The sequence below is a fragment of the Scyliorhinus canicula genome, chromosome 22, assembly GCF_902713615.1.
Source record: "Scyliorhinus canicula chromosome 22, sScyCan1.1, whole genome shotgun sequence".
Taxonomy (NCBI): domain Eukaryota; kingdom Metazoa; phylum Chordata; class Chondrichthyes; order Carcharhiniformes; family Scyliorhinidae; genus Scyliorhinus; species Scyliorhinus canicula.
The window spans coordinates 16,746,158-16,890,336 of NC_052167.1; the positions used below are offsets into that span (position 1 = coordinate 16,746,158).

Consider the following 144,179-nt stretch of genomic DNA (forward strand, 5'->3'; position numbering starts at 1 on the left):
AGATTAATCACTGCAAACAAATATCTTCACTTTCATCACTGGTTTTCTTCTATACAGACAGAGAGAAAAGGGGGCCGGGCTTCGAGCATTTTATTGCTTCTTAATATGGGGTTAGGTTTTAATAAAAGTTAAACGGTCTCTGACCAAATTGATTTTGTGCAGTTATCCATGTCACAAGGAAACACGTTTGCCGGTGTAACTGCCTGAAGGATTTTGCTGTCCCTTGGCCCCAGTTAGAGTGTTGTGAAATGCATTCAAAAGTGTGGCATCGGAGGAACTATAATGACACAATGCAAGACTGACCTTGCTTTAAGACGAGTGCTACTGTATTGCCATGCGCATAAAGTGGGGGGGGGGGGGGGGGGGGGTTTGGGGGTTGGTGCTACTTGAGTCTTTGGGGCATACAATCAAGGTTTGCCCCGGGCATCACCAGACCTCTGCACGCCACTGTCCCAGGGTTCTCAGTATTTAGGAAGGACAGGCATAAAAGAAAAGGTGGTGGCGTGGCACTGTGGGTCAAAGAGGAAATTAACACAATAGTGAGAAAGGATATTAGCTCTGACAATGTGGAAACTGTATGGGTAGAGGTGCAAAATACCAAGGGACAAAAAACATTAGTGGGTGTCATATATAGACCCCCAAACTGCACTGGTGAGGTTGCGAATGGCATTAAACAAGAAATTAGAGATGCATGTAATAAGGGGATATTAGTGATCATGGATGATTTTAATCTTCACATGGATTGGGCAAATCAAATTAGCCACAATGTCGTAGAGGGGGAATTCCTGGAGTGTATACGGGATGGTTTTCCTGACCAATATGTGGAGGAACCAACTAGAGAGCAGGCCATCTTAGACTGGGTACTATGTAATGAGAAGGGAATCATTGCCAATCTGGCTGTACGAGGCCCCTTGGGGATGAGCGACCATAACATGATAGAATTTTTTATCAAGACGGAGAGTGAAGTAGTTGATTCTGAGACTAGCGTGCTGAATCTTAATAAAGGGAACTATGAGGATAAGAGGCGTGAGTTGGCCTTGATAGATTGGGGAGAGTTACTTAAAGCAAGACAATGGCAAACATTCAAGGAAAGCATGGAGGAACTACAGCAATTGTTCATTCCTGTCTGGCATAAAAGCAAATGGGGTAAGAGGGCCAATCCATGGCTTACAAAGGAAATTAGAAAAAGTATCCGATACAAGGAAGAAGCATACAGATTGGCCAAGAAAAATAATAGGTCTGAGGATTGGGAGCAGTTTAGAATTCAGCAAAGGGCGAAGGGGTTGATTAAGAAGGGGAAAGTACAGTATGAAAGGAAGCTTGCAGGGAACAGAAAGACTGACACTAAGAGTTTCTACAGATATACGAAGAGAAAGAGATTGGTAAAGAGAAGTGTAGGCTCCCTACAGACAGAAACAGGGGAATGCGTAATAAGGGACAAAGAAATGGCTGAGCAATTGAATACATACTTTGGTTCTGTCTTCACAAATGAGGACAAAAATCAGATCCCAGAAATGTTGGAGAATGAAAGGTTTAGTGAGTGGGAAGAACTGAGGGAGATCAACATTAGTAGAGAAATGGTGCTGGGAAAACTGATGTGATTGAAGGAGGATAAATCCCCAGGGCCTGAGAATCTGCATCCCAGAGTGCTTAAGGAGGTGGATCTGGAAATAGTGGATGCATTGGTGGTCATCTTCCAGGATTCTATAGACTCTGGAACTGTCCCTGCAGATTGGAGGGTAGCTCACATCACTCCGATATTCAAAAAGGGAGGTAGAGAGAAAGCAGGGAATTATAGACCAGTAAGCTTAAGATTGGTAGTGGGGAAAATGCTTGAATCCATTATCAAGGACTTTATAGCGGAACATTTAGAAAGCAGTGGCAGGATCAGTCAGAGTCAGCATGGATTGATGAAGGGAAAATCATGCTTGACAAATCTGTTGGAATTCTTTGAAGAGGTAACCAGTACAGTCAACATGGGGGAGCCAGTCAATCTCGTATATTTGGACTTTCAGAAGGCATTTGACAAAGTCAAATCGCATAAGCGATTATTGTGCAAAATTAAAACGCATGGGATTGGGGAAAATGTATTGAGGTGGATAGTATTGGCAGAGAGGAAACAAAGAGGAGGGATTAATGGGTCCTTTTCAAATTGGCAGGCAGTCCCCAGTGGGGTACCACAGGGATTGGTGCTGGTACCCCAGCTATTCACAATATAAATTAATGATTTGGATGAGGGAACAAAATGTAACATCTCAAAGTTTACAGATGATACCAAATTAAGTGGAAGGGTGAATTGTGACGAGGATGCAGGGATCCTATAGCAAGATCTGGACAGGTTGGGCGAGTGGGCAAACCAATGGCAGATACAGTATAATTTGGATAAGTGTGAGGTTATTCATTTTGGAAGCAAAAACAGGAAGGCAGATTACTACCTGAATGGTTGTAAATTGGGAGAGGAGTGTGTGCAGCGGGACCTGGATGTCCTTGTGCACCATTCGCTGAAGGTAAGCATGCAGGTGCAGCAGGCGGTAACGAAGGCTAATGGTGTGTTGGCCTTCATTGCAAGAGGTTTCGAGTACAGAAGCAGGGATGTGTTGCTGCAATTGTACAGGGCCTTGGTGAGGCCTCACTTGGAGTATTGTGTGCAGTTTTGCTCTCCTTCTCTGAGCAAGGATGTTCTTGCTCTCGAGGGAGTGCAGCAAAGGTTTACCAGACTGATTCCAGAGATGGCGGGACTGTCATATGAGGAGAGATTGACTAGGTTGGGATTGTTCTCACTGGAGTTCAGAAGAATGAGAGGGGGATCTCAGAGACTTATAAAATTCGAACAGGACTAGACACGGTAGATGTTCCCAATGATGGCTGTGTCCAGAACCAAGGGTCACAGCCTGAGGATTCAGGATAAACCATTTTGGACCGAGATAAGGAGACATTTCTTCACCCAAAGAGTGGTGAGCCTGTGGAATTCATTACCACAGGAAGTAGTTGATGCTAAAACTTTGAATATATTCAAGGGGCGGCTGGATATAGCACTTGGGGAGAATGGGATCAAAGGCTATCGGGAGAAAGCAGGATTAGGCTATTGAGTTGGATGATCAGCCACGATCGTGATGAATGGCGGAGCAGGCTCGAAGGGCCAAAAGACCACCTCCTGCTCCTATATTCTATGTATCTATGGGAGGGGAATAAACAGATTTGTTTTTTTAAAGACAACACTTTGAATTGGGGGACTGGGAAACAATAAATGGACAGGATTATTGGAGAAGGCAACTTGAACTTAAAAATAGGAAGCTCCGACCAGTCACTGAAGAGGAGAGCGAGGATTGAGCGGCACGGAGAAATGAGCAGATTAGTCACAAACATTTCTATGTTACAAAATGGATCAAGATTCTGAGACATGACTAGTTGGATGGCATGGTAGCAGAAGAGTGGTTAGCACTGTTGCTTAAAAGCTCCAGGGTCCCAGGTTCAATTCCCAGCTTGGGTCATTGTCTGTGTGGAGTCTGCACTTTCTCCCCATGTCTGCTGGGTTTCTTCGGGGTGCTCCGGTTTCCTTCCATAGTCCAAAGATGTACACATTAGGTGGATTGGTCAAGATAAATTGCCCTTAGTGTACACAAAGGTTAGGTGGGGTGACTGGAATAGGGTAGAGGTAGGGGCTTAAGTAGGGATGCCCTTTTGAGCGGCCTGTGGCGCAGTGGTTAGCACTGGGACTACGGCGCTGAGGACCCGGGCTTGAATCCTGGCCCTGGGCCACTGTCCATGTGGAGTTTGCACATTGTCCCTGTGTCTGCGTGGGTTCACCCCCACAACGCAACGATGTGCAGGCTAGGTGGATTGGCCACGCTAAATTGCTCCTTCATTGGACAAAAATAATAATTGATCACATAAAATTAGAAGAAATGAAGACTGGAATCCCTTGTGAAAGAGACAAGAGTGTTATTGGCTGACACACAACGTTACTGATGTCTGAGGGTTATTGCGAAATCCATGGACTCTGTTTTGGTTGCATTCGGCATTAATTGTGCAATGTGGTGTTGTTTAACCAGTTTGCCTGTTCATTCACATGTATCTCATATTAACCCTGAAGTATAATATAAATAGTTTTATCTTTCAGATCTTGTGTAGTAATAAATCTTTTTGTAGTTTGATTCACGGAGCAGTGTCTTGAATCTCAAAATCTGTCTTCTGGAAACAAAACAAGATTGGTCCCAAACCAGATCTTACCAACAACTTGGGGATATGGCCAAGGATCATGACAGATGAGATAAAGTCACTTAATAAAAATAAAAAAAATGCTTTCAGTGCAAGGTTGAAATTGTTTTTGGCTAGAATAACTGATCTTGGGTAAATTATGATGCAAAGCACTCTCACAATGTTTGGCGTCAGCATCTGCAGTGCAAATCAAATGGAAGCAGCTCAAATTGTTCTGCAGCAGACACTGATTAGAAAATACAACAGCTCACCGGAAATATAAAAATCTCCCCTCCCGCCCCCAGTTTATTTCAAGCAGCTTCAGACTTTTTAAGAAGATGTATAAGGATGTTTCATGCATCTGCTTATGTTTGACATTTGAACCGAAGGTGAGCACAACTGGAGTAGTGAAGCTGCAAGTAACTTATTACGTTGGATTTCAGATCAGTTGATTTTCCTTTTAATTATGGAGTTAGGTTCTGCATTTAAAACACCCACCAGTTCACACTTTAAGGTTAGGCCCGTGTTGTTGTTTAGATATTCATGTAATTTCTCTGCACTGACACTGGAATGATAGTCAGTCAGTCGTTTTCCAAGGGCAGCTTGTGCCTGTGCAGTTCATCAAAGCCCACGTTAACATTTGCAGCAGCATAATAATAATAATCTTTATTGTCACAATAAACACTGCAATGAAGTTACTGTGAAAATCCCCTAGTCGCCACACTCTGGTGCCTGTTCGGGTACACGGGAGAATTCAGAATGTCCAATTCACTTTTTTAAAATATAGATTTAGAGTACCCAATTCATTTTTTCCAATTAAGGGGCAAGTTAGCATAGCCAATCCACCTAGCCTGCACATCTTTGGGTTGAGGGGGTGAAACCCACGCAAACACGGGGAGAATGTGCAAACTCCACACAGTGACCCAGAGCCAGGATTGAACCTCGGAGCCGTGAGGCTGCAGGGCTAACCCACTGCGCTACCGTGCTGTCCTCGAATGTCCAATTCACCCAACAAGCACATCTTGCGCGACTTGTGGGAGGAAACCGGAACACCCGGAGGAAACCCACACAGACATGGGGTGAACATGCAGACTCCACACAGTGACCCAAGCTGGGAATTGAACCCAGGCCCCTTGCCCTGTGAAGCAACAGTGCTAACCACTGTGCTACCGTGCCACATTATGAGGCACTTGCTGAACTTTAATTTATTATTAAGAGATAGAAGGTGCTCACTTCCCCTTAAGCAGCTTGTTAAAGGCCCTGTCCAGAATTAAATTACATTTTCAAAATTTTTTCTGGTGAGCCTGCAGAGTCTTGTGCCCAGCTGTCAGGTTCGCCAAAGGGTCTCGAATGAATTCTGCTGGAGATGGGTCTGAGGGCAACGGGGCCAGCTAGCACTGACACGAGCATTGGAACTTACCCGGTTATGCAAGGCTACTGACTGCCTCGCTCGGCCTCTGGGTCTTCTGAGGAGCTACCTGCTCCAACCAGCATGGCAATGGGAAGCCCCCAAGTTGGCTGCTACCCATCTTTGCAGGGATCAGGCAGACAGTGCCTCCCACTGGGCTCCAAGCTCACATCTTGGCGATTTAAATTTGAAGATTGAGTTATGAGTCTGATAGAACTACAGAAACGTGGCAGGAAAAAGGCCATTCAGCCCACTGTGCCTGCGACAGCCAAAAAGAGAGAAAAAAAAAGAAATTAGCTGCTCATTTGGGCAGCACGGTAGCATGGTGGTTAGCACAATTGCTTCACAGCTCCAGGGTCCCAGGTTCGATTCCCGGCTTGGGCCACTGTCTGTGCAGAGTCTGCACGTTCTCCCCGTGTGTGCGTGCGTTTCCTCCGGGTGCTCCGGTTTCCTCCCACAGTCCAAAGATGTGCAGGTTAGATGGATTGGCTATGCTAAATTGCCCTTAGTGTCCAAAATTGCCCTTAGTGTTGGGTGGGGTTACTGGGTTATGGGGATAGGGTGGGGGTGGGGGTGTAGGCTTGGGTAGGGTGGTCTTTCCAAGAGCTGGTGCAGACTCGACGGGCTGAATGGCCTCCTTCTGCAATGTAAATTCTATGATCTATTTTAGTCAGTCCAATTTTCCAGCATCTGGTCTGTCACCTTGCAGGTACAGCAGATCCAGGTACCTTTTAAATTAGTGTTTCAACCTCAAATTGCCAACTTAGGTAGTCAATTTCAGAACCCCACCACCCTTTGGGTGAAGAAACCTTTTCTCTAATCCTTCACACTTCTACCAATCACCCTTACATCTGTGACCCCAGCTGGGAGAAAAAAGTATCTTCACGTCTAGGCTCGTCGTCATTTTGGACACCTCAGTTAGGTCATCCCTTGCTACGCCTCCTCTGTTCTCAGGAAAACAACCCCCAGCCCATCCAATCTCTCCTCACTGATGCAATCCTAAAGCCTTGCAACATTCTTGTAAATCCGATGGAAGTTTGGACATCGGTTTGGGGCCTCGAATTGAAAAGCCAGCCCCATGGTTTGTGCAAATTAGTTGCTGCGGCCAGGGTAAGTGGGCGTGGAAATGTACACCTGTCCGTGCGTGTCCATTCTCACTACTATGGCCAAACAAGCTGCTGCCAATCGGAGACGCTGTGATCCAGGATGGGTAATGGCCATTTGCAGAGGTACTATCGGGCATTGACTGGAGAGTTGTATCCAATGGAGTGGCAATGCCCTGGAGAGGGGACCTGGGGTAATAATCTGATACAAATTAAGTAGGGTGCTCTTTCCAAGGGCCGGTTCAGACTCGATGCACACTGTAAATTCTACGATTCCATAAATATAGTAGGAACATGTCGAACTTCAATTATCAGGACCTTCAGCCTGAGCGGCAGCAAGTTTGTTGACTTGGGTTCAAAGAGGTTTCAGTGATTTGACAAGGAAAGCTGCTAAAGAAGCTGGTTGGGAAAATTCCTTATTAATTCAACTTTCTACATGTTCTAAGCTGGACATTTAATTAAATTACATCAGTAATTTATGCTTGGTTATTTATCTTAGCATTATAGTCATTGGATGTAATCAATAGTCTACACTGTAATTTCATACATCTGTATACTCATTCACTGATGCATTCTTTGTGTGTGAATCTGCTTAAAATTGGAGTTTGTCTTCGGTTGACTGATTTCCTTAAAAGGAAGAGTTCGGCATTGGACTAACTCATTGGGTAGATAGTGCCACCAAGTGGACACAAAGGGCATTGGCAGCTGCCAGGCTTTATGTTCTGTATGTGTGTTTGCATTGGGCGGTTCCAATATGGTCCCTACAACCAACCCAAGCACCCCTTAGTCCAGGAAAAGTGTGTGTGGGGGGGGGGGGGGAGGGGGAGAAGAGAGAGAATCGCAGTCCAGGCTTCCATCTCGATTGTCATCCGATTTCCTGAAATGGAACAATGTTCATGAGCTGAAGGGAGCCCAGGATGCCCTCTCTACAGCTGTCTACTCTGATACAAGAAGGGTGTCAGCGCATGTGGATCCGGACCCCTTCAGGAGACTCCCTTATGTTGTGCCTTTGAAAATCAAAGCATCACCGGGCAAGTAGCAAGCTGCTACTGTATTCACTGGTTAACCTGCACCAAGACTCATTTTCTCCTAGTCCATCAGGCAAAATTCATGAACTGTAACATAGATACATAGAAGATGACGGCACCTAAATGTAGAAAATTTCACTGGCTTTGTAAAAATGGAGCTGTGGAAACTTCCAATCAGAGTTTGCACCCCAGGTTTTGAATCTCGTTTCGACCAACACGATACGGTTTCCTCCGATGACAGTCGAGTTTCGTTTCAGTTCAGCTCCCGAGAGTCCGCACACTTCACTCACTCAAAGACGGGACAAAAAAAAGATGAAGCACAATGCTACAATTTAGACGTGTTTCATATTGAAAATTTATTACAGACCGTTGATCAGATATACGAAATATAATAAAAATTGAAGTGCAGGGTGTAGATAAAGTGAAATGATTGAAGGCACTATGACTTTAAAATAAAAATCTGAAAATCTCAGCTTTTGAATAAACATACCACCCCATTTACAGTCCTGCACTCAACGTAACACTGTTGGAAATTTCAAAACATTACCCTTAGCTTCTCCTCTCTTGCCTGCTATCCATTTCATACCTCTCTGTTTGCTTCCTTTCCCCAATTACACCTATCTGAGAATAGCAGCATAGCCATGAGGAGGGGGAACAATCAGGAAGAGGCGACGGACTGCTTTGGGTACAAATCTCCTCAGGGGCTAGAATTCACACCAACCCCCCCCCCCCCCATCGCCCAGCAATATTGAACACAAAAATAACTCCATTTTACTTTTCTGTATCTGACAACTAGCTGCAAACTAACATAGTATTAACAAATGGATCTTATTCACAAATGCTTCAAAATAATCTAATTACATATTTGAAAACTTAGATCGCAGAGTATGGATTTCTGGTCGCCTCAGTTATTACACACCTACATACCAGTCTTGTTTTGCAGTCACTGGGCATTATGATGGCAAATCTACAATAAACCACGTCTAGCATTTTATTGAGCGGATCAAGTTGCTCTTGGAACAGTTCCTTGGGGGCCCTGCGATTTACTTCTTTCTGCAGACATGTGTTCAAGGCGCTCGGTGTAGAATCCATTAAAATCTAATCTGCAATGGGAAAACACAAAAATAGTTTAACAGATAAAGTTATCCATAAGGGGGTAGTGCCGGCGGTTTACGGGGCTATGTTGGAAGAGGAGAAGGCACCGCTGGAAGGGATCAAGGCAAAGTGGGAGGAAGAGTTGGGAGAGGGTATGGAGGAGGGGTTCTGGTGTGAGGTGCTCAGGAGAGTGAACGCCTCCACCTCGTGTGTGAGGTTGGGGCTGATACAGCTGAAGATGTTATATAGAGCACACCTCACAAGGGCGAGGATGAGCCGGCTCTCTGAGGGGGTAGAAGATGTGCATGAACATTGCGGGGGAGGGTAACCACGTTCATATGTTTTGGTCCTGTCCAAAGCTGGAGGATTACTGGAAGGAGGTGTTTAGGGTAATCTCTAAAGTGGTGCACGTGAAACTTTACCTGGGCCCTCGGGAGGCCATATTCGGGGTGTCGGACCAGCCGGGGTTGGAAAAAGGGTGCGGAGAGAGATGTTGTAGTCTTCGCCTTGTTGATTGCCCGAAGGCGGATCCTGTTGGGATGGAGACCAACCTCTCCACCCTGTGCCCTGGCGTGGCGGGGGGACCTGCTGGAATTCTTGACTCTTGAGAAGGTCAAATTTGAACTGAGAGAAAGGATGAAGGGGCTCTACAATTCATGGGCGTTATTCATTATGCACTTTCGAACATTAGGTTTGGGGGGGGAAAGAGAGAGGGACTCATGTGTTAATGGTGACTATGGGTGATTCCTGATTTCTTTTTGTTATTTGTTTTTCAGCAATCTACGCAAAATCTACGCAATGGCATTCCGATCAGTCCCAAAGAAGATTACAGTCTGACGGGTGTGTGGTCATGTTGAAGCATTGTCTACACTCGTATGGAACAACTGGATCAAGGTGACATTAACTCCTCTATGGTGTGCAAACACCAGACTTGCAGCCTCAGTTTCACGGGTTCAAAGCCCCAGATTGCTAGTCCCCGTAGATAGTGAGCTTCTTAATTTTTCATTCCGCCACTAGATGGAACACTGTTCTTTGGCAGGGCATCTAATGTTTGGAAAGCAAATTGCTGGTCTCGTTACAATAGTCCCCTTTGTCCGTGTTTTGATGTACCGCCTCTGTTATAAATGAGGAGATTCCTGCAGAGCACATAATTCCTTCCTTCTACCCAATAAAAGGAGGCTGATGCTAGCAAACACGCCTGCGAGGAAAATAGGAAGGAAAGCTGGGCAATTTAAAGGGCAATTTTCAAAATGATTAAATCGAAGATGTGCGTTTGCTAATTTACTTTTCAGGCCTCCAGAATACCTGCCGATCATGGTTTTCCCAAATTACCAACTCGGGCTTCTCGATCATTGGTTTCGCTTGCAGATATTCGGCTAATATCTATAACCACGTGCTCAGTTGCTGGGAATTCCCTCGGGTGGGGGAGGGGTCCTCCAGATTGGCCGGAGTAGCTCCAGTGGAAATTGGGCAAGCTTTGCAAAGAGGGGTATTACCATTCCTCTGCCAACGTTACATCAGGAAAAGAGGACAAAGCTGTGGGCAACAGTGTTTGCAAATGCTGCTTTCACAGGAAGGACGAATGTATTGATCCAAAGCTTTGCGAGTGTTCTGACACCAGTCTGAGACACACAAATGGAGGGCAAAGGATTTAAGCAATTAAACAGAGTGATTAGGAAAAATAATTACTTTCCAAAGAGTTGTTGGAACATAAATTCTCTGGCACAAACACTGTTGAAGCATAGGCCATAAATTCATTTAAAAGGGAAATGCACCTGGGTTTAAAATAATTATAGAGACGAATGAGTGTGTGAGAAGGTGTGTGGGACTAGACTGAGTTGTTGATAAGCTGCAAAATGCCCGGAAGAATGACCAGCTTCTGTGCTGTCCACTTTCTATGATTCCATCAATCCCAAGAAGGAAGGGAAGAATTTCTGTGTGGAGTCTGCACATCCTCCACGTGTGTGCGTGGGTTTCCTCCGGGTGCTCCGGTTTCCTCCCACAGTCCAAAGATGTGCAGGTTGGGTGGATTGGCCATGAAAAATTGTCCAAAATTCTATGATTAACCTAGGACAGAAGTTCGGCGCAACATCGTGGGCCGAGGGGCCTGTTCTGTGCTGTATTTCTCTATCTCTAATTTTGGTGTTCACAAAATAAAAACCTAATATAAACATCCAAAGATGTGCAGGTTAGGTGGGTTGACCATGATCAATTGGCCCTTAGTGGAAAGGGATGTGCAGGTTGGTTGGGGTTATGGGGTTGGGGGAAGTGGGCCTGGCTGGGGTGCTCTTTTGGAGGGTCGGTTTGGACTCGATGGGTCGAATGGCATCCTGGTGCACTGGAGGGATCCCATGGATTCTCAATAAAATGATTAAATCGGAAACACGAATCACACAGTGGCTTGTGACACCAAACAGTCCTCGTCACTTGATAAGACTGACTGATTGATTTTTATTTTCACATGTACTGAAGTACAGTGAAAACTCCTGTCATGTATATGCAGAATAATCAAACCAAAGAGAATCCTGCACCAACAGCACAGCAGTTCTCAAACTCTGTATATGGACAGGATACCTCACCAATAACCTACCTGTATATTATGTTGATCATACTGTGCTCGCAGTCATTTGTACTTGAAATGCTTAATCTGTCCAGCAGGTCAAGCAGGTTGGATGAAAAATTGTTGTCAAATGTGTTGATTGTACTCTCGAACCCAGATGTCGAATGCAGTGCGTCAGCATGCTCCGCTACGAACTGCAGAAACAGTCGAGCCTTTAGAAATGTGTCCGAACAACAATCACTGACCCCACAATCAAACATTGCTGCTTTGATTTCTTAATGAAGAAATTGGCAACAAACAACTCGAGAGAAATTTTAAAAACTAGAGAATTATATATTTTAAAATTCAACGTCAGTGGGCAGCACGGTAGCACAGTGGTTAGCACCGTTGCTTCACAGCACCAGGGTCCCAGCTTCGATTCCCGGCTTGGGTCACTGCCTGTGCAGAGTCTGCACGTTCTCCCCGTGTCTGCGTTGGGTTTCCTCCGGGCGCTCCGGTTTCCTCCCACAAGTCCCGAAAGACGTGCTGTTAGTGATTTGGACATTCTGAATTCTCCCTCGGTGTACCCGAACAGGTGCCGGGATGTGGCAACTATGGGCTTTTCACAGTAACTTCATTGCAGTGTTAATGTAAGCCTACTTGTGACAATAAAGATTACTTTACTTGAAAAAAAAAGAAAATCGCATTTTTGCTTCCTGTGTCTGCAGTAAGCACCCTCACACATTAAACTCTCCACCCCCCCCCCACCCACCCCCACCCACCCACACACCCCCCCACCCACACACCCCCCCACCCACACCCCCCCCACCCCCCCCGGCACTCACTGCAGGGTATACCGACCCTAATCCAACAAGAGCACACCCCGCTCATATCAGTGTGAATATTTCTATTTTCTACACCAGCCATCCAGTGATAGTGCCAAATTATTGCTGGTAGTTTGTACTGGTAAACAAAAGAGGGACGTGGTTGCCAAATTAATCTGGTAAAGAACAATTTCAGTCCAGATGTTGGATTTAAATTGCAATGCCCAAGGACAAGGGGGCTGTGTTCTTCTAAAAACACTGCAATTAAATTACAAGAAGCTAAATTTTACAAGGTTACACGTATTTTTCGATGCAAAATATTTGTTGTCAGAATGGTACCAAGGTCAGTGCGTAGCCAGGAATAAAACAGAATTAGACAGAATATTTACCTTTTTAATGAGCCTCTTCTTTTCGTTCTCTTCACTTCGTTCCAACTGCGTTGGTGGACCTTTCATTGTACCATGTACCAGGGAGATCTCACTATCAATCTTGATGCTTTGTATAAACTTCTGAGAATGTAACAACATTACAGCTTATTGTACTTCAGACAATCCAAAACACAAGTGCTTGGTGGAGGTAGCAGAGGGCAACTACTCATGATAGGCAACAATTCTGTTCTCATAGTTAGGCACGGGAGGCAATGGCGAAGAGGTATTGTCCCTGGACTAGCCATCCAGAGTTCCAGAGTAATGCTCTGGGGACGCAGGTTCAAATCCCGCCACGGCAGATGGTGAAATTTGAATTCAATAAAAATCTAAACAGACCAACATGAAATACAATGAACAAACCCTGGAACATGGATCCTGGACTTGCCATTATTTGGGAATTGCGTAATTTAGTTTGGAACGGGGAATAAAATGGAGACGTGAAAAATACTGCTGAGGCATCATTCTGATCTCAGATTCTCCATTTGTAACTCAATGATTAAGGTACGTAATATGTGTATTTAACATTTGATCCATTTTAGTGTACTTAGAATTGAAAACTAACGACATTTGATCTACTGATTCAGTTGATGCCACGAACTGGACCCATGGAAAGATCCCCGTAGTGTCCAAAAAAAAACGTCAGGTGGAGTCACTGAGTTACAGTGATAGGGTGGAGGCGTGGACTTAGGTATGGTGCTCTTTCCAAGGGCCGGTGCAGACTCGATGGTCCGAATGGCCTCCTTCTGCACTGTAAATTCTATGATTCTATGATCAGTTGGAAACAAGTTCAAAGGAAGGTGACAGATTTTTTTTCTTTGTTGTTCAATTTCTTGTTTGAGTCAATGTTTTATTTCCAAGTATCTTTACACATTTGCCAAATCCCTGGCCACAATAGTTAGCTGAATAACCAGGTATGATTTTTTTTTTAAAGGAATTAATTATTGCTAAATCTTGCATTGTATCAAAGCTTATTGAAGAGATGCAGACCATTCAGCCAATCCTGTCTGTCTTAATGTTTTTCTCCATGAGAAAGGGAAAAATCCTGCATTAAAGACCCTGTCTTGGCCTCAGGACACCCAGCTAATGGGGTACCTTTGAAAAATAGGTCACCATTGATAGGAAACGGGACGGCTAATTTGTAATAATGGCCAGGTAATCACTTTTGATGATATTTACATTTTTATAAATAATCTTAACTGTCACAAGTAGGCTTTTATTAACACTGTAATTAAGTCACTGTGAAAGCCCCTGGTCGCCACACTCCGGCGCCTGTTCGGGGACACCGAGGGCGAAATTAGAATGTCCAAATTACCTAACAGCACGTCCTTCGGGACTTGTGGGAGGAACCCAGCCCTCTGAAACAGGACCCCAACTGGGCCCGCTCCCCCACCCAAGCCCTACCTAACCTGTATATCCCTGGACACTTATGGGCAGTTTTACCATGGCCAATCCACCTAACCTGCACATCCTTTGGGAGGAAATCGGAGCACCCGGAGGAAAACCACGCAGGCACACAGGGAGAACGTGCAAACTCCGCACAGACAGTGACCCAAGCCGGGAATCGAACCTGGGGCCCTGGTGCTGTGAAGCAACTGTGCTAACCATTGTGCCCCCCCCCCCCTCCCCCATTGGTTGAAAGATAAATGCTGACCAGGATGTTGGTTGGAGGTCCCTGCTCTTCTGTGAAATCTGCTGTGGAATGATGTCAAACCGGAAAGATGACACCTCCGTCAGTAGCTTAGAGTTTTTCTCTCTCCAAAATTAAAATAAATTCAGCGAGTTAAGGAAAGCTGATAAGTAATATTTTGTCCGTATATTATTATTTGGTGTCATTTACGCTCTAATTTAAGTTGGATCAAACGGCCTCTTCAAAAGAAATTCAGTAATTGAAGGGTGAAAGTTTGCAACCTTCTTCCTTGATGTGTACAGGATACTTTCAAATCTCCAAAATGCATCACCTCTATCCACTTTCAAATGGGAGAGGAAGCTTCAGAGCTGTGTAACCTTTGATCTGACGGTATAAAAATATGTACATTTCCATTAGGCAAGGGCTAGACAGGTAATGTGCACATTTCTACCCTGTAATACTGAAGCAGAATTAGAGCCACACAGTTCCTGCAGGCGCACGATAAATATTTGTAATCGACCTCGTGAGGTGGTTGCGTTTTTTTTGGCAGGTGACAAATCAAAAAAAAAGGTTAAGATTATAGATGGGTTCTGAGATTAGATTTCAACCAAATGTCAGCACTTGTACCAGGGAATATTAACGGCTGAAGTTGCAACACCAAAGCGTGGTAATTGGAATCACATTGATTGCATTTAAACTGTGTCAGTTTCGACCCTTTTACTGCTAAACCTCCTTGTTAGATTTCAAAAGGACAGGTTATTGAGGAAAGGATCAAGGCATTTGATCTGCAGTTTCCCCAGTGTCCCCAACCAACTGAAAGCCTAGCCTGCCAGCCAATCAGGCTGCCTTCTGGGTAGGAGACCTATCAGATCAACCATGCAGTCAAAGTGCCACAGCACGCACACAAACAGACGGGGCTAGTCTGGCTCAATGTCTAGACAGCTGGCTCGTGACGCAGAGCGAGGCCAGCAGCGTGGGTTCAATTCCCGTACCGGCTGAGGTTATCCATGAAGGACCCGCCTTCTCAACCTTGCCCCTCGCCTGCACCACCAGTCAGCACCCCCACCCTCCTCAAAGTGGAAAGCAGCCTGTGGCGACTTTTTTTTGTTACAGCAAGCAGAGGACTCAGAATTTATAGCGCAGGCCATTCGGCCCATCGGGTCTGCACTGGCCCTTGGAAAGAGCACCTTACTAAAGCCCATGCCTCCGCCCTACCCCGTAACCCCATCTAATGTTTTGGACACTAGGGGGCAAATTAGCACGGCCAATCCACTTAACCTGCATATCTTTGGACTGTGGGAGGAAACCGGAGCACCGGGAGGAAACCCACGCAGACGTCCAGGTTTCGTGACAGAAACTTAAGCCCTCCCACCTGAACAGACTATCCTTATGGTTTTAGCTTAAAGTGAAGTATCACTGGCATTGGCAGTCGCACGCAGATTAGTTGATTTTCTCTTTAACCAGATTTAATGAAAATGAATAAGGACAAGAGAACAGAAACCTAGACAAACCTAAAAGAGAATAGAAATGCTTACCTGCATACAGTTAGTAAACATGACGCAAACTGACATAAGTTTTGAGAAGATCTGCAGCAGCACTGTATTGGTCAGCATACAATCCTTCATACAATTGTCCAGGAAACTGGTGTGGTAGCTCAAAACCTCATCAATGTTAGATGCCTAAAGTGGTGCCAAACAGTTGCATGAATTATGAAAAGTATTGGTTCACCCCAGGAAACTTCACACATAAATGTTAGTCAGTTAAATACAATTCACCTGGATTATGATTTGGGGGGGGGGGGGGGTTAGTGCGGAATGTCACTCCGAAGTGCAAAAACTGTCGCTTAGCTTAAAAGAGGCTTCATTTAGACACACACAATAGGAAACTCATACACTCTTAAATTTTGTTTAATGGGCGCGTGCAAAGACGTTCCTTGGGTGGTTTGCATGACCGTGGTGAACAGTTTTAGGTGACCTCATATCGACCAGGGTCACCGGGTTTCTGATCATCTTTTGTTGAAGTTAGTGTCCATTCATAAGAACTAGGACAAGGAGTACCCCTCGAGCCTGCTCCGCCATTTAATAAGATCATGACTGATCTTTTTGTGGACTCCACTTACCCGCTCGTTCACCGTAACCTTTTATTCCTTCACTGTTCAAAAATATATCTACCTTTGCCTTAAAACCATTCAACAAGATAGCCTCAACTGCTTCACGGGCAGATAAATCCAGATTCACAACCCTTTGGGTGAAGAACTTCCTCCTAAAGTCAATCCTAAATCTGTTTCTCCTTATTTTGAGGCTATGCCCCCTTGTTCTAGTTTCACCCACAAGTGGAAACAACCTCCCTACAATCACATAGATAGATTGGAGAAGCTAGGGTTAGAATACTCCAGTGCAGGAAACCATTCGGCCCATCAGGTCTGCACTGACCCTCTGATAGAGCACCCCACCTAGGCGCACTCCACCGCCACCTAACCTGCACATCTTTGGACAGTTGAGGGGCAATTTATCACTGCAGGAGGAAACCGGAGCACCCGGGGGAAATCCACACAGGCACATGGAGGAAGTGCAAACTCCACAGAGAAAGTCACCCAAGGCTGGAATTGAACCTGGGTCCTTGGCACTGTAAGGTAGCAGTGCTAACCACTGTGCCAGCATGCTTTTCTCCTTAAAGGGGATCATAGAATTTACAGTGTTGAAGGAGGCCATTCGGCCCATCGAGTCTGCGCCGGCCCTTGGAAAGAGCATCCCACTTAAGCCCACACTTCCAACCTACCCCGTAACCCAGTAACCCCACCTAACCTTTTTGGACACCAAGGGCAATTTAGCACGGCCAATCCGCCCACCCTGCACGTCTTTGGACTGTGGGAGGAAACGGGAGCACCCGGAGGAAACCCACGAAGGGGAGAATGTGCAAGCTCCACACAGACAATGACCCAAGCCAGGACCAGCGAATCCAGGACCCTGGAGCTGTGAAGCCACAGTGCTAACCACTGTAGGTTGAGAGGAGATGCAAACGGTGTTCAAAATAACGAACGGTCTAAGCTAAATAAATTGAGAAAAAAATGTTCCCATTGGCAGAAGGGTTGAGACCAGGTGACAGCTATTTAAGGTGATCGACAAAAGGTATTTTGTAAGCAGCGAGTGAAATGTGCGGGGAAGTGGATATAAACACCTCTAGAGGAGAAATCTGCAGGCAGTGATGAAGGGAAGGGCAGTGGGAGCAGTTGAGTTGTTCCTGCTAACATCCACCATGGACATGACGAACCGAATGGCCTCATCACTGTGCTGTCACCATTCTATGATTTCTTTCCCCCTCCATACATCTGCGGCAAATACCATCTTTAAATCCGTTTATGGTGTGTACTGAACAAGGACTATCCTGTATTTCTGGGCACCAATTTCCTTCCTTCAATCTATCATGTACTAAATACCCTCTCCAGTCACAGCACAAGCACAGTGGCCATGTTTCGGGAGAACAAGCGATAAGCTGGGTTCCAGTCACTAACTTTAATGGGTCAGACTTAAGATGCCTAAAGTTACACAAAGGAATCGATGGGTTCTGAGCAAAAATCTGGGCAGGAGTCACTTTGTTTTAACTGAACAGCAATATTGTAAAACTGGGAATTGAGTTTTCTGGAGCCAATCATACATACAAAGCATCTTCAACCCAAACCGTTCCATCCTTACTCCTGCCCATAATTGGGCAATGACAAGGAACTCGACAAGCATAACAATAATTTCAATGTGAAATTATTCAAGATACATCTCTATTTCAAATACTTCCATTTATAAATATTGGAGATTGTGCTCTGTAGCCACTATTAACAAGAGCATAAATAACTCTGAAATCTTGTCCTTAAAACAGTTTAATGAGTACCATAAGACGACATGACAAAAATATGGTTAGCGCACATTTTGATTTAATTATCTGTCTCTGCAGTAATGTCTTCCACATTTAGGTTACGATTCCTTCGTTTTTTCCCCCCCATTATTGCCAAAAGGTTTACGTGAGGTTAGCAAGTAGAGAAAACAAAACGAATTCAGAGTATTCATTAAAACTAAATGCTTTTAACAGCAGGTAATTTATATTTGCTTAATGTAATTTGCTTCATGATTACAGCCGAAAATAAATGCTGAGCTAATCTTTTCCACATTGACCAAGTTAAAAGCGGCACAGCACAGTGTACAGTAACAACTGTCCGGGAGACATGAAGTTTGGCAATATTTTGTACATTAGAATAGTTTGAGCAAACTACGAGGCAGAAATGAGGCACCATTTAGCCTCCTGTAAATGGTTTTCCACCTCATTTGAAGTTTTTTTTTCTCCTTACTTACGGATTTTAGGTTATTTTCCATGACGTGCCAATTCGGCTCCATGACCTCAAACATCATGTAGTACTGAATGTTCTGCACAAAGTTCAGCATTCGCTGTCTCAAAGTGAAAGCTGCAGCAAGCCTAATGGATAAAGCAAGGGATGGTGAACGTCAGGAACCCGAAGTATTAAAAACAAAATCTGCAAATGAAACTTGCAGACTCGGAAGAAAAAGGGGGCAGGCTGAGAAGATTGTTTTCCTCCACACCTTCCTCACAATAGAATGTCGTGCACCATTTACAAACCATTCCCCCCCCCCCCCCCCCCCCCCCCCCCCCCCCCCCCCCACACCCCCCAATTATCTTCCTCACAAAGTCCAGAGCCAGACATCCTTGTAAATAAATTACCCAAAACCACATCCAGGTGGAATAAACCTTGGGCTCAGTGGCAGCATTCTCCCTCGAGTTAAAAGGTTACGGATTTGGGCCCTACTTCAGATTGTATCAGTGAGAAGCGATGAGAACTCTGGTTGTCTCGGAATGCCAGGTTGACATCTAGCAGGACATTTGTGTCCGAGGGGAACGGAGTGGCTCCACTCCAGCAAGCAGAAGACCAGGGCTCCAGTATTCAAATAGTGGATGGGTAACCAACATGGCGCTCAACATTCCCTCCCTCACCATTCCCACCTTGTATCTAGCCAGTTCTCTTGGTTAGAGTGAGGTGTCTGACTAATGATATGTCCAGGCTTGAAGGGACTTTAGATATGGTAATGGTTGCCTCGTTCGGTTTGACAAGAAAGGGAGTAAGAGCATGACAGTCAAATTAACATCTGTTTCATAGAATCCCGACAGTACAGAAGGAGGCCATTCAGCCCATCGCGTCTGCACCGACACTCAAAAGACCACCCAACTAGGCCCAATCCCCCACCCTATCCCTATAACCCCATCCAACCATTGGACACTATGGGGCAATTTATCATGCCCAATCCGCCTAACCTGCACATCTTTGGACTGTGGGGGGAAACTGGAGGAAACCCACAGACACGGGGAGAAAGTGCAAACTCCACACAGACAGGAACCAGAGGTCGGAATCGAACCTGGGTCCCCAGCACTGTGAGGCAGCAGTGCTAACCGCCATGCCGTCCCTATTGACATTAATTCAGAATTCAGGTTTTCATAAAAGCAGTGTTACAGTACAGACCGTTTAACGGTCAAAATGCTTTTGAGGAATAGATATTTTACATTTGAGGTTTCAAATGTTTCGAAGTTGTTTGAGTAACTGGGAGTAATTCACATCACAAATACATATTTCTATGTATTCTGACCAACTTCAATTTAAAAAAGGATTGAATAAACATGGTTAGTATCAAGAATAAGTAGGCAACAATATCGTAAAAAAAATAAAATAAAGCATGACAGCTTAAATTGAACACTCGCCCAATTATACGTCTCAGAAGAATTCGGTCAGACATTTACTTGGGGTTTCGCCCAATCTGCTGCCGAAATTATGGCAAGCGACCGGGTCAACCCAGGGAAATTTCCAGTCTGTTTGTGTGTGATATGAAGCTTGAACCACACCTTTATATTTAGTGCAGATGGCTTTGATGGAGCTCATTAAATATCTTGGGTGGATAAATGCCACAAGGTTTCTCGATTTACAAAAAACATCTGCTGAATGGAATTCTCATGCAAGAACTGCAATTTTCTAGCTTGGCTTCAATCAGCGACAGTCCGTTTACTTTATTCAAAATTGCTAACTAGTGATTCACGTAATATTTAAACAAAATGGCCAAAAAAGCTCAAGTAGCATTTTGATTTGTATCTTCTTGCGCCATGCTAAACCGCATATTTAACATCTGCCATATTTATAGATAAAGTGCATTTTAAAGGACAGCTTTGTCACAATAAAAGCATTATTGTTCAGAGTACTCAATGATCGCGTGAGCTCACACTCTAATTCTGGGCGTGTTACACAAATCGCAATTCCATTTGGCCTTGAAATGATGCTGCCCTTACTTGAGCAATATTGTTAGTTTCGGGAAGAAATCTGGCACCGCAGCCAAAAAGCAAAAGGATCCAAACATTTGGAAATTGGATTATGACCCTGCACGCCCACGGGCATAGGCTCACAACTGTGGGAAAATCACTGTTCTAGGAGCGATGCTATAATGCAGTAAAGATTGCAAATGCATGGTCAACTTTTTTGAGTATACTGTATAACACTGTTTCAAAATATCATACTCACCATTTTGCAGAGTGTAATGAGTACTGTTTTGCAATTTTATTACTGATCCACACATTACACAGCTGCCGTTCCACATGCTTGCAGTAAAACATATGTCTGAAGAGCATTTGATACCTAGTTAAAGCTTTCCTATTGAGAAGAAATAAATGAATAGTGAGCTTACAGAAATACAACTCGAGAGCTGGAAATAAGGTCTTTATGGGCAGCATACATTGGAACAACTACATGGAGCCTCCTTTGCACAGAAGTCTGGAATGCACCCACGGCATTGCATTTTCAAAGCGTATGTATATAATTTTACTCTGCAGTAATAGTGCGATCCAAACAGACCCACTGTTAAAAAGCATGCTTAGTTAGTTTTGCTAATGCTATCTAGCATTTTTCCACACAAAAGTAATTTTATGGAAAATTGGAGAAAACATCTACGGTCTAATAGGCCATAATGCGGGCCCTCTCCAGCATTTATGAAAGCGTCTGATGTAACGTTAAAGTTACAATTTGCCATAAAGTTAATACTTTTAGCTGTCAGTACTTAACATTTGAGCTTCTTCAGTCTTTGAATATTGGGTCACCTTCCACGTACAAAATAAATAGTCTTCCATCAAATAGGAGAAACGAGACATTTGGGATATTCTCCCTTTTAAAAGAATTGATTGGTACCATTCCAAGGCCATTTCAGCTTCAACTCCATCGGATATAGAAGCCTTAACTAGGCCACACCTTGGCCACGGGCGGCAGCAGGGCAATAATGACAAGAGGCCAAACATGACAAGCTGTGCGTGTCTGAGAGAAGAACTGGGGGCAAGAGGGGAAGTTTTTACTGGGAGGCTCAATTGGATTCACAGAATGAGGGAATGTCACTTACTTACTGCATGTAATGTAACATTCTTCCTCATCCATTCACTCACTTGTCCTCCACTCAACAAGTCAATTATGGCCAACACACAAAACAAAACCTTGGGAAGTAGGAAAACAACGTTAAAGACCAGCTTGGAGTGGAGCACTTTCTAGTTTGAGCTGTCCGGTCAAAACAATAATGCTTAAATGAAATCAGGTTAGTTAGTTTGCAAATAGCATTAAGATAAGCTTTCCATATATTAATCATCCCTCTGTTGGAATAGCTTCTAACTTTCTCCTTAGTTCTTGATCAACAATGAATGGCAGAGATATATATTCTGCATCTTTAACGGTCAAAAATTCAATCAATACTTGAGGCACTTTGAGAAGCTTCGGACGCATGATGAGTCCGATGCAAGTATTTACTTTTTCAATCCAATTTCCTAATCACTGCTCTGTGATGGTTTTTGCTACGAGCAAAATGAAAAGCTCCCTAGATTGCTGCCATGCTTACATTTTATGTCGGTATAAAGGATTAGTGAACCTCGTGCATTGGTGCAGATCCCACTTCATCTCGTTCAACATTAAGTTAAAGCAATCAAGACATACTTTTGAATACGAAATATAAAAATCCTAAGGCGACAAATGTGAAATGCATCGAACACAAACTTATTTAATAAGAGATTCAAATTTCAGATAGGTTTTTGCTGCCAAGCTTCCTAGGTCCCTTTAACGACCCTGAATTCCACTGTGTATCTGCCAACAGAATTTTCTGCCAAGCAGATGATTGCTGGCATATGAATTTTCAGTCAGTCAGCTGACAGATTCTGCCTGGAAATCAGTCAGAAAGCTGAAATGTCACAGCATAATGGGTTGCGGTCACACAAAAAAATCCTGGCAACAGTTTGTGAATCTTTTCCACTGATATCATGGTTTTATTTATTTTTTAATGATTAAGATGCTAATAAAACATCCAAATACCACCGTAACAAGAAGTTACAGACTGGCTTCCACGCTACTTAGTGATTATTATGAAAAATTTAGGAATTCATGGAAGTACCTTTGAGATCAGAGTTAATCTACATCCGAAATAGTGTGCGCTTTCTTTTCAAATCTCTAAACGTCGCTCAGCTATGCTTCACTTTGCAATCCATAATTCCTGCATCGAGACGCGGAGTGGGTGGCGCACCTCAATCTACTATGATGGGGTTGTTATTTTGTTTTAAACAGCAGGTTTCACAATATTGTGGCTGCAGATAACCAATGTTAAAATGAGCAAAGTACTGTGGATTCTGGAATCTGAAATAAGAACGGAGGATGCTGGATAAATCCAACAGATCTGGCAGCATCTGACGTTGAGAAAGCAGTAATATTTCAAGTCCGTTTGACTCTCCATCAGGACTGAGAGTCAAATTGCCTCGAAACATTAACCCCGATTCCCTCACTCGACAGATGCTGCCCGACCTGCTGAGATTCTCCAGCGTTCTCCGCTCTTGTTTCACTTAAATATTCAATTAGCTAACTTATCCCAGACAATGTGTGTTCACCTTTCCATTCATGTTGGGAGTCTTCGATAATAGAGCCTAATCTTAGAAAAAGAATCTACAACTCTGTTGTCTGTGACAGCCCCATGGTCGAAAGAATTCCTGCTTTAAAACACGTGGATCTGCTCTGTGCTTTGCTACTTTTAGGAGTGCAAACATTGCTTGACATGAAGAGCAACTGGGAATTCTGCTCGTATGTTTTTAAGTCCCACATTCTACTAGAATCAAGGATCCATTATATCAAGATATTAGAAATGCAAATTCTTTTTTACAATTGTATCTATTGTCAATTATTTCTCGGGCTGTTTAATATCTTGCTGCTGTGAATTATTTGAATATGAACAAATTTGACTAGTTATTTGGTATGTACAGATCTGACTGAGCATATACATGTTCCATCATTAAGCAGGTTACATATTAAAAACCCTGCGTAATTCCATGGTGCAGTTTACTGCAATCAGGACTAATTGATTGAGATGGGAGGAGGGGGGAAAATGTCACTGGGCTAGCAACACGAGGCCCAGGCTAATGCTCTGGGGACATGCCCGTCCCACATCGTAGCTGGAATAAATTGCTAAATCTGGGCATTATAAGTCTGGTCTCAGTAATGGTGACCATTAAGCTACTGATTGTTGTAAAAACCCAGCTGGCTCACCAATGTCCTTTAGGGAAGGAAATCTGCCGCCCTTACCCAGTCTGGCCTAAACGAGACTCCGGGCTATTGATTGACTAACCGTGCACTGAAATGGCCCAGCAAGTCACTCGTTCAAGGGCAGTTAGGGACGGGCAATGAATACTAGCCCAGGCAGCGACACCCACATCCCATAATCGAAGTTAAAACAAAACTTTGGACCAATTATGAGATCTCAAATCAAGTTTCACAAACGTGAAAGCATGCAAAGTTGGGCAACACAAGATACACTTGAGGAGAATTGGGAGCACTGTACTTAACCCCATTCCTTTCTTAAACAGGAAAACTCTGGGTGGCACAGTGGTGCAGTGGTTAGCATTGCTGCCTCACAGCACCGAGGACCCGGGTTGGATCCCGTGCCTGGGTCACTGTCCGTGTGGAGTTTGCACATTCTCCCAGTGTCTGTGTGGGTCTCAACCCCATGCCCCTAAAGATGCGCAAGGTAGGTGGATTGGCCACACTAAATTGCCCCTTAATTGGGAAAAAAATAATTGGGTACTCTAAATTGAAAAAAAACAGGAAAACTCTTTTACTATTGCCTGCCCTTATATTCAATTTTAGAAGTGACAATCTCAACAAACTCAAATGACACCCTGCTTTGGGTCTTCAATTTAAAATGTTTCCCAACAGAAGATCGCAAGCTATTCATGCAACATTATATTAAAGTAATTCCAGCAACATTCGTAGTAACAGTCTTAATAGTTTTGATGATCTTCAGATTCATCTTTTTCACTCGAAATACTAGATTTTCTTCTGCCTTATTTATTGTTAATTTCTACAGCAGGGTGAAAGAAATTGAAAGAAGTTGTATCGATAAAGTAGTTTATCAGATCTTCAAGCTTTGCCAAAGCACCTCCCAACTAGATTACCTGTAATCAGTTATGTGGGAAACATAGGGTGCAGCAGGGTAGCATGGTGGTTAGCATAAATGCTTCACAGCTCCAGGGTCCCAGGTTCGATTCCCGGCTGGGTCACTGTCTGTGTGGAGTCTGCACATCCTCCCCCTGTGTGCGTGGGTTTCCTCCGGGTGCTCCGGTTTCCTCCCACAGTCCAAAGATGTGCGGGTTAGGTGGATTGGCCATGATAAATTGCCCGTAGTGTCCTAATAAAAGTAAGGTTGGGGGGGGTTGTTGGGTTACGGGTATAGGGTGGATACGTGGGTTTGAGTAGGGTGATCATGGCTCGGCACAACATTAAGGGCCGAAGGGCCTGTTCTGTGCTGTACTGTTCTATGTTCTATAGCAGCTAAATATGTGCGCAGGAAGATCCCACAAACAGCAAACAAAGAATTAACCAATTAATTAAATTTTTGTATTGTGTCGCCTGAGGATGAAATGCTGGACGTGACAAGTGGAGAATTCTGCGATCATTTTTGAACATGAAAGTGATACCCAATGTCCACGTGCGAGTTGGCAGATTGGATCTCTGTTGACCCCATCACCTGAAAGATGATGGCAGTACCTCCTCATCAATGTCGTATGAGGAGAGATTGAACAGTTTAGGCCTATACCCTCTAGAGTTTAGACGAATGAGGGGAGGTCACACAAGATGCTAAAAGGTATGGATAAAGTAGATGTGGAGCTGATGCTTCCTCTTGTGGGGCATTCTAAAACAAGAAGTCATAATCTTAGAATAAGTGGTAGCAAATTTAAAACAGATTTGAGGGAAAACTACTTCTCCCCAAAGGGTTGTGAATTTGTAGAATTCGCTACCCCAGAGTGCGGTGGATGCAGGCACAGTGAGTGAATTTAAGGATGAGTTAGACAGATTTTTAATTGGTAATGGGTTGAAGGGTTATGGAGAACGAGCAGGACGATGGAGTTGAGGCCAGGATGGGATCAGCCATTATCAAATTGTGGGTGATAGGCTCGGGAGACTAAATTGCCTACTCCCGGTCCTAGGTCATGTGTTCTCGGGAGGAGGTACTGTGGCTGATTTTGCAATCGAGCTCTTGGCCTGTAACATTGTAGGTAACAGCTGAGGAACACATCAGCCATGATAGATTAGCGGAGCAGGCTCAATGGGCCAAATGACCTAATTCTGCTCCTATATCCTATGAACTTGGGAAAAGTTGCCAATCTAGCTTTTCTGCACAAACCTATCTTGATTCAAGTCTGATTCAAAGCAAGAACATTACAAGCTGAGCCACACTGTTACAAATCACCTTTGTTCAGTTGGTGAGCAGCATTTCGTCCTGCAAAGCTGCCGTGAAGCTCTAGAAATTAAGTTATATTCTAAGGAAGCGCTAAAGTCACCATCGTCACCAGAGATCCTCATTTCCTTGACCAAACAAATAAGCTAAACAAGGGCTTTTCTGGTAGATTTGCATGCTGCATTGTATCTAGACAAGGCCAATTACCTATTTATAATCAACGAAAGTGGCCACTTCACAACATAATCAAAGGAGAAAGCTTCCAGGCCACTAAGAGCAATCTCTGTTGGATCTGCATTGATGATATCCTTTTCCAGTTTGGTTTCAATAGCCAGAACCCGTAGGAGCTGAGTGATGAGGTCATGGGGCATAAGATTAATCTGCAGAGGAATAAAATCATTACTTGGTTTCATTTACCAGATCAACAGTAGCATCACTGCTGCAAAGAGTTGACAGAGACAGTTATTTAAGATATCGGTTCATGCAGCTGTATAATGATATAGTTTTAGTAACAGTTTAGACTACTGAATCATTAAATGCTTTGGAAAATGCACACAAGTACAGCAGATCTTAAATAGCTAGGCAGAATATATCTATCTATCCTATATATATATACACAAAAAGAAATAATTAGACATTTATTTGATTCCTTTGTTGTTTACAGCACATACTTTAACATGTGATCGAAAGTCAAGAGAAACTTTGGACTCCAGAAAGTCCATTAAAGAGTGAGAAATTTGCAATATAGCCATCAGTTTGGAAGCTCTTGCGGAGGAGGGAGGGAATAAATTAATTAACTGTTACTAGTTCATTCCTGCTACTAGGGCAGCACGGTAGCATTGTGGATAGCACAATCGCTTCACAGCTCCAGGGTCCCAGGTTCAATTCTGGCTTGGGTCACTGTCTGTGCGGAGTCTGCACATCCTCCCCGTGTGTGCGTGGGTTTCCTCCGGGTGCTCCGGTTTCCTCCCACAGTCCAAAGATGTGCAGGTTAGGTGGATTGGCCATGATAAATTGCCCTTAGTGTCCAAAATTGCCCTTAGTGTTGGGTGGGGTTGCTGGGTTATGGGGTGGAGGTGTTGACCTTGGGTAGGGTGCTCTTTCCAAAAGCCAGTGCCGAATCGATGGGCCGAATGGCCTCCTTCTGCACTGTAAATTCTATGAAATTCTGTTACATTTGCGAGTCATAAAAACAGGTCGCTCATCCTTTAAACCTGCGCTGTTTTCCTCCAAGAGGCACCTCTCTGCTCAATTCCTTTTTATTCCAAGCAATGGGCAAAGTTTCTTCAAATAACTTATGGACTCTACAAGGAATTCGACATGCTAATCCCGTGTAAAAAAAATGTTCTGATGTTACATTCTTCTTACATTTATGTTGTTCCCCAGTCAGTTGTTCATTACAACCCTTCGTAAATATCAAAAAAACCCTTCAGGTTGCTCTCTCGCCTCTCAGCCCTCGTGAAAAATACTCCCTCGCTTCTCATTTTTCCCCTCAAAATTGTAATCCTCATCCCGGTGAACACACTGAATAGTTTACGCTGATCCTTTGCAATGTCCTGCTTAAAATTGGGCATCAAAACTGCACACCTCACTCCCACCATTCTTCAACCACCTGTACAAAACCATCAGCCTCAAACGTTTGCATTCTTTGCATCTAAATTCAAAAAGAATCAAGAGTTCTATTTCTTTCTATGGCTTTTTCTACTTGTGGGTCATCCTGAAGGGCCTGGGTATTTGCACGTCCAGGTCCCTCTGCTGCAGTTCTCCATTTAGAATTTAACAAACTCGGGTACATTCCCTTTCGCAAGTACGAAATGTACTCTTTCGGGACCTGAACATCGAACTACATCAGTCACAGTCTAAAAAGATGGGCAGATATTTGTCCTTCTACGGTTCTACATAATCCTCATCACAATTTGTCATTCAGTATCAGGCAATGTCAATGTTGTTTCCTTGATCTCTAGATCCAAGAAACAAGTGGCCCCATAACCTATGCAGAACATAGCTTTTAATATCCCAGGCAGAGAAATGTATTTCTTTCAGAACCCTTTGATTTTGGTCCTAAATACAGAAACGAATGCCCAAAACATCGATTAAAATTTTTTTTAAAAAAGAGTACCCAATTATTTTTTTGTCCAATTAAGGGGCAATTTAGCATGGCCAATCCACCTAACCTACACATCTTTGGGTTGTTGGGGGGGTGAAACCCACGCAGACACGGGGAGAATGTGCAAACTCCACACACAGTGACCCGGGACCAGGATTCGAGGTGCTCAGTGCCATCGGCAGCTGTGCTAACCACTGTGCCACCCTATAAAAGTGAATTCTAATGTATTCCTTATAATGATAGCGAGCCAATCCATAATCCTTATGCTCGAGTGTGTATTCTCAATTTCTAATCTTAACGCAAGAGGTAAATCAGGGAACTGGCTTTACCACATTTCCCGTGATTTGCTGCTAAGAGAGCAAGGATAATCTCCAGTCTCAGTTTATTCTTGGGGGCTGACAAAAAGCACCATCAAGGAGTGGGGCAAAGTCTATTTTATATATTTGAAGGAGTAATGTCACAGAGACTGCTCTCTGAGTAATTGTCCTTCTCGCTTTCCCAATCACGCACTGTTGCCTGGATAAGAGGGCGTCAGCTCACAGAGCTCCGTCACTGTCAGTAGAAAAGAAGTGGGAGAGTGTTCCATCACTTTTGATTTTTTTTTCTCCTTGTCTTGGGTTGGGAGCGGGTGTGGGTGGATGGGTTAGCGGGTTCATCACTAGGTACACACAGCTTGCTAATATTCAATATAATTCTGGCATATAGGCCTTCGAGCTATTAAAAACAGTCAACTCTCCTATCCAAACGCAGGACTTACTTGGATACTCATAATCGTTTCAATATTCCCTGAAAGTGTGTCCAAGTGAATAACAGTAAGAGTTGTTTTTGGCACAGAAATTATACCACACTGTTCACAAGGTTAAAATTGTTATAAGAATTGCCTTATAATCCCACTGAGTACACTGTTAATCGAGGTTTATTCTGAATTTATCACAGTTAAACATTTTTCCATAGCCGTTACATTAACAGGAGTTATTTTTAAACCCAAGGTTCCATTAATTATGCTCCAACACACCTTCAAATCATCTTTAAATGGGTCAGTGTTAGCAGTGCTCATTCTCAGGGCTAGCTCCAGAAGGGCTTCCAGCCTGGTAGGAATTATATCATCTACTGATTTTTTCAGCTCCTCTTCTGTAAGGTCCATGAAGTGGACGAAGAAATCTCCTTGGTCCATCAGGAAGTAGTGTTTTATTGACCTGAGGAAAGAAGAAATCGACACAGCAAGCATTTTACTGAAGAACCACATTGATGAAGGCATGCTGTTTTTACAGTGCAGGACTGCATAATGATAATTAACAAGCATAAAGCCCAAGGACGACAAAATACATTTGGAAGCAATTTATCCAGTCTTATTAAGTTAGCACAGAACACATAATGAAATACAGCTTTTGACAATGTGCGTTAGAATTAATTTGAATCAAACCTTCTTGAGCAATATCCCTCATCTGCTACCAGGCAACAGATCACAATCCAAATGGGCTTCCAAACAGATTAGGCACCATTAGGATAGAGGCAGAATGTGTAATAACATCAATCATCATGCTGCTAAATTCAGTTAACTAAGAGCCACAAAAGGGTACTGTCTGAGAAAATAAGACCCGTTCAATTTTCTTCCCTCAGATTCACGCTAATACTATAGGAGTAAGTTTCTAACTCGCCTTGCTTTTACAAACCAGATTTTAAACAATATCTACTTATTAAGGTTTTATCTTTTTTAAAGCAAATCTTCTTAACTATATTTCGAGCCTAGAGTCCTTTATAGGAATCAAAAAGAATCCAACTATACTATGTTCTATTTGCAACAGCTGTTTAGCTCACTGGGCTAAATCGCAAGGCAAGCCAGCAGCACGGTTCGATTCCCGTACCAGCCTCCCTGGACAGGCGCCGGAATGTGGCGACGAGGGGCTTTTCACAGTAACTTCATTGAAGCCTACTCGTGACAATAAGCGACTTTCTTTCTTTTCTTTCTTTATGGAAACTCCTCTTTGGACGAGTTTAAAATTCTTGAACCACATTAATCTTCTCAGAGAAAGCTAAAGCTGTTTCAATTGAATAGTTAGTATCGATAAACATGATGCCTTCAAATCAATCATGTTGTTATTAACTGGCTCATGTATAGCATCCACTGAACGTAATAATCTTTATTTATAATCTTTATTGTCACAAGTAGGCTGACATTGCAATGAAGTTACTGTGAAAATCCCCATGTCACCACATTCCACCGCCTGTTGGGGTACACTGAGGGAGAATTCACAATGCCCAATTCGCCTAACAGCATGTCTTTCGGGACTTGTGGGGGGAAACTGGAGGAAGCCCACACAGGACATGGGGAGAACGTGCAGACTCCGCACAGATAGTGACCCAAGCGGGAATCGAACTTGAGACCCTGCCGCTGTGAAGCAACAGTGCTAACCACTGCTACTGAGCTGCCCTGTTTAAACCACTTTTGACAATAAACCTACCCTAGTGTACTTGGCCAAGTAGAACTACAAACTTTATTCCCCCCAAAGGAAAGAAGTTTTCTAATGTTAGAGCTTGAAGAACTCACCATATTCTTTGCACTGGAATAAAAAAATCTAACACTTTAACTTGCATTTGATATATGCAGTTGAGGATTAGTATTTTAGGGAAGTCATAAGACAGACTGCCAGCTATAGTGGACAAAAGAACGTTGCACCAATTGATCAGTCATAAAGGATTCTACTAGTATCGCAGACTTACACCATAAATATAAAAGCATACATTTTACGAAATTCTTACTGTGCAAACTTGATATTCACTGTTTGTGCTTCAAAGAGAATGTTATTGGTAGTTAATACATTTTAACACAACTCTTTATCAACACTGATAAAGAAGTTGGGGCATATTGGTCATGCTATTAAGAACCATCTTTGTACATTGCACACAAGAACTAGGAATTTGACAAATAGTTTTTTCACCTCCCTGAAATAGAAGTCACCCCCATCGAATGAAGAATGACATTCACCAGGCTGAAAACAGAATATATTCCAAACTTCTGCCACTTGGATGGAATGCCAATTGTTATTGGATTTAAAAATAAACGTTCACTTAAAAAAAAAAGTTTCCAAATTCGATTACCCCCCATGTGGAATGAAAAGACATGTCAGTGAGTTTTAATCCTGCGCAATAGCTGAACCCATATTTATTTAAAGCATTCTTTCTGGCCTTGCATATTAAACCACAGAGCAGAAATTTCAACCCTGCATCTTTGATTCTCATGACTCAAACTTGTTTTGTGAGAAGGCTGGTCCAGTGAAATGTTTCTTGATCCCCCTTAAAAGGCATTTTTGAGACAGTGACTACTAATTTCTGAGTAAACATCCCATCTGTGTTCTTAATAGGCTACATGCATAGATACTAATGATACAAGTTGACCTGCACCAGAGAACTATGAAACGCGCAATTAATTCAATTTGTGGGAATAACATAGCATTTTAGAGCTCCCCCATGGGAGTACTGACTGTGTAATCCACGAGATTGCACAGGCATAGTACAAAGTAGTGCTGTTAAACCAAACTTGGAAATTAAGAGGCACTTTATGACGACTCAAATACTGCAGGCATAGAACATAAGAAAACATTTCCTTTTTCAATAAACGACTTGATGCTGTGTACCTGAGACGTGCCAGCAGTTCTTTTTCCTTCATTAAGAAGTCTAATAGAACCTTGCTGGCATAGTTGTAAGATTTTTCGATTTGTTCCACATATGCTCTTTCCTTCAGAGTATAGATCACTTCCTTGGCATCGGGACAGGTCACATCACGGCCACATTCGCGAACAACATTGAGATATTTTCCTAGGGGTGAGGGGGACAAAAAAATTAAAGTTATTGACCTTCAGACTGACTGGCCAAGATTAGCTACTTCACTTCTGTCTTATCGAAAGTTTTTCAACCTTTTGAGTCCAGGATGGAGGAGAATTCATTATGGAGTAAACGGTTTGCGATCAAACAAAAGAGAAAAAAATAAAATGGAAAGCTTGGTTTATTCTTTTTTTTAAATAGGATGGAGGGACACAGAGTGGAGATTTTCCACTTTTAAGCTTCTGCAGAACATCAGGAAATTGCACAGCGATTTTCTGTCAGCTGATTTTAATGAATCTTTCAGGCTAGGATATGCTACTCTGCATTCATGGTGTGAAATTAAGTCCTCACGTCCTGCACAATCAATTTTGGGTGTAGGTTCTATCCCTCTTGCAACCTGCCATGAGCAATAGATAGCGGAACTCAATTTGTAGCGAGTATATTTATTGCTCTAAAATTCTGAAATCTTGATTTGGCAGATTTGGGGAAACTTGAGCCAATGAAAACCAGTGCAGCTCAACAGAAACTGTGGCCGCTTAATTGCAAAGTAAATGGGTTGAATTAATAACGGGACCACAAACAATGCAGGTTACATCCGTGGATTTTGTTGCAGTGTGTTTCCCTAACTAGAATGGCGCATGTTTACTTCAGAGAAGGACATTCAAAAATGTTATTTCCTTGGAGATTCTATCATCTTTTTGCAATACAAGGACATTGTAAATCTTCCCTGCTTGTTTTAAAATAGAAATTTAAAAAGTGGAATTAGACTCAAAGACAAGGTCTGTTCCTAAGGTCTCATTTTCAATAAGATTTCATTTACTCAGTCCCTGGAGTCAAAACATGCCGCTATTTTGTCTTCCTAGTCGTCATGCCATTTCTTTCCTGCTAGGCATTATGGACAAAGACAACATTATTGAAGCGTAATACTAAACTTATGTTTTGCAACCCCCAGCTAGATACATTGAAGATCGTCGTAGACAAACCTTGAATTTTCAGTTCTCTATTAATGTTTTCAATGGAACTCATCTATGCAGACTGTGTGAAGTATTGTTAGACATAAACAGTACTCAGATGATTGAAAGTCTCCACGGGCAAAATCAGCCCGACTATACAGCAATTTAGCAAGACGCTCAGATCATGAACGCGGGAGAGCGCAATAAACTTGCTGATGAAATTTACCTACAACTGTATTTTTCATGCCATGCCATTCCTCAGGAGTTACAAAGAAAGCTGGTTTAACTTAACATCTTTTTTAAAGTCAATTTGCTTCAATGCTAGAGAACGATATAGATGTATTTGTAATTTAAACATAAATTTGATACAATGGAACATACAGATAATGAAGAGTACACCGAGTATTGCACTACCTGTACTAAGTATCTTATCAGCCAACCTCTGCAGAAATGAAGGGATTCTGTGCTGGATAATGGTATACCTCTCATCCCAGTACTTGTCATTGTAATCCTCCTGAATTTTCTCCTTTTGCAGTTCATGTTCCTCCACCATGAACTCACTGTACAACACAAATAAGGATACATTTGTTCAATAAAATTAACTGGTGAATCTTATGAAGTAAGATGCTCTTTGGCAAAGTAATTAAAAATATTCCAAGCTAGGAAGGTGGGCACATTTTCTTGTACACTGCATTACCTGCCCTATTAATGACCCAGGTCGCCTGGAATTCACAAACAACAGAACCCGTTGCCCCTCTGCAGAACAGTTCAACTCAACATTTCCAGATCGCAAGATCCATAAATTCCCAGTCACGCCATGCAACAACATTTAACTTCTTGGGAGTAACGACAGCATCAGACAGGAGTGGGGAAGAATGACTCCATGAGGTGCAGAGCCCAGGAGGGGACAAGGAGGGTAGAATGATGCCAGTGCGGAAGGAGATGGGAGGAGAGCAAGAGAGTATTTTATCTGTTTGGAACCAAGACTAAAATTTAAAACAAAACACAGGGGGAGTGATATCCAGTGGGTAACCGTATACCTGTAAGGGTCTTGTATGATTCCCCTGTAGATCCACTTCTCTAAAATTTCAAAGTAAGGAACACTGGCTGCTTTCGTCAGATAGAGACAGAGCTCTTGTGCCTGACTGTCTCCTGTGTAGTTAAAAGTCCGATCATGGAGCACACTTAGTGTTGATCCCCCCATGCATTCTCCTTTCTCCACAGAGGTAGCTGGTACAAAACAAGAGGAGAAATCATGTCTTCTTGAATCAGTTACTAATTATATATTTTTTTTGCCAGAAAATAATAATCCTGGTTAGCTACACATAAATGCAGTTAGCAACAATTAAAATTTATTACATTTCTACCAAGGCTTGTTCACAGTGACAATAAGGATTATTATAAATTATAAACATTACTCAAAGATATCTTCCAATTAGAAGTGCATATGAGTGGTCGGCAAAGTGGTGCCTTGGTTAGCACAGCTGCCCCACAGCGCCAAGGACCTGGGTTCGATCCCGGCTCCGTGTCGCTGTATGTGTGAGTTTACACACTGCGTGGGTCTCAGCCCCACAACCCAAAGAAAATGTGCAGGGTAGGTGGATCGGCCACACTAAATTACCCCTTAATTGGGGAAAAAAATGAATTGGGCAGTTAATTTTTTTTTTACAAAGTGCGTATGAGGTAACTTTATATTAATATTATTTTTTTAAAACAGGCAAATTGACATGAGCAAACTTTTCTCTTAATGCTTTCTCAAGATTTTTTAACCTTATTTTTACATTTAAAAGAATGAAGTTCAAAACACAGACAGACCAATACCTATCGAAGCCAATATCTCCATTGTTCGAATAGTTGGCTGAACATAAAACCAAAGTTTCTGTAACGAGAGCAGCCCTTGTCGCTGCAAGTGTTCCAGTTGCGTCACGAGGATCATGTACTCCTTCACAAGCGTCCGCATGGCTGCAGCCAAAGCATGGTTTACCTGACCATGCTCAAAGGAGGACTTATCTTCAATGAACCTGAGTAGAGACCCAAAGCAGAATTATCAAAGGTCAAGCCAAATTATTTACAGACACTTATCCAAGATCTAGCATGTCACAGTTCCTTAGTCAATTTAAAGAGCATGACTGTTGGGAACATCCAGTAAAATGTTTCTAATGCAGAAGCAATCTACATGTAAATTTCAGACCTCCAACCTTTTGAGGTTGCCCACCTGGTGACAGAGGAGTAGCTCGCTGCTATCGGAAGAATCCTATTTACAAGTTCTTTAACAGACATGTCCAGTGTGGGGTCAACAGCAAAGGATCGACTGTGTCTTCCCATCAATGGCTGTGCTGTGATGTACTTTCCATCGACTCCAATCAAAACGTACAGCAAGTCTTCAACTATCATTTGTTCTTGTGCAGCAAGTGCCACAGTTCCTAATGGAGAGGGAGAGAGGTTTGGCAGTGAAACACGTTGCGACCGGATTTGGATCATCCCAACAAGCTTGTTCTGAAAGTTTGGCCATCGTAATTTTCTACAAGTTGCATCGTATGACAGACAATCTGCACGATTGCACCTCAACAAAATCATGTACAAAATCGTTTGATCTCAGAAGTAAAAGGAAGCATTCTGAATGAAAGTGAAATTTAGCAACAGATTTACCATATGTGAGAGGCATGATATTGCAAAATGACAATTTAGAAATATGTCAAACTTGGTTGAGAGATTTCAAACAGAAAGAATAAGTGGGAAATCAGTTCCAGCACATTAGAGCTTGGGTTGAGTATGTTTTAATCTGAAGCTCCTAGGAAATTGGGTAATGGAATATGCATGTAAAGTGCATTTTAACATGACTCACAATCTTTTTTTAACTTTAATAGAAAAATAATTTGTTTAAGATCTCTACAAACGACACACGGAAAAACATCTTTACATACAAAAATACAATATGCCCCAAATCATAAGTAATACTGATTGCAAGGGTGTTCTTAAAGACTTTGGATGACATAAATCACAATGCAAAATATAAAATGCCTTTTACTATCAGCCCAAAAATGGGTTTACTACCCCCGACATTTCTCCAAAGATATCCAGAGCAATGTGTGCCGTTAATGGTTAACAGCACAAACTGAAAGATTGATAATTGCATCATGATCTTCGCTACAGGAAAGAAATAAACAAAGGGCTTCTTTTTTGTAACCTGATATTGTCACAGGATTTCAGTGAAACGCAATGGTGCCGGTACTAAGCTCCCTTGAACGTTGGAGACAACCCAATACTAAATGCGTTTCCACACTGAGTCATGTTTGAAGATAGCATTTAGAGTTTTACTATTGACGGTTGATGGAACTCAAGGAAAGGAAGTCAGAATAACACGATCTGCTTCAGCTCAGCATTATGGAATGGTAAGAATGATTTTATTCTGCAGTGCATTGGTGTCTGTAATTTATATGAACTTTGTAAGTATTAATCCAAGAATACAGACCTTCAGATAAAATAACACTTCTCGTTTCTAATTTTCAATTCAGCTCTATCACAATAATGAAAGAAACTTCAATGTATACTTGATTTACCTATAGAAACGACTGTCTCAGTGATTGGACTCGAGCTGTTTATAAAGTCCCCCAGAAGAGCCGGCCTTTCATACACCCATGGTGGAAAATGTGGAATAATCAGCCCTGGATTTCTCTTGTTGTGCTTGTCCCGAAGGAGCTTCCGGACTACTTCAAGCGGCTAGAAATCAAAATGTTAAAATATGAAAGCGGAGACCACAAGTATAACTCCCCGACCTAAGAAATTAAATTCTTACAGGATAGTCAGCATGACTGTGAAATGTCATTATTGTTTGTTGTGAGGGGGATAGAGTACAAAAGTACGGATGTTATGCTTCAGTTAGAAGGTGTTGATGAGACCACATCTGGAGTGCTGTGTACAGTATTAATCTTATTTAAAGAAGGATGTAAATTCATTGTAAGCAGTTCAGGGAAAAGGTTTACGGGAATGTATGGGTTGTCTTCCGAGGAAAGGTTGGACAGAGTTGGTTTGTATTTACTGGAGTGGAGAAGTGTGAAGTTGCAACCTGACTGAAACATTTGAGATCCTGAGGGGCATTGACAGGGTGGATATGGTAGGATGGTTTCCTCTTGTGGCAGAATCTAGAACTAGGGGTCACTGTTTAAAAACAAGGGGTCGTCCAATTTAGAGAGGGGGAGGATTTTTTCTCGCAGAGGGTCCAAAGTCTTTGGAGCTCTCTTTCTCTAAAGGCAGTGGCAAAGTCTTTGAATATTTTTAAGGCCTAGCTAGATAAGTTAGAAGTTGGAATTCCTACAGTGCAGGAGGCCGCCATTTGGCCTATCGAGCCTGCACCGTCCCTCGGAAATAGCATCCTATTTAAGACCACTCCACTAACCTATCCCTGTAATCCAGTAACCCTATCTAACCTTTTGGACACTAAGTTCTTGATGAGAAAGTGAGTGAAAGTTTATCTGGGGTAGGCGGGAATATGGAGCCATGCTCATGTTGAATGATGGAGCAGACTCGAGGGGCCGAATGGCCTTCTCCTGCTCCTAATAAATTTGATCGTCGTAAATTAATCAAAACTCCAGAATTTACTACAAATATATTCTTCATAGTGTTACGCAACATTTCCAGTTATCTAATATCGTTCAGATTTTAAAATCAGTTTTCAAATATTTTGTGTTCTGTTTTTGAGGACTTCTGTAATAATAGAACAATATCCAAGCTTGTGCTGACAAGTGGCAAGTTATATTCACACCACACAAGTGCCAGGCAATGACCATCTCCGACAAGAGAGGATCGAACCATCGCCCCTTGACATTCAATGGCATGACCATCGCTGAATCCCCGCAATCAACATCCTGGGGATTACCATTGATCAGAAACTGAACTCAACTGGCCATATTTATACTGTTGCTACCAGGGCAGGTTAAAGGCTCGGAATCGTACATCGAATAACTCACCTCCTGATCCCCTCAAAGCCTGTCCCCCCAATTACAAATCCCAAGTCAGGAGTGTGATGGAATACTCTCCACTTGTCTGGATGAGTGCAGTTCCAACAACGCTCAAGAAGCTTCACACCATCCAGGAGAAAGCAGCCCCACTTGATTGCTCCCCCTTCGACAAACATTCCATCCCTCCGCCACCCACGATCAGCGGGAGCCATATGTACCATCTACAAGATGAACTGTAGTAACTCGCCAAGGTTCCTTGGAAAGCACCTTTCAAATTCACGCCCATTACCATCCTGAAGGCCAAGAGCAGCAGATTCGTGGGAACCCCACCACGTGGAGGTTCCCCTCCAAGTCACTCACCATCCTGACTTGGAAATACATTGCCATTCCTTCGCTGAAGGACTGCAGCGTTTCAAGAAGGCATCTCACCACCACCTTCTGAAGGGCAACTAGGGATGGGCAACAAATGCTGGCCTAACCAGCGACACCCACATCCCGTAAATGAATAAGAGGGATTTTATTTGCTTCATAATTTAAGAGGTAACAACTTTCATCTCCACCTAGAATGCTTTAAAATCACCAAAAATACCCCATCTATTAAGGCCCACTCCAGTTTGCAACAGTTTGTGCTGGAAAACACATATGTGTGGACATTGGCATGAGGGCAGGATGAGAAGCTTAATTAATGATGCCAACCACAGGAAATAACCTGTCGCCACACCATCCAGGTTCACCAGAAGAACCTGGACAAAACATCAGACAGACACTGGCCTCCGGGAAACGCAGCAAGGGTCAAGGTTTGGTAAGAGAAGGAAGAAAACAAAAATGGGGAACAATTATTCTACGTGATTCAGTCAGCTTTTACATTGGGAAATTTCGAATCATTTGCAAAACTTGAATTCATCAGTATAAATAATCGAAAATGGAAAATTTGTTCTTTAAAACACTGAATTCACACCAGTTGATGAAAGACGGCCTAAGTGTACAAGAGTAGCCAAATAAAGATTTGAAGTTCAATCACTTTACCTGCTGTGAACTTGAGGCAGTAGTGACACTGCCAAGTTGTTTTCGGAGTTCTTCAAGTTCCTGTAGAGAGAGTTTGGAAGTGGTCGTTGGGATGCTGAATGTTGCGCTACTGCTAGCTAAGACATTGGATGAATGTTCTGCTCTCTCCTTCGCGTTTTGTTGTAAGTACTGCAGAGTCTGCAATAAAATGGAAGACAAACCTGCTTTGAAGCTCACTATATTGAAAATGCTTGCAGCTCACAATTTCCTGGCTGTAATTGTTTTTTTTTTAAAGCAGTCCTGTGTTGTCGCTTAGCCAGGTTGGTACCCTCCTGCACACTTCAATGAACCAGGGTTGATCCTTTGGCTTAGTGGCAATGGTAGAGTGGAGGATATGCCAGGCCATGGGGTTCTGCAGCATTATCCATGAAATTGTATTTTGTACTTTGCTATGCACTGTGAATTACCGAATGTGAGCTGCATCTATATATCGTAAGCTTGCATTTCCAAATTCTCGGTCTCGTGCTTTAGAACAAGTTTGCCTGATGCAGATTCAATCATAGCGGAACCAAAGGCTATTTAGGGTAGTGAAAACACGACTGAGTCAACGTGCTTTGCTATGGAATGGCAAGATATGAATTTGCACTGTTGCAACTTCTGGGCAGGTTCTCAACTGGTTAGGTTGTCCCAAGAAAGTCACCAAATGATGGTCCAAGTTACTTTAAGCCGCCCTCATACGCCTTTTACTGGCTGCCTTCAGGACAGCATTAGTACAGGCCTGGGAGCAGATCACTTCAACACTCCCTTGGTCAGGGAAAGCAGGCAGCATTAACAGAAGGCCCAAAGAAAGAATAAATGACTGAAAATTGATAACAAAAAGATTCTTTCCACACCTTGTGTTGCATTGCTGTGACAACTGAAATTAACAACAAAAATATTACCTGCATCTAGAAAACACAATTGGAAATATAAAACGTGCTCTACATGATAAAAATGCTAATCTTTTATGGAAACAAATTTAAATAGTGGAAGGGCTCAGCCAGTCCTGGTGGGGAATGGCCATGTGACCTGCTGACTTCTTCCAGTCTGTCCTGATTTTATTTCTAGTTTACAGCATCTGCAGTATTTGCCTTACCTAAACGGTCCAGTTGTACAAATTTCTAATTGCATTTTGCCCCGGGAAAGTATTCCCTGTAGATGGAGGTTCAATAAGATTCTACATTCAGCAAATTAGCAACGTCGCAACAATCTACCAATGTTTCAAGATAGTATAAAGTTCTCGTTTGTTTACATCACGACACAGAACCTTTAACACAGCAAACGGCCCAAGATCGGAGCGGGTTTATAGGATTGGACAGGGATTTAGAAGTGGCCAGAGAATCCAGTCTTCAATGAGGGAAATGGATGAAGCTGGATAGAGTAATGAAATACCATTAGAAGGAATTGAAGTCGAGACAAGTATGACATTGGAGTGAAGCCATTTTTTTGCAGCAGGATTCAAAGTAATTATGATGCGATTTGCTTTAATTTTACGGCAGCTGTAGTTTGTTTTAATGAAAAGAGCGGAAAAATTGCATTTTATTTATGAGTGATGTGAAAACATCCATCACTGCTGACGGATGAGTATAGTCAAGGCAAACTAAAGCAAGTCACCAGGCCATAGTCTGCCAATTGGTGTGGGTAACTTCAGCACTGAAACTGTGAGTTACACAAGCACCATCTGTTTAAAAAAAGAGGTGCGTCACAGGGAGCCATATGTCAATGCCACAAACCGCAAGAAATTAAATGCAAATTCTCCTATATTTTTGGCAAATCCACCTACGATTAAATTAATTCAAGATCTCCATTGGGCTGTGTCACTGTGACCAGGCTGTTGGAATTTACAGTGTCAAGGAGAGAGATTTGTTCCCTAATTCCTGATTTTCCACATCGCCTTCCAACCAAAGGACAGTTGCAAAAAAAGAAATACGTCAGAACACCTATCATCAGAATTCATTGTGCCATCAAAACTCATACTAACAAGCATGTTTAGTCAAATTGACAGGAACATTACATGGTTAGCACTGCTGCCTCACAGCACCAGGGACCCTGGTCCAATTCTGGCCTTGGGTGACTGTCTGTGTGGAGTTTCCACGCTCTCCCAGTGTCTGCCTGTCTTCCTTTCCGGAACTCCGGTTTCCTCCCACAGTCCAAAGACGTCCAGGTTAGGTTGATGTAGGGAAATAGTTAAATTGTGGGAGCACATCAGTTTTATAGAATCCAGACTGGTGTGACAATATAACAAAGGGAGCAGATACCAATATGAGTGACGTTAAAGACCACTATTCAGAAGTCACAATTCACAACTTGTAAACCAATAGGGGGCAAAGAGGGGAGCGGTATCAAACCGTACAGGTATAAGGTTACTGCCGCACATGTTGCCCGTCTCTTCTTCTTCGCTTTTGTTCTCCTTTTATTGTTTTCTTCCTTCTGCCCCGCTGGGCTTTAGTTTATTTTATTCAGCAGATTTTGAAATGCACTAACCTGATTTTTGCAATAAAACTCAATCTCGCACTACCACCGGACCCTCCTCTCTTATTTGAAAAATAAGAGATCCGACAGTTGTGTTATGGGGATAGGGTGGGATAGATAGGGTGCTCTTTCAGAGGGTTGGTGCAGATCCCATGGGCCGAATGGCCTCCTTCTGCACTGCGGGGATTGTATGGTAAAGAAGAGGGTGGTGGTTGGGGCGGGGGGGGGGGGGTGTGGAGCTGGGTGCACATTATGCCCCAGTGCATTATCAATTTATCTTGGATGCTAGCGGATACGTGAAGCAAAACCTGCTCCTTTCACACTGTGCCCCATTGCACAGCGAGGAATTAACATTACAGAGTATAATGTGGGAATATGCGAGTTGGCCCACTTTGGCAAGAAGAACAGAAAAGCAGAGTATTATTTAAGAGAGAGACTGCAGAATTCTGCAGTGCAAAGGGATCTGGGTGACCTTGCCCAAGTATCACAAAACGTTAGCAAGCAGGTGTAGCAAGTCAGTGGGAAAGCAAATGGAATATTGGTCCTCAGTGCAATGGGATGGAGCACAAAAATAAGGAAGTCTCGTTGCAACCGTAAAGGACATTGGTGAAAGCACACTAAAGTATTATATACAGTTCTGGACTCCTTACTCAAGGTCGGATTTACGTGCACTGAAAGTAGTCCAGAGGAGGTTCACTGGAGTCATTCCTTATAAGGAAATGTTGAGCAGGTTGAGCCTATACTTATTGCAATTGAGAAGAATGAGAGGTGATTTTATTGAAACAAAAGATTCCTCGACAGGGTGGATGCTGAGAGAATGTCTCCTTTTGTGGAGCAATCTAGAGTTTGGAGGCACTGTTCGACAATAAGGAGGCTCCCTGTCTATAGGCACTGGAGATCGACATAAGACCAGTCTGGGTAAAAATAAGAAATAGTACAGGAAAGTCCCTGGTGGGAGTAATCTTTCAATCCCCAAACAGCAGTTGCACAGTGGGGCACTACATAAACCAGGAAAATTTGGAATAAGAAGGGTATGACAATAATGATGGGAGATTTTAATACGCATATAGACTGGATTAATGAAATTGGCATGGGTAGCCTTTTAAAGATTAAGAAAGGGAGAATATGGTTCTTGGAGAATATGTTGAGGAACCAACAAGGGAGCAGGCTATTCTAGATTTGGTATTATACAATGAGGGATTAATTAATGACCATTAGTTAAGGATCCTCTAGGGAAGAGTGATCATAATATGCTAGAATTTCAAATTCAGTTTGAGGGTGAGAAACTGGAGTCCCACACTTGTGTTCTGGGCTAGGGTTTAGAGAACCCCAAAGTGTATCATGGAGCTCACCTGACCCACAACTTTTAATAGATTGTGGTATGGGGAGCACATGGCCCACTCTACAGGCATGGTACAGCAGAAATGGAAAAGTATTTTTAAAAAGCAAAACAATGTTTATTCTATGAACTCAAGTTAACCTTTTTAAAACATAGTGAACATCTTAGCAACCATTAATTCCAATACAACACCCAAAGAGTACAACACTAAGTAATGCTTACGCTGTCCTTTTAACATCCAAAAGACTTAAAACACATTTTACCAGAAATGAAATGAAAATCACTTATTGTCACAAGTAGGCTGCAAATGAAGTTACTGTGAAAAGCCCCTAGTCGCCACATTCCGGCGCCTGTTCGGGGAGGCTGGTACGGGAATTGAACTGTGCTGCTGGCCTGCCTTGGTCTGCTTTAAAAGCCAGCTATTTAGCCCAGTGTGCTAAACCAGTCCCTGCACATCAGGTTAAAGTCTCTACTGAAAACATTTATCATTCTGAATTCATCAAATGATCAAGATAGCATTTTCATGGCAGAGAGAACAGCAGTACGCCTGCTCTGTCTGGCTTCAGCTCCAACACTGAAAACGAAACTAAAACACACCACACAGCCTGCTCAAAAACTAAGGTAAAAAGCTGACAGACAGCCCAGCTCCACCCACACTCTGACATCACTGATAATACCCATTTCGTAAAGGTACATTTCTTAAACGCCCATTTCTTAAAGGTACTCTCACATGACACTTGTGTTCTGGAGTTAAACAAAAGTATTTACATCGGCACGAGGACAGATTTGGGCCAAGAGGACTGGGCAGTTGTTGAGCAGTGGCAGTTGTTTAAAGAGATATTCAATTCATCCAAACTAAAATATATTCCAAGGGGAAGAAAGATTATAAGGGGGGGGAAAACATCCATGGCTGAGCAAGGAAGTCAATGATAATGCAAAGACAAAAACAAAGACATACCATATTGCAAAGTCCAGTGGCAGACTGGAAGATTGGGAAACTTTTAAAGATCAGCAAAGGATTACTAAAAAAAAGTTATAAAAAGAGCAAAGGTAAATTATGAAAGAAAACTAACGCAAAATATAACAAAGGACAGCAAAAGCTTCTATAAGTATATAAAAAGGAAGAGAGTAGCTAAAGTGATTGCTGGTCCCTTTGGTGGAAGAGACCAGGGAGTCAATAGTGGGGAAACACAGAAATGGCAGAGAAGCTAAATCAATATTTTGTCTCGATTTTCACGGTGGAGTAATCTAGTACAATCCCAACAGTAACAGGTAATGCAGAGGCAATAGAAACGTAGGAACTTAGAACAATCATCAATAGGGAAAAAGTACTAAACACACTGTTGCGATTGAAGATAGACAAGTCCCCATAGCCTCTTGGCCTCGGGTCTTGAAGGAAGTGACAGCGGAGATAGTGGATCCATTGGTTATAATATTCCAAAATTTGCTAGATGCGGGAAAGGTTTCTGTGCAACGGCCTGATTCAAAAATGGAGGGAGGCAGAAAGAAGGAAACTATAGATTAGCAACTTTATCATCTGTCGTTGGGAAATGTTCAGAATCCATTATTAAGGAAGTGACAACAGGACGTTTAGAAAGTCAAAACGCAATCCATCAGAGTCAGCACGGTTTTATGAAGGGTAAATAGTGTTTGACTAATTTGCACGAGTTATTCGAAGCTGTCACAAGCCAAGTGGATAATGGGCATCCCGTGGATGTCGTATGGCTGGACCTGTAGAAGATATTTGATAAGGTGCTGCACAAAATCACAAGGGATTAGGGGTAATTTATGAGCTGGGTTGGAAGAGTGGCCAACCAACAGAAGGCAGAGAGTCGGGATAAATGGGTCTTTTTCTGGTTGACAAGATAGAACTAGTTGGGTGCCACAGGATTCGGTCCTCGGGCCCCAACTATTTGCAATATGCATTATTTACTTGAATGTAGGGATAGAAGGTACAGTCGCCAAATTTGCAGATGACACTATAATAGGTGGGGTAGTAAATTGCAATGAAGAAATAAGAAATTTACAAATGGATATAGTTGGTTAGGTGAGTGGCCCTGTTGTATTTTATATTTTCCCCGCGTCTTGACTGTGATAGAGAAATTCAAACAGCATTCATTAGGTAAGCAAAACTGAACTTTATTCACTAATTAGAACTGCTAGCAGAAAATGGCTGATACTTGGAGTCGGAAGGCAGTCAATTACAAACTGCGGAGTCCGTCCCAAGTCTGCGATAGTACAGAAAAGAAGGCGATTCTTATACATTATAGGATCAAGATAACATGAATACAGCTTGGTCAGGAATTTGATTGAAAGTAAAACATAAGTAATAATCGTTACAATGGCGTCACCTTCTGACCTTTAGGGGACTGGAGTCTCATATCATTATCTTGTCTTTGTTTTAAGAAAGGGAAGAAGTTGTTTACATACAGGCAGAGACTGTTTTTCAGCTTGTTATTTATTGAGACTGCTTCTCGGTTGATGACGAACATTTTGTATTTTGTATCTGTGTCTTAGGTTAAATTCAATTGTACCAAGAAGACTTGACTAGTTTTCCCATCATGCCATTATTTGCTTCACACAATACCGCAGCCCAAAATTTGGAATATGGAGTTTAACGTGGATAAGTGTGAGGTTATACATTTTGGTCGGAAAAATAAATGGAGAGAAACTTCAGAGTGCTTCGGTACAGCGGGATCTGGGTGTCCTTGTGCATAAATCTCAGAAAACTAGTACACAGGTACTGTAGGCAAATTGAATGTTGGTCTTTATAGTCAAAGAGATAGACTTTAAAAGTTGTAAAGTGTTGCTGCAACTGTATATGGCATTGGTGAGACTGCACCTGGAGTACTGTGTACAGTTTTGGTCCCTTCATTTGAGGAGGGATGGAGTTGCATTTGAGGCAGTTCAGAGTAGGTTCACTAGATTGATCCCAGAGAGAAGACTCTTGTCTTATGAAGAGAGAGTGAGCAGTTTAGGCCTATACTCTCTCGAGTTCAGAAGATTGAGAGGAGATCTAATTGAGGTATATAAGATGATAAAGGTATTGACAAAGTAGACATACAGCGGATGCTTCCCCTTGTGGTGCAATGTAGAATGAGAGGTCATGGTTTTAGGATAAGGGGGAGCAGATTTAAAACTGAGATGGGGAGAAATTGCTTCTCTCAAAGGGTCGTGAATCTGAGGAAGTCGCTACCCCAGAATGCGGTGGATGCCGGGACGTTGAGCAAATTTGAGGAGATAGACAGATTTTTATTAGTAATGAGTGGAAGGGTTATGGAGAAGGGGCAGGAAAGTGGGGTTGAGGCCAAGAGATCAGCCATGATCGGATTGAACGGTGGAGCGGGTTTGAGGCACCAAATTGAGCACTCCTGCTCCTAGTTCTTATGAGGAGGAATTTCTTCTCTCGAGAGGGTTGATCATCTTTGGCATTCTCTAATTCAGAGAGTGTAGTGGGGGCTGGTCACAATATATTCAAGACTGCATTAGATAAAGTGAGTCAAGAATTTTGGAAATAGGCAGGAAAGTGGATTTAGGTCCACTATCTAATCAGTCATGATCTTATTGAATGATAGAAGCCAGCTCAATGGGCTGAATGGCATTTTTCCTGCTCCTGGTTATGAGCTGGATTCCAAACAACTGAGCAATGCCATTGGCATATTTATCAAACAATTCCAATAATCCCCTCAATAAACATACTACTAGGAAGTGGACAGATCAATGATATAAAAATTATAGAATCTCTCCAGTGCAGAAGGCCCATCGAGTCTGCATTGATCCTCTGAAAGAAAGAGGCTCAATCTCCCGCACTATCCCTGTAACCCCACCTAACCCGTACATCACTGCACACTAAGGGGCAATTTTATTCGGGTCAATCCACCTAACTGTACATCTTTGGACTGTGGGAGGAAAACGGAGCGCCCGGGGGAAACCCACGCAGATACGGGGAGAAAGTCTTATGAAGAGTGAGCAGTTTAGGCCTATACTCTCTCGAATTCAGAAGATTGAGAGGAGAACTAATTGAGGTATATAAGATGATAAAAGGTATTGACAAAGTAGACACAAGAGCAGGTGCTTCCCCATGTGGGACAATCTAGAACGAGAGATCATAGCTTTAGGATAAGCGGTAGCACATTTAAAACAGAGACGGGGAGAAATTGCTTCTCTCAAAGGGTGGTGAATCTGAGGAATTCACTACACACAGACAATCACCCGAGGCCGGAATTGAACCTGGGACCCTGGCGCTGTGAGGCAGCAGTGCTAACCACAGGGCCACCACGCCATCTTTACAGCAGATCAGATCAAAATACTCAGAACCGCTGAAAATATATTCAAAAATTAATTACCTCTTTATCTTCGGTAAGTTTTGATAACAGGTAAACCAATGGATCCACATTCCGAACATTTATTGATTTCAGCTCATCGTATTTCCTCAGAAATTCCTCCGGGGTTCTTGAAAACTCGGCTATTTTTACCTGACGGTCAGCAAAGAAATGTTTTAAATGCGTTTACTTTTAAGCAGTGCATACCCAGCAGTGTTCTCTGTTCACCCTGTCCCAATCGAGCCTGGGGCCTTGTCCCTGACCACTACCCTTCGTCAGCCACACACATGGTGGTCAAAGTCAGGCGGCTGAGACCCATTATACAATTCGCTATCCAAGCATACAAAATCCCAGCCTCTGTTCAGTGACTCTTTAGACTCCAACTCAGTAGAAGTTCTACCCAGGTGTTCAAATCTCAAATCCAACTTCATCACCCCTCTCAGAGCACAGAAGCAGGCTATTCTGTCAAACATGCCTCTCTCCATGGCCCATTTCCCTGCATTTAGTTCTGCAAACAGTCCTGCAAACCTTTACCCTTCAAGCTTACATCCAATTTCCATTTGAAAGCGATCATTGAATCTACCTTCACCACCCTGAAGCAACACATTTCACATCGTAACCATCTCAAGTATTTTAAAGACAGCATTTCATGTTGCTAGAAAGAGAAGCAGATACTTTACAGATCCTTGCTAGACATATTACCTTGGCACTATGGGAAGAGACGGTTGTTGTGACATATGGAGTTCTGTTCTTTTGAAGGAGATCAATGTACACTTCAGCTCCATCGCCACCACGAACTCGAAGCAGACTGAGCAGTTCATTGACATCATGATGGATTCGGAATTCACTCATGATTTCTTCCTGTGTTAAAAAGAAACTAAGCGTGAAAAAGTTGACCGAGAATCTCAAATCATTCCATGCCATCATAACTGCATCCTTAATTATATTTCAGCATAATCATTTTACAGCCCAGTATCTTAACAAGGCCAGTTTTCATTGCTCCCGGAGACATGTCTAAAACAAGGAGAGAGGTAGTAGATGTGAAAAAATGTGGAAACAAACTATTATGGTCAAAACTCTGTCTGTGAATGGTGTCATTTTAAATGTAGGCTAGAGTTCTCTTTTTAAAAAAATTTAGAGTACCCAATTATTTTTTTGCCCCAATTAAGCGGCAATTTAGCGCGGCCAATTCACCTATCCTGCATATCTTTTTGGGGTTGTGGAGGTGAAATCCACGCAGACACGGGGAGAATGTGTTAACCCTACACAGACAGTGACCCAAGGCTGGGATTGAACCCGGGTCCTCGGCACCATGAGGCAGCAGTGCTAACCACTGCGCCACCATACTGCCCTAGAGTTTAAATCAATCAATAAAAACTTCCCAAATTTCTGAAGGTTATGTGAGGATAGACAATATTTGTACCAAAACAAAGGAATTAAAAAGTCAAAAGCAAGAATCAGGGGCGCAAAGTGAACAGGTTGGGGGGGTAATTTCACAGGTTTACATCTACCGCACGTTACTAAGGTACACCTAATCTCTTGCCTGTAGTTGTGCAATTTGTACGCAAACATTACATCGAAGCAGGACGGTTAAAGGGCTATAGGTTGTTTATACATCGCACGGCTAACTTTTCACAAAAGTATTCAACAAAACTAACTGTGCAAATTAAGGGGAGGGCATTGCTGCTGTACTATTTATCCACTGAGTTGAAATTGTGAATTCTCCAATTCCCACCACATTATTCATTAGGTAAATAGTTAACCACAAATTTAGCTATGCTCGACTTGCAAACAGCAGCCTAAAATCATTAGCAACCGAAGAGAAAATACTGGAGAATCTCAGCAGGTCTGGCAGCATCTGCAGGGAGAGGAAAGAGCTAACGTTTCGAGTCCAATGACTCTTTGTCACAGCTTTGACAGAGTCATTGGACTCGAAACGTTAGCTCTTTTCTCTCCCTACAGATGCTGCCAGACCTGCTGAGATTCTCCAGCATTTTCTCTTTCGTTTCAGATTCCAGCATCCGCAGTAATTTGCTTTTTAAAAATCATTAGCATATTGTAGGCAAGGAGAGCTTCAACATTCCGCAATACACTTTTTTATTCTAGAACCATTGAGCCTAGAAAATTACTAATTTGAACACCAGTTTCTACAGTCCATATTTGAATAGAAAGGACATCTCAGAACCATGAACTACTGCGTAAATAGCAACGACTGTAATCAGTGATGTTTGAATTTTAGTAAGACACATTCATATCTGTTGAGAAGTGTCTTATTTACAATACTATAATCGATTAAACAAACTAAGCGGCGGTGAGATACATTGACCAATTTACAAAAACTTTATAAAATTCTAGCTTGGAAAATAATTTAAAATCCACAAATTGCACTACAGCTTATGCAAATAAAATAGGCTTGAAAATGAGGTCTGCAAAAGTTCAGCCGTATTTATTCAGAACTAATGGATCCTTGGGTGTTACCCTCAGTGAGCCGATGCAATACAGATTGCATCATAAACTAAACTAACTAAAGGGCCCTGGAGACAACGGGGAAAAATTGTTTAATAATAATCTTCATCAGTGTCACAAGTAGGCTTACATTAACGCTGCAATGAAGTTACTGTGAAAATCCCCGAGTCGCCACACTCCGGCGCCTGTACGGGTACACAGAGGGAGAATTCAGAATGTCCACAGCAGTGAGGTTTATTCAAACACTGGGAATATCATTTTGTGTCTACTTTCCTTTCAATATCTAGTTTATTGACTTCTATCTTTGTTCGCTATGATTTCCATTTCTAATTTCTCTCTCTCACTTTTAGTTTTGTTCTTGTCAATTCCTGCTGTCCCATTTCATTATCCCCTCTCACTCTTTCTGTTGCTGGAATTTGTCCCATTTATCGCCAACTCAATGTTGCATCAACTGAACCTTTCAGGATATAAACCCTCGTTTAGGGGTACCAATTAGGGGTAGGCCACTCGGCCCTTCGAGTCTGCTCCGCAATTTAATAAGATCATGCCTGATCTGATTGTAACCTCAACCCCACATTCCTGCCAACCCCGATAACCTTTCACCCCCTTGCTAATCAAGAATCGATCGAGCTCTGCCTTAAAAATATTTTTATATTTATAAGATTTTGACTCCCCCAACCTTTGAGGAAGAAAGTTCCAGAGACTCACGACTCTCATCGCCACTTTAAATAAGCGACCCCTTATTTTTAAAACAGCGACCCCTAATTCTAGATTCTCCGACAAGAAGAAACGTCCTCTCCACATCCACCCTGTCAATCAATACCCTTCAGGATCTTCAAGGTTTCGATCAAGTTGCCTCTTACTCTTCGAAACTCCAGTGAATAAATTCCTAACCTGTCCATACTTTTCTCGTAAGACATTTTGCATCAATCCGGTGATAAATCCACCAATCAGATAATTATTGTGCCTAGCCCCCCCCCCCCACCCAAAGTTATAATACTTGCGAATGCTCATAGACTGGAAAGTTCTCTTTTTACAATGCACCAATATAATTTGTGCAGCACAACCCCGCTGAACATGCACTGCCCACGGCGGGATAGCAATTTGCCTTTATACACCTTTACCACAGCATTTAATGAGAGTATAGGACTAAGACATAGGAGGAGAATTAGGCTATTCAGCCCATCGAGTCTGCTCCACCATTCAATCATGGCTGATATGTTTCTCATCCCCATTCTCGTGCCTCCCCCCCATAACCCCCGATCCCCTTATTAATCAAGAACCTATTTATCTCTGTCTTAAAGACACTCAGTGACTTGGCCTCCACAGCCGTCTGCAGGCAAAGAGTTCCACAGATTCACCACCCTCTGGCTGAAGATATTCCTCCTCATCTCAGTTTTAGAGGCTCGTCCCTTCAGTCTGACGCTGTGCCCTCGGGTTCGAGTGCTATCAATAAATATTTTTGAAACCGAGCCAAAGAACGAGATTTCAGAACAGATGGCTAAAAGGGAGGTTTGAAGAAGACTATTAGAGAAGTGGAGGGGTTTAAGGAGGGACTCCCAGAAACCAGGACCACGGTAGGTGAAAGTGCAGCCAACGATGGTAATTAAAACTGGCCTCCGAAGAGGAGTCACATCCATTTCGAAACGTTAACAGTTTCCCTCTCTCCATAGATATTGCCAGACTAGCTGAGTTTTTCCAGCACGCTCTGTTTTTATTTCAGATCTCCAGCACCCGCAGCATTCTGCTTTTAATGCAATTAAAACTGGGGGATGCGCGGAATGCCAGAATTGGCGGATAGGGCGAGAGATCTTGCAGGAGGTTTAGACAGAGGGTGGAGGGTTTCAAAAGTAAGACTTTAAAAAAACAAAACGGGAATCTGGAAGGGGGAGGGCACCTGTTTGCAATATTCCAAAAGGTTGCAGCATGGGGATGTCACTGCTGCACAATACAATGCACCAACCATGCAAGGTTTAGCTTCACCTGTGAAAACAGGAGGTAGTGGTAGCTATGGGGAAGGAACATAAGAACACAGAAATTAGCAGAAGTCAGCAATTCACCCCTTCAAGTCTGCACCATTGGCTGATCGCTTCACGGTCTCAAATCCACCTCCCTACTCGTACCATATCCCTTTAACCATTTTTTTAATACCAGAAATACATCTATCACCTTCTTGAAACCATTAAATGCCTCAGATCCCATTGCACTATGGGGCAGTGAGTTCCACACATTCACCACCCTCTGCGAGAAGTAATGCCTCCTCATTTCAGTTCTAAATCTACCGCCTCTCAACCTATATCCATGACCTGTCAATCCAGATTTACCCACAAAGGTAAACATTTGGTCTACATTTACTTGATCAGTCCTTTTACACTATACACCTCGATCAGATCCCCTCTAATCCTTCTAAACTCCAGCGAGTAGAAACCCGCTCCCGACACTGTCTCCTCCCGCTCTCACTCCTCATCCCCAGAACCAATCTGGTGAACCTCCTCTGGATTGCCTCCAATTCCACCACATCCTTCCTGAAATAAGCAGACCAAAACTGGGCACAATGCTGTAGATGTGATCTTATCAACTCCCGATATAACTGCAACAAGACTGCTCTACTTTTATACTCCAGTCATAGAGATTTACAATATGGAAACAGGCCCTTCGGCCCAACTTGTCCATGCCACCCAGTATTTACCATGAAGCTAGTCCCAATTGTCTGCATTTGGCCCATATCCCTCTATGCCCATCTTACCTATATAAATGTTTTTAGAAGATAAATTTGTTCCTTCTGCAATAAACGTTAACATTTAATTTGCCTTTTTAAGGTCTGCTGCACCCCTTCTTCCAGAAACACTTGTCTGCAGGAGCAATGCAGCACATTCCAACAACAGCAGGCCAAGCTGTGAAAGAGCAGGGAGTGTGTGGAGCTGCTGGAGCCGGGGCCGGGGAGCTATCCTGCCAGCCCCGGGCTGCTGGGCCTCTCCTGCCCTGCGCCTCACCCACAGAGACAAACAAACCAGCGGCCGGGAGGGGGAGGCCCGGCCGGTTCCCGGCGCCATCTCCTCCCGCTCCCGGCCCTCACCTCCTGGCTGCTGCACAGCCCCCGGAGCCGCCTTCCCGCTGCAGGAAGCCGAGGCTCCTGCTGCTCCTTTCCGCCTGGGTTGGAGACACACAACAAGGCGAAGGGAGGGGGATGTGATTCCAGCGGGCGCTAGGGCCCGGTAAGGGAGAGCGCGGGATTGCGGAGTGCACGCGTACTGGAGCTGCCGGCCGGGTGACGGCTACTGCGCACGCGTACTAGAGCTGCCGGCCGGGTGACGGCTACTGCGCCCGCGTACTGGAGCTGCCGGTCGGGTGACGGCTACTACGCACGCGTGGTAGAGCCCACTGGCCCGGCGGCGGTTGGTACGCCTGCGTAGAGAGCTATTGACCGCGTGACGGCTATAGCGCACGCGCGCTGGCGCCACCGTCCCGGGAGTGACGGTTGCTGCCCACCGAGCGGTTCGGTTGGCGCTCCGGAGGCGGTGGCCAGTTGTCAGGCTCCAGGCCCCCGGGGCTGGCGGTGGCGGGTGCCCAGGGCGGCGGCGGTGGTGATGATGGGGCGGCTGCCGCCGAGTCGCCTTTCACCTTCAGCTCCAGGAGGATCTTCCTGCACAAGGAGGACGAATTCTTCGAAGTAGGTTATGGTTGTTGGAGCGGGTGAGACATTAAACCGAGTCAGGTCGCCGGCTCCAGTCGGTGGGTGAGGGTTGTGTCCCGGTCCACGTTCATCCATCAACCAAAAGCACTTAAAACAGTTGATCAGCTCATTCCGTCATTGCTGCTGCCCGCGGGCTCTTGTTGTGCTGCTGCCCGCGGGCTCTTGCCGTGCAGCTGCCCGCGGGCTCTTGCCGTGCTGCTGCCCGTGGGCTCTTGCCGTGCTGCTGCCCGCGGGCTCTTGCCGTGCAGCTGCCCGTGGGCTCTTGCTGTGCTGCTGCCCGTGGGCTCTTGCTGTGCTGCTGCCCGTGGGCTCTTGCCGTGCAGCTGCCCGTGGGCTCTTGCCGTGCTGCTGCCCGTGGGCTCTTGCCGTGCTGCTGCCCGTGGGCTCTTGCCGTGCTGCTGCCCGCGGGCTCTTGCCGTGCTGCTGCCCGCGGGCTCTTGCCGTGCTGCTGCCCGTGGGCTCTTGCCGTGCTGCTGCCCGTGGGCTCTTGCTGTGCTGCTGCCCGTGGGCTCTTGCTGTGCTGCTGCCCGTGGGCTCTTGCCGTGCTGCTGCCCGTGGGCTCTTGCCGTGCAGCTGCCCGTGGGCTCTTGCCGTGCTGCTGCCCGTGGGCTCTTGCCGTGCTGCTGCCCGCGGGCTCTTGCCGTGCTGCTGCCCGCGGGCTCTTGCCGTGCAGCTGCCCGCGGGCTCTTGCCGTGCAGCTGCCCGCGGGCTCTTGCCGTGCAGCTGCCCGCGGGCTCTTGCCCTGCAGCTGCCTGCGGGCTCTTGCCCTGCAGCTGCCCGCGGGCCCTTGTCGTGCCGCGGGCCCTTGCTGTTCCGCTGCCCGCGGGCCCTTGCCGTTCCGCTGCCCGCGGGCCCTTGCCGTGCCGCTGGCCGTGGGCTCTTGCTGTGGTGAAATTGTACATCACAATATTTCACAAGTAACAAGTGCGATGAAAGTTTGTTTTCTTTGGTTGTGTTGATTAAGGGGAGAATGTTGGCCAGGACACCAAGAAAACCTTTGCTACTCTTCAAACCGTCGCTTGGGATCTTCAATGATGTAAAATGGCCACTTGGTTTTTGTAACTACATCTATCAAATTAGGTCTCTAAAGATCTGAAAATACTATCCACGAAATTAGCACGGAGACCTAAGTTCGCCTTGAGAGGGTCACTGTTAGGGTTCGCCCGGAGGTGGCAGCCATTTGTCGACTTCTTTGCGGCAAATTAATCATCAGCAGGGGTTAGCTTAGTTTAGAGTAGGGGGTTAGTAACGGTGGGACCTGTAAGGGAGGAAGACGGCTTTTGCACTACGTTTATAACTTCATGTACATTGTTTACTTTGTTGTTGTTGTAAAACCATAAATACGACAATAAAATGTTTATTTTTTTAAAAAGTCAGCCACATTGCTGTGGGTCTGGAGTCACATGTAGGCCAGACGGGGTAAGAACGGCAGATTTCCTTCTCTAAAGACATTAGTGAACCAGATGGGTTTTAATCGGCAATTTCGTGGTCATCATTAGACTTTAATTCCAGATTTTTTTTATTGAATTCGAAATCTGCCATCTGCCCTGGTGGAATTTGAACCTGGGTCCCCACATATTACTCTGGGTCTCTGGACTAGTGACCGTAGCACTATGCCACCTCCTCATGGCCTCATCCAGTAGTTCCATTGCCTAGGCTTATGGGTACATCACTGTCTTTGCTCTGCTCATGATGTGGGCTAAGTTAGCCAATTGGCTGCACCATAAGAAGATTTATACTGAGAAAGGATTTGTGTGTGACTGACCAACTTGTAACAATTAAAAGTAGCAGTTCTCAAACCAGTGACTTATAGAAAATAATTTCATGTTTTATTTTGGTTCAGGACGGTGATATCCATAGACATTTATATCTGCGAGATGCCATAACAAGTGTTGGAGAAGTAGAAAGACCCACGTAAGAAAAGCTATTTGTTTATAAGGATTGCCCCTTTCCTAATTCTGTTGCATCAAAGCTGTTTGAATTTCACGTATTTTGTTCCTGCAGTGCTAACTTGTGGATATGCATTCTTTTTTAATGTAGGGTTTCTGAATTCTGTTGCCATATAGCAGGTTGCAGTCAACTGTTTGACACCCTAGAAAACTACGAACATCATTATAATACATTCCACCGCAATGTCTGTTCCTCCTGCAAACGCTCTTTCCCGTCCAGTCACCTGCTAAATATTCACATCCTGGAATGGCACGACTCACTTTTCCAAATTCTGACAGCAAAACAGAACATGGTAAGTCTCTCAGCTGGGAAGAGAGACATGCTGTCAAAGCTTTTCGTTTTGCACCTATCAGGACGGATTCAAGAATGCCAAATTTCAAAGGGAATAGCAATTTACATTGCGTGAGAAAACAGGGCGCTGATTGATTGGCACTCTAGCTGATGTGTTGCCATGTAGAACATACCAGGGGCCAGTTACCCCTCATCTTTTGTTTATCTTCACTAGTCTGTATACATGTTGGAATTCCTACAGTTCAATAAATTAGAAGACTGGCCTATCAGAACCTCATAAATAGGGCCCGTGGGATAATGGCTACCCCGATCAGATATATAATGTAAACTGATTAACGTGCCTAAGGCCATCACGTTCGGCCCTGAAAAGTGCCGTCTAGCTCTATTCCCTCTGGAGGGTCTCTCAAAGATTTGGAGCAACAGTTAAAACTAGCTGTTCACACTGCTGCTATGCAGTAGCAATGTGAGTGGTATTTCCACTAACAGGATGCAGTGATCAAACCAAAAAGACATTCTGCTGATGACACAAATGAGTAATATATATGAATTTCAGCACTAGTGTGACGCCAGGTATGTGGGTCGTATGTCCCAACAACTGGTGCATTGAATCAAACAGTACATTTCTTTGGCTGCTCACAGTAAGCAGAGTACTAATTGTGCCCAACCAGCCTGTGTTTGCAAAACTCATTGTGTCCAACTTTAGATGTGATTCCATTATTGGGCAGCACTTGATGAATAATCCAGAGCGTGCCAACGATTACATTAACAACCAATTTAAGGTTATCAGTCGGGGCTTTTCACAGTAACTTCATTGAAGCCTACTTGTGACAATAAGCGATTATTATTATAAAGTGACTCACTTAATGCTTCAGCTTTGAAAAAGGGTCATCTGGACTCGACACGTTAGCTCTTTTCTCTCCCTACAGATGCTGCTGAGATTTCCCTGCATTTCTTTAGGTTTCACTTAATGCTACATATATTACCACTCGGGGAGTGATCCTCTGGAGGGAAAAGGACTTTGTCCAGACATTGTGGTTTTCCAATTTAACAGAAGCTTGCGGGACATTGTTCCCTGGTACATTCCCCATGGCATGTCTCAACCAGTCAGAGTTGCATTGCCGGCCAGTCGACACCCTGTTTCGCATGCAGTGTAGATTGTTGTTCCCTTTGAAGTTTGCCGTTCTTGCAACTGTCCTGATGGCGTGCTCGATGAGAGGCTTCAACAGCATGTCTCTTTTTTCAGCAATACTCAAATTCAGCCAAGCGACTATGACTATAAAACTCTTAAGTCATGAATTGCTCACTGGCCTGTGTTAAATCTATGTATTTATGTACAATTTAGAGAACAAAACTGTCTGAACTCCATACAGATCTAAGTACATTGGCAGGATAATCCAGGAATCTCATGTACAGTTTTAAGAGGAACCATTTGGGTGCAGCTAATTCTGGGTGCAGCTAATTCAGGGTGCATTGTGGCTGTAGAGCTGGAAGGAATGAACGTTGTGTTATAAGATGCATTTGTAATCCAAATTAATGAAGACAAAGCTTTGCCAGTGTTTGAAAACATAATTTTAATGGAATCAAGCCCTCAAATGAGGTGCAGCATAGAATAAAAAACCTTTCTAATCTTCCCCAATTTCAGAAATTACATTTTTAATCACCTCTAGAACAAAGGTTGTGGTTTAGGTTGCTAAGCAGCACTGACACATTCTGCTTTCTAATGCATAATTTAAGAAAACCAGGTCATAGCATTACCATCCTTCAGATGAGAGGTTAAAAGATTAGCAGTGATGGACATTAAAAACTCTGATTGTTTGACAGATTATTGGGAAAGTATGCTACCACAGTGCCAAAGCTGTCAGCCAAGTATGCTTTGTACAATATTACAATTCTGGTTAGGGACTTGTAACAATTTGTTTAAAGTATTCAAAGTAATTGATGTCCTAATTGGCTGATATTCTCTCAAGGAATCCCTGGCCCTGATTAGCACCTTGCTCCACTGAAGAGGTTATACAGAATGTTATGAAATCTCTGAGTAGTCAGCATCCAGCTGGAGTTGCAAACCATTTGATACATCTGCTAAACCGGTCGCAAATCCCTAAAGAGCAGCGGGAATGGGGAGCCAGAGTATCCTAAAGTGCGGAGTTACTTCGATACTTTCTATTTCTCTGCCATGCACAGAGGCAGTCTTAATACTAATTCAATGTTGAAGTCAATTATTGAGTTCAGACCTTGGCCATCTCACCGACAGTGCAACCCCATCATGAACAATTGCCAAAAGATGCTGAATTCGGAACATATGCCCGGGCCTATCAAGATGTGTGTAGCAACGTATCTACCTTCCATTTACTGTAGGAGTTGAATTTAATTCAATCCCATCTCTTGATTTTTTCAAGGAAAGGATGCCAGCCTCTGTTCCATACTTTCTGCCCAGTTAATCTTGCAGCCTTCTACTATGCAAATGAATGCCTGTTTCTTAGGGGCAGCATGGTAGCATAGTGGTTAGCACTGTGGCTTCACAGCACCAGGGTCCCAGGTTCGATTTCCCGCTGGGCCTCTGTGTGGAATGTGCACGTTCTCCCCATGTCTGCGTGGGTTCCCTCTTGGTGCTCCGGTTTCCTCCCACAGTCCAAAGACGTGCAGTTTAGGTGGATGGGCCATGCTAAATTGCCCTTAGTGTCCAAAATGTTAGGAGGGGTTGGGATTGGGCGGAAGTGAGGGCTTAAGTGGGTTGATGTAGACTCAATGGGCCGAATGGCCTCCTTCTGCACTATTAGTTCCACGTTAACTTCAAAAAAGGTTGCAAAAGCAGCTCTAGTGTATTTCGGGAAAGTTAGCAACACCTAACTAAGCTTTCCTGACTGGAAGGAACAGTTTACTTCATTGCCACAACTGTCTAATCTCTCACACCTCTAATCTTAAGCGCAGCTTGTTTCTTACCGATTGAGATTGATATTGGGCTGTATACTTTGCAGAGAGTGTTCCCTAATATGACTAGTTTCTTTGGTGATTTTGATGCCCTTTTTCTTTGGTGCCCTTTTTCTTGCTTTGGTGGCTTGAGTTATGCAAGAAACAACTTTCAATTATATAGTGCCATCCACGTCTTCAGGCCATCACAAAGCACTTCACATCCAATGAAAGGCTGTTGAAGCATAGAGGCTTTTCTAATGCAGGAAAATGCACCAGCTCATTTATACATGGCAGCACCAGCTCATTTATGCATAACCGACAGTGGCATAAATGATTAAATAATTTGTTTCAGTGATTTTGATTACATGATAAATGCTGGCCATGACACTGGTACACTTCCAACTCTTCCGAAGACTCTAGTTTCACAAAGCTGCCACTGCCCTTGGCTTTCTCCAAACACCAGTCTCCCAGCTGCATCAAGATGTATATGGCTGTCAGGACTTCTCTGTACCCTTGGACCCGGCTAACAGCTACCAGTGCCTCTCTGTGAGCTGCAAGTCACACGAGATCCAAACAGCTACTAAACCCTCTTTCCCCACAAGCACACACATAAATTGAAAGCAGAGAACCTTCTTGGGTTCCACCCATCACCATGACAACGCAACCTTTCTGAGTTCACTGAATGCTATTGATCTAATTTAGCTCTAACTTCTAAAACAGCAAGCAGTGTAGACATCATGTCTCCAACCCTCCAGCTAAGTAAGCCCACCTGCTGTTTAAGATCTTATTCCCTGTTAACCCCTTAAGGCAACATAGTCCCTCCAACCTTTTTTAAAATAAATTTAGAATACCCAATTAATGTTTTCCAATTAAGGGGCAATTTAGCATGGCCAATCCATCTACCCTGCACATCTTTGTGCTGTGGGGGCGAAACCCACGTAAACACTGGGATAATGTGCGAACTCCACACGGATAATGACCCAGAACCGGGATTGAACCTGGGACCTCGGCGCCGTGACGCAGCAGGGCTAACCCACTGCACCACCGTGCTGCCCTGTCCCTCCAACCTTTTAAGTATAATAGAGTCCAAGCTGCTTTGACTGCGTTTATCTAATTTTCCCAGAACTAAACATTATCTCAAGATGTTAACATGAACCGTGAGCTAGATATTCATCATAAGTGTTTTAATTGTGCTTAGCCAATGAACAAGGAAGCAAAACTAAACCACTTAAAGTGAGGATGTGATACAGGTAAAGGATGCATTCTGCACAAGTGTCAATTCTGTCCCAAAGTGCAACTGGAAGGGAGTCGCAGCAGAGTTGGGAAGAGTGCTCCACACCAGTGAGCATGTATCAAGTGTCACCACACTGCTCCAATGGTCGGAGAGATCTGCCCCTAGGAAGGCATAAGACCATGTACAGAAGGTCATTGGCACCTCTCAGATTAATTACCTTTCGTGTAGAGCTTTTTGGGGAATTCGCCCTGTGGTAGTCCGGGAATTCCCACAGACGAGCCCCCTTGAAGTAACTCGCTCACTGTGGGATTTATATCCCTCGACCCACAGGGCAGTTTGAGGATTGTCTCCAAATTACTGCCAGCCCACCCCATCACGGGGGTTGCCGAGAATTTCCCGATGAATATATTTATAACTTGCTTTTATTTTCCAGTATATATGTTTGGTGGAGAGTTGTACAGAAAAATTCAAGGCTTCCAGTGACCGGAAGAAGCATTTGATCAAAGTTCACGGTTATCCAGCTGACTTTAGATTTGACAAACCGAAGAAACTGAAACGGTAAGAAAATTGTCCTCTACGGCAGTGTTCTTCAAACTTTTTTCCCCAGGGACCCATTTTTACCAACCGGCCAACCTGAGCGACCCACGCCGGCCGACCTGAGCGACCCACCATTTTTTCTTACCTTGTTTGCTGCTGATAAAAATGGAGGAAATGGTTTTGGATCCCTTTGGCCCTCGTACACGCTCCTCCAATGGAACCTGTTGGATGAAGGTGAAGCCTTCTGGTGTCAGAAAGTATGGAGTCTCCATCTATTCAAAGTCTGCACTTTTTTTTTTCCTGTAAAATTTAATCAAATAAACCCCCCGAACTTACAGAAAAAAATAAAAATTAAATGAATAAAATAAATGAATAAAACCCCCCTGAACTTGTAAAAAAAAATTGAATAAAATAAATTAAAAAAGTAAAAATTGAATGAATAAAATAAATGAATAAAACCCCCCTGAACTTGCAAAACAAAAAGCTGCGACCGTTTAAAAAAAAATAGCGGCAGCACCGCGCATGCGCAAAGTTTTGCGCATGCACGTCAATGATCGTGCATGCATGCGCAATGCGGCTGAATTTTTTTTACATGTTTGCGGCCATTTTAAAGGCCGCTTGCAGCCGGCTGCTGCGCGGGGATTTGCGCGATTGGGAGCGCCGCGAAGGACGGCTCAGTGACCCTCCTGACACCCGCCCGCACACCCACGGGTCGCACCCCCAACTTTTTTTAAAATATCAATTTAGAGTACCCAATTATTTTTTCCAATTAAGGGGCTTCCAATTAAGGGGCAATCCGCCTACCCTGCACATCTTTGGGTTGTAGGGGTGAAACCCACGCAGACACGGGGAGAATGTGGAAACTCCACACGGACAGTGACCCAGGGCCGGGATTCGAACCCAGGTCCTCAGCGCCGTAGGCAGCAATGCTAACCACTGTGCCACCGTGCTGCCCTAGGGTCGCACCCCCAACTTTGAAGAACATTGCTGTACGGGTTTACATCTAACTTAACTTGGGCGAGTTAATAAATTAAACAAAATGGGTTTGCATCTCAAAACAGTAGAGCCATGCTTCCCAAAAGCCTTTCCATAAGAATATAAGACATCGGAGCAGAATTAGGCCACTCGCCCCATTCTGCCATTCAATCATGACTGATATTTTTCTCATTCCCTTTTCCCCATAACCACTGATCCGCTTATTAATCAAGAACCCATCTATCTCTGTCTTAAAGACACTCAGTGATTTGGCCTCCACAGCCTCCTTTGGCAAAGACTTCACCAGGTTCACCACCCTCTAGCTGAAGAAGTTCCTCCATATTTCTGTTTTAAAGGATCGTCCCTTCAGTTTGAGGATGTTCCCTCGGGTTCTAGTTTTTCCTACTAGTGGAAACATCCTCACCACGTCCACTCTATCCAGGCCTCTCAGTATCCTATAGGTTTCAATAAGATCCCCCCCCTCATCCTTCTAAACTCCAACGAGCACAGACCCAGAATCCTCAACCACTCCTCATATGACAAGCTGTTTATTCCAGGGATCATTCTTCTGAATCTCCTCTGGAGCCTTTCCAAGGCCAGCACATCCTTCCTTCGATACGGGGCACAAAATTGCTCACGATACTCCAAATGGGGTCTGATCAGAGTCTTATATAGCCTCAGAAGTACATCCCTGGTCTTGTATTTTAGCCCTCTTGGCATGAATGCTAACATAAGTTCTATCCCAATGTCTTATTATCTTAGATTGCATGCTGCTGGGCAATCAGTTGAAAGTTATTTCTTGATAAGCTTGTAAAGAAATTTTAGTTATTAATCCTTCATAAATGAGGCTAAAAAAAATCATAAATTGAGAGTGCAGAAGGAAACCATTTGATGCACAGTACCTGTGCTAGTACTTTGTTAGAACCATCTAATTAATCCCATGATCCTCTTTCCACTAAATCATGTCATTTCTTTCCCTTCCAAGTATTTATCCAATTCTCTTTTGAATTTTGCTATTGAATCCACCAGTATTCCAGGCAGTGCATTCCGGATCACAACATCTCGCTCTGTAAGAAACTATTTCCTCACATCACATCCGAGTCTTTTTGCCATTCACTGTAAATGTGTTCCCTTGTTACTGACATTTCTTTCACTCTTTCTCTTTATTTGCTCTTATCAAAATCATTCACCACTTTGAACGTCTCCATCAAAGCTCCCCCATAACCTTCTCTGCTCCCAGGAGTACAATCGCAGCATCTCCAGTCTCATCCCTGGTGCCTATGGGCGGCACAGCACAGTAGTTAGCACTGTTGCTTCACAGCGCCATGGACCCAGGTTCGATTCCCGGCTTGGGTCACTGTCTGTGCGGAGTCTGCATGTTCTCCACGTGTCTGCGTGGGTTTCTTCCCAGAAGTCCCAAAAGCAATGCTTGTTAGGTGATTTTGACATTTTGAATTCTCCTTCAGTGTACCCGAACAGGCGCTGGAGTGTGGCGATTAGGGGATTTTCACAGTAACTTCATTGGAGTGTTAATGTAAGCCTACTTGTGACACTAATAAAGATTATTATTATTTGTGTCTCCTCCAATCCCTTGGCTTTGCAGTATAGACCCCAGAATTGAACCGAATATGCCTATCGTGGTCTAACCAGTGTGATATAAAACTTAATTCCCCTGTTTTTGTACTCTGTTTCTCAAACAGTTCATTAGGAAAGCCAAGGATCCAATATTTCTTCTTAAACACTCTTCTCCACATGTCCTGTCACCTTCAATGGTTCATGTGCACAGCCCAGGTCTCCATGTTCCTGCACCCCCTTTAAAATTATCCCATTTGGTTCATACTGCCTCTCCTAATTCTCCCCACCTAAATGCATTGCTTCACTTCATCTGATATGTGTTTGCCTTTCCACCAGTCTACATCCCCCTAAAGCCTGATACTATCACCCTTGCTATTTATTATAGTTCTAAGTTTTGATCTTCAGCAAGCTTTGAAACATTGTCCTATATACACAAGACCAGGTTGTTTATATCAAAAGATCAATGGTTCTACTACCACCTCTTGGGTAACTTCGCCCGCTCTGAAGAAACATTAACTACCCTCCTCAACCCTCTCCGTAACTCCATGAAAGAACACAACCAGTTAGTCAAACATGACTTGTCTGTAACACATGCATATTGACTTCTATTTATAAATTATATCTTTCTACATTTTGCTTTGGATTAACCCAATGCCCCCCGTTAGCAAAATTCCCTTTGCACAACTTTTTCTACCTCACAGGGGCAGTTCCAAAAAGATTCAGAACCTAACCATTCATGATGGATAAGAGTGTCGATTTTCAGAAAAGAAGTCACGGACAGAAAGATGGATTGTATACACTGAAATTTTATTAGATTGATTGCTATTGGTACTCAGGTTCTACGCTACCTGTCAAATCGCAATCATGTGCCTGTGTTGTCATCACTTGTTATGGTGGTTGCTCAAGTGTTCCTTGCACTTGCAAAGAACAAGGCATTCACAAAAGTCTTCACAAAAAGACTTTAAACAATATTTTACTTCCTTGTCAAATCTACCAAGTTTTCTATGCAGAAATCTTGTTTAATGTGTTTGAATAGAATGGGGGAAATCGGTACAGACTTGAAATGGTAACACTTGGAGGGTTTTGTAGAGGCAGAGTTAAATCGTACCTTCACTTAATTGGCTCAATTGGAACAGAAAATTGAAGCCCTAATCTTTTAGCGACGAGCAATGCATCCCTGTAGCAGTGAGAGAACAAGCAACCCAGGCCGAATGGTTCGGCCGTGTGGGATTAAATGCCACGTTTTTGTGTTCATCTCAAATAAATGGGTGCCGGACGTGAACTTCAAATCGGAAACCATTTTGAAAGTTGTCATTTGGTTGTGCTAATCTTCGACGTGACAGTACAGTGAAAACAAACGTGCTCTCTTCCTCCCCGCCTTGCAGCAATCAAAAGAATAAAGACAGGAGTTCACATGACATGGATGTGGAAACATCCACTTGTCAAAAAGAAACAAACAGCATTTTCTGTACAACAGCCGCAGAATCGATGGACCATGCACCGGAGGAAACAATGGAAGCTGAGACTCCATCTGTGACGGGACAAGCGAAATCCAGCAATACACTGCATCAGCGGTCTTCATACTCCCACAGGTTACAGTCCTATTATTATCACTTTTACCTAACTTCAAAGGAATAAGAGGATAGCTTTATCTCTATTTAAAATGTATATAGTAAAACACTGCTAAATTATCCTGTTATTTCGATGTTAGTTTACAGTCAATTTTGTGGTATGTGCTTTTTATTTAACTCTACTTTCATAATACAAGATGTAATGGTTGTAATCATGTTCGGAAAACATTGCCAGAAGTTACAGAACTTTGTCGGTACTTTCAGCTATCAGTTTAACTTCTCCCCTACCCCACCTCGTATTTCTCCCTGTCACTCACGAAGCAGCTGAAGTTCAGCTGCCTGCCTTCCATTATCTTATCCAGGTGACAGTTCTTCATGTATATGTAGACAGTCAGCAGTTAAAGATATTTTACTGTGGGAGGCATCATAGCTGAGCCAATTATATTCTTGCCTGAATGAGTGCAGCTCATCAAGAGGCTTGACATCACCCAGGACAAAGCAGCCCGCTTAATTGGCACCTCATTTACCACCTTCAACATTCATTCCCTCCACCAACGATGCACAGTGGCAGCCGTGTGTACCATCTACAAGATGCACTGCAGCTACTCACCAAGGCTCCTCCGACAGTTCCTTCCAAACCCACAACCTCTACCACCTAGAAAGACAAGGACAGCGGATGCCTGGGAACACCACCTCTAAGCCACTCATCATCCTGACTTGGAAATATATCGGCGTTCCTTCATTGTCACTTTCAGAATCCTGGAACACCCTCCCTAACAGCACTGTGGGTGCACCTACACCTCATGGACTGTAGCAGTTCAAGAAAGCGGCTCACCACCACCTTCTCAAGGGCAGCTGGGGATGGGCAATAAATAAATACTGGCCTAACCAGCCTGGCATCCTGTGGAACAGTAGGAAATAAACATGTGTACCTTCCAGCACCTGGGCCGACACTTTACTTTGACCACCTTCCTAGACTTGAGCACTGATCACCATCACCACTGCCTTGGTTTAACAATGACTGATGATGAAAGCCGATCCTTTCTGATCTCCACCGTTCAATTGTCTTTCTTTTTTTCCTTGTAGGGTGCCAGCAACAATTTGTTTTGGCCATGGGTCAGTCCGTGGCTTCAATCCAAGGAAAAAGAAGTGATCTGTTTTTCCGAATTAACTAGTCACTGGTAACCAGAACAATGTCCTGCAAAAGGCATTAGTTCAAAATATGAACTTGGAAGAACACGTTTGGCCTGATCAGTTGGAACAATCTCAGCCTCCAAGAGGCAATCGGATACAATTATCGGTCAATGTGGTTGCAAATCTTTTTTTTTTAAATAATTGCACGGTTCAGAAAACAAATAAGTATTTATTCATTATTCCCAAAATAAATCTGTTGCTTTTCGTCATTTCCATGCACCTTTATTGAACACCCATCATTTCCAAACACATTTCCACTGCTTTCTGGCTAGGATATTCCAGTAGAAAATGTTTTAATTAGATTATACCGGGCAAAGCTGTGGATTGCCAATGCTTCTGCACAGAGTGTGAAAAAGATACAGCATGGGGGACATGTAGTATTTATCCCCAATACTATGTACAATAATCCTGGTGCACCCTTTCAGTCAACATCCCATGACAATGAGGTGGAAAATAATCGCTGGTCCGGGATCTCCTTCTCCCATTGACTCCCAAATGGAGTGGGCAGTGAAAAAGATGAATCACGAGCCCTTTTACACAAAATTCTGTGGCACTACAATATTGAAGATTACACCATCACACCATTACACCATCACAATCTGTCACACATGACAGGGGCTGGTTTAGCTCATTGGCTAAATTGCTGGCTTTTAAAGCAGGCCAGCAGCACGGTTCGATTCCCGTACCAGCCTCCCCGGACAGGTGCTGGAATGTGGCGACTAGGGGCTTTTCACAGTAACTTCATTGAAGCCTACTCGTGACAATAAGCGATTTTCATTTCATTTCATTTTCATTTTTCACATGACAGCAACACATAGCATTTATAAGCAGCACGTTAGTATTGACTAGATGTTTTCCACCAGTGTTTTGGACAGTTTAAGCTTTTAAAGCCCAGTCCAAAGCCTAAGGTATGAGGTTTTTCTTTTGGGTCGAACAGTGTTTTGATTGCAGCCAGGCCCAAAGGTAATGACAGGTCATTTGAAGGTGGGCCTTATGCTCCACAGCCAGCCAGGCCTGCACTGTGGGTGGAAAAAGACCAATTTCCCGGCTGCTGTTCATTGTAAGCTTATCGGTGCAGTGTTGTGCCAGTGATAGTTTCAGCAAGAACTGCCTTTTTGTTTTTGTGGAAGTGAGAGAGATACACAATATTTTAGAATTGTGTAATATGGACCAGTACATTTGCTATTTTACAATGATAGGCACACAATGACCAATACCAAATACAACCCATCTCTTAATTAATTTGCAGGAAGTGAACATTGTTGGCCAGACCAGCATTTACTGTTCATGGTGGTGGTAAGCAGCCTTACCAAGTAGCTTGAACTTGCAGGTGTATTGTACAGTGGATGTTCTATGCTTGTAATACTGCCTCCTATTTATTTATGTGGTAAAGCTTGGCCCAAAGTTTATATATAATTCTATTAGAGTTGCTTACAATCCTGACACCCTCTGATTATTTTTTTAAGTCACTGTTTACTTGTGTAGAAATTTACGATTCAACAGAAGGAAATCCCCAGCAGTAATCAGTGTGGTTACGATGGGGGAAACCAGTGAACGAGTGTAAATGGGACGATGGTGGAGCTTTTCTTTGGGGTGGCGGGTGCGAGAATATGATTCATACCCACACAAATGTTTGCAAAATAAAATATATGGCTGAGAAATCTTAAAAATATCAGGCAGTCACATAGAGGCGAGGCTGGGTAAGGACGGCAGATTTTCTTCCCGAAAGAGCATTAGAAATCAGATAGGGTTTATTAAAAATAAGAATCCAGTATTTTTTAGTCACTGAAGCTCAGATTTTAAAAGCTGTGCTGGGATTTGAACCTGGGTCCCTGACACTGAGGCAGAAGTGCTAACCACTGTGCAGCCCTCAAGAGAACTCCGTAAAATTACTAATAGATTGACGGGTGTGAAACTGCTTGTTGATCTCTAAATAAAATAGGTTCGTCATAGCAGTCTGTAAACAAAATAGTTGGTCATAGCCGTAGGAATTATTAACTGTTGACAATACTGTGCAGTTTGATAGTGTAGGGAAAATTGAAAAAAGATATACACGGCGCTGCTTAGGAAGCATTGCATATGTGGAGATCACAGGTGAGAATGGAAAATGCAGTAGACACCCTTGCCCATATGGATATTTAATGAAGCTACTCTGATAGGATTCCTAGGAAAATGGTGCTCCTGATTTGGGACTAAGCCACCAAGAACAAGAAAGTCAAAAACTGCCTGCACTGAGTCAGCTATTTTCATTCCAGCTACCAAAATAGATCAGCAATTCTTGCCAGATAATTTTCAATTCTGAAACAAAACATGAGACCAGCTCCTGTTTGAGAGACAATGGCCTCCTGGAGACTGGGCCCAAATACTGATGGCTAAAGCGCGATTTGCCGCGATGTCCCAGTAAGCTTTCGGGCACCGGCCCCCTCCGCCTCACATGAAGAACGGTTGGTCCTTTCCCCCAGCAGATCCACATCTCCGCATCAGTCACTGTCCACATTCGAAAAGAAGAGGACTATTCTCTACAGGGTTCAGAGATGGGAACGTGCTTCACAATGTAGTGTAAAGTAATTTTTATTTTACAAACAGCATTATAAACAGTCAAAATAAACTGAAGGCCCATAAAATGTACAATTTAAGGTGTCTTGTACAATAATGTACAGTGGGTGTTGTAAGCATTTAAATACTGCCTCCTATTTATTTATATGGTAAAGCTCAGCCCAACTTTTATCTATAATTCTATTGGAGCTACTGACAACCTCTGATTATTTTTTAAATCACGTTTTACTTTTATGTTGAGCTAAAAATTTACAATGCAACAGAAGGAAATCCCCAGCAGTAATCAGTGTGGTTATGGTGGGGGAAACTAGTGAACGAGGGGCAGCATGGTAGCATTGTGGATAGCACAATTGCTTCACAGCTCCAGGGTCCCAGGTTCGATTCCAGCTTGAGTCATTGTCTGTGCGGAGTCTGCACATCTTCCCCGTGTGTGCGTGGGTTTCCACTGGGTGCTCTGAATTTCCTCCCACAGTCCAAAGATGTGTAGGTTAGGTAGATTGGCTGTGATAAATTGCCTTTAGTGTCCAAAATTGCCCTTAGTGTTGGGTGGGGTTACTGGGTTATGGGGATAGGGTGGAGGTGTTGACCTCGGGTAGGGTGCTCTTTCCAAGAGCCGGTGCAGACTCGATGGGCCAAATGGCCTCCTTCTGCACTGTAAATTCTATGATAACGAGTGTCAATGGGAGTGTGAATGCTTTTATTTGGGGCGGTGGGTGCGAGAATTCATGCCCATACAAATGTTTGCTAAATAAAATGTACCCCTGGGAAATCTTAACAATAACAGGGAAGTAGGTGCAGAAACTATGCATGCAAAAATAAAGTGCATTTCTTTTTTCTAATGATGGGATGCCTGTGCTGGCATACACTGACCTGTATTTGGGGGGGGGGGGGGGGGGGAGAACTTGGCTGGGGATTGACAAAACAACACAGGCGAGCGGGTTATGCGGGAGGTGACCGCTAGATGGGAATATTGCATTGTGTTTGGGACACATCAGCATCGGGTCACACACTGCAGACTAGTTTGAGCGGAAATGCTTTGCCTATGTCCGCAATAATAACTCAAGGGCCCATTAAACGGACGGAAAGTGGCCCAAATTATGAATATTATTGAATTATAAAAAAACGATTAGCTCTGTGAAATTACCCCGGACGGTGCAGGGCGCACCTCGCGTAAAGTCAGTCGCCTTTAATGTCTGAATTTAGTTTTCAACTCGGAATTCATCATGAAACTGTGACCAGGCACCGCAAGCTCCAAATGGCATCAGGCTGTCGAGAATCTGGCTGGCAGATTCCTCAAACAATCGGATTCAACACCAAAACACTGGGGGTGTGGGGGGGGGGGGGGTTCAAACAGCAAATGTTACGCGAGTGCTGGGCACCAACATTAAAACAAGAGAAAGGTTTGAACATTCAAACGGTATAAACTTGGGAGGTGAGGATGGGAATAAACAAATCCTGGGAACAACAATTGTGACAACAACTGTTAAGGGGGGTTGTTGGGTTACGGGTATAGGGTGGATACGTAGGTTTGAGTAGGGTGATCATGGCTCGCCACATTGAGGGCCGAAGGGCCTGTTCTGTGCTGTACTGTTCTATGTTCTATGTTCTAACTCTCGACTTGACCAGTCCTTGGCTAGGAAAACATTTGAAAATCAAACGCGTCCTTTCGACTAACAACTTAATCGATCGGGATTCTAAACACTTATACTTATTTATAATATTAGTGATTTCAAACTCACTAAACAGGTTGGACAATTAATTGCATTCTAATCCATCAGACGGTTATAAATTTGGTTCAAACGGCAGACATTGAACAATTGATACAATCTGCCCGGATCCACAGCTCAAAAATCAATCGATTAACAGTCTGCAGGGAGCAGGGAACTCGCAAATAAATGATCTGTTTTAAATTTTGTTTTATTTAAGACTGGAGAGGAGGGGTGACGAAAATAAATCAAGCTGAGAGTTTTAAAAAAAACTGACCCAAAAAAAACTGTTGGCTGCGTGAATTCCCCGGGTCCATTTAGCTTCATTTGATGTTCATTTCGCCTGTCACCTTCGCCCTGACCGTTGACGTTTAATTGGCGGTAACCAGGAATCTAATAAAAGTCCCCATTTCTCTCTCTGTCTCTCCCTCCAGCATTAGCTCAACATCCATCCCCCCAGTCAGCTATTATGAGATCGACCCGGCCAGCTTCACAAAACATTTTGTTTTCTAAAGCAATCGCAACGAACTGTCACCAATAAACGAGGGAAATAAAATAAATAAAGTTAGGAGGGGGGAGAAAAACAATTAAAGAGTTTATTTGACCATCAATGTACAAAAAGAAACAAGTGACCCATTTTACCATCTGCAACGCACTGTACACTCGTGTAAGGAAATGTAAACAGCTCTTAAAAAGTATCTTAAATGCACTTAATATATATTTAAATATCGGTAAACACTCTTCAGAGTTGCTCCCTCCTGCTACGGCTGGCGGAGGTTGCGTCCAAAAAGCAAAATAAAAACAGAAGATAGAAAAACCCAGCCCTACTTCTACACGGTTTTTTGTTATATTTACAAGGAGGTCTGGTTGATCGAAAACAAAAAGTCCTTAAGCAAATGATCAGATCACACTTTCTGAAAACAAACCTCGTTTTAAACCTCCCCTGTCAAAGGGGTTGGGGCTGTTTTATACACAGATGAAGTTATAAAATGACAGTGAAAAGGTGAGACAATTTAGCAACGCCAAAACAAATAATATATAACTTCAACCCCCTCCCTGGAGCCACGCGTTATCAAGTCCTATGGCATTTGCTCCCCTTCAGCAAGTCTTGCTTGGTCCGTTCAAAGTGAGCTTCCAACTTTTCCCCCCACCCCAAATTAAAAGTCAGGAATCAACTCAAAAGTTCGTCAGGGAACACTGCAAAGCTCCAGAGTCCGCGGGACTGATCATCAAAACCCAAAGGCACTTGAAACCAAACGACAGCTATAATTATGTGGAGAGGATTTATCGCTTTCTTTTCTCGTCCCGCCGTGGAAATTTGGGGGGGGGGGGGCTTTTTTGGGGCGGTAGAGACTTCGATTTCTAGATATCGACTGTTCCGTGTATTGTTGCACTTTGTGAAGAGGGGGGAGGCTGACCCGCTTAAGTCTGGGGCAGAAAGTGGTGGGGGAAAATCCCAACCACTGCAAACTGTAGCAGATTATTGTGCAAGGATGTTGCCAGCCTCTGGAACACTGCACTGCAACCTTGGGGTAGATGAGTTCAATTCTTTCAGGGGGTGCTGAATAAAGGCAGTGGGGGCTGGGGGGGGGGGGGGGGCACGGTTACAATCTATGATAAATAATACATTCCATATGTGACCGGGGCTGTGAGAAAGCCCGGCACAGGGAGGCCAGGGCGCTGGAAGGCGTTAGACGGTCCGTACAAGCTGGGGGAGGTGAGGTGCGAGGCGATGGGAAACGGCAGGCCGAACGACGGCAGCAGAGGCTTGGCCGCCAGTTTGAGCTTCTCCAGTTCGGCTTCCTGTAGCCTCTTGGCCTTGGCCCGTCGGTTCTGGAACCAGATCTTGACCTGGGTCTCGGTCAGGTTGAGGGAGCTGGAGAACTCGGCCCTCTCGGCGATAGACAGGTACTGTTTCTGGCGGAACTTGCGCTCCAGGGACAGCAGTTGCGAGGTGGTGAAGGGCGTCCTGGGTTTCCTGTTGTTTTTGTGTTTCCTCAGCGTGCACGGGGGAGGACTGGGGTGCCCTGCAATAAAAACAACCAGTTTTATTTAAAAATAAAGCACTTCAGCTGCTGTGCATGGGGCGGACCATTCAAAACACTCAATTCTACTCAACATGGAGCAAACCATTCAAAACACTGAACTCTACTCTACATGGAGAGGACAATTCAAAACTCTGAACTCTACATGGAGCAAACCATTCAAAACACTGAACTCTACTCGACATGGAGCGGACCATTCAAAACACTGAAATCTACTCTACATTGAGTGGACCATTCAAAACACTGAACTCTACTCTACATGGAGCGGACCATTCAAAACACTGAACTCTACTCTACATGGAGCGGACTATTCAAAACACTGAACTCTACTCTACATGGAGCGGACCATTCAAAACACTGAACTCTACTCTACATGGAGCGGACTATTCAAAACACTGAACTCTACTCTACATGGAGCGGACCATTCAAAACACTGAACTCTACTCTACATGGAGTGGACCATTCAATACACTGAACTCTACTCTACATGGAGCGGACCATTCAATACACTGAACTCTACTCTACATGGAGCAAACCATTCAAAACACTGAACTCTACTCGACATGGAGCAAACCATTCAAAACACTGAACTCTACTCTACATGGAGAGGACAATTCAAAACTCTGAACTCTACATGGAGCAAACCATTCAAAACACTGAACTCTACTCTACATGGAGCGGACCATTCAAAACACTGAAATCTACTCTACATTGAGTGGACCATTCAAAACACTGAACTCTACTCTACATGGAGCGGACCATTCAAAACACTGAAATCTACTCTACATTGAGTGGACCATTCAAAACACTGAACTCTACTCTACATGGAGCGGACCATTCAAAACACTGAACTCTACTCTACATGGAGCGGACTATTCAAAACACTGAACTCTACTCTACATGGAGCGGACCATTCAAAACACTGAACTCTACTCTACATGGAGCGGACTATTCAAAACACTGAACTCTACTCTACATGGAGCGGACCATTCAAAACACTGAACTCTACTCTACATGGAGCGGACCATTCAAAACACTGAACTCTACTCTACATGGAGCGGACCATTCAAAACACTGAACTCTACTCTACATGGAGCGGACCATTCAAAACACTGAACTCTACTCTACATGGAGCGGACCATTCAAAACACTGAACTCTACGTGGAGTGGACCATTCAAAACACTGAACTCTACTCTACATGGAGCGGACCATTCAAAACACTGAACTCTACTCTACATGGAGCGGACCATTCAAAACACTGAACTCTACTCTACATGGAGCGGACCATTCAAAACACTGAACTCTACTCTACATGGAGCGGACCATTCAAAACACTGAACTCTACTCTACATGGAGCAGACCATTCAAAACACTGAACTCTACTCTACATGGAGCAGACCATTCAAAACACTGAACTCCACAAGAATGGCATTTTGACTCAATTATACCCATCCCATTATCAACAAAATAGCATTGTCCAAAGCTTTTATTTTGAAATCTTTACAAATGCATTTTCCAAAGCTGACTGTATCAACAGCAAGATTTGGGTTTGTTTGTGCAATACAATTTACCTCACACCGCCTATGGAATGGGGCAAGTGCTAGAAAGAGGGATAAGTGCCGATTTAATGTCATTTTGTGGGTGCAGGCTCGATGGGCCTCCTCCTGTGCTGGTGTGGCGCCGTGACACAGGAGGCCAACATTGTGGATTTTTACATTTAAACCCCAAACAACATTGCATTCGCTCCCTTTTCTATGTCTAATTTTAGCTACGTTCATTCTGAAAGATCTCGACTGTCTCAGACAGTCCATTCCCCCCATATTTGATTTAACAATTAATGCACAATGGCCCTGAGGAGCTCCGGGGACACAGTTCCCCAGAATATTTGAATGGAACCCCTGTCGCTCCCGCTCCCCTGCATCAAGTGGGTTAGATCAAGGAGGGAGATCATCAAGGAGGGAGATCACCAGGGGGGAAATCCCACTGTAAAAACCTATCTCCTTGGAGCATTACAACTATTCCCAATCACCCTGGATGGAGAAGGGATGGGTGGCTGTTGCATCACTTGTTTGGGACTTCCGCGGTTGTAGAAATTAAACTGGGCGGCTCTCTAATGGCAGCTCGCACAGAACTTTCACTCTGATTGACCCAAAGACAAACGAATAAACGAGGTTCCATTCGCACCAAGTTTAGGAAATGCAAACAGCTCCCACACTGGAGCTCCCCAGTGAATAGCATCTCTCTCGCTCTACACATCGTCACTTTCGGTCACGCTCCCACTTATCCAATATCGAGAGGTTTTCGGGTTTTTTTCTTCGATAGAGGAGATTGCGGATTTCATGTCGCTGCATTTACACCAGTACACATGACCAAAAGACAGTGGAGTCCCAGTCAAACCGGGTTGGGGGAAGACCACGATTTAAATTCGGAAGCGGACAGACTTCAATAGATGTTTGGAATTTGCTAATCTGGCATCAACCACTTCCCCATACGCCCTTTTTTTTTGTTAGTAACCAAATTCTGACTTGTCGAAGAACAAATATTTATATATCCATGTCCCGCAGTCTCTAACCTACAGTCACGATGACCCACAGTCTGGTCTCCAACCCACAATCCGGTCCATAACATAAACTGGTCTATATCACACAGTTCAGTCCATAACACAGTGTCCCGGTCCATAGAGGCGCCACGGTAGCACTGCTGTCTCATAGCGCCAGGGGCCGGATTCAGGGACAGTCTTGGGTCACTGCCTGTGGAGTTTGCACTTTCTCCCGTGTCTGTGGGCGTTTCCTCCGGTTTCCTCCCACAAATGTGCAGGTTAGGTGGACTGGCCATGCTAAAATTTGCCCAAACGTTGGGTGCGGTTATGGGGTTGGTTGGGTGGAGGATTGGGCCTAAGTAGGGGGCTCTTTCAAAGGGTCGATGGGCCAAATGGCCTCCTTCTGCACTGCAGGGATTCTATGATAACATTGTCCGATCTATAACACAGTGTGGTCTATGTCTCACTGTCCCGTCCATGTCCCACAGTTTGGTCCATGTCGCTCTGTCTGATCTATAACATACAGTACAGCCTACTGTCCCATTTGTATCCACAGTCCTGTTAAAATCCCACATCCGGTCTACGTCCCACAGTCCTGCCTATGTAATAATAATAATAATCTTTGTTAGTGTCATAAGTAGGCTTATATTAACACTAATGAAGTTACTGTGAAAATCCCCTAGTCGCCACCCTCTGGCGTCTGTTCGGGTACACTGAGGGAGAATTCAGAATGTCCAATTTACCTTAGAAGCACATATTTTGGGACTTGTGGAAGGAAACCGGAGCACCCGGAGGAAACCCACCCAGACACGAGGAGAACGTGCAGACTCCCCACAGTTAGTGACCCAGCGGGGAAATCGAACCTGGGACCCTGGAGCTGGGAAGCAACAGTGCTAACCACTGTGCTACCGTGCCGCCCCCATGTCCCAGAGCCCCGTCTATGTCCCAGAGCCCCGTCTATGTCCCACAGTCCGGTCTATGTCCCACAGCCCGGTCTATGTCCCACAGCCCGGTCTATGTCCCACAGTCCGGTCTATGTCCCACAGCCCGGTCTATGTCCCACAGTCCGGTCTATGTCCCACAGCCCGGTCTCTGTCCCACAGCCCGGTCTATGTCCCACAGTCCGGTCTATGTCCCACAGTCCGGTCTATGTCCCACAGCCCGGTCTATGTCCCACAGCCCGGTCTATGTCCCACAGCCCGGTCTATGTCCCACAGTCCGGTCTATGTCCCACAGCCTGGTCCTGTCATAATAATCATGACCCTAATGGATTATCCTAACCTCTGGGTCACTAACGGCCTTTTCCCGGGAGAATTCTCACTGGGCTTTATCCGCCCTACATGGGCCAAATGGCCTCCGCCACTCCAGACCCACAGCAATGTGGTTGACTCTTGCCCTCTGAAAGGGGCTAGCAAGGCACGCGGTTCAAGGGCAATTAGGAATGACCAACAAATGCTGGGCCTTGCGGACGTCGCTCTCACAATCTGAAGAGGGAATTGAAAAAGTGCTCCTTATTCCTGTTTCTGCCTCACTGTTCACCACCCAGCTGTTGTCACTGTGGGAGGACCAGCTCAAATCCCACCCTCCTGGTCCACTCCTGGTTCAAACCACTGGGAACAGTTACTGTTGGGAGATTTTTAAAGAAATATTTAACAGACCCCGAATCTCCCCCCCCCCCCCCCCCCGGTGGGAGCTCAGCAGGCAGAGAGCAGAGAGGGAATCAGCCACTTACTTGGAGGAGGTGAATATGAACCATTTTGAACCCACGCCGGCTGCTCCTTCTCGCTGGGGGGGTCCGATTGGTGCGGGGAGGGAGTCTGGGGAAAGTTTGCAAAGTCTTTCCCAGGGTGACCCTGAGTCCTGGAGGAACAGGAGGAGGAGGATTGCTCCTTCGCTCCTAAAGAGTTAACCACAGGCAGTGCAGGCTCCGAGGAAGGCTGCTGTGTCCTGAAGGGGTTGTGGTGGGAGATGAGCGACTCCACGCTGAAAGGCAGGCTGGAAATCTGAATTTTACATCCCTTCGAGCCCACGGGCGAAGCTTGGCTGCAGTCTCGCCCCTTCCCCGCGGTCTCCGAGTCCTCCTGCTCTTTAATCCCCTGGATCAGAGACCCCTGCACAGTATTCATCATCCGTGAGGAAGGGGCCATATACACCTTAAGACCACTTTTTGTTGTTGTTTTACAACGAAAGCCCTCTTGTGCGACCCTCCGTCGAGCCACGGCAAATCAATTAACTTCCCCCAATCTGCCAAAAACGCTTTCCTCAATTTGGAGCGCCGGGATTTGACTTGCTTTAAAAGTTCTTCCCAGTTTTCTGTTATCTCGCCGCCCTCCAATGGAATGGTTGGGTTAGGGTGCTGACGACGAAAATGCGGCCCCGATTGGTCCCTGGGTTCTAAAAGGCAACAATCATTTTGAAATAAATGAGTAGTTAATCATAGATCCCTTGCTGAGCACGTTTATTGATAGCTCAGGGGCTATAATCTCCTAGGAACACTGATCCACAACAACAATTCCGATGTAATTAAGCAGTGGGGCTGCCTTTAGCAAGATCTCTTTCTCATTACTGGTGACTTATTGAAACGATGCTTTAGGAGAGAGAGGTGGTGCTTGTGGTGGATGGAGGGAGGGAGGGAGAGGGAGGGGGGAGAGGGAGGGGGGGAGAGGGAGAGGGAGGGGGGAGAGGGAGAGGGGGGGAGGGGGGAGAGGGAGAGGGGGGGAGGGGGGAGAGGGAGAGGGGGGGAGGGGGGAGAGGGAGAGGGGGGGGAGAGGGAGAGGGGGGGAGAGGGAGAGGGGGGGGAGAGGGAGAGGGGGGGGGGGGGGGAGAGGGAGAGGGGGGGGGGGGGGGAGAGGGAGAGGGGGGGGGGGGGGAGAGGGAGAGGGGGGGGGGGAGGAGGGAGAGGGGGGGGGGGGAGAGGGAGAGGGGGGGGGGAGAGGGAGAGGGGGGGGGGAGAGGGAGAGGGAGAGAAGGGGGGGGGGGAGAGGGGGGGAGAGGGAGAGGGGGGGGGGGGAGGGGGCGGGGGGAGGAGGGAGGAGAGGGGGGGGGGGATAAACTAGCACGCCTGGTATTTAATACAAGCTACTCTTCAATATCAGAAGTTCCGAGGTACATTTTCTGCATATTTTCATTGGACAGATATTCCTGATTGGTAAATCTGTGCTTCCCTCCCCCCCACTACCCCCCCACCCCCCACCCCACACCCCCCCCCCCCCCCCCCCCCCCCACTCCCCCCCACCCCCCCCCCCCCCCCACTCCCCCCCACACTCTCCCCCCCACCTCTCCCCCCCCCACTCTCCCCTCCCCCCCCCCACTCCTCCCCCACTCTCCCCCCACTCACACAGACCCAAAGCCCCCATACAGCTAATAGCAAAAGCAATTCTTCCAAGATAAATCAAGGCATTTCAGAGGCAGACGAATTTTGTTATGGAAGGCGCCAGCTCCGGGAACATCAAACAGAGAAGCTACCTCAGGGCGAACAGGGCAACCAAACTGAACCAATTGTCCTCAAACTTTAATGTGTCCTGCATATCTCTCTCTCCCACCCCCCCCCCCCCCCCCCCCAATCCCACCCCCTGATCATTCTCACCCTACTCTCCACAACTCCCAATATGATTTCATAAACACACACACATTAGACATCCCTGTACGTTATTGCATTTTCTTTCCAGAGGACATGTCTGTTCACTATTTGCCTGGGAGTTTGACCAGGCTGTTTTTGTTTTATTAAACTCTCTGCAGAGTTTTTTTTTTGCAAATGGAGAAGGGGGTTAATATCACTCTGTTCAGCTCCCCATCAAAGCGTTGCAGCTTTGTTTTAATTAAAAGTAAAACTCCGGACCCACCATAAATTATCACGCTGCTGACATCATTAAAGTCTGCCGACAAATTACTGGGCAACTTAACCCCGGTCAAAGGGCTCGCAGCAAATTCTGATCACCATTTCTCTGCAAACTGTCCACTGTGGCAAAGAGAAGGAAGCCATTCGTTCTCAAACCTTCCATATTTGTACCTAACGCTGGAGCCGCCTCTCTCATTTACGGGATGTCTATTAATGATTTAAAAGTTGCTACTTTTCAGGTCGCCTGGAGAATGTCAGAATATGTTTTTTCACTGGCCCGAAGTATTTATTTAGATATTATTTTGAGTCTGAGAATCCCCACGGAGATCCATTAAATAACCGATTTGCAAACTTTTATAATATCCCACTGCCATTATCAGGTTGATTGTAAACGACAATAAACCCCAGAGAGTACGTACGGTTGAAAATGGGTATTATTTAAGTGCAAACTATCATTAAATAGGATGGTTTTACTATGTGCGGTTGATTTCCTTTCGTTTTGGCCTTGCTGCTATTAGAAAACTTTCATTGAAGTTTCAAGCAGTTGTTTCTATCGCGGTGAGCGAACGTTCTGTCTCATGCCGGTGGGGTTAGGCAGCCGAGAGAGAGAGGCAGACCCGGAGAGACTGCATGGACACACAATCCGCTGGAGAGAGGTCAGGAGGGACACCGGGTGTGGGAGCTGCCTTGGATGGAGAAGGGGAATAAGCACTGACCTGAGCAAAAAAAAATAACACAGCCAGTGTAGTGGGGCCTGACATGAAGGTGGTGGATCTGCCGCTGTGAAGACAGCCCGGAATGGAATGAGAATGCGGCACTCGCCTTGACAGCAAGGCTCCCCATCGGCTAACTTAAACCCTTCCAAGTGTATCTTAACTCAAACACCACCTTACAGCGCGTCCATGAGAACAGATCCCAACTCCTCGATGAACCTAACTGCCAACACTGAGTACATTTTGTACTCAGACTACATTCTAAAAACAAGTAACGATGTGATTGTTTGCAGTGTTCGCCACCCCCCCCCCCCCCCCCCCCCCCCCCCCCCCCCCCCCCAGTGACAACATTCCCACCGGATTTCAACGTTGAATAAACGAAAACCGGTGCTCTTGGTGTCATTTGAAGAGAAATGTTAAGACCCGACGTGCATCCGCGAGAGCCTGCTGCAGCTAACGTTCCCACATTAACACATTAGTCAAACGGAACCGATTGTCCGTCCATCGAACCGATTGTAAAAAATGAACATTCCTCGGGGTCCCCCCTCCGCTCAAATTAAATGTGTGAAGGATGTGTGAGACACACACTGCGTTGCGTTAACCCGGCAAAACACAAGGACACATGGAAAGGTTCAGCGAGGACAGCATCAGCCAACTTTGCAGTTCAGAACCTTGTTAGTAAGTTTGCTAGTTTGGACGTCCTTCTATTTTAGCGTCAAGAAGGTTGATGCAGTTATCCCTCAAAGGAGATTTCCAAAATGTCACAATTATCATTAAATTATCACGTAAAGCCAATTAAAAATGAATGCTTCTTTATTTAAAAATAAAATCATCTTCAAACCAGACTACCTTCGTCAGATCGTAGCTTTATTTCATGGCTGTTTCGAGTGAGGTGACCCCAGACACCCCCCCCCCCCCCCCCCCCCATTACATTCTTGGTGAGAAACGCTTTATACATTTTGGACACGTTTTCTCCTGACGCACTATTATACTAACATTGTCCCTTTGCAATTAGAATGAACTTAATGAGTCGCTACCGAGTTTCACTCGCCTGCAAGAGCGAGGGACGTCCTTTAAAGCTCCCTAAACTAGTTATCTGTTTCAAAGTCACATAGTGTTGCAAAGAGGTCATTTTGAGCAAGTTCCCGTGGAAACATATATAAATAGTCCACGCCCTTACAATTCGTTCAAGTAACTGATTGCGGGCTGGATTTCGATTGATCACATGGACCGTTTTGTAGAAATAGTTCTAGGTTGTCTAATTAGATCCTGTCCAGTATCTGTGGGGAATATTTGTGTGAAACAATGAACAAAATGAGACACTTCAGGAGCTACACGTGGCTTTATGTCCTGCACTGTTTGCAGAAGTAAAAACAAGCATTTATTTTCACGTTAATAGGACAGATTTTATGATCAAACTGTTAACACGTGGAATCTGCAACTCACACACAATTCTATGAAGCTGTATGGTTTTTTTTTCCCCAGGGAGATAGATGGTGCCACTTGGAATGTATTGCATATATGGGATGGATGCTCCATTATTACACATGTTTTCGAAGCAAGTGTGTAGAAATTCGCATGGAGTGAATCCCAGGCGAATAACGTTTGTGTTAAACCAGATTAAGTTGTTTCAGAATGTCTGTTTCTCAGGCGATGAATTGCAACCGTTTTATTGCACATTCGGTGAACGTAGGATCTTGCCTTTTGAGATTCTTAAATTCGTTTAGCAACTAATCGAACTAATTAAGTCATCAGACTTCTTTTAAAAAATTGCACAGGACTGCTGTCCCTTTGCATCGTTCCCTCAGTGACTGGCATTTCAACCGGTTACAGTATCACAGTGTCTGGGGTGCAGGGCAAGTCACGGCACACTGGCTACCGAATGTCGAGGCGCTTTAAAGTTTGTGGATATTTCGGCTGCTTTAAATGGATGTGTGTGGGGGTTGATAAAGAAGATGAGTTCAGCAAAAAAACAACAAATAAATAAAAGCAAGGTAGGGAAAGCTCTGGGACATATCGACAAAAGCCTGGTCGACAAAAAGCACGCTCATGAGAATGATCCCCACGCTTGTAGCGAATGAGCAGCTCAAATTACAAAACTATCTCCCAGTGACAGAAAAGATCTGTAAAATTATAAATTTATTTGAAAAAGGCGCACATTTTCGAACCGCAACTTCTAACCTTTAACGGGCGTTTTCGACCTCAGGGGAAACTCTCAAGTATTATTGTTCTAAAAATGCTTCTGAAGTCCATATCTCCGTCGATATTGTGGTAAGAGGAATATCGCAAAGTCCAAAGCATTGTTGTGATTGTAAGCGAACATGCTTTGAATTAAAGTGGGATGCTTGTGTTGGGGGATGCCAGTGTTAGTAATCAGTTTCCCTATAAAACAAAACTGCTCCTTTGTAAATTTGACCCCTGGGACAAAATAGAACCACTGGGGTGTCTCTTTTAAACTGGCTTCTGAGTTTGAGTTTGAGTTCTGAGTTAAGTGTAACTAACGAAAAACGCTACAAAAACCTACATTATTTCAAAGCTGACAGAGCCACCCCACTCACTTGGCTATTGCATGATTTATGTTATTGCCCGAAAAAAATTGTTTAAAAAAAACATACAAGAAGTGTTTTGTTTACAACCAGCTGACTGTCAGTGGGGAGAGAGGGGGTGGAGAATGCATGCTAGAGGCTCTCTGTAGCCTGACATATGTTGCTTAGTAATTAATTCAGCCCAGCCTAATTTTTAGTCTTTCCCTTACTGTTAATTTTAAGTGGTACCATGCATTGAGTAATGATATTGTTAACATATGCACGCTGCTGTGAAAAAAATACAAGCGCCACCGTCACTTTCGCGCTCGTTTTCGTTCGAAGAAAAGCTTGTTGACAGGCATAAGGACTGCAGTTGTAACTGAAGGATTGCTTTGACTTCGTTTCGGCCCGACCCCAGCTCCTTCTCGCCCCCAAACCTTAAATGACACAAATAAGACTTCAGGAGAGGGTGGGATGGCGGGGTAGTTCTTGTTACAATGACCGTTGCAGAGAATGTTAAGATGCTGTGTAAAATATCAGACAATCTGTTCCGGGGGGGGGGGGGGGGGGGTGAACGCAGTTTTTTTGTTGTTGTTGAAGTTATTGTATTCGGAAGTTGCTGGGAGAGTTTAACGTTTGGCTGCACTTGCCGTTTAACTTGGCAATCTGCTTGGGTCACCCAAAACACTTTAGTGTCAAATATTCCCGCCCGAAAAGGCTTCGTTATTGTTTTCTGTGTCCACTGCAAACTTCTTATTCACGCCGATTGCAAGTGCCTTCCGAATGGAAAAGATGGTTTCCAGAATTTGGGGGGGTGGGGGGTTTATGGTTCCCAATCCAGTCCAAGAAATTGAACTCCAGATGCAATCCTGTAAAAAATCACATCCCTCCCCACTTCCACAAATAAAACGTGGAAGGAACCAAACCGTTTTCTGCTGGACTTTCCAAAGCTCCACAAGGTGCAGGTGAGGTTATATAGAAACCTGTTGAATGCCCTATATTTGGGGTGGCCTATATTTGGACACACAGACATACACGTACAACCACACATCTGTATTAGTGAGCCCTCCCGTTCAGTGGAACTGTCCTGGGGCTGGAGAGGCAGGGCGTGCAGAGATTTGTAATCTGTTCAGAGCCCCAACAATTTCATGATGGTTAAATAGACGGAAAGTAACTTTCTGCCAATACTTCCGGCAAACTTTCCTCTTTTGCTTTGTTAGCCAGTCTTGCTAGCCCCCTTCCCCTCCACAGGGACCAGGTCCATTTAGTGTTGTGGAGGTGGGTGCAGTGATTTGCAGCCTCTCACAGGCTCCTTTTTGACCAGGACAGGGATCCGAAGCAACCTTCCTCTGAGTTAGCCGCGTTGCAATGAAATGTATTCGTTGCAAACACACGTTTCAACGCTTAAGATGATTCTATAAGATGTAGAAACTTTTCAAAAGATTCCCAGTACGTTTAAGCGTACACAAAATCTGAAATAAATATAATTTATAGTTCTGTCATCATGTATGCCCGATTAAAAACGTGGAGCAATCGATTATATTGATTTCAATATATGAAGCCCATATCCCCCTCCTCGGAGTTTGCAAATACTTGCCTGGTCAATTTGACTTTTTATAACCGATTTCCCCTTGTAATAATCATCTTTATTAGTGTCACAAGTAGGCTTACATTAACCCTGCAATTACTTTGACAAAAAGTCAACCAGACTCGAAACGTTAGCTCCCTTCTCTCTCCACAGATGCTGTCAGACCCGCTGAGATTGTCCAGTATTTTCTGTTTTTGCATTGGCATGACCTCAGCTGCTCCAAACTCGGTGATCCATTCCCTCATGGGGAACAATGACATGGAAGATTTGCTTGTGCCTGTTAAATAGTGTCTGTCCTGAATTCCCTCCTAGCATCTCTGCAAGAATCATTGGCTGTGGGAGTCAGGTTCCATTCGTGGACATGAGCACCAAAATACTCACCTCTCAATCAACATCAAAAAGCAGCCTATCCGGTCATTATCTGCTTTGTGGGAGTTTCTGCGTGCAAATTGGCTGCTCTATATGACACCAGCGATTCTGCTTGAAAAGTATTTCTTGTGATCGTGAAAGCTGGTATATAAATGGAAGTTTTCTTTTCAAAATATGCGGTGAGGTTAAGATTCATTAGGAAGTCCCCAATGTAACACAGCTGAGCAGGAGAGTTTGTGCTGTCATTGCCTGCCTATTCTACACTATCTGGGGTGATGTGCATGGTCGACCGCCGACCACTAGGTGGCATTGTAAACCCATCATCATGTGATGGGGTGTTGGGAGTTGGTCGTGCTGGGAGATAGACATATTTGCAGTAGTTCCACAAGAGTTGTTTAGTGTTAGTTGTTTGTTAGTATATTTATCCTAGTTATCTTACCAGGCAGTTTGTTCTTTAATAAATTATTTGAAACTACATGTTCTGTAGTAATCATTCAATTTGGCCAGTCTATAGAACATGACACTATTATCAACTGCAAACGGTTTTTACAATCTGTTTTGCTACAGACAGATTGCAGAGACTTGCTTCGGGGAAACAATGTTTTACTCTTGTTTTCTGCTACTGCTGGTGATTGTAGTACTACCCCCAGTTGTGGGGCTTTCCGCTATCTGCTGTCTAAATGGAAGTGTAAGATTGAACAAAGTCAATACATTTTATAAAGAAAAGTTCTGTGCCTTGGTTTTGACTTCACCAACTAGCTGGATCCTATTGACAGGAATGAGTTCCACATTATTCCCAGGGTGCGGGACTCACTCGTGCCTGACATTATGTCGCCCCTTCTGGGGAACTCCCAGAATCTGGCACACCATAATTGAAGGTTCTGTTGTTTTTCTGCCTCTGTAGATAGTTCAGGCAGTGCCCTATGGGGACCCCCTTCACCAACACTCCAACTCCTTCCCTCCCCACCACCCTCTTATTCCCTCTCTCCCCAGCCCCCCTTCCTTTCCCTTCTGTTGGTACAGAGCCGAGGGTATCAGGTCTCTCCAGCGCAAAGTTTAGTGCTTGTACCATTTGTTTTTTGTAGAAACGTGTTGTGAACAGTTTTAATAATCAGAGTATCTACCCCCTCCCCATACATCGGTACTGAGGGGAGGATATCCTGTTTCTCCAACACAAAATGAGTGTTTGTACCATTTGGCCTTGTGTATATATATTTTTACTGTTTTAATAAAAAGATATGGATAGAGATACAAGGTTATAGCAACAAACCTGGCTTGCGCATCATGCATCAGTCTGTCCTGGCCAATAATTTCCTGAAGAACTACCTGGGCATTCACTATTTTGATTGCAATTTCTGCTTTCTTTAAAAGTTCTGGGCACATAATAACAATCTTTACTGTCACAAATGGACTTACATTGACACTGCAGTGAAGTTACTGTGAAGAGCCCCTAATCGCCACATTCCGGCGCCTGTTCGGGTACACAGAGGGAGAATTCAGAATGTCCAAATTACCTAACAGCACGTCTTTCGGGATGTGTGGGAGGAAACCGGAGCACCCGGAGGAAACCCACGCAGACATGGGGAGAATGTGCAGATTCCACACAGACAGTGAACCAAGCCGGGAATCGAACCTGGGACCCTGGCACAGCGAAACAACAGTGCTTACCACTGTGCTACCGTGCTGCTCCAATACAAGCATACAGCTTTCCCAGATTATTGTCAAGGCAATGGCTTTATCACACAATTGCATGGGTGCCAGGCACAAGGCAACAAAAACAATTGCACATGTGGCTGAGTGAAATGCCAATTTTCAAGTGGAGGTTTGTTCAATGTCACAGCCTTGTTACTATTTCCCAAGAAAAAGGACAAAGCGTCATAGTTATAGTAATCCATTGGAAAAGGATGGGTTGAGTTGATTGCCTTGTGTTCTTTCTATTTCCTGTTCTCTGGAATAAATGTCTGTCTGAATGATCGAATAATGATATCAAACATGGAAACTGACCAGAACTGGTGCAGTAGTTCCAAATATATCGCATTGAATTATGTGAAAATGCTTCTTTGAGAGCTCGTGCCTTGTCCTTCAGTTCAGTTTCCTGATTCTTCATGCCATTTCTGTCTCATTAGGAATTAGTTATGAATAATTATAATGACCTTTATTTATTATTTCTTTCTCTGTTGGGGTTAGTGGGAGACTTCAATGGCCCATTGTCTCCATTCAATAAATAACTTAAGTAAAACAAGCAATGGCATCAGTTCACAAGCAGGCAGGCAATAGAAATAACCTTCAGGCTTGTTCTGATCTGTAATGTACTGACTTAAATGCTGGTGGAAGCAGATTCAATAATAACTTTCCAAAGGGAATTGGACAGAGGAAAAAAAATGCATGTCTGTTAGGAAAGCACGGTAGCATTGTGGATAGCACAATTGCTTCACAGCTCCAGGTTCGATTCCGGCTTGGGTCACTGTCTGTGCGGAGTCTGCACATCCTCCCCATGTGTGCGTGGGTTTCCTCCAGGTGTTCCGGTTTCCTCCCACAGTCCAAAGATGTGCAGGTTAGGTGGATTGGCCATGCTAAATTGCCCTTAGTGTCCAAAATTGCCCTTAGTGTTGGGTGGGGTTACTGAGTTATGGGGATAGGATGGAGGTGTTGACCTTGGGTAGGATGCTCTTTACAAGAGGTGGTGCAGACTCGATGGGCCGAATAGCCTCCTTCTGCACTGTAAATTCTATGTAAAAGTCTATGAAAGGGCAGGAGAGTTGGACTAATTCAATAGTCGTTCAAAAGGGCTGATGTTTGCTTGATGCGCCAAATATGGCCTTCTCTGTCCTATATGATTCCAAGATTAGTCACATTTCTGCAGAGATTTGTGTTGGCTTCATGTCATGTTAATAGGTGACATTAAAACTGATTTAACACAATGTACGAGATGAAAGTCATACGCACATATTTTGGGACTAGCTCAACAGATGTGAAACGAAACGTTGCATTGCCAAATATGGTTCCATGCATCCTGGGGCTCCAGATACACAGGCAGGTGAGTATGGATCATAGTGATCTTTTTCAGTTTGTGTATAGTTTGTGCACACTATATTTTGCCAAGTAAGTGCTCTTCTGGTCACCACTTACGGCTCTGTACCCTTCACTTTTCTCTTATTAGCCTGTTGTCAGCCATTGAGAGAACGTAGGAATCTATTATTACCTAGAAAAATTATGCACCTAGAAAAATAGACAGAGTCAGCATGATTTTGCAGAAGGGAAATCATGCTAGTCAAGTAATTTATTCAAGGAGCTTTATAGTTGGGCATATAAAGGGGGGCCAGTAGATGTAATATACTTAGATTTACGAAAATACACGTACTAAAGTGCCACACAATTCTTTCCTTCTTTATTCTTCTAGGGCAGTGATTCTCAAACTATCTGATGTGGCGGACCGGCAGTTTTTTTTTCCAATGTGCCAGGGACCGGCAGTCTCCCGTGGCGTTGAATATCACTACTGTCTCTTTCTTTTCTGGAAACACTCCAAGTACCGGCAAACGATGGCTCGCGTACCGGCACCGGTACGCGTACCACACTTTGAGTAGCACTGTTCTAGGGGATGTGGGCTAGCGTTTGTTGCCCATCCCTAATTGCCCCTTGAACTGAGTGACATTCTGGGCCATTTCAGGTGGTAGTTAAGAATCAACCACATTGTTGTGGGCTTGGATATTGTCCAGATCAGCTGAAGATGACAGATTTCCTTCCCTAAAGGACATTAGACAACCTACAACAATCAATGATAGCCATCGTGGCCATGAATGCTGAGACTAGTTACATGTTCCAGATTGTATTAATTGAATTTAAACTTCACCAGTTGCCATGGTGGGATTTGAAGCTATGTCCCCCAGGGTGTTAGCCTGGATTTTGGGATTATTACTGATAATCCCGATACTGATACACAACCATCTTTCACAAGATACGGGTTCATGGAGTTGATGTTGATGGAGGATTGGATTAGTTAACATATAGGAAGCAGAGAGTAAAGATAAGAGGGGTATTGACAGGTTGGCAGGCTGTAACTAATGGAATGCACAATCATAGATTATCATAGAATTTACAGTGCAGAAGGAGGCCATTCGGCCCATTGAGTCTGCACCGGCCGTCGGAAAGAGCACCCTACCCAAGGTCAACACCTCCACCCTATCCCCATAACCAAGTAACCCCACCCAACACTAAGGGCAATTTTGGACACTAAGGGCAATTTATCATGGCCAATCCACCTAACCTGCACATCTTTGGACTGTGGGAGGAAACCGGAGCATCCGGAGGAAACCCACGCATATACGGGAAGGATGTGCAGATTCCGCACAGACAGTGACCCAATCCGGAATCGAACCTGGGATCCTGGAGCTGTGAAGCAATTGTGCTATCCACAATGCTATCGTGCTGCCAATCAGTGCTGGAGTCTCCATATGGGCTGGAGATGGAGTTGGGGGGGGGGGGGGGGGGGGGTTTGGCGCTGGCCTCCTGATGGGCCACTCTCGAGAACAATTCCCCATCACCAACACCTTCTCCACTCCTCAATGAGGCATGACTGATTGACACCATGGACCAACTTGTGAAGAGGTTGCCATCCATCTTGGACAGCTGCAATCCCTACTATGGCCACTGCTCCTGCTGGCGCTGCTGGCTCTGAAAAGCCGCCACCCGTCTGCTTGGCTGGCTGCTTTTAGGAACAGGTTTCCATCCATTAAAGGGACAGGAGCCCTGGTGCCAGGCAGTTATTTGCCTCAGCACCAAAAAATGCATCCGGGGATCCCCAATTGGCTGAGGTGGGGTTCCCCCAGCATTCTGGCCTGACATCAGGACCCCTATTGCAACATTAAAATTCAGCTCCAGTACCTGAACACAGGATTGAACCAAGTATATTTCTGGTCCGTAAGGTTCAACTACATACAAGGCAATGCTTAGCACAGAAGGGGCTATTTACATACAAGGGGCTGGTTTAGCACAGGGCTAAATCGCTGGCTTTGAAAGCAGACCAAGGCAGGCCAGCAGCATGGTTCAATTCCCGTAACAGCCTCCCCGAACAGGCGCCGGAATATGGCGACTAGCGGCTTTTCACAGTAACTTCATTTGAAGCCTACTTGTGACAATAAGTGATTTCCATTTCCATGTACTTACTAACTGAGCCAATGGGGAGATGCATCTGTTTGAGCTGCACCCACTGATCCACATATACTAGTGGGTTGCTGCACATATCACTCTTGTAGACCTACCTGCCAATACTTAACCCAGGAATTTTCCATAGCTTCAGTTTGTGAGGCAATTGCTTTAGGAGACCTTCCAGAAATGTGACATTTAACAATATTCCATGCTTAAGTTTGGCCCGTTCTGCCATAGAGTCATAGAAGCCGACAGCACAGAAAAGGCCCTTCGGCCCATTGCTTCTCTGCCAGTCAAAACAGCCACCTAACTATTCTAATCCCCAATGTCCAGCACTTGGCCTAACCTTGTATTCCTTGTCATCACAATACTTCTTAAATGTCTTTTAAGCTAAAGTCTCAAAATCCGTATGTAAATTTGTGGGTCCACACATGTGGTGTTGATCCCAACTATTTGGCACACGCATACACATATGGGATTGGTCGTAGACACATGTTATGTACATAAGTTTGGGGAAACAAATTAGCATTGGAATTGAAAGGGAGACGACGTCCTTCAACATCATGAACAGTGACTTATAAAAAAAAACGCGAGGTTTTTAGTTTCAATCCGAATTCCAGCCACCCGCAACTTTTTCTATGGAATAAATTTTCCGTGCTGGAACCTCCTTTTCCCAGAAGAGTACGACAATCTGGTCGGCAGACAGCTCCATAACAGTCACCCTACACTGCACTGCGTAATAGGTAATTTTATTGGACTGAGTTGATGGAACCATTTTAACTACTTGTGCCCTGACACCTACACCAACCTGCTTTCTCCTTTTTTTTTTAACAGACGTCTTTTTTCTAATGTGTCCATTCGGGTAAGCTTCATCCTTTTTAAATATTAAAATAAACTGTCTTTCTTCAGCTCCCTGGTTGGAAACTCATGGTCCTTCTCACCACCAACAAGAACAAGAACCCTGAGCTGCTTTGCAGAAGGTTGGAGGGCACTAAGCATAGAGCTGAGAATATATGATATTGTAGAACTCCTGCAGTGCAGAAGGAGGCCATTCAGCCCATCAAGACTTTATCAACCCTCCAAAAGAGCACCCTAACACCCCCCCCCCCCTCACTCTATTCCAGTAGACCCAGAACCCCACCTAACCGTTGGACACTAAGAGGAAATTTAGTGTGGTCAATCCACCTAACCTGCACATCTTTGAACTGGGAGAAAACCAGAGCACCCGGAGGAAACCCACGCAGGGGGAGAACGTGCAAGCTCCACACAGACAGTTACCCAAGGCCAGAATCAAACCTGTGGCCCTGGTGCTGTGAGACAGCAGTGCTAACAACAGTGCCACTGTGCTGCCTATAGGTGATCAAAGACACAATTGAAGAGGTAGTTTTGAGGAGGGTTTTGAAGGTGAGGACAGAGATGTTGACTTGCTTGGAGCACAGGAGGCTGAGGGATGCCCTGATTGAGGGGTACAAACTACAAAGCACATAGAGTAGATAGGAAGAAACATTTCCCCTTAGTTGAGGCGCATAGAATCAGGGAACATAGATTTAAGATAATGGGTAGGAGATGTGGAGGGGATTTGAGGAAAAACATTTTCACCCAGAGGGTAGTGGGAATCTGGAACTAACTGCCTGAAAGGGTGGGAGATGTGGGAACCCTCACATTTAGAAGAATTTAGATCAGCACTTGAAACACCATAGCATACAAGCTATGGACCGTGCTGGAAAATGGGATTAGAATAGATAGGTGCTTGATGGCCCACCCAGAGACGGTGGGCCAAAGGGCCTTTTTCTCTGCTGGAAATCTCTATGTCTCTATGACTAAGTCTTGTGTTTACCAGCCCAAGTACCATGTTAAGGAAGTGTTAATGTTAATTACTACCAATAAATCTGCCGCTGAAAATGAACTATTGCAAGCAAGGAATCTCATTCTTTCAGGTGTTAATTGTCAAAATGTCAAATTATTTTTCCCACTCTTTATTTCTCTTTCTGCACCTTATTTGACATTCAATTGACCACCCATTTGCGCTTCTCTCTCAGCTCCTGCCCAGAGCTGTCATTTTATCTGATTGGTCAAGCAGATACACAGTTTCGTGGCCAGGTTACTCAGATCCCAATGTCCTGTTCCCCTTGCTGCTATTGTAAACTGGCACTTCCAGCAACATGCAACCCAAAAATGTTCACAATCAAATGAGCATCAACAAGTCGGACTAATGGCCGATGCTGTTAATTGCCCCGTTAAAGCAAAGTCTGGGTTCACATGGCAGGAATTCAGAACATTTGTTCAAAAATAATAGGCGCCTTACATTAATATAAAAGCAGATGCTGGGGAGCTGAAATAAAAACAAAAATCGCTGGGGAAACTCAGCAAATCTGGCAGCATCCATGGAGAGGGAAATAGAATTACTCTTTCGAGTCCAAAATTACTTTTCTTTGGAATGGAACCTTCCATTCTTGGCTCTCATATAGATCAGATATAAAAATAACTCTGGGTTAGCCTGACAAAATACTGGCAGCAAAACATACCAATGGTTTGTTGGGGTGGGTTAGAACATATAATTTAAACTAATTGCAATGAAAGATTGTTAAAGAAGCTTGTTTTCTGCTTCATTCACTTATAACATTCAGAAGGCTATTTTCCTTTTGAATTGCTGTTTAATTGTCATGCATGAAACAAGTTGCTTCCTTTCTCCCCACTCTCCAGTGCCTGTTAGCTGCTACCCTATGTTGTTTTTTTGAGAACTAGCAACCTTCTCAGTTTTTCAATCCTTGTCCTTTTTTATTTTGCTTGCCAGCTGTATCATGGTCAGCTTCAGTGTTTTCTCTGGCGTTACAGAAATGCAAACCGGTGTCATTGTTCCTTTCATTGTGATGTCACAACAGTAGCAACTGTTGTCCTCATTTCTTTAAATTTCACATATGAGCGGTGTCGGTTCAGTAGCTCGGTGGTTAAGAGCCCTGGTCTTGTAAACCCAGGGTTGCGAGTTCGATTCTCTCTGGGGCGTTCAGTTGAAGTCGAGCTCATAATGCCAACATTGGTGGAAAGCAAGTCATGGGAGGCCCTAGAGAGGCTGCAAGGAGAACTAGGCTGGGTGAATAGCTCAGTCGGCTGGACGGCTGGTTCGTGTTGCGGAGCGGCATGAACAGCGTGGGTTCAAGTCCTGGTGCTGGCACGGAGCTTATTCACACCGTCTAAAAAAGATGACCCTCAGGTCAAATCACCACCAGTCAGCCCTCAAAGGGGAGGGCAGCTTACGTACTCTGGGGCAACAAGATGGCAGACGAGGGAAGTCTGAAGTTCTAAGAATAGGGTGAGGAACCTTTCAAAGGTTACATAAATTCAGATCAGTATTAGTGTAGCATAATGGCTATATTATTGGGATCTGGGAAGGAAGGCTGCATTAAGGGAGGCATTGGGTGATTACTTGAGTAGAAACAAAGTACGGGGGAAAGTCATGATGCTCGTTTGGCGAGGCGGTGCTGACATGATGTGCCAAATGATCTCCTTCTGCACCATGGCAATGGAGGGCTGCTGGATTGGTCCTCCATCAAGTAGTTCAACTCCTTGCCTTTCACAGTCAATGACATCATCAGATGACCAATAGACTCTGATGGCTTTTAAAGTTCCAAAACACCGAATTAGATCATTTTGCGGACCTTACTCCCTTGTACCAGGGTATGCAATGCAGAAGATAATGTTTTATATTTGGGGTGAGTGTTTTGGGGCAGGGACTGTTGTTATTTGTATTGTTCTGTTGCACATAACTGATATGCTGGGGGCTGTTTGTTACCAATACTTGCCAATATTCTGTTCGATTGAATGTAAACCAGGAGGCTTTTATAGCTAATCTCGAGATTGCAAACTGCATTAGAAATCTTTACTTATTGGAAGGAGAGGACCACAATAATCAGGATTAAGGATTCTTCCCCCAAACCGTGAACTTGTGTTTTGTTTTGTATGGGAACAATAGGGTGCATTAGCTGAGTTCCTTGGCTGTGAGGACTTTGGAAAATCAAAGGGGCTTCCTTTACTCGCATGGGAGCTCTTAATGACTTACTTGGTTATATAAAACCTGGAAATGCAGAGCTCACCTTACAATTAACAAGAACAGTCTGTAAACACAGAAATGGATCTTGTACCCACAACACTTATCAATTAGCCCTACAACCGGAGCCAGCGTCACACCAGAACAAGCCATTCGTCAGAACAATGAGCGGGAGCACAGCACAATTTGCTTCCACACTACACCATTTGGTTTGTGGGTTCCAGAGGGAGCTCCGTAAATGTTTAGGAACGGGCATTGATTATCCTTGACGTTGGGCTGAATGGGATTTTCTTGAAGGCCTCTGGACGCACTGGTATAGAACTCACTCACCCCCCCCCCCCCCCCCCCCCCCCCCCCCACCCGTTAGGGGTAACAGCCAGTGAGTGGCTGTCTTAGAACATAGAACATAGAACTGTGCAGCACAGTACAGGCCCTTCAGCCCACGATGTCGAACTAGTCTGAAACTAAGATCAAATCAATGTCGAGAAGCCTGTCTCTCCCTTAAGGCTTTTCTCTCAGTTGCTCCCATTCATCTCCCAATTATCCCGCCGAAAAGGAGCTATCCCTATTGGGATAACCAATCCAGCTGCTTAATCCGTCTGGAAGTTTTAGGAGAGGGCAGAATCTCTGAACAAGCTGAGGTGAACATTAATGGTCAGAATGCTGGACAGCACTTGCTGAAGAAAAATGGTGCCGACGTCACTTCAAAACAAGCTCTGCTAAAAAAATAAACAGCTGAGAAAATCATCATCAAATTCCAGAACTTTCCCAAAAGCTGAGGTCAGGTGAATGTAATATTTATTGACATCAACGAGATCCAAATTCATTTTGGTGTGTGTGTGAGATTGGGTGGGAATGGGGGGGGGGGGGGGGGGGGGGGGGGGGTGCGGAGTCTTTATCTCGTCAACCTTTCCTGGTGGATGTTGATGCTAAACCTTGAGAAGCAGGTTCTACACACGTGCCCCGCAACTTTCAGCCAAGTAACATTGTGGGTTATTGTTTCCAATGTTGGCGCTTATTGCCAACCTGCTGTAGCCATTGCTTATTGTGGCTGTGCATGCCAGCTCACAGGAGGTGTGACCATTTTCTTCTTTCACCAGCTGGTGACTCCGAGGTGTGATGATTTGTGTTTAAAGCCTTCACGTCACATTCGCAAGCATCCTTGATGTGAAGCTTTGAGCGTTCCCATTGGTGACCTGGCCCCAGTTACCTCACCATACAGAAGGCTCTTGGGCCTGTGAATGCGGACGTGCCCGATCCATCTCTGTTTGGTTAGTTCCAACACGATTGTGAGCTCTGCCTTAGAGTGAACTGCCGCATTCATGCTTTCGCCCTGCCAGCATATACCCAGAATGCACCAAGGGGGCTGGTTTGTGACGCAGAACGAGGCCAACTGCACGGGTTCAATTCCCGTAGCGACTGAGGTTATTTATGAAGGCCCTGTCTTCTCATCCTTGTCTCTCGCCTGAGGTGTGGTGGCCCTCAGGTTAAATTAGCACCAGTCAGCTCTCCCCCTCAAAGTGAGAAATGGCTTATGGTCACGGCTGGGACTGTAGCGACTTTATAATGCACCATAGACAGTAAAAATGGAAATGATTGTGTTTCTTTTCCTGGTGGCTGTGCTTGTCCATGTTTCACAGCCATATAACAAGACGTCGACAGCACAGCCTTTTAAACCATCAGTGCACGACCTCCTCTCACAAGCACAGGTCTACGCCAATACATTAACATAAATCCAGAAAATTTGCCTGACCTGGACTTTTCCAAGGGGTTAAGCTATGTAAAGGGGAGGGTTTCAGCAGGCAACTCTTGGAAGTGGACTCAACGATTGAGCCCATTTGTGCCATGTTGATGTGAAACCTGCGTGAATCAGTTACATGCAAATTTCCCTGAAAAGGAGTGGCACAGCCTGCCACCATTATGCCCCCAAAACTTCCAGGAAATTCCAGGACTTGTTTTCCAGAAAGCAGCTTTGTCAGTTAGGACACCATTTGCAACATTTTCCAATCCTGAAACAAGCCCATCGACCTGAAAAATTGGGCCTCATTCATTCAAAACCCCATTCATTCAATCAGAGTTAAAATTGGGCTGGATAAACTTTGATCCCCCCCCCCCCCCATTGATGTTGTCTGACCCTTGGGTATTTCCAACATCCCCTATTAATAGAGCGTGGCCTAGTAGCAGGATCCTTCAAAGGGTAGGTGCAGACTCGATGGGCCAAATGGCCTCCCTCTGCACTGTTGGGATTCTAATTTTAAAAAAAATTAAATTTTTGCCTGGGGGCGCTGGCGGTGTGGGCTGTTGGGATTCTAATGAGAGGAGATCGAATTGAAGTAAATAAGATGATAAAAGCTATTGACAAAGTAGACGTAGAGTGGATGCTTCCTCTTGTGCGGCAACCTAGAACTAGAGGTGATAGTTTTAGGATCGGGGTAGCAGATTTAAACAGAGACGAGGAGACATTACTTCTCTCAAAGGGTAGTAATTCTGTTGGATTCGGTACCCCAGAGTGTGGTGGATGTGGGGACATGAAGTAAATTTGAGGGGATAGACGGATTTGTTAACGGGTTGAAGGGTGACGGAGAATGGGCAGGAAAGTGGAGTTGAGGCCGAGACGAGATCAGCCATGATCGGATTGAATGGTGGAGCGGGTTGAGGGGCTGAATGGCCTACTCCTGCTCCTAGTTCTTACATCCTTGATTACAAGGCTGGTTTAGCACAGGGCTAAATCGCTAGCTTTGAAAGCAGACCAAGGCAGGCCAGCAGCACGGTTCAATTCCCATACTGGTCTACCCGAACAGGCGCCGGAATGTGGCGACTAGGGGCTTTTCATAGTAACTTCATTTGAAGCCTACTTGTGACCATAAGCGATTTTCATTTTTTTTCATTTCAGGCAGGTTGGATCCTGATCAATGCCTGCAGAAACTAGTGTACAATTTCATTGTATAATTACATTGGGTAAATGCAATGACTGGGTAGCACAGTGGATAGCACTGTGGCCTCACAGCCCCAGGGTCCCAGGTTCGATTCCCCTCTGGGTCACTGCCTGTGTGGAGCCTGAACGTTCTCCCCCTGTCTGCGTGGGTTTCCTCCGGGTGCTCTGGTTTCCTCCCACAGTCCAAAGACATGCAGGTTAGGTGGATTGGCTGTGCTAAATTGCCCTTAGTATCCAAAAAGGTTAGGAGGGGTTATTGGGTTACGGGGATAGGGTGGGAGCGAGGGTTTAAGTGGGTCGGTGCAGACTCGATGGGCCGAATGGCCTCCTTCTGCACTGTATGTTCTAGGACTGTATGCTCAATGTTCATTTACAATGTAGTTTGCACAGGCTGGGCTTGTTTCCACTGGAGTTTAGAAGAGTGAGGGTTGACCTGATTGAAGTATATAAGATCCTGAATGATCTTGACAAGGTGGATGTGGAAAGGATGTTTCCTCTTGTGGGCGAGCCAAGAATGAGAGGGGCACTGCTTTAATATTAGGAGTCGCCTTTTTAGGACAGAGAGGATTGTGTGATTTTTTTTGCCTCATGAGGCAGGCACTGAATATTTTTTATGGGAAGGGAGACAATCATTTTAGGCACGATTATTAGGGTGTAGATGGGAATGTAGAACCTGAAACACGAACAAATCAGCTATGATCTAATATAATAGCAGAGCAGGCCCGAGCAGCCAGCTGGCCTCCTTCTGCTCTTAGTTGCTGTTCATGTACATATATATTTGTATATACTGCATTTGTGTACAAATAACATACTCTCCATTGCTTGTCACCTGACTTCTCTTGGTGTTATTCGGCATGATAGCAGGGAGCTTCACAGTGCCAGGGACCAAGGTTCGATTCCCGGCTTGGGTCACTGTCTGCGTGTATTCTGCACGTTCTCCCCGTGTCTGCGTGGGTTTCCTCCGGGTGCTCAGGTTTCCTCCCACAAGTCCCGAAAGACGTGCTCGCCAGGTGATTTGGACGTTCTGAATTCTCCCTTTGTGTCCCCGAACAGGCGCAGTTTGCCGACTAGTAGCTTTTCACTGTGATGTACCATCAATTGGACTCGAGACACGATGAAGATCCAAACTGTGGCTTTAATCAGCTTGTTGTTAGCCCGGTGGTCGACTACAGAGAAAGGCCGACCGCCGGGAAACCTGGGTACTCATACCCCGCCTCGGAGGCGGGGTCTACTTGCCTCTTGACCAATTGGTGAGCAGTCACATGACTAGTCCCAGCCAATCGGACGAGAGGCACATGACCAGCTAGAGCCAATGGGAAACCAATGCTCTGCACCAATGCCAGTGCCCACATTCATACCACCACATTCACCCCTTCTGGAGAAAGAAGGCGGGGGGGGGGGGGGTGTAAGTGGAAGAGAGAGGGGGCGGGTCCGAGGACTGGTGGTATGAGCAGCGAAAATCGAGAAAGGTGGGTTGCCCACTGGCTCGTGGCAAAAAACAATACTACTACTACTAACTTAAGGTGCAACAGAATAACAACAAGGTCCAAAAAAAATGTCCCATGGTCACATCAGATGGACATGATCAGCCTGTCGGGTGCCCGTGGTGTTCTGGAGGACCGTCGCAGTGGAGCCGGTGACGTCAGGCCGATGGCTGTCCTTGCCTCCGGGAGCGTCGGTCGTAGATGTGTCTCCGTACCCCGGGCCGGTGGTGGAGACGCTGTAATCGGGGGAGAGGGGGCATGTGCGCTGGGTCATGGGGGCGTGGGGGGCGCTGGGGAGAATTGGTGTTAGGGGGGAGGTGTTGATGTCGGGGGGGAAGGCCGCACGCCGGCGGGTGCCAGGTCCCAAAGCGTGACCGTATCCTGCCGACCGTTGGGATACACCACGTACGCATACTGCGGGTTGGCGTGGAGTAACTGGACTCGCTCAACCAACGGGTTGGACTTGTGCATCCACACATGCTTCCGGAGCAAGATGGGCCCGGGAGCGGCCAGCCAGGTCGGGAGAGGGGATCCTGAGGACGACTTCCTGGGGAAAACAAGAAGACGTTCATGAGGTGTTTGATTAGTGGTAGTACAGAGGAGAGACCGGATTGAATGCAGGGCGTGGGGATGACCTCTTGCCAACGGGGGATAGGGAGATCTCTGGACCGTAGGGCCAGCAGGATGGTCTTCCAAATGGTGCCATTCTCCCGCTCGACCTGACCGTTACCCCGGGGGTTATAACTGGTCGTCCCTGCTTTGTCCCTGCTGAGCAGGAATTGACGCAGTTCGTCACTCATGAAGGAGGACCCCCGGTCACTGTGGATGTACGAGGGGTAACCGAACAGGGAGAAGATGGATAGGAGGGCCTTTATGACGGTTGTTGTGGTCATGTCGGGACAGGGAATGGCAAAAGGGAAGCGAGAGTATTCGTCGATAACACTCAAGAGATATGTGTTACGGTTGTGGAGGGGAGGGGACCCTTGAAGTCTATACTGAGACGTTCAAAGGGGCGGGATGCCTTGATCAGATGCGCCCGTTCAGGGCGGTAAAAATGCGGTTTGCACTCGGCGCAGACGTGGCAGACCCTGGTGACGGTCCTGACCTCCTCAACGGAGTAGGGCAGGTTGCGGGTCTTAATAAAATGGTAAAAACGGGTGACCCCTGGATGGCAGAGGTCCATGTGGAGGGAGCGGAGGCGGTCGATCTGCACGCTGGCGCAGGTACCGCGGGATAGGGCATCGGGCAGCTCATTGAGCTTCCCAGGATGATACAAGATATCGTAGTTGTACGTGGACAACTCGATCCGCCACCGCAAGATCTTGTCGTTCTTGATCTTGCCCCTCTGTGCATTATCGAACATGAAAGCTACTGACCGTTGGTCTGTGAGGAGGGTAAACCTCCTGCCGGCCAGATAGTGCCTCCAATATCGCACAGCTTCGACTATGGCCTGTGCCTCCTTCCACCGAGGAATGGCGGATTTCGGAAGCGTGGCGGGTTCGTGAGAAGATGGCCACGGGTCTGCCCGCTTGGTTCAGGGTGGCCGCCAGAGCTACGTCAGACGCGTCGCTCTCGACCTGGAATGGGAGGGACTCATCGGTAGCATGCATCGTGGCCTTTGCATATATCCGCTTTGATGCGGCTAAAGGCCTGGCGGGCCTCCATCGACAGGGGAAAGGAGGTGGACTGGATGAGGGGGCGGGCTTTGTCGGCGTATTTGGGGACCCACTGGGAGTAATAGGATACGAAGCCCAGGCAGCGTTTGAGGGATTTGAGGGAGTTGGGGAGAGGGAGTTCCATCAGGGGGCGCATGCGTTCGGGATCGGGACCTATCACTCCGTTACGCACTACATAGCCGAGGATGGCTAGACGGTCGGTGCTAAACACGCACTTATCCTTATTGTAAGTTAAATTAAGGAGTTTTGCGATTCGGAGGAATTTTTGGAGGTTGATGTCGTGGTCCTGCTGGTCATGGCCGCAGATGGTGACGTTATTGAGATACGGGAAGGTGGCCCGTAAACCGTGCTTGTCGACCATTCGGTCCATCTCCCGTTGGAAGACTGAGACACTATTTGTGACACCGAATGGAACCCTCAGGAAGTGGGAGAGGTGCCCATCTGCCTCAAACGCGGTGTACTTTTGGTCACTCGCGCGGATGGGGAGCTGGTGGTAGGCAGACCTAAGGTCCACTGTGGAAAAAACTTTGTATTTCGCGATCCTGTTAACCAGGTCGGAAATACGGGGGAGAGGATACGCGTCCAGCTGCGTAAACCTGTTGATGGTCTGACTGTAATCGATGACCATCCGGTTTTTCTCCCCAGTCCGAACTACCAGCACTTAGGCTCACCAGGAACTGTTACTGGCCTCGATAACTCCTTCCTTAATGAGCCTCTGGACCTCGGACCCGATGAAGGTCCGGTCCTGGGCACTGTATCGTCTGCTCCGAGTGGCGACAGGTTTACAATCTGGGGTGAGATTAGCAAACAAGGAAGGGGGGTCAACTTTGAGGGACGCAAGGCTGCAAACAGTAAGAGGGGGAATAGGGCCGCCGAATTGGAAGGTCATGCTCTGCAGGTTGCACTGGAAATCCAGGCGCAAGAGTGCCGGAGCGCATAGACGGGGAAGGATGAGGAGTTTGAAGTTTTTGAAAACCCTCCCCTGGGCCGTGAGGTCCACTATGCAGCACCCGGTGATTTGGACGGAGTGCGAACCCGAGGCCAATTCAATCTTATGCTTAACTGAATGGATGGGGAGCGCGCAGTGTCGGGGTGGACAAAACTTTCCGTGCTCCCGGAGTCCAGCAGGCATCTCGTTTTGTGTCCGTTGAGCTGGATCATTGTCGTAGTCTTGGCGAGCATGCGTGGTCGCGACTGGTCGAGTGTGATGGAAGCCAGTCGTGGCGAGAGTTCCAGATCCTCCTCGGTGGCAGAGTAATCGCTGGCAGGGTCTTCCGTGTTGGCCCAAGATGGCGGCGCCCAGGACCCGCACGTGGAATCGGGATCCCAAGACGGCAGCGCACAGGACCCGCACATGGCGTTCGGGGCCCAAGATGGCGGCGCCCGTGGGAACCTCGTGGCGGCTGGGGGCAGTGTCAGTGGCGTCTGCGGGCCGGTCGGGGAAGCTGGGAGCATGGGTCGGGAGGACCGTGGGGCTGTTGCGAGGGCCGGAAGGCGGTGCGTGGCGCTGGGCCCTAGTGGGGCCCCGGGGGGGAGCGATCCGCGGTCGCTGCGCGGAACAGCAGCGACCGACTTGGTATGGCAGACCACCGCGTAGTGGCCCTTCTTCCCGTAGCTCTTACACAGAGCGGGGTGGGCCGCAAAAATAGCAACGGGGCCCCACTAGTTTGTCGGAGCGATCCGCAGCGCAGGCCTGGGGTGGGTCGGGAGGACGGGGGTCCACGGAGGACGGGGGTAGCGCGTGCCATGAACTCCAGGGGGTTGCTGCGCAGTGGGGGTGTATGCGCGGGCGTTCAGGTCAGCAACCTCCAGTAAGGTTGCAAGAGTCCGTGCCTCAGCTAGGCTGAGGGCTTTCTTCTCTAACAATCGTTGGCGGATAGAAGGGGACTGCATGCCAGCAACGTAAGCGTCTCTGATTAAAAGTTCCATGTGCTCAGTCGCCGAAACTTGGAGACATGCGCACGTTCTCCCTAGAGCTGCGAGGGCCTGGTAAAACTCGTCGAGGGACTCACCAGGGAACTGTTGTCTAGTCGTCAGGAGATGCCGTGCGTATACTTCGTTGACCAGCCGGAGAAAGTGTCCTTTGAGAATCTCCATGGCCGCATCAGAATCGCTTTTGTCCTCAATCATTGAATATACCGCCGTGCCCACGCATGAGTGGAGGATGTGGAGTTTCTGCTCCTTGGTGGGCTTGCCGGCTGCAGTTGTCAGGTGTTAAAACACGCCTGCCAGTGTTTAAAGATTGCAGACGCATTTGCAGCATGCGGGCTGGTGCGGAGGCAGTCAGGCTTGGTGCGTAGCTCCATTCCAAAATTCTAGCTGATTAAATTGATGCACCATCAATTCGACTCGAGACACGATGAAGATCCAAACTATGGCTTTAATCAGCTAGTTGTTAGCCCGGTGGTCGACTACAGAGAAAGGCCGACCGCCGGGACACCTGGGTACTTATACCCCGCCTCGGAGGCGGGGTTTACTTGCCTCTTGACCAATTGGTGAGCAGTCACATGACTAGTCCCAGCCAATCGCATGAGAGGCACATGACCAGCCAGAGCCAATGCTCTGCACCAATGGCAGTGCTCACATTCATACCACCACACACTGTAACTTCATTGAGGTGTTAATGTAAGCCTCCTTGACACTAATAAAGATTAGATTATTCTGATTCTGCCTCTAGAATTCACAATATTATTTTCAATCTGTACATTTTCATCATTTCAGAATGTTTTAAGTCTGTTTATATTTGGGTAGGGCAAAGTGTGTTACAATCATTCTTTTTATTCCATGTAAAACCCGATCCACTTCACCGAGACAGAGTTCAAGACAGAAAGAATGATTGCATTTCTATAGCGCCGATCATCATGAATGGGTGGCTCCAGACATCTTTTGCAGCTGATTAAATTATCCTTAAGTGTGGTCACTGTGGAAGTGTAGGAACCAGACCAGTCAATGGGCATACAAAAGACACACATAAACAGCGTGGTGGAAATGAGCAGATCTGTCCGCACGATGCCGTCGGAAAGATCCAGGTTACCAGGGAGTGGTCCCTTTGACTTCAAATAGTTCCATCGGATCTTTTACTTCCATCTCATAGAGCAGAAAGGGTCTGAGTTTGACATCTCACCCAAAAGCGCCTCCAGCAGTCCTTGGTTGAGGCGTTTTACAACAAAGATGAGGAAGAATTGAAATAAAACAATGTATTTTCATTCCCACCGCTCCCCCAGTATGTCTGCTGCAGTACCTATTGTACCTGGGAGGGACACACATGTTTAAATTCAGGAATTACATTCAGAACCTCCTTCCAAACGTGGATAATTGTTCATCTTCCCTTCCTTATCTTAATCTTCCTCTGCTGGTCCCGGAATCTCTCTCCCTCTCTCTCTGGCACCCACACACTCAAAATGCAGTCCCTGTAATCGTGTACAATCCCATTACAGCGTGCGTGACATTTTATTTGTCACTTAACATGCACAAAGGCCCAAAACTATTGGGGGGAGAGGGTCGAGGTGAATGGAGCCAGAAGAAGCAGTGAGTTGTGACTCATGCTCCTGACCTGTGACAGGGGAGTGGGCTTTCTGTGGCGAAATTGGATAGCTTTCCTATATAGCACAGGCAATTTTCAGGGTGTTTTTTTCTCCTTTCCATTGTTTACATTTTCCATTGTTCATTTTACAAAACTTATTTTAAGCACCACGCATCTTGGCATTGCTGATGAAACACGATAGCAGCCAGATCCAATTGTAACCATTGTGCCAACTCCCCCTTCTCCGCGCAGCCAGATCCAATTGTGACCATTCTGGCAGCTTCCCCTTCTCCCCACAGCCAGATCCAGTTGTAACCATTGTGCCAGCTCCTCCTTCTCCGCACAGCCAGATCCAATTGTGACCATTCTGGCAGCTTCCCCTTCTCCCCATGGGCAGCCAGGTCAAATTGTCCACTCTGGGCCCTCTTTGCCACAGTGTCATTGACAGCTTCCCTCATCCTGCCTGGTAAGGTTCCAGACGCTCACTGTCTATTTAAAAGAAAAGGGGTAGGAATTTAACATTGACAAGCACATCCCCAGAAACCGACCTAGATTTCTGCAAGCCTGGCACACTTTGAGGTTTGCTGAACATGTCAGACGCAATATCTGTCATTTATGCAGATAAAACTTTTCCATGCTTTGTGTCAGGTTAACTTAAGCAGTGAGTCAGTCGGCTAAATCGCGTGATTTTCTCCACTGACGACAGGCATGTTTGATCTTACTGTTGGAACTGCAATCTCCGAGGAGCAGTTTCAACCTGATCCAAGTTGTCTCTGAATTCTCACGTTGCAATCTGCTATTATGCTGGGCTCTGACCCATAGCTGCGTGGCCTATCTAATCATTTGACATTGATACAACTAATAGAGGATAAATAGCAATATGCATGGCACGACAAGAATGTGCCTGCTCGCTGGGAAGAAGCCAGGATCGGATTGGGGGAAGTCCGTCCCTCCCTGTGATGTTTCGTACAGGATGGGGAGTCTGTCCAACTCTGGGCCTCCTCACCAATTCATTAAAGTGCCCTTTTTCCTGGAAAAGTTAACAATCCTTCTCACTGATAGATTCTGCGGATAAGCCAGTTGAATGACATTTACTGTGCCCTAGATAGGGCAGCATGGTGCCGCAGTGGGTTAGCCCTGCAGCCTCACGACGCCCAGGTCCCAGGTTCGATCCCGGTTCTGGGTCACTGTGGAGTTTGCACATTCTCCCCGTGTTTGCGTGGGTTTCGCCCCCACAACCCAAAGATGTGCAGGGTAGCTGGATTGGCCTCGCTAAATTGCCCCTTAATTGGAAAAAATGAATTGGGTACTCTAAATTTAGAAAATATATTTTTTTACTGTCTAAGATTGGAGCACAGTGGGGGTACCTATTTTTAGGCGAGCTGGTCTCTTGGGGTAGGGGGAGTGTGCCATGCAGGAGACAGTTGTCTTAACCAGTTTCACTGCTCCTTCAATCTCACATTTCCCACAGTTTTTTTTTTCTCCCTGATTTGGTTTGAAGAGTGCTACCCAACCTGGTTTTAATTTCCTACAGCACGTCGAGTCGTCTCCTGGCCCTTTGATAATGATCCCCCATTAGAGTCAAACACACAACTGCGCAGAAAGCTGCAGAAATCGGAGAGTTTGTATCAAGTTAGCAAAAGGACAGGATCAGTTAATTAAATTGCATGGGGAGAGGGGAGGGGGCACTTTGCCTGGAGACAGAGTCAGCGACCGTCTCTGCTTGTTATCCATTAAATAAAATGTCACCAAGTGATTTTAATTCCATCACAGCGGAGCACAGAGCTTGTCAGAGTGGGAACAATTCCTCAATGATATCAGCCTCCCAGAAAACGGCCGCTTTGGTGCAGCATTGAGAAACTGCGTTTTGGTATTGTTACAACTTTCAGCTTTCTGCAAATATTTTACAAATGGAAAAATCATCCAAGAATCTGCAATTGGACAATTTTGCAATAGAACAGAGGAGTACCTCCCCTCCCTGTTATATATTATTCCTTTATTCCTTGCTGCATTCAAGAGTGGTAACCTGGTGCAGTTTCAAATTGAAAATCAGCAAGAAAGACGAGGGGCGCGATTCTCCGCTCCCCACGCCGGGTGGGAGAATCGCGAGAGGGCCAGGTGAATCCCAACACGCCCCCCCTGGCCCCCGCGATTCTCCCACCCGCCACTCGGAATAATCGGCGCTCGCCGTTTTTCACGGCGACCGCCGATTCTCCGGCCCGGATGGGCCGAGCGGCCTGCTGTTCCCGACCGGTTCACAACGGCGGCAACCACACCTGCTCGCTGCCGTCGTGAACATGGGCGCCAAATGATCGTTTGAAGCTTGTGGGGGGCGGAGAGGGGAGTGAGCACCACGGCCGTGCTCGGGAGGGAACTGGCCGCGATCGGTGCCAACCGATCGTCGGGCCGGTGTCTCCAAGAGACGCACTCTTTCCCCTCCGCCGCCCCGCAAGGTCAAGCCGCCACGTCTTGCGGGGCAGCGGAGGGGAAGACGGCAACCGCGCATGCGTGGGTTGGAGTGGTCAGCCGTCGTGATGTCAGCCATGCATGCGCGGGTTGGAGCCGGCCAACCTGCGCATGCGCGGCTGACGTCACTTAGGCGCCGCCGTCGCGTCATTCTCAGCACGCCGCCTTGACGCAAGCGTCAAGGCCCGGCGACTGTGAGTTACGGAGCGCTGCTCCTAGCCCCCCGGGTGGGGGTGAATAAGGTGCGAGGAGCGGCCTCCGAGGCCGTCGTGAAACTCGGCCGAGCGGGAGCGGAGAATTCCGCCCTAGCATTTGAAATAAGTGCATCCAACCAGCAGCCCCCCCTCCCCCCCGGTGAGGAACTCAATTTCAACCATTTGCAAAAGACTTAAAAATCAAAGTTTCATTGGCGCACGCTAGTCAGCTTGTTTCAAAAACGCTGCTCTTTTTGACAGGCGTCCCTGTGCCTGAGAACATGGAGCAACTTTCCTGAACCGAAAGACACTGGCAGATTGCAATTGAGACTTGGTGGCCAGGCCAGTTTGAGGGCAGCTGAATTGAAGATTTGAACCAGTGCATAAGATGGGAGAGAAGCAGGTTGCAAAATTCCACCACCTTTTCCGCTGGTGACCGGCTCACTCCGCCACGATTGCGCCGATCCTGCCAGGAGTTCCGGCTCAAACAAGCATAACAAAGAAAAGTACAGCACAGGAAAGCCCTTCGGCCCTCCAAGCCCGTGCCGACCATGCTGCCCGTGTAAACTAAAATCTTCTACACTTCCAGGGTCCGTATCCCTCTATTCCCATCCTATTCATGTATTTGTCAAGATGCCCAGTAAACGTCACTATCGTCCCTGCTTCCACCACCTCCTCCGGCAGCGAGTTCCAGCCACCCACTATCCTCTGTGTAAAAAACGTGCCTCGTACATCTCCTCTAAACCTTGCCCCTCACACCTTAAACCTATGCCCCCTAGTAATTGACCCCTCTACCCTGGGAAAAAGTCTCTGACTATCCACTCTGTCTATGCCCCTCATAATTTTGTAGACCTCTATCAGGTCGCCCCTCAATCTCCATCATTCCAGTGAGAACAAACCGAGTTTATTCAACCTCTCCTCATAGCTAATGCCCTCCATACCAGGCAACATCCTGGTAAATCTCTTCTGCACCCTCTCTAAAGCCCCCACATCCTTCTGGTAGTGTGGCGATCAGAATTGAACACTATACTCCAAGTGTGGCCTAACTAAGGTTCTATACAGCTGCAACATGACTTGCCAATTCTTATACTCAATGCCCCGGCTAATGAAGGCAAGTATGTCGTATGCCTTCTTGACTACCTTCTCCACCTGTTGCCCCTTTCAGTGACGTGTGGACCTGTACACCTAGATCTCTCTGACTGTCAATACTCTTGAGGGTTCTACCATTCACTGTTTATTCCCTACCTGTATTAGACCTTCCAAAATGCATTACCTCACATTTGTCCGGATTAAACTCCATCTGCCATCTCTCCGCCCAAGTTTCCAAACGATCTAAATCCTGCTGTATCCTCTGACAGTTTTCATCGCTATCCGCAATTCCACCAACCTTTGTGTCGTCCGCAAACTTACTAATCAGACCAGTTACATTTTCCTCCAAATCATTTATATATACTACAAACAGCAAAGGTCCCAGCACTGAACCCTGTGGAACACCACTAGTCACAGCCCTCCAATTAGAAAAGCACCCTTCCATTGCTACTCTCTGCCTTCTATGACCTAGTCAGTTCTGTATCCATCTTGCCAGCTCACCCCTGATCCCGTGTGACAGTCAAGCCCAAAACTGTCTGGTGATACTGACCCTCTGTAGGCAACTTTATGGCCAGGGGGGAGACATCAATCAGACATGTGCATCTTGTTGTCACAATGTTGGAGGCGAGCCTGTGAGGACATTCCCCACCAGCAAGGACAACACAAGTGCAAGATGTCACCAGGAGACTCCATGAGGTCTCCAAAGAAAGCCAATCAAAATGTAACTTGTAAATGACAGGCCCCGAGAGGCGAAAGTGCTCACATTACCAGAAGAAGTTGTCTAATGGTTTGACCTCAAAAGTGGGGGCAGCACGGTGGTGCAGTGGTTAGTGCTGCTGCCTCACGGTGCCGAGGTCCCAGGTTCGATCCCGGCTCTGGGTCACTGCCCGTGTGGAGTTTGCACATTCTCCCCGTGTTTGCGTGGGTTTCGCCCTCACAACCCAAAGATGTGCAGGGAAGGTGGATTGGCCACTATTTACTTGCTCTCTATGGGATCTTGCCATGCCACATTTGCTAGAAGTAATCAATTGGCTGCAAAGTGCTTCAGGAAGTCCCGAGGATGTGGTGGGTGTTTTATAAATGTACATTCTTCATGTCTTTGCTGCTCTGAATCCTGCAGTTTTCGTATTATCCAGGACACTTGCAGTTATCGAGTGAGATGGCCTGGGAGAAGCGAATGCAATCAGTCAACAACAACTTGCATTCATGTAGTATCTTTACTATAAAAAAATCTCACAGGATTGTTAGAAAAACAAAATGAACAGAGACCCCTATAAGAGGATGTTAGGATAGGTAACCTGGTCAAAGAAGTCGATTGAAAGGAGTTAGATAACCAGTGAGCTTTAGGCAGGCAATTCCTGAGCATCAGACCAAGGCAACAACAGAAACAGCCACCCAAGATAGAGTGACGGAATGGGGCCTGTGCAGTAGGCCAGAATTGAATCATAGAATTTACAGTGCAGAAGGAGGCCATTCAGCCCATCGAGTCTGCACCGGCCCTTGGAAAGAGCATCCCACAAGCCCACACCTCCACCCTATCCCCGTAACCCAGTAACTCCACCTAACCATTTTGGACACTAAGGGCAATTTATCACAGCCAATCCACCTAACCTGCACATCTTTGGACATGTGGGAGGAAACCGGAGCACCCAGAGAAAAGATACAGGGAGAAGATGCAGACTCCACACAGACAGTGACCCAAGCCGGGAATCGAACCCGGCACCCTGGAGCCATGAAGCAACAGTGCTAATCACTGTGCTACCGTGCTGGAAGAGTGCAGAGACCCTGGAGGGTTTACCGGCTGGAGGAATTGACAGAGATAGGGCAGCCAGAGGCTGTTGGAGTGATTTGAAAAAAAGGATGAGGTGGTGTAGGACTGGGAGCCAGTTGTTCATTAGGCAGGAGTTTATTTTAGTGTAATGAATATGCACATTGCTCTGCCGTCAGATAGAATAGGGTGGAGTAGGTATCCACTACAATGGTGTCGCACTATCAATTCAGAGCCCCAAGATATTGGAGCTTATGCCAGCAGCCTGCTCCTGGTGCAGGTTACAAGGGCACAGTCTTTTGGCTGTTTCTTTGGAAGACAGGCTATTTCCGAAGGCAGTCATTTTCAAACTCCGGGTTTGACCCACGGGTGGGTCGTAGTCGGGTGTTGGGAGGAACTGAAAAAATTAAATTCATTTTGGAATAAGGAAGAAAGGGCCAGAGACACAAACAGGCCGTGATGTCACAACTAAATCTGCTGGAGAAAACTGCTCAGGAGAGTCCGTGGCTGGACAAGGCTGTGCTGGTGTGAGCTGCCCAGGAGAGTCCATGGCTGGACAAGGCTGTGCTGGTGTGAGCTGCCCAGGAGAGTCCATGGCTGGACAAGGCTGTGCTGGTGTGAGCTGCCCAGGAGAGTCCATGGCTGGACAAGGCTGTGCTGGTGTGAGCTGCCCAGGAGAGTCCATGGCTGGACAAGGCTGTGCTGGTGTGAGCTGCCCAGGAGAGTCCATGGCTGGACAAGGCTGTGCTGGTGTGAGCTGCCCAGGAGAGTCCATGGCTGGACAAGGCTGTGCTGGTGTGAGCTGCGCAGGAGAGTCCATGGCTGGACAAGGCTGTGCTGGTGTGAGCTGTTTAAAACCTTCAAAACTTCAAAGGCATTTGAAGACTAAGCATAGTGAGTTTGAAGACAAACCTCTTGATTTTTTTCAAAGGATGCAGCAAGAACTTAAATCGTCAGCTGAAGTTTGTAGCAAATTGGGTCGCGAAGGTTGATTGCGAAGGTTGATGGCTTGCGGAGGTCGGCTGGCGTGGGCTGCGAAGGTCGGCTGGCGTGCATCATGAAGGTTGGCTGGCGTGGATTGCGAAGGTTGGCTGGCGTGGGTCCCGAAGGTCGGCTGGCGTGGGTTGCGAAGGTTGGCTGGCGTGGGTTGCGAAGGTTGGCTGGCATGGGTTGCGAAGGTCGGCTGGCGTGGGTTGAGAAGGTCGGCTGGCGTGGGTAGCGAAGGTTGGCTGGTGCGGGTCCCGAAGGTCGGCTGGCGTGGGTTGCGAAGGTCGGCTGGTGTGGGTTGCGAAGGTCGGCTGGTGTGGGTTGCGAAGGTCGGCTGGCGTGGGTTGCGAAAGTCGGCTGGCGTGGGTTGCGAAGGTCGGCTGGAGTGGGTTGCGAAGGTCGGCTGGCGTGGGTTGCGAAGGTTTGCTGGCGTGGGTTGCGAAGGTCGGCTGGCGTGGGTTGCGAAGGTCGGCTGGCGTGGGTTGCGAAGGTCGGCTGGCGTGGGTTGCGAAGGTCGGCTGGCGTGGGTTGCGAAGGTCGGCTGGCGTGGGTCCCGAAGGTCGGCTGGCGTGGGTTGCGAAGGTTTGCTGGTGTGGGTCCCGAATGTCGGCCGGCGTGGCTCGCGAATGTCGGCTGGCGTGGGTCGCGAAGGTCAACCAATTGGTAAAAATGGCTCCTGGGTGGAAAAAAATAAAGGCATATATGCAAAGCATTCCTTGACCGGACACCCCACTGTCCCAGTGGGCTGCTGATCTCTCTGCCAGACCCTGCAAAACAGCAAGAAAGTTCCCAGATGGGGAAGTTAATTGACGGCAGTGGTCCTGTCACCAGAAGGGGGACACAGAGAGACACTCATGGTTACATCTCACAGGACGGGGGAGGTTAACTCGTGCAAATGCACCCGCCCTGTCCATGATCCATCAAATATATACATTTCAGGTTAGGCTAACGGCCAGCAAGTTCCTCAAAGCTCAGCAGCTCCTTAGTGACAGAGGGGTTCAATATTCACTGCATGGGGTTGGTAACAGCGGATAACCGACACCAACGACACCAGGAATATTGGCACAGAAATCAAAGAAACTCCTTTCAATTTGATTATAGTCACAATTATTCCAGGAATCCCTCATTTTGTATCAGTTCCCCATGTGATATTGAATGTACATTTTGAAACCAACCTGACCCCTTGGTTTTTTTTGGATAAAACAAAATCCCAGCTCAGTTGGGGGACCCCGGTTTCGAGGTAACTCGGGATGGTAGAAGGTGGAGCATTTAAAGTTCCTGATGTCCCTGGGGAAAATGAGGAGGCGGTGAACACTTTGGAAAGTGAGATTATAAAGGACAAATCCTGGCTCGTTTTATTGAGAAAAATCCTGTTCGAAAAATAAGTTGACGGGCTGTTTTTCTATTTGTCTAAAGTAGTAACTTACAGGCCCAAAGTAACCTCAGCACCATTACAAAAAAAACTATTTGTTCTGCCCACACAGCACAGTTTAGTTGATGTCGCTCTTGTTCTGTTAGCATTCACAGCACAGTAGCAGCATTATGACCTCTAGTTAAATAAAAGCATTGGGCGAAGTTATTCCACTTAATGTTATCATCACACTGTAGGAGTCGCCAGAAAGGGTCATAAAACCCTTTTTCTTTCCCCCCACTGTGACAGATGTTTATGTGATTATGGGTCGACTCCGATGACTAAACTAGAGAAAGGTCAGAACAAATAAACGGGGCCCAATTGTGCCCAGATTACAGTTTAGAATTCTTCCCATCCGCGGGAACAATGAGTGGGAGGGACGCGAGAAAGGATGCTGAATAAACAAGCTTTAAATTTTCCTTTGACAAAGAGCCCGTTCGACTCTCAAAAGGAGTGGGGTTTGAGGAATATACATGGTTAAGGAGCAGACAGATTTCTATGGGGAGGAGTGGGGGGGGGAGCTGTCCTGTCCATCCAATTTATTTAATTCTGAGGCTCACTGTGTTTCAGATTTTGTTTTTTCTTGGTGGGGTTGGTTGGTTGAAGGGGGGGGGGGGGGGTGCCTTTGTTGCACCCCTTGCTTAATGGGCTAGAAAATACAATTGCACTCCCCTGGCTGTGAACGTTGCTTTGAGGGCGTCATAAATTAGCTACTTGAGATACTTAAATGAGTTTCCTTTTGTGCTCTCTGCGCGGGGCCTGTGTTAAGGCACATCCTCCCACAGGCGCAATGAACAAATTATGAAGGATCAAAAGCTGGGCCATTTCAATGGGAGCTGGCCCCTTTTCTGGCTGGGCTGGAAATACATTTGAACATGGGGGGAGTGCGGAGGGGAATCGACGTTGCCCTCTTCCAGGGGGGATGCCATAACTTAACACAAGTTAACTTCAGCAACAGATGACCAGGGATCAGCCCCTCTGAAGCACCCATTAAATAAATGCAGCATTTTTCCCAAATCTTACTGCATGTCCCTTCCCCATCCCCACATATTTTACACATGTACTTGTTATTTATTGGCACACTTGGAGAGGAGTTGATCTGCAAATATTCAGCAATGCTGCAAAGATGTATTTTCTCTCTCTCTCTCTCTCTCTCCCCCCCCCCCCCCCCCCCCTCCCTCGCAAGCTTGGCACATGTCTTCTGTTACTATGTGGCTCCATATTCAACAACTCCGCATCTCCCTATTCTTCAGCCCACTTTGGTGCCCCGGCTAACAGCCTTGGCAGCTGCTAATTCCAGAAAGGCTCGGCAGGTGAACAGCCCTGTCAAAAGCAACTTCCCAATCAAAGCCTCTTTCAGCGACTTCACAAGGAATCTGACTTTGTTTCGTGGTCACCGCTCGCCGTCCCCCGCAACAATGCTCGCACTCACTAAATATGCAGATCATATTGAGCGGAGCCATTCTGCACTGGGCTCTATTATGAGGAGCTGATGGTCGGCGTGAGCTCCTGTCATTCTGGGGCAGGGCAGCGTTCAGTTATTGTACGTGCTGGGATGTGTTAGTCATAGGTGTGGCGTTCAGTGAGGGAAGCATTTCTCTCTATTCAAAGCCTGTAGTATTAGGTCATTGCTCTGCCTAAGTGTAATTGGTGCCTTTGAAGTTTGCGAAACGCCAAATCATTTGCTCTTTCCTCGGGGCTGCAATGCCTCCACCACCCCTTTCAGCTCCGTGCCTGCACCTCGCCAACTGCACACACTGAGCTCGGATCAATCTGTTGGGCCACTCCTTTTCATCCTCCTGCCCCCTCCCAGTATTAGCAACCAATGCTGGCTGGAGGTTTTCCGCTGCCTTGGCCCTTTCTGCCCCACACCAGGAGTTAAAACATTCCCCTGGACTCAGGGTGAACCAATTCTCTACAGGAGGCAAGTTCTAATATCAATAATAATCTTTATTAGTGTCACAAGCAGGTTTACATTAACACTGCAATGAAGGGCACTGAGAAAAGTCCCACACCGGCGCCTGTTCGGGTACACGGAGGGAGAATTCAGAATGCCCAATTCACCTAACAAGCACGTCTTTCAGGACGTATGGGAGGAAACCGGAGCACCCAGAGGAAAGCCACGCAGACAGGGGGAGAAGAACGTGCAGACTCCGCACGCAGATGGTGACCTGTCACTGTTACACCATGCTGGTTTAGCTCACCAGGCTAAATCGCTGGCTTTTAAAGCAGACCAAGCAGGCCAGCAGCACGGTTCGATTCCCGTACCAGCCTCCCCGGTCAGGCGCCGGAATGTGGCGACTAGAGGCTTTTCACAGTAACTTCATTGAAGCCTACTCGTGACAATAAGCGATTTTCATTTCATAACGAGAATGCAACTCGGGGGAACATAGAAAATAGAAGGAGGCCATTCAGCCTTTCGAGCCTGTTTTGCAACAGAGACTCCCCACCGGTGGAGAATCCAGCCCACCATGTTTTGGCCTCAACTACTTTCTGCGCTCGTGAATTCCACAGGCCGACCACTCTCTGGTTGACCAAATATCTCCTCATCTCAGTTTTAAATGGTCCACCCGTATCCTCGGACTGTGACCCCTGGTGCTGGATTATCGCTAAGAATGCTCAGAGCACCAGTGTTACAACCAGAGGGGCAGGAGTAGACCATTCGGCCCCTCAAACCTATACCCTCAGTCAATTAGATCATGAGTGATCGTGTCTTATCCTTTAGTACTTTTGCCCAGCACAAAATGAAATGAAAATCGCTTACTGTCACAAGTAAGCGTCAAAAATGAAGTTACTGTGAAAAACCCCTAGTCGCCACATTCCGGCGCCTGTTCGGGGAGGCTGGGACGGGAATTGAACCGTGCTGCTGGCCTACCTTGGTCTGCTTTCAAAGCCAGCGTGTCAGTTTGGAAATTTTCACTCGAGCCCCCAGCCTTTTGAAGAGAGTTTCTAAATGTCCATTACACTGTGGACTGCACTGACTGGTGAGGTAGACACTGAATTGAGTTAAACCTCATGCTTTGTGGACTGACTTCAGAATGTACTTCTGAGGGCGGGGATAGGCAATTCCAAACTTCAGGCACTTTGAGATTCCCTGCTCGGAATGACATTGCTGTTTGAGGGAGCTTCCTGTGCACAGTTTGAGTGCCTCCTTTCCTACTTTACAGCATAGAACATAGAACAGTACAGCACAGAACAGGCCCTTCGGCCCTCGATGTTGTGCCGAGCAATGATCACCCTACTCAAACTCACGTATCTACCCTATACCCGTAACCCAACAACCCCCCCTCCCCCCTTAACCTTACTTTTTAGGACACTACGGGCAATTTAGCATGGCCAATCCACCTAACCCGCACATCTTTGGACTGTGGGAGGAAACCGGAGCACCCGGAGGAAACCCACACACACACGGGGCGGACGTGCAGACTCCGCACAGACAGTGACCCAGCCGGGAACCGAACCTGGGACCCTGGAGCTGTGAAGCATTTATGCTAACCACCATGCTACCATGCTGCCCAGTTACCCTCGAGGGCCTGAAGCGTGGAAAGAGGCCGCTGTCCACCTCCTCGAGGAACCTTTGCAAAGTAGGTCTGGAGAGAGATGAGACGGTTTTTGTCGGGGTTTGGCCTGAGCAGCTCGAAGATGCAGGACTCTATACCCAGGGTGTTCCCAGCCAGGGCTGCACACCGAGACAAACATCAGCTGTTTCTGAGGATCACGGACTCGGTGAAGGACGCTCTTTGGTCTGCCCGCAACCTGATGGTCTTCCAGTGCGAAGAATTGTCCCCGACTGTGTGTTGCAGACGGGCACATTCCAAAGCCCAGGGCTATGTGCTGAAGGACACACTAAAGCTTGGGACAGCTGCACATAGGTGCACTGGGGGGAAGGTCGTGGTCTAAGGCCCTTCAGCCACAGTGAACGGAGAGGTGAAATTGTACAGAAACCCTCGGGCTGAATGACTTACATTGAATGTATACAGTGAATATTACATGAATATCACAATTGTATTGAAGCACCTCAGAGTGCAGCTTGATCTGGGTAAACAATTTGAATACCCTCGCACCATTTGTAATGACCGTTTTGAAATGTCTGTAATTTGGCTTCGATTGTACACAAGAGTGGAACATGTTGTATGTAGAGAACCTGAATATTATTACACTCTGATGGCCAATTTGATATGTTCAGATATTTTACAAATAAAGTACATTTCTGCAAAGAAACCATTTACTGCGGCTCAAACGTACCTATTTGTAAAGAGCCTAGGACATCCCAAGCTTGTGAAAGGTGCTATATAAATGCAATTGTATTTCTAACTGGAGCAAAGACAAGAATTAACCTACTGTTCTTGGGCCAAGAAGGTTCAAACTGCTGCAATGGGCTCCGTCTGCAAGCTCCGCTCAATATTGAGAAAGTCGAGGTCACAATATTACTGCAAGATAGCCTGTTGATAATCCATGGAAAATTCTGATGAAGTACTTCAACCCATGTAGATATAGATTGGGCTGAGAATCATAGAATGGGCACAGTGCAGAAGGAGGGCATTCGGCCCATCGAGTCTGCACTGACCCTGCGAAAGAGCATCCCACCCAGGCCCACTCCCCCACCCTATCCCCCCCGCAACCCCACCTAAATGTTTTGGACACTGAGGGGAAATTTAGCTGGCTGTCAGGATTTGCAATTCAGCACAAACTTTCAAACTACACATGTACTTGGAGCAAATAAATTTAAAGCATTATGGAATGGGGGGGGGGGGGGTATGCTGGGATATGGGGGATAAACTGGACCATTCTTTCAAAGAGCCAGCACAGATACACAGGGTTCTTCTGTTTAGCACACTGGGCTAAATCGCTGGCTTTTAAAGCAGACCAAGGCAGCCCAGCAGCACGGTTCAATTCCTGTACCAGCCTCCCCAGACAGGCGCCGGAATGTGGCGACTAGGGGCTTTTCACAGTAACTTCATTGAAGCCTACTCGTGACAATAAGCGATTTTCATTTCATTTCATTTTCTGTGCCATATGATTTTATGACTTTAGAGTTGTGGAGTTTTACAGCACAGAAGGGGGCCCTTCAGCCCATCATGTCCACGCCAGCCATCAAGCATCTATCCCACCAAACACCAAAGCATACAAGGCTGTGGAACAAGTGGTGGAAAATGAGAAGGCACAGAGAAGGACAGAACTCTATTGGTGGGAACCAATGTACTTTGTGATTAAGAGACCGAGAACGCGAGGAAATTGAAGGCATGCTTAAATTGTCGAGTGCCAACGTTTATGTAGCATTGATTTGGAGAGGGCGGCATGGCGGTGCAGTGGTTAGCACTGCTGCCTCACGGCGCCGAGGACCCGGCTTCGATCCCGGCCCCGGGTCACTGTCCGTGCGCAGTTTGCACATTCTCCCCGTGACTGCGTGAGTCTCACCTCTGCAACGCAAAGATGTGCAGGGGAGGTGGATTGGCCACGCTAAATTGCCCCTTAATTGGAAAAAAATAATTGTGTACTCTAAATTTATAATTAAAAAGACATAAGGAGAAGCACCATGTCGTGCATCTTTGCTGGCGGTTTCAAACTTCTCGAAAACATCACTAAGTGCAATCAGGAATACAGAAGTTGAATTTGTTAAGGTTCCCCCCCACCCCCACTCCCCTCCACCGCCTATAATTATTTCTTGTATTGAATGCATTATTACTGTGAGCCCTGCTAACCCCCAGCAATGCTTTTTTCTGTTATTCATCCATTTTAACCCATGCTGACAGATTATTGGAAATGCATCGCATTGTTGCTGTCTAACCTTGTTCAGCCATGTCATTTTGTATCATTTCTGAAACATTCCTTACCAGTTCCGCTATATTATTGCAAAGATGGGTAACGGTGCTGTATATATTCTCATTTCCAGTGAATGCTCTGCAATCTATTCAGATTCCCACTGAATGGGGTGGGTTAAAATAACCCCAGAATCTTTACCTCTCCCTCCCACCCCACCTCCACCCCATCATTCTCTGATAAAGTGGAAGAACTGCCATTATGTGGCGAAGGCTCTGTGGTTTATCTGTTGCTTTCACCGTTGTCATTACAGATTGAAGAACCTCTCCTGCCATATACTGCAGACTTATGGCCATCGGTCGATTGCAATCGAAATCAAAGTGAATAAGATTCAGGCTGAAACAATGGAAATGATAAGCGTCTCCATTTTTGATCGTTGAAATTCTCTCCACCCACGACGCTCACAGAACAGGAAATTGCATCCCTAACCATCTTCGGAAAAGGATCGAAGGAACATTGATGTCTTCACTGTCGCAACTGGACAAAGTTTTCTTTATTTTCCTCATGGCGCCCACCGCACCGGAACATCATTCTGAACAGCGCAGTATGTGCCCAGTGCCTCACCTCAGTTCCAAAGTCGTGGGTTCAGATTAAGGCCCAGGCCAGGACTTAGGTCTATGAGGTTGACCTCCCAACGCAGCTTTGAGAGAGTGCGGCAGTGCCTGGGGTGCAACCCTTCAGATAAAATGTTACGCACTGTCCTGTTGCACTGTGTCGACAGCTTTTCTACACTGTCAGGGGCTGTTTAGCACAGGGCTAAATCGCTGGCTTTGAAAGCAGACCAAGGCAGGCCAGCAGCACGGTTCGATTCCCGTATCAGCCTCCCCGAACAGGCGCCGGAATGTGGCGACTAGGGGCTTTTCACAGTAACTTCATTTGAAGCCTACTTGTGACAATAAGCGATTTTCATTTCATTAATTTTCCCTAGGCACTATTTGCAATGTCCTGGGCAACATTATTCCCTTTCCAATGCCACCGACAATTGATGAACCAGTTATTTATCTAATCGGCAGTCGTGCGATCTTGCTCTGATGAACTGGCTGCTGTATTTGTCACTATAACAACAGACATTTACTTTAAAGTTTTCATTGCACTAATAGCTCTTTTGGGATGTCGCTGAGAGACCTGACGTGGTGCTGTATAAATGCTGTTATTTATAATATATAATTGTTCTCTTTCTGCCTCAGCATGATGATTAACATCACTGTTGCTCCAGATGGGATGGAGTACATATCCCACGAGAACTTAAGGAGGCACGAGGACTTTGAGCTGTGGCTCTCTCGGCTCTGAGGTTCCATGTTTGAGACCCACTCCAGGGCCTGAGCACAGCAGTCGAGGCTGACTCTCCACTACAGCACCGAGGGGAGTGCTGCCCCATCGAAGGTGATGCCGTTCAGATGAGCTGTTTAATCAAGGCTCCATTTTGCCCCCTTGGGTAAAACACCCTGAAGCTGTGCAGGGGAGATATCACTGGGGTCCTGGCCAATACCCTATCACTCAATCGTCATCACTAAAACCCATTATTTGGTCATTACCATGTTGCTATTTGTGGGATCTTGCTGTGCGGAAATTGGCAACTGCATTTCCTACACAACACTGACTGAACTTTGAAAGTGCTTCACCGGCCGTAAAGTACTTTGAGATGTCCGGTGGTTGTGCAGAAAGTGCAATTTAATTGCAAGCCCTTCTTTTTTGATCAAGATAAAGCTATTCGGTAAAGGGGCTCCAAAGAGGCCGATTTTTCCATGGAAGCCCCCAACATTGTTAACCTCAATGTGGTCCTGTTAATGTCTCTGAATAAGGTCCATCCCAAACGTGGAACAGTCCATTCGAAGCGTACCGCGTGGCGGTGGATTGCATCTTTTCTTTGCCCACTTCCTGTCTGGGAATCCTCAATAATCTTTTGTCCCTCAGGTCAAAGGTTTAAAAACAGCACTGTCCAGCTGGAATGAGGTAAGCCAGCACACAACCTTGGTTTAAGCCTCAACTCTTTCTCAACTAAATGACTTAGCTTCAGCGCTGGAGGTGTTTGTGAAAGCGGAGCCAATGGAGGGGGTGGGGGGTCAGAGCAATTCTTCCCTCAGGACCTTATTTTGTCATTGTCTAAGCTGACGATAATGAGAATTCTGCCGAGGCTGGAATAGTGGTTTGTTATAATGAAAGGTGTGTAATAACAGAAGTGGTAATAATGAGGTTCCACCATACTTCAAGCCTTTGCAGGCTCTGTTTAACATGAAGGTTCGGCTTTCCACCAGCCACTACCTCCAGAACATTCAATCTTTACCTCAAAGTGGCTTTTTCCTTATCCATTTACCAGGCCATGGATTGTTTCGAAAGCAACCATCTGAAAACAAAGTTGAATATGAGGTTAAATTCACACTGAGATCTAGTTGAATTGAAACCCAACTCTTAAATCTGACGTTAATCCAGTTGAAGAGTTTTTAGTTAACTGCGTTCATGTACCAGCCTCGTCGAACAGGCGCCGGAATGTGGCGACTAGGTGCTTTTCACAGTAACTTTATTTGAAGCCTACTTGTGACAATAAGTGATTTTCATTTCATTTCATTTCATTTCATGATACTTCTACAGGCCCAAATCAAAAGTTTTCTGATCCAATCTATTAGTAATCCAATATTCCAGGAAAATGAATTGCTTCCAAACAGCAGGCAAAACGTACATGGGCATTGTAAAATCTCTTGGTGATATGGAGTTTCTTGCTGAACACTTGTTGTTTTTCATTGCAACAGAGTTCAGAAGCTAGATCTAACTCAAATCAATAAAGAATGAGCATATCATGTGTGAATTCATAAGCAGAATACTTCATGAGGAGATGCTTCCACCTGTATGGCTCCTTTGCCTTCTCAAGACCAGTAATAATCTACTGTGAGTCAACAGGTCCATCGTAGAGTCTGAGGGATTAGTGAACCATTGCACTGCTCCATGGTCCAAAGTGATACAATAAAGTGATAGCTGCAAAGATCTTAAATAACATGAGATTGGGAGTCCAGTTGGCAGCATAACACCATTTGATTAATGTGATTGTTTTAGTATCAAAGACCCAATAATGCACAGCGGATGTGACACATAGGCTACTGAGAAGACCGATTCATGAGTTTGAGCTATGGCAATGGAAGATTGCTGCACAATTAGATTCAGGTTGGGGTTGACACATTGTTGGTGCAGTGAGGACTCTTAGAATGGAATGATAGAATTCCTACAGTGCAGAAGAAGGCCATTCGGCCCATCAAGTCTTCACCAACTCTCTGAAAGAGCACCCGATCTAGGCCCATGCCTATTCCCATAATCCCACCTAACGTTTGGACATCTAGGGCCAATCCACCTAACGTGCACGTCTTTGGACTTTAGGAGGAAACCGGAGCACCCGGAGGATACCTATGCAGATACAGGGAGAAGGTGTAAATTCCACACACACAATCACCCAAGGTGGGAATTGAACCGGGGTACATTCCATGGGAGTTTTGCTAACCTTCTATAGAATTTACAGTGCGGAAGGAGGCCATTCGGCCCATCGAGTCTGCACCGGCTCCTGGAAAGAGCACCCTACCCAAGGTTAACACCTCCACCCTATCCCCATAACCCAGTAACCCCACCCAACACTAAGGGCAATTTTGGACACTAAGGGCAATTTATCATGTCCAATCCACCTAACTTGCACATCTTTGGACTGTGGGAGGAAACCGGAGCACCCGGAAGAAACCCACGCAGACACGGGGAGGATGTGCAGGCTCTGCACAGACAGTGACCCAAGCTGTATCTTTGGTAGAATCTCTCGGTGTGACATTGATTTTCAGTATTCTAGCCAGTTTAGACAGCCAGTACCAGGTCATAAATCAATAGTGTTGAGCTGCCATGGCAATTGGTGCTTGTCATTCCCTGCAACATGAATTCTTGACTTCAAACTTGCCACGGGAGGGAGTGTGCCAAAGGGTGGAAATAAAAATCCCCACCATCGATTATTTAGCAGTCGAGCAGTGAATGAAGAGTAGGTCATTTACAGCTTCTCTCGATGGGGATATGGTCTTATACATAAAGGTTTGGTGGAAAAGATATACAGGAATGACGAAGTTCACCCCTGCATTGCCAAATTCTCTAACCTCCCTCTTCCCCCATATTCCCTGAAGGGATTATTTTTGGTTGGGACGCCTGATTGTATCTCAGATGTTATATTTAGGTGGGAGCGGTGGGGTAGGGGTAGGGGAGTACTGGATGGCCTGCCATACGGCTCAAGCACTGGAAGCACCATAGCTGCCAATTTGCATAAACAATCTGGATTCGGAAACTCAATGCCAAGTGGAATCAAAGGAGGTAGCTTAGAAATGACAGAATGAGGGACGGCACGGTGGCGCAGTGGTTAGCACTGCGGCTTCATGGCGCCGAGGTCCCCGGTTCGATCCCGGCCCTGGATCACTGTCTGAGTGGAGTTTGCACAGTCTCCCTGTGTTTGCGTGGATTTCACCCCCACAACCCAAACATATCAGGTTAGGTGAATTGGGCACACTAAATTGACCCTTAATTGGAAAAAAAAATTGGGTATTCTTAATTTTTAAAATTTTTTCGAAAAGAAGGTTGAGTTTTAAGGAAGTCTTTTCTACTTGGTAAGATGAAGTAACTATATAGAAGCACTCAAGATTGTTAAGCGTATGGAGAAAGTTAAGCTGGGATACTATTTTATGCTACTATGTGGATCCTGTGGATAAAGAATAAGGGGATAAGGTAAAAAGCCATTTTGATGGCTGACATTAGGAAGTTCTTCAGAGTGATCAGCATGTGGAACAGACTTTCCGATAGGGAAGGTGGATTCATTTGAGTAAGAATTGGATATTGCAATGGGCGAATGTGGATTTTAGAATCTCTGGTTGAATGAATTGGGTCCAATTGGAATTCCCCATTTGTAATCACCTTCTGATCCTGTGATAAATGGGACCATGTAAGGGCAGGATGGGGGTCGGCTTAGACGTTCAATAGGGTGGGCAGGGGTCAGCATTGTGGCTGGCACATAAATGATGGCCATCTCTGGAAGGTACCAGCACCAGTGGAATTATCATCATAGATTATCATAGAATTTACAGTGCAGAAGGAGGCCATTCGGCCCATCGAGTCTGCACTGGCTCTTGGAAAGAGCACCCTACCCAAGGTCAACACCTCCACCCTATCCCCATAACCCAGTAGCCCCACCCAACACTAAGGGCAATTTTGGAAACTAAGGGGCAATTTAGCATGGCCAATCCACCTAACCTGCACATCTTTGGACTGTGGGAGGAAACCGGAGCACCCGGAGGAAACCCACGCACACACGGGGAGGATGTGCAGACTCCGCACAGGAAGTGACCCAAGCCGGAATCGAACCTGGGACCCTGGAGCTGTGAAGCAATTGCGCTATCCACAATGCTACCGTGCTGCCCCTCATCAAGAGCTATAATACCTCCCGGGAAAGAACAGGTAAACCAACAGGAGAAATGTCTATTGTTAGCACGCGTTTAAAAAAATAAAATAATTCAAAGTTACACAAAGAAAGAATGACAGGATGGAGGCAGGATTGTGAAGTCAGATCATGTGCTGGGCGAGAGGAGATTGTTGAAAGTGCGTGATTCCACCTGGGCCAGTAGAGGGAGGTGCTGAGCAGAGATGAGCAGTTTGCCGATTGGTCAGTATAATTTCCAGTGGCCTGGGTTCATATTATCCACTTATTCTGTGAACAAACAGGAGTGTACAGGAGATCGAGAGAGAGAGAAACAGCTCATTGACAAAGTCGAAACACATACAAAATACCTGCAAATATTAATTGGACAAACTTTGAATTTTCTAAAACAGGATGCGATGTTTTTAATCACGAAAAGATAAATTGATTTCTAAAATCTTAAATGAGGCGTTATACCATCTGGCTACAAGTGCTGGCTTGATAATGGCCAACTTCCCTGCCCCAACACTCGCTCACTGTCATCTCGTATCGCTGTCCAGTATTGCTGGTTTACTTGTGGTCCAGGAGTCTTCTCAATGATTCCTTTACCTCCCAAACTCACTCATGGAGTCATGGAGGTCTGCAGCACAGAAAAGACCCTTCGGCCCTCTGCGTCTGCGCCAGTCAAAAACAACCACCTAACCATTCTAATCCTATTTTCCAGCACTTGGCCCTTAGCCTTGTGTTCCTTGGCATTGCAAGGGCACCTCTAAATACTTCCCAAATTTTATGAGGGTTTCTGCCTCCACCTTCCAGGCAGTGAGTTCCAGACACCCACCACCCTCTGGGCGACCAAGGTTTTTCCTCATATCCCATCCTGCCCCTTACCTTAAATCTGTTCCCCCTGGTCATTGATCCCTCCATCAAGGGGAAAAGTTTCTAACTGTCTACTCTATCTATGCCCCTCATAATTTATACATCTCAAACATGTCCCCCCTCAGTCTCCTCTGCTCCAAGGAAAACAATCCCAGTCTATCCCATCCCTCTTCACAGCTAAAACTCTCCAGCCCAACAAGGTTGCTTCATACTTTTTCTACAATTCAGCTTGACCCCTCAATGACCTCGTCAACCATCCCATTGCCACGTCACATGGGTGCAAACCTCCTTCATGGAGCCTGCCACTCCCGTCGGATCAATCCCACAGAATACGCTCATTATTTTGTCTGAGTTTTCAAAACAGCTTGGAAAATAAAAACAGCCTGTGCGGAATAGGGAAGGTTCAGGGGCCGGTCAAAGGATCGAACTGTTGGGTTCTTCTGCATTTCATCCGATTCCTTTTACTGAGGATTGCCTTCTAGCCAGGCACTGACCTGTTTCAAGTCAGCATAAGAGCTCTCGTTGGGATACTTAACTGAAACAAACTGTTTGTAGTTTATCCCCTTCAGCTGAATGTTCATAGTAAGCTTATGTGGAGGAAAAGTTAAAGGTGCCAGTTCCTTTCAATTTAGTCATAAATATCTATAAGCCCAACAAATCGACTCTTTGGAAATAGTGGACCTGCCGGGCTGCCAATTAAGCTTCACAGGAAAATGTTGTATCTCGCTGGGAACTGTGAATGATCATCCCAAGTTGTGAATGGCTGGTTGATTTAAGATCACACATTATGTCTGACAGGAGCTGAGGTAATTTATTCATTTAGCTTGTTGGTATGCTTTATTATATTTTCCAATGATTGACTCCCCTCATGACTTATTAGTCCAGTGGTGCCTTAGATTTAATCTCTGAGCGAGCTGAGGTACGAGATCTCAACCGGCCTCCTTAACCCAGGGCCGCGGGGAGCTAAGGAAATCTGCCAGGGTCCTTGCTCACCATCCAACACATGAACATTTGACGAGGACAGCTTTCCTCCAGGGTCAGGCTACAACAACAGCAATTTGCATTAGGGGCTGGTTTAGCTCACTGGGCTAAATCGCTGGCTTTTAAAGCAGGCCAGCAGCACGGTTCGATTCCCGTACCAGCCTCCCCGGACAGGCGCCGGAATGTGGCGACTAGGGGCTTTTCACAGTAACTTCATTGAAGCCTACTCGTGACAATAAGCGATTTTCATTTCATTTCATTTCATTTGTGCAGTGCCTTTATTGTAGCAAAGGCACTCTTCACAGGAGCAAACATAAATCTGACACAGAGCCAGATAGAGAGATGGTCACAGAGGTAGATTTTAAGGATCTTAAAGGAGAAAGGAGAAGAGGGGCGTAGGGAGAGATTTCTGGAGCTTTAGGCGCCGACAGCTGAAGACACAGACAGCCACCGATTTACAGGACAGTTAAAATTGGGGCTATGCAAGAGGCTAGAGTTGGAGAAGGGCAGAGAACATGGAGGGTTGTGGGGCTGGAAGAGGTTAAATAGCTCGGGAAGGGCGAGACCGTGGAGTGATTTGAAGAAATAGAACCTCTACAGTGTAGAAGGAGGCCATTCAGCCCATTGAGCCTGCACCGGCTCTCCAAAAGATCACCCTCCCTATGTCTACCCTGCCCTGTCCCTGTGACCCCCATCACCTAACTTGCATATCCCTAGACACTAAGGCAATTTATCATGGCCAATCCACCTAACTCGCACATCTTTGGGCTGTGGGAGGAAACCGGAGCACCTGGAGGAAACCCACGCACACACGGGGAGGATAGATGAGAACTTTAAACCTTAGGTGCTCGGAGGGGGAACCTAATGAATATGGGGTGATGGGTGAATGGGAATTGCTGCTAACAGCCAGTGTCTATGCTCGTGTGGCCATTATAATACCAATTAGAATACCTTATTACATATACATTATATACATTATATACATTATAATACCTCTGAATATCAATATTTCTCAGTCTCTCACCTTTTCAAAACTTTCTACTTTCAATTTTCTACCTTCACACTTCTCATTATATTCCACTTTCTCTCTCGATCACATTAACCTGTTTAATTCCTTCCACAGTCTCCAACATCCTTCCTGCCAAACTTTCCCACCTAACGTTGTATCATCAGCAAATTTGGATATGTTAATATATATCAACATATTTTGGGTTCAATTTCCATTGTAGCTGAGATTTGTATATCTTTTTAAAATATTTTATTTCTGGACTCACTTCTCATTTCTTATCTGTGTGTTGTTTTCAAAAAAATTATTTTCTTCTCATGTTTTAATAACTAATAAACTCACTCTTTCTCGAGCTCAAGAAAACCTGGTTAAAGTGGCTCCTTTTAAATGTAAATATTGGGACTGGGAAAAGGTGACCCTCGGGAAGGGATCCTTTTTAAATTAACCTGGTTGTGGACAAGCAAGGGGTTCACCCCATTTTGTTTTTCTCAAAATGCAACTTAGTTCAACCAAACCTGTTCTCATTTCAGTGACGGAGATGCTGTAATTGGCACATCTTGCATGAATAAGAAAATGTTTGTGGGTGTTTTTGCCCCGATCACTAACCAGTGACCATGGCGTTACTGTAGGGTGGCACGGTAGCACAATGGTTAGCACTGTTGCTTCACAGCGCCAGGGTACCAGGTTCGATTCCCGGCTTGGGTCAATGTCTGTGCGGACTCTGCACGTTCTCCCTGTGTCTGTGTGGGTTTCCTCCGGCTGCTCCGGTTTCCTCCCACAGGTCCCGAAAGACATGGGCCGGGATTCTCCAATCCTGTGGGCAAGTTCTGATGGCGACGTGAAAGGCGACCTGAACCTCTCCTGCGTCAACGGTCCTCAATTGTCCGGTATGCTCCCCTTCCTAGAGGGGGGGGGGGGGGGGTAGGTTGGCGCCCGTGGTCCCCACAGTTCCAGCCGGCGCATCACGGCCGGCGCGAGTTCGTGCATGCATGCCATGCCGGCGTGATTCCACGCATGCGCTTCGGTTCCTGTCTCCGCGCCAGTCCCTGGGCAATATGGCGGAGCCCGACAGGGGCCCAGCACGGAGAAGCATAGGCCCCCAAGGAACCAGCCTGCCCGCTGATCGGGCGGCCCTGTTGCGGGCCAGGACACTGTGGAGGACCCCCCCATGGGGGGTTGGATCCCCCCTCCTTCCTCCCCCCCACACCAGGACGGCCCCCACACACAAATCTTCCAGGTCCCGCCGTGTGGGAACATACATGATCCACGCTGGCGGAACTCGACCGAACTCGGTGACCACTCGGTCCGTCGGAGCCCAGAGAATCGCCGGGGGGGGGGGGCTGCTTTCAACGACCCCCGACCTGCGTGGCAGCGATCCCGCTGGTGCCCGAGAATCGGTGCCGGTGAATCAGCCAGCTGACGTCGGGGCGGCGTGGCGCGATTCTCGCACCCCCCCCCCCCCCCCCCCCGGGGGATTCTCCGACCCGGCGCGGGGTTGGAGAATCTCGGCCAAGCTGTTAGATAAGTTGGACATTCTGAATTCTCCCTCAGTGTACCCGAACAGGCGCCAAAGTGCAGTGACTGGGGAATTTTCACAGTCACTTCATTGTGGCGTTAATGTAAGCCTACTTGTGACAATAATGAAGGTTATTATTATAATAAATGTGCCTGCATGGCAACATTGCTGAGGATAGAATTGACAAAAGGCAAAATTGATCTTTTAAAATTCATGTGGGCTTCCTTGGCTAGATCAGCATTCAGTGACCCTCCCTAATTGCCCTTGAGAAGGTGGTTATGAGATGCATTCTTAAACTGTTGCTGTCTATGTCAACCACTTGATAGTGGTTGGATGTAATTGAGTGGCTTGCTGGACCATTTCAGAGGGTGTTTAAGAGTCAACCCCATAGCTTCAGGTTTGGAGTTACATGCAGGCCAGATCAGGTAAAAAGTAGCAGGTTCCCTTCCCTAAAGGGCATTAGTGAATGAGGTGGGTTTTTATGACAATGGTTTCATGGCGGCACGGTGGCACAGTGGTTAGCACTACTGCCTCACAGTGCCAGAGACCCGGATTCGATTCTGACCTTGGGTGACTGTGTGGAGTTGCACTTCTTCCTCATGTCTGTGGGTTTCTGCCGGGTCCTCCGGTTTCTACCCACAGTCCAAAATTATGGATGATAGGCGGATTGGCTATGCTAAATTGGCCCTTAGTTTCCAAAGATTAGGCGGGGTTATGCGGACAGGGCGGCGGAGTGGACCCAGGTAGGGAGCTCTTACAGATGGTCGGTGCAGACTCGATGGGCTGAATGGCCTCCTTCTGCACTGTAGGAATTTGATGGTTCTCAGAACATGGTTCTCAGTTCGAATGAAAGAGTTAAAGAGCCCTGAATGGATTGAAGCCACTTTTATTGCAACAAGGTGCAGAAGTGGAGTTAGTCACAAAAACCTTGGAGCCATCTAGGCTTACAGGATAGTTATTGCTCACCAATTGAGCAAGTTGCACTGGTGAGAGTGTCAGCTGGAATCTCGATAGAGGCCGTTACACCTGACATCATTCAACATAGTCCATATGGGCACTTACCAAAGAAACTCTGAGATACAATTAGTGTTGTTTTTCTCGGGATTTTGATCTTTTTAACTGTTTTCAATCAATAAGAGCAAATCCTGCCTCTCCTTTGCATTATTCTCTGGATTGTGGTGGCCACGGAGAGGGAACATACAGCGAATATTGAGCAGCAATGGGGGAAGTCTCCTATTCCCCACCACTTCTGGGCCATGACTGGGGGCTGTGGCATCTCCCTAGCTGGGGAAGAATAAAGCAGATGGATGCCAAGGCGATTCTCATGCATGGACTTACTAAGGGCCTGGGAATAGACTCTGCAGACTGCCATTTCACTCACGGGCACCAGGCCCAAAGGCGACATATAAGCAGAAAAGAGGAGGAACCACCGCCTAATATCCCATCAACTTGAAAATACTCCCAGAAAAGAAAAAGGAAGTATATCTTCGTACCTAGAAATCAACTGAGAAACTTCAAGAAAAGAATGAGGACTCTCCTACATAAAAGGACTGCTTACCCAGAGACATCATAGATTATCATAAAATTTACAGTGCAGAAGGAGGCCATTCAGCCCATCGAGTCTGCACCAGCTCTTGGAAAGAGCACCCTACCCAAGGTCAACACCTCCACCATATCCCCATAACCCAGTAACCCCACCCAACACTATGGGCAATTTTGGACACTAAGGGCAATTTATCATGGCCAATCCACCTAACCTGCACATCTTTGGACTGTGGGAGGAAACCGGAGCACCCGGAGGAAACCCACGCACACACGGGGAGGATGTGCAGACTCCGCACAGACAGTGACCCAAGCCGGAATCGAACCTGGGACCCTGGAGCTGTGAAGCAATTGTGCTAACCACAATGCTACCGTGCTGTCCGAGCAAGGGCAAAATATATTCAAACTGATGGAAATCCCCCCTGTGTCCTCTGGGAAATCTTTTGGGAATTTTTCTTGTAATTCCTAAAGCAATGAAAAGAACCACCTCCCTTTCCCTTTCCCTGACACCAGCCATTGTGATATATGCATACCTATCATTCCTCTCCATTCATCATCCGTCTGGATGTCAACGCTCACAGGTTATGTGGGAATTCTAGTTAGCTACGATTGTTCCGTATTGAAGAGAGATTGTGATGGTGAGGCCGACTCCCTCATCTTGACCAGATGGTGTTTGTTGTTGGTCTTGCAAATCTTTGAGACATAGTCAACCTGATTTTAACCCAGTAAATGTGGTCCGAACAGAGAAGTTGCAGTGGGGATCTTGAAATGTCCCACCTGGTTTTCGCACACCTGAAACATTTTTACTTACCGCCATTTTAACTCGAAGGACAGGTAACATAAATGAAATGAAATGAAAATCGCTTCTTGTCACAAGTAGGCTTCAAATGAAGTTACTGTGAAAAGCTCCTAGTCGCCACATTCCAGCGCCTGTTCGGGGAGGCCGGTACGGGAATCGAACCGTGCTGCTGGCCTGCCTTGGTCTGCTTTCAAAGCCAGCGATTTAGCCCTGTGCTAAACCAGCCCCTGTTGGATCATAAAAGTCATGATCCAATGACATCACCGGCACCGCAATGATTTCTATTGACAGGGTGATCAAATCAAGAGAAGCTCACACTGTGACAAATCTAACAATAGATTGTGTTACAAAGATGTTGGACTGTAATGGGCCTAAGAGAAGTCAGAGGGCTTCTCTGAATGGAACTCTTAGGCCGCCCTTTCAGCAAGCACCTGGCTTCCCTTGGTTGGCCTACTACGATGGTGTCAGGAGTGAGAATGATCTGACTATCTAAATGATGCTGATGGAGTCAAGGTTGCCTTGGCCACGTGTCCAGAGGAATCAGTAGGGATTTCCTCCTTCCCCACGTTCTCCCTCCTCTGTTAAAGGTCAGGCTAACTTGTGAGCCAAACATCAGAAGCGCCAACATACACTCACTCACACAGCACACTGCCACTGGAGAAAAGCAGATTACTGCGGATGCTGGAATCTGAAACAAAAGGGAAAATGCTGGGAAATCTCAGCAATTTCTGATCCTGACCTTCCCGTTGTTTGCCATTTTAACAAAAGACCCTGCTCCCATGCCCACATGTCTGCTCTTGGCCTGCTGCAATGTTCCAGTGAAGCGCAACGCAAACTGGAGGAACAACATCTCATCTTCCAGTTATGCCTTCCGGTCTCAACATCGAATTCAACAACTTCAGATGATCAGCCCCACCTCGACCCAATTGTTTTCATTTCATTTTAACTGTCTTTTACCATTTCTTTCTTTCTTAATATACATTTAATTTCCCCCCCCCCACCTCAATCGTATCCACCTTTCCTGCACCTTTCTCCTCTTTGCTTCCCCATCCCCTCCCCCCACACCTACAGTTCATCGTCTGATGTTAGTTTCCCTGGTGTTTGACCTTTCACATCTTTTGTCCTCTCTGAGGACTGCCATTAGCACTCTTTCCCCTTGGTATCTGTGGCCATTAGCACCCGGTTTCCCTGGGTTTCTGTGGCTATGACTCATCTTTCATTCTCACTCCACAGTATAAATATTTCCCACTTTCTCTGTCTGCTAGCTTTGACAAAAAGTCATTGGACTCGAAACGTTAGCTCTTTTCTCTCCCTACAGATGCTGCCAGGCCTGCTGAGATTTTTCAGCATTTTCCCTTTCGTTTCAGACTGCCACTGGATATCGGGCAATTCTACTTTGTTCTAAAATCATGCAGCGAGGCCAGATAGCCTAAGGGTCACACGTCAGGTGTGTCAACCCTGTTAGTGGCTCAGCTACCCATTGCACAGGAATAGGCCTGTCGAACCTGCTCTGTCATCAATTAGATCATGGTGGTTCATGCACGTCAACATCGATGTCATTAGTCTACAGAAATCCATTGATTTCTGTATTGAACATGCCCAACGGTTGATCTTCCACAATACCACTGGGGTAGTGAATTCCAAAGATTCAACCCCCCCCCCCCCCCCCCCCCCCCCCTACACTCTGTGAAGAAATTCTTCCTCACCTCAGCCTCAATGAAATGAAAATTGCTTATTGTCATGAGTAGGCTTCAATGAAGTTACTGTGAAAAGCCCCTAGTCGCCACATTCCGGCGCCTGTCCGGGGAGGCTGGTACGGGAATCGAACCGTGCTGCTGGCCTGCTTGGTCGGCTTTAAAAGCCAGCAATTTAGCCCAGTGAGCTAAACCAGCCCCAAATGGCCTGCCCCTTATTCTGAACGTCACAGCAGGGAGGTGTTGAGCGAAGGAGCGCTGAATTTTAAAATCCCACCAGCTTCAGACGGATGTCCAGCGTGGATAAGGCCACCCTTTCCGAATGATGCTGGATCGGGAGCCTGTGGCCTATGGAATTTTGCAGATAACCAAAATGGCGGCTATCCATGAAGCTGGCAGGAGAGGGGCAGCACGGGGCAGCACGGTAACATTGTGGATAGCACAATTGCTTCACAGCTCCAGGGTCCCAGGTTCGATTCCGGCTTGGGTCTGTCTGTGCGGAGTCTGCACATCCTCCCCGTGTGTGCGTGGGTTTCCTCCGGGTGCTCCGGTTTCCTCCCACAGTCCAAAGATGTGCAGGTTAGGTGGATTGGCCATGATAAATTGCCCTTAGTGTTCAAAATTGCCCTTAGTGTTGGGTGGGGTTCTGGGTTATGGGGATAGGGTGGAGGTGTTGACCTTGGGTAGGGTGCTCTTTCCAAGAGCCGGTGCAGACTTGATGGGCCGAATGGCCTCCTTCTGCACTGTAAATTCTATGATTGGGATTGTTAACCCAGATGGACCCCGTAGGTAGGAGGGTTTCATCAACTGAGTTAACGCAGTAATAGTCCGCTTTCATTGCGTGACCGGTTTTATCTGAGTCGGTTGCTCTTTGGCCATGCACTTACGACTATTGTCCCCGACTGCTGTGAGTATTATCGTCACATCCTCCCTCCATCACCCGCGGGAGATGAGAGAGGGTTTAATCATTCACAATTAGCCATTGTACCTGGAGGTGACTGCTCACGTTGCGAGATCGAAGAGGGAACTGAAAGCCAGCCCACCCCTCTGCTTTGCATTAAGCAGCGAGAGACGTTTCATCCTCCAAATGCCTTTCTTACTTCCTGAAATCACTTCATTCTTTCTGTCGTATTCTTCAACGTTCTGGGCTGTTCACGACCCAGACGGCTTCAGTTAACCTGATGTGATCCATGTGGCTGCTATCAGCACTGGCATCTCCACTGAATGGGCAATGGCTATCGGGCTGGCTTTTCTCAGCTAATTAACCAGCTCGAGAGGAGATGACTGCTCCCTCCCCGTCTCAGCTTCTTTCATCTCCCTTCACTCCACTGAGTTATGGACAAATGCACATGACAGAGAAAGAAACCAACTCAAAGCTGACACATTGCCATTTTGGGATCATTGCGTTCCGGGGGAGGAATAGTCACTGTAAGATGGAGCTATTTCCCTTTACAATTCCAATAAATCCACTGATTGTTCCACTGAAACACATTTGAGTAGAAACTCATCTTAGATGATGGCTGTAAAACTGCATTGTCAAATCCATCCATTATAACTCCGGATTGTTGCTCACTTCTACAGAAGCCAGTGGAAATGAATATTGGGCAGTTTATCATGAGTGTTGAATACAATAAAGTTCAACTAATCTTTATTGTCACAAGTAGGCTTACATTAACACTGCAATGAAGTTACTGTGAAAATCCCCTAGTCGCCACATTCCGGCGCCTGTTCGGGTACACGGAGGGAGAATTCAGAATGTCCAAATTACCGAACATTTCAGGTTAACGGCCTTTCATCAGGTGCTGCCAATCAGCAGTTCCGAAGCAAATACAGAGTCAGGGAAAAGGGACGGGCAAGAAGGAACAAAAGGGGGGAAGGCGAGAGTGATTAAAAGACAAAAGGGATTGGGGTGTAAGAGTGAAAAGGAGGTACCAATAGGAAATTCATGAAAGAAAAGATGAGCCCAGAGGATTTGTGTATTGTTACAGAATATTCACCCGGAAATGGGAGTGGTGATTAAATGGGAGTGGTGATTAAATGGGAGTGGTGATTAAATGGGAGTGGTGATTAAAAAATGGGAGTGGTGATTACGATCTGAAGTTGTGAAATTCAATATTAAAGCAGGGAGGCTGTAGAGCTCCTCGTGGGAAGATGGAGGTGCGATTCCAGGAGCTGCCGTACGCTTTATTGGAACAGTACAGGAAGCTGAGGTCAGAAAGTCCAGAGCACAAGACAGGTAGAATGGGTGCTGCACAAGCACGGAATCCCTGCTGAAGGAGGGCCATCGAGTCTGCACCGGCCCATCGAGTCTGCACCGGCCCTCTGAAAGAGCACCCTGCCTAGGCCCACTCCCCCACCCTAAATCTGTAACCCCATCTAACCTGTGCACTGAGGGGCCATTTAGCATGGCCAATCTACCTCACTTGCACATCTTTGGACTGTGGGAGAAAAATCACGGGGAAAGTGCAAACTCCACACAGTCACCCGAGGCCGAAATTGAACCCGGGTCCCTGGTGCTGTGAGGCAGCAGTGCCAACCACCGTGCCACAAAGGGGAACAGCCTTAAACACTGCTTTTGTGACACAAGAAGGTTTTTTATTGAAAATAATTGAGCTTCTATACATTTGCATCATAGAATGGATAGGAACTTAGGCACATAACACTGTATGGGATGCTTAATAAAGTATTACCAGTACCTTATTTTAGTGAGGTAATTATTTTTTTTAATGAAACACATCCCAATTAGCATTTACATTATTGTGTTGTTATCGCAAATGACTATTTTGTGATTATACACTGCTCTTAGAAAGGTGTCTGCAGGCCGCTCATTTTTTTCTTTAAATTAAGGATAAATTAATTAATAGATCTGTAAAGTTCTTTAGAGGTTTAGCGAATTGCTGACCATAATGGAGCTTTTAACCAGGCTAGCGAGATACAAGATGTGTTGCCAAACTATTGCCTCAGTGTGGGTTCCGATCTCTCACTTCACGAACATGTGGGACAGGAGTGAAGCCGGCTGCCATCACGGGGAAACCGTTATTGATCTCCCCATGGGACCCGTGGAGCATGGGCTTCCCAGGCCAACCACCTGGGGCCCATATGAGCTAACCTAAAAGCGGGCCCAAAACAGGGCCTGGTGTGGTTAGTCCTCCCAGGTTGGACTGTACTGTACTGTGTTGTGAAGCCATTTGTAAATAGAGTAAATAAATCTTTGTTCGTTTACCGCCAGCCTCCCTTGAGTCATTAAAATCGTCCATTCGGCCCATCAAGCCTGCTCTGTCATTCAATAAGATCATGGCTGATCTGAATGTGTTTTGAGTTCCACATTCCAGACACGGGGAGAACGTGCAAACTCCACACGGACAGTGACCCAGAGCTGGGATCGAACCTGGGACCTCAGCGCCGTGAGGCGGTTGTGCTAACCACTAGGCCACCGTGCTGCCCTAGACACACCCAACTCAAAGAACATTCAAAACCTTCTTGTGTCACAACCAGCAGTATAACTAATGGGTTAGGCTGCGATTAAAAACTCTAAGGTCTGGATTCTTTCGCCCCGCCCGCCTCGAGGTCGCCACAGGCGAAACACGGACAACGGAAAAGTCCACTGACCTCGGGCGGGAATCTCCGGTTGCCAGGCGGACACGGTCAGAGAATCCCGCCCAAAATCTTGAAACTTTTGTCTAATTTTCGATAGGATGAGTTCCCAACGTGAGTTGGCCACATCAGTGTTAAAGACGGAGATTGAACTGCACATTGTCTTATACGTATTTTGACTTCGCAAAACTGAGAATTGGGCTAAAAATATTTAGCAGTAATCTGCTGACAGAGGAAATACTGACCCAGTTATGAGAAAACACAGAAGACAATTGAATGTTTTGTGGGAATGTTTTGTGAGAAAGTGTTCTGAACAACTGGAATTGATAATCAATCTAATTTTTCCTCATGCCCCCTCCCCCGCTTTCACTCAACAGACACTTGCGATTTCTAAAGAACCCAGATATTTGGAAAGATTTTTAAGGAACATACTGTGACCATTGCTGTGTTGCAGAACACCCATAACATCCTCATATGGCCGGCTCAGATATCCTTACAAAATGTCAGTGCGGGTGGGTAATTAGCCAGCAGATCACTACTGCAGTCTATTAATCAACGGCGTCCCAGTCCTCTTATCCAAATACTCTGACGTATGATCTAATCCTTGATAAATATGTTCCTGATTCTTAAATAGGCTAAATGGAAATATTGCACAATCCTGCATTAATTGTAAATCCAGACTTGCGTTCAATGCCAGCTCATTATTTACTGCTGAGAGATCTAATATCAGATAATACACATCATATTTTTCCTCTATGAATAGCCAATGAAGGAATTTTAGCTAATACTTTACAAAATCTCGCATCTTGATGGAATAAGCTTTCTATTTTCAAACCATGTTCCAATGTCGATGTTTCCTGTGTGTATGAGGTTATTAGTGAAGGCTGTTGACTGGTATAAAATCTCCCCATTTAGACATGACCAATCCGGAGGGGTGAAACTCCAGCATGCGGAGAACATGAAAAACAGCTTCATTCATATCGAGCCCACCAGGGTTGAGAATCCATTGGCTAATCAGTGGAGAGGCAATCCCATGGAAGATCCTATTCATATATGTGGGGAGCCTTGCTTTTTGGAAGTTGCAGCTCTAAATGCCCTTTGCGACATGAGCTTGGGAAGTCCTTTTGGAAAATTCACTCCGGGGGTGTGAGTGTTGATATAAGGAAGTCCCATGTCCATCTCCATAATGGTGCATTGAGCTTCGCTTCCTGATGACATCTTTGCGCCTCGGTCTTGTTGACCCAGGTTCAAGTGAGGAAGGTGCAAAGACAAGTGATGAAGGCCCCTTGCTAAGGTGCAAGTTTCTGATGTGGTTGGTGCCCCCCCTAGATAGCCCGGCTGGATCCAGCAGCAGGAAATACGAGGAAGCTGTAGAAGCCTTGTCTTCTGAAGGAGGACCATCTTTGTTCCAGATGACATTGCAGGCCAACCTTGTATCAATTGGTATAACACCTTACCTTGGTGATGCAGAAGGGGTGACAACAAGTCTTACCTGAGATGTCTTGGGAAACGTGGATGGGGCCTTCACCATTTCAGCTGCCTTGGTGTCTTTGTACCTGGAATTGTTGGCTCCACTAGGGTCCACTTTACTTTCATAATGGAACAGGGCGGCACAGTGGTTAGCACTGCTGCCTCAGGGCAGCATGGTGGCACAGTGGTTAGCATTGCTGCCTACGGCGCTGAGGACCCGGGTTCGAATCCCGGCCCTGGGTCACTGTCCGTGTGGAGTTTGCACATTCTCCCCGTGTCTGCGTGGGTTTTGCCCCCACAACCCAAAGATGTGCAGGTTAGGTGAATTGGCCACGCTAAATTGCCCCTTAATTGGAAAAAATAATTGGGTACTCTAAATTATTTTTAAAAAAGCACTGCTGCCTCACAGCACCAGGGACCCGGGTTCGATTCTGCCTTGGGTCACTGTCTGTGTGGAGTCTGCACGTTCTCCCTGTGTGTGCGTGGGTTTCCTCCGGGTGCTCTGATTTTCTCTCACAGTCCAAAGATGTGCAGGTTAGGTGGATTAGCCGTGCTAAATTGTCCCTTGTTTCCAAAAGGCTAGGTGGGGTTACTGGGTTTTGGGAATAGAATGGTGGTTCTTTCAGAGGGTCGTGTGGTATTCTTTGTGTTGCTTACACTCAGGATGGATTTGTAGTGTCCACAAAGGCCACAAAAAGCTGCCAAATAATCAAATTTAATATTTATCACACTAATTACGCAGTTCGTTCACTATTCCTAAAGCTAGCAATATTATAACTAAACTTAAAATCTACACTATACTGACACTTGTCTCATGCACACTATCTTAAATTGCTCTCTGCTCTGCTCCTAGTCTCCACTCTCCAAGAAGCTTGAGAGGCATTCCTTTTATAGGTTGGCTCCCTTGCTCCATCTGATGGTAGAACATAGTATCACATTAACTCTTTTAAAAAATAAATTTAGAGTACCCAATTCATTTTTTCCAATTAAGGGGCAATTTACCGAGCCCAATCCACCTAGCCTGCACATCTTTGGGTTGTGGGGGTGAAACCCACGCAAACATGGGGAGAATGTGCAAACTCCACACAAACAGTGAGCTAGAGCCGGGATCGAACCTGGGACCTCGGCGCCGTGAGGCAGCAATGCTAACCACTGTGCCACCGTGCTGCCCGTATCACATTAACTCTTAATGTGCCAGACATTACACATAATGTCACATATCGGTGCAGACTCAATGGGCTGAATGGGCTCCTTATGCACTGTAGTGATTCTATTAATATATATCCCTATTATTTAGTCTAATGACATTTAGATGACAGCTGCAACCAAGGCTGTTTAATATTAACATGGGGGAGGAAAATTGCAAAGATGGTGAGACAGCACAACAAAGATAATGAATGAATTCAGCAAACTATCAGCATTAAGGTCGTTTTATCCTTCATCACCTGCGAAGTGTCACCTGACGTTAAGAAGTTTAGTCTAGTAGACCCTGCTTGACTCTTCAAAGGATGTGCAATACTTTGTGGGCGGGTCCTCGTCAACCCCAGCAAGGTTCAACTGATTTCAATAAAAAGGAAAGCCAATGAAGACCCCAAATTGAGGTAGCCTCACTTTCTCCTGACAAAAATGTCGTATTGGAAAACGTGACCTGCGACGAGGTGGCTCTCCAGGTGTCAGCCCAGACATCAGTGAATAACAGGCAGGCTATTGCACTGTGGAAGCCATCGTAGCCCAGCCGAATTGCGTCCTCATGTGCGGCTCAAACACACGCTCCAAAAAATGGAGAAGGGGATGGGTTGGGGTAGGGATTTGCTCATTTATATTTTGCAAAAACAATTATGTCAACAGTTGAATTGAGTGCAGGGGAGCAATAATATAAAACGTGACTCATGGCAAGAATATGATAAAGGGGAGGAGGAGCTGGCCATTTTACTTGTTGAGTCTGCTCCGGCATTACAATTCTGACCGATCATCAGCTTCAAATGCATTTCTCCGCCTGCTCCCACATTCCTCAATTCCAGACAGACCAATCATCTGTACATCTGAGCCTTAAATATATTCTCTGATGGAGCATTCGCAGCCTTCTGCGATACAGAATCCCAACCATTTGATCGAGTAAATGTATCTCAATCCTCGACGATTGCCCCCTTATCCTGAGTCCGTGTCCTCCCGTGGTTCGAGATTTCCCCAGACTGGAGAATCAACCTCTCATAGCCCAGCCTCTTAAGCCCCTTTCAGAATCTTGTACGTTTCAATCGAGTCGCCTCTCATTCCTATAAACGCCAGAGATTACAGACCCAATGAGAGACTCTGCCTCTCATCAGAGGACAACCCCCTCATCCCAGGGGCCAATCTTAGAATTGTTATTTTTTAAAAATGCGTTGGTGGGATTTTGGCGTCGCTGTTTGGACCAGCATTTATTGCCCATCCCTGATGACCTTTAAGAGTCAACCATATTACCGTGGGTCTGGAGTCATGTCTAAGTCAGAGTGGGTAAGGATGACAGATTTCCTTCCCTAAAGGACATTAGTGAATCAGATGGGTTTTTACAACAATCGACAATGGTTTCATTAATTTATTTTTGTTGTAAATTCAGAGTACCCAATTCATTTTTTCTAAATAAGGGGCAATTTAGGGTGGCCAATCCACCTACCCTGCATTGTGGGGACGAAACCCGCGTAAACACGGGGAGAATGTGCGACCTCCACACGGACAGTGACCCAGAGCCGGGATCGAACCTGGGACCTCGGCGACGTGAGGTAGCAGTGCTAACCGCTGCGCCACCGTGCTGCCCCTGACAATGGGTTCATGATCGTCATTAGACTTTTAATTCCAGGTTTTTCATTGGTGGAACCCTGGTGGGATTCGAACCTGCGTCCGGAGAGCATTACCCTGAGTCTCTGGATTATTCAGCCAGTGACAATACCACCACCATACTGCTGCAGATGGAGGCCTTTTGGCCTAGTGTATCTAGTGGATTCGAGGGACAGTGGCTCCATTAAGTGAATGCGACAGGGTCAAAGATAATAGATGCCCTACACTGAACTGGCAAACAGCGAGAAACATCAAAAAGGAATGTAACTGGTGCTTCAGGGAGTGCACTGCATGTTATTGTACTCGCTGGGGTTACTAATCGAAGCGGCTGTTTTACATTACTGGTTAAAACCACGCACAGAACAAATTTGACAGTGTACACTGATGAGGTTTTTCCATTAATTGATGGAATATTTGATTTTTCTTTAACCGCACATCCTCCATCGACAAAATCCGTGGCATCATGCATTCAAGCTGCACGGTAATTCGACAGGGCACTTGGCCATGTCAGTACCCGTCAGTGAAAGAACACCAGGCAATATTGTGGTTTCACTCTTGGCCTTCACTGAAAGTGATTAAAAGTGAATTACTTCTGAAAATCGTAAAAGATGTGGAATATGTGGGACCTTTGAGCAAAAGAAATTAGTGTGGTTGGAAAAGAAATCCAGCAGTTACCATCTAAACAGTAGCCAAATCAGTGTAAGTAGATTCATGGAGTTAACTTCTTGTTGGTTCAATCAGCGCTGTGGTTAAATGAAAAAAGCACATTGGCTCCAGCATCTCGGAATGGATATTATACCATCCCTCTCGCTATCTATAGCCTCCTTCTACAACCCTGAAAGGCCTCTGCACTCCTCCAATTCTGGCCTAATTTTTGCCCTGGGTTTCACTGTTCCATCCAATGGTGCCAAGGCCATAAACTCATAATTCCTTTCTATCTCAAGTGGGCTTAGGCAGCGACGCCCACACCCCGCCAAAGAATAAATAAAACAAAAATTCCCCTCCAACTCTCAGCTTCACTCGCCGACAATCCTCAAAGGGCAGCACGGTAGCATGGTGGTTAGCATAAATGCTTCACAGCTCCAGGGTCCCAGGTTCGATTCCCGGCTGGGTCACTGTCTGTGCGGAGTCTGCACGTCCTCCCCGTGTGTGCGTGGGTTTCCTCCGGGTGCTCCGGTTTCCTCCCACAGTCCAAAGATATGCGGGTTAGGTGGATTGGCCAGGCTAAATTGCCCTTAATGTCCTAAAAAATAAGGTTAATGGGGGGGGGGGGGGGGGGGGGGTTACTAGTATAGGGTGGATACGTTGGCTTGAGTAGGGTGATCATTGCTCGGCACAACATCGAGGGCCGAAGGGCCTGTTCTGTGCTGTACTGTTCTATGTCTATGTCATACTTCTTTGACCAAGCATTTGGTCACCTGGCCTATCTTCTTACGTCGCTCATTATCAAACTTTGTTTGATTCCACTCCTGTGGAGCAGCCTGGAGCGTTTTACCGTGCTAAAAGTTCTATCGAACTGAAAGTTGTTCATATGGTTCCATTGTGCTTGTTCAGTAGTGAGGTCGGCCCATCCATCAGTTTTGACAACTCAGCGCTTTTCCGCACTCGGCATAAATCACATGTGACACCACGACACTTGACTCCACTCAACAGGCTCAAACCACGAGCACGCAAAGAAGAAAGCTGAACACTCAACGTTTCTTCTGTTTTCTGTGCAACTTAATTTTTCTTTTGGTTTGGATTTCATTCAGAAAAGAGGGCCTAAGTAGGCTGACGGACAAGAAACAGATGTGAATCTGCCACCAACTAGCAGCTCAATCTGTAGTTCAGGGCAGAGTCTGCTTCAGAAAATGGTGGGAAACTTATAGGCCTCAGGCTCATTGCTGTCAAGAAGACCCTTTCCATCACCCCCACCTTGTGGATCAATGGCTTGCCTCTATTCTTTTCCCCTTGTAGGAGTGAAGGTGAATGATGTCTAGGAATAAGCTGGTAGCCATGATGTGGAGATGCTGGTGCTGGATGGGCACGGTAAGAAGTCTTACAACACCAGGTTAAAGTCCAACAGGTTTGTTTCGAGAATCACTAGCTTTCGGAGCACAGTTCCTTTCACCTGAGGAAGGAGCTGCGCTCTGAAAACTAGTGATTCGAAACAAACCTGTTGGACTTTAACCTTGTGGTGTAAGACTTCTTTCTAGGAATACGAGGAAGAGGGAAGGGGCCATTGGCCCCTTGAGCCAGTTCAATTAGATCAGTGCTGGGCAACCTGGGCTAGTGAGTGGGTGGCATGAGTGGCCCTCATTCATCTCAGTGGGCCACAATATTGAAATCAGGCTTGTCCCCTAACCATGCCCCCTGAATAAGAGCCAATTCATTGAACACACGCCAAATATTTCATGACGAGTTATAGAAAATACTTCATCATTTATATATCAATAGAACTGTCATCAAATTCAGTAATGGTAAAAACAAAAGAAATAATTACACTTTGGACTCTGAGGAACGCACGGCTCTCACAGTCAATATTGTGAGCGATCAGCACACACCTCACTTCACTCGCTCTTGCTTTACGTATTAATCAATTCAGCCATACCTGTAGGAAAAAAAAACTGCAGGGACAGGAAATGGTCAACAAAATGGGCAGCACGGTAGCATGGTGGTTAGCATCAATGCTTCACAGCTCCAGGGTCCCAGGTTCGATTCCCGGCTGGGTCACTGTCTGTGCGGAGTCTGCACGTCCTCCCCGTGTGTGTGTGGGTTTCCTCCGGGTGCTCCGGTTTCCTCCCACAGTCCAAAGATGTGCGGGTTAGGTGGATTGGCCATGATAAATTGCCCGTAGTGTCCTAAAAAGTAAGGTTAAGGGGGGGGTTGTTGGGTTACGGGTATAGGGTGGATCCGTGGGTTTGAGTAGGGTGATCATTGCTCGGCACAACATCGAGGGCCGAAGGGCCTGTTCTGTGCTGTACTGTTGTAGAAAAATGTCTCGTGGGCTGCACTCGGAACCCAGATGGGCCCAACGTAGTCCTCAATTTGCCCAACACTGAATTAGATTGTGCTTGATCTGTATCTTAATTCCATCTACCCACCTATGTTTTAGAGCCCTGAATACCCTTGCCTGAAGCACCCTCTCAATTACTTACCTTGTACTGCAGCTGGGTGGTCCCAGGAAGCTGCCAGACCTTGGATTGGCACACCATCAGATTTCCAAGTCTGCTTGCCACCCTTCATTGGCATAGGAACCTGACTTCATGCCAACTAAGAGAGCACCGCATTCAAAATCCCAGGTGGGTGAGGGTTCCCTTTTCGGGGACGGATTCGGGACCCTGAAATTGGCTCGACTCCTGTTTCTCTCAACCAAAGATCATGGGCGGGATTCTCCAATAATGGGGCTATGTCCCCAAGCCGGCGTGCAAACCGGCGGCCCCCGAAAGTGAGGAATTCTCCCCTTTCTAGGGGGCTAGGTTGGCGGCGGAGTGGTTCCCACAGCTCCAGCTGGCGTGAATGGCCTGCGCATGCGCGGAGCGGCCGGCATATTTCCACGCATGCGTTCCCTTCTCCGCTCCGGCCCAACAGGGGCCCGGCGTGGAGTAAAGTAGGCCTCCACGGAACCAGCCCGCCCACCGATTGGTTGGCCTTGATCGCGGGCCAGGCCACCATGGGGGCCCGGGGTCAGATCCCCCCCCGCCCCCCCCCCCCCCCGCCTCCCCTCCAGGACGGTCCCTGTACACTCACCTTCCAGGACCCGCCGTGTGGGAGATGAGTAATCCACGCCGGCGGGACTTGGCCCGTCGGCCACTCGGCCTATCGGGGTCTGGAGAATCGCCGAGGGGGCCGTTGAAAGCGGCCCCCAACCGGTGCGCGGGAATCCCGCGGGTGCCCGAAAAACGGCACCAGAGAATGGGGAAACCGACGCCGGGTCGGAGAATCCTGGCCTCAGCCTCTCACCTGCCAACTCCGCTCAGAGTCCCCAACTTGGATTGGACGGATTCTCAGACAGTCAGTCACATGGCCTCAAGACTCTGCCTGCCGCCCCCCACAGCCAAATAGTCCTGCGAGCTCATCTTTGAACAAAAGCGATCCGAGGAAATGAAAGAAAAATAAAAGACACCTTTATTTAATTTCTTGGTTTGCTTGTAGTCATGTCCAAAAGATTATCGTGAATCGTGAGAGTGTTGGCAACTCCACCGATATTTGAACCAATGCAGTTGTGTGCCAGAGGCTGGCTCTCTATTGCCCAATGCTATCGTGCATAGCACTGATGCCCAAGGAAGCCAATAAAACATGTGCATCATGTTAGTGAGCTGGGAATGAACGCTTAATGCATGTGTCTCACGCAACAACTGAAGCTGAGCTCTGCCGAGTGTTCTCCGAATATGACCTGAGGAAGACACAATCGCAACGTTGAATACAAAGCATTTCAATGATCTGAAACTGGAGCTGCTCGTTACTGGCACGGGAAGATGCTTCCCAGAGTGGCGCACATCAAAATTGTTATGGGCCATAGTTTAGAGAACACCTAAGTATATCACGGAGTTCACCTGACCTACAACTGTTTATAGATTTTGGTGATGGGGCCCTACTCTTCATGTGTAGGGCCCCTGTGATGGGGCAGCAGGGTAGCATGGTGGTTAGCATAAATGCTTCACAGCTCCAGGGTCCCAGGTTCGATTCCCGGCTGGGTCACTGTCTGTGTGGAGTCTGCACGTCCTCCCCCTGTGTGCGTGGGTTTCCTCCGGGTGCTCCGGTTTCCTCCCACAGTCCAAAGATGTGCGGGTTAGGTGGATTGGCCAGGCTAAATTGCCTATAATGTCCTAAAAAAAGTAAAAGGTTAATGGGTGGGGTTGTTGGGTTACGGGTATAGGGTGGATACGTGGGTTTGAGTAGGGTGATCATGGCTCGGCACAACATTGAGGGCCGAAGGGCCTGTTCTGTGCTGTACTGTTCTATGTTCTATGTGTTATGCAACAGAGGCCTTATGCACTTTAAATTAAAAAAAACTGTTAATTCTACAAATTCAGTTAACATTTTATTAACACACACAATAAGCATTTTTATCAACTACAAACATACATACCTCACATAGCTACTGTACTCTACATTTAACCCTTACTAATTTCCCTTTCCTCAAGTAACAACATCTATAAACAAGACCACCCCTTTCCCACAAAACAGTAGGTTTAAATTCTTTACAGGTAACAGGTATCACTTTTAAATTATCAAGCAATCTGGACACCTTTTGACACATAAAGAGTGAGAGACACCAAAATACACCTTCTTTGTCTGAATGCACTCCCAACTGTCTAAACCGAAAGTAAAACACAGAGCCACAGCCAGCTCCCAACTCAAAACGAAAGTAAAAAGACAGAACAACAGCCCGACTCCACCCACACAATTACATCACTGAAGCTAGTTTAGCTGGTTTAGGGGTTGTTTAGGGGTAGTTTAGCTGGTTATGGGGCTGGTTTAGCTTACAGGGCTAAATCGCTGGCTTTTAAAGCAGACCAAGCAGGCCATAAGCACGATTCGATTCCCGTACCAGCCTCCCCGGATAGGCGCCGGAATGTGGCGACTAGGGGCTTTTCACAGTAACTTAATTGAAGCCTACTCGTGACAATAAGCGATTTTCATTTCTCATTTCATTTTCTATTTGATAAACACACATTTCTTAAAGGGACATTCCCATGATTAAATAAACTCCGTTTCTTAAAAGACGGGGGGTGGGGTGGATTTAGGGGAGAACGTTCCAAAGCAGGTGATACAACATTGAGTTTGACTCGTGAGCTTCTTTGCTACAATCAGTTCAATGCTTGTTTAACACGTTATTGCAGAAGAAAGAACACACAAAACCTCCCCGAGCCTGTTTCACTGGGAGCCTGACTCTGCATAAAGACCTCTGTCCTGCAGCCCAGTGCAGTGACTGGCACCTTTCGGAGACTCCTGCTCTGCTGACTTGGGGGCTGAGTTTTAGAAGCCTCTCTCTGAGCACTGAAAGAGATTGCGAGAGGTTTGCAATACCAGGGAAAAGCAGCTGGAAGCTTTCCACACAGAAGGTGGGAGATACTGTATCAGAAGCAGTGCCCCTGCAAAAGGGAAATCGCCATCCTTTTCAGGAGGATCTTTAAAAAAACTCTCTCTCTGACTGTGGAAGTCAACTAGCCAGTAAAAAGGATCGCAGCTGGAAAAAGGAACTGAAGCCCGAGACATGACTAGTAAATTCTCTGTTATTTCAGTCTGCGACACTATAAATCGACACTATAAATAGTCACTCAACATAGGGCTGTGTAACGATGTGTATGGACCTTTTTTTTAGGCAGGATTTTGGTAAAAGGAAAACACATCGTAACATAGTCCACATCCAGGACCTTTCCCTGGACAGAATGCTCTAAATATTCTGGTCCAGATTAAGGTCACAGAATCCGAGGGCAGCACGGTAGCACGGTGGTTAGCACAATTGCTTCACAGCTCCAGGGTGCCAGGTTCGATTCCCGGCTTGGGTCACTGTCTGTGCGGAGTCTGCACGTTCTCCCCGTGTGTGCGTGGGTTTCCTCCGGGTGCTCCGGTTTCCTCCCACAGACCAAAGATGTGCAGGCTAGGTGGAT

The 144,179-nt window shown here is 45.8% G+C and overlaps 3 protein-coding genes across 6 annotated transcripts; 1 reads left to right on the top strand and 2 right to left on the bottom strand.

Annotated features, from left to right (window-relative positions):
* Positions 1-8,067: 8,067 nt before the first annotated feature.
* tubgcp2 (tubulin, gamma complex associated protein 2) lies at positions 8,068-52,768 on the bottom strand. 4 transcript variants are annotated; one of them, XM_038782938.1, is made up of 18 exons: positions 52,595-52,768; positions 47,755-47,913; positions 47,077-47,205; positions 38,902-39,078; positions 36,478-36,637; positions 35,133-35,340; positions 34,739-34,938; positions 33,958-34,147; positions 33,332-33,477; positions 31,778-31,958; positions 29,158-29,338; positions 26,243-26,415; positions 20,812-20,940; positions 18,590-18,710; positions 15,785-15,928; positions 12,584-12,703; positions 11,422-11,585; positions 8,068-8,839 (listed from the first exon to the last, which is right to left on the bottom strand). In XM_038782938.1, exons 2-18 carry the CDS (start codon positions 47,902-47,904, stop codon positions 8,740-8,742), a joined length of 2,673 nt encoding a protein of 890 aa, XP_038638866.1. In that variant the 5' UTR covers positions 47,905-47,913; positions 52,595-52,768; the 3' UTR covers positions 8,068-8,739. The 4 variants fall into 4 exon arrangements, 3 of the variants coding, with proteins under 3 accessions (XP_038638866.1, XP_038638864.1, XP_038638865.1); XM_038782936.1 differs by having other exon boundaries at positions 34,733-34,938; XM_038782937.1 differs by lacking the exon at positions 52,595-52,768 and adding an exon at positions 52,265-52,282 and having other exon boundaries at positions 34,733-34,938.
* A 225-nt stretch (positions 52,769-52,993) lies between these two features.
* znf511 (zinc finger protein 511) lies at positions 52,994-65,658 on the top strand (the record flags this gene model as incomplete). Its single annotated transcript, XM_038783272.1, has 6 exons — positions 52,994-53,188; positions 55,056-55,126; positions 55,253-55,454; positions 60,031-60,155; positions 64,070-64,276; positions 65,342-65,658. Coding segments are annotated over 6 exons (867 nt in total), but the record flags the coding sequence as incomplete, so codon positions are not given.
* Positions 65,659-71,300: 5,642 nt separating this feature from the next.
* Positions 71,301-76,559, bottom strand: msx3 (muscle segment homeobox 3). Its single transcript, XM_038783207.1, has 2 exons — positions 76,029-76,559; positions 71,301-71,738 (listed from the first exon to the last, which is right to left on the bottom strand). Exons 1-2 carry the CDS (start codon positions 76,441-76,443, stop codon positions 71,323-71,325), a joined length of 831 nt encoding a protein of 276 aa, XP_038639135.1. The 5' UTR covers positions 76,444-76,559; the 3' UTR covers positions 71,301-71,322.
* Between the last annotated feature and the right edge of the window lie 67,620 nt (positions 76,560-144,179).

Coding starts and splice junctions, on each gene's coding strand:
- tubgcp2 (XM_038782936.1), bottom strand. CDS start 47,904: ATGAGTGAATTCCGAATCCATCATGATGTCAATGAACTGCTCAGTCTG. Junction 36,638..38,901: donor CTGCCTCAAGTTCACAGCAG/GTAAAGTGATTG, acceptor TTTGATTTCTAG/CCGCTTGAAGTAGTCCGGAA. Junction 18,711..20,811: donor TCATTACACTCTGCAAAATG/GTGAGTATGATA, acceptor TTTATCCATTAG/GCTTGCTGCAGCTTTCACTT.
- msx3 (XM_038783207.1), bottom strand. CDS start 76,443: ATGGCCCCTTCCTCACGGATGATGAATACTGTGCAGGGGTCTCTGATC. Junction 71,739..76,028: donor TTCATATTCACCTCCTCCAA/GTAAGTGGCTGA, acceptor TTTTTATTGCAG/GGCACCCCAGTCCTCCCCCG.